At 39.6% G+C, this 139,228-nt stretch overlaps 5 protein-coding genes and 1 long non-coding RNA gene across 15 annotated transcripts; 2 read left to right on the top strand and 4 right to left on the bottom strand.

The window, feature by feature from the left end:
• Positions 1-62,228: 62,228 nt before the first annotated feature.
• cdk13 (cyclin-dependent kinase 13) lies at positions 62,229-71,643 on the bottom strand. Its single transcript, XM_038731149.1, has 14 exons — positions 69,551-71,643; positions 68,279-68,845; positions 68,007-68,165; positions 67,766-67,905; positions 67,386-67,556; positions 67,084-67,273; positions 66,924-66,980; positions 66,711-66,812; positions 66,188-66,265; positions 65,554-65,670; positions 65,336-65,467; positions 65,033-65,229; positions 63,903-64,403; positions 62,229-63,752 (listed from the first exon to the last, which is right to left on the bottom strand). Exons 1-14 carry the CDS (start codon positions 70,696-70,698, stop codon positions 63,052-63,054), a joined length of 4,260 nt encoding a protein of 1,419 aa, XP_038587077.1. The 5' UTR covers positions 70,699-71,643; the 3' UTR covers positions 62,229-63,051.
• Positions 71,644-72,524: 881 nt separating this feature from the next.
• ralaa (v-ral simian leukemia viral oncogene homolog Aa (ras related)) lies at positions 72,525-80,051 on the bottom strand. 4 transcript variants are annotated; one of them, XM_038731129.1, is made up of 5 exons: positions 79,982-80,051; positions 76,677-76,932; positions 76,340-76,548; positions 75,934-76,108; positions 72,525-75,814 (listed from the first exon to the last, which is right to left on the bottom strand). In XM_038731129.1, exons 2-5 carry the CDS (start codon positions 76,788-76,790, stop codon positions 75,692-75,694), a joined length of 621 nt encoding a protein of 206 aa, XP_038587057.1. In that variant the 5' UTR covers positions 76,791-76,932; positions 79,982-80,051; the 3' UTR covers positions 72,525-75,691. The 4 variants fall into 4 exon arrangements, with proteins under 4 accessions (XP_038587057.1, XP_038587040.1, XP_038587048.1 ...); XM_038731112.1 differs by lacking the exon at positions 79,982-80,051 and adding an exon at positions 79,298-79,628; XM_038731120.1 differs by lacking the exon at positions 79,982-80,051 and adding an exon at positions 79,320-79,628.
• Positions 79,172-85,959, top strand: zgc:111976 (uncharacterized protein LOC553663 homolog). 4 transcript variants are annotated; one of them, XM_038731066.1, is made up of 18 exons: positions 79,178-79,299; positions 79,711-79,760; positions 79,950-80,038; positions 81,051-81,126; positions 81,212-81,266; positions 81,423-81,549; positions 81,638-81,666; positions 81,827-81,898; positions 81,996-82,070; positions 82,380-82,456; positions 82,555-82,656; positions 82,788-82,905; positions 83,018-83,142; positions 84,163-84,284; positions 84,420-84,618; positions 84,739-84,834; positions 85,176-85,278; positions 85,525-85,959. In XM_038731066.1, the coding sequence occupies exons 1-18, from the start codon at positions 79,244-79,246 to the stop codon at positions 85,883-85,885; spliced, it is 1,932 nt and encodes a 643-aa protein (XP_038586994.1). In that variant the 5' UTR covers positions 79,178-79,243; the 3' UTR covers positions 85,886-85,959. The 4 variants fall into 4 exon arrangements, with proteins under 4 accessions (XP_038587007.1, XP_038586994.1, XP_038587002.1 ...); XM_038731074.1 differs by having other exon boundaries at positions 79,197-79,299; positions 82,555-82,617; XM_038731079.1 differs by lacking the exon at positions 81,996-82,070 and having other exon boundaries at positions 79,172-79,299.
• A 1,865-nt stretch (positions 85,960-87,824) lies between these two features.
• Positions 87,825-113,983, top strand: LOC119912100 (F-box/LRR-repeat protein 7-like). Its single transcript, XM_038731099.1, has 4 exons — positions 87,825-88,256; positions 92,992-93,081; positions 110,878-111,489; positions 112,280-113,983. Exons 1-4 carry the CDS (start codon positions 88,220-88,222, stop codon positions 113,014-113,016), a joined length of 1,476 nt encoding a protein of 491 aa, XP_038587027.1. The 5' UTR covers positions 87,825-88,219; the 3' UTR covers positions 113,017-113,983.
• Positions 113,984-118,177: 4,194 nt separating this feature from the next.
• LOC119912069 (TNFAIP3-interacting protein 1-like) lies at positions 118,178-123,355 on the bottom strand. Of its 2 annotated transcripts, none has more exons than XM_038731048.1 (10): positions 123,217-123,355; positions 121,122-121,231; positions 120,915-121,005; positions 120,594-120,674; positions 120,435-120,500; positions 120,212-120,319; positions 119,996-120,124; positions 119,671-119,748; positions 119,235-119,360; positions 118,178-119,144 (listed from the first exon to the last, which is right to left on the bottom strand). In XM_038731048.1, exons 1-10 carry the CDS (start codon positions 123,217-123,219, stop codon positions 119,004-119,006), a joined length of 933 nt encoding a protein of 310 aa, XP_038586976.1. In that variant the 5' UTR covers positions 123,220-123,355; the 3' UTR covers positions 118,178-119,003. The 2 variants fall into 2 exon arrangements, with proteins under 2 accessions (XP_038586976.1, XP_038586982.1); XM_038731054.1 differs by having other exon boundaries at positions 120,594-120,668.
• A 4,250-nt stretch (positions 123,356-127,605) lies between these two features.
• LOC119912059 lies at positions 127,606-135,533 on the bottom strand. 3 transcript variants are annotated; one of them, XR_005446061.1, is made up of 6 exons: positions 135,229-135,533; positions 132,920-132,990; positions 129,205-129,278; positions 128,755-128,828; positions 127,953-128,040; positions 127,606-127,817 (listed from the first exon to the last, which is right to left on the bottom strand). It is a non-coding gene; the product is annotated as an uncharacterized LOC119912059 (long non-coding RNA). The 3 variants fall into 3 exon arrangements; XR_005446064.1 differs by lacking the exon at positions 135,229-135,533 and adding an exon at positions 134,635-134,754; XR_005446062.1 differs by lacking the exon at positions 135,229-135,533 and adding an exon at positions 133,922-134,068.
• Between the last annotated feature and the right edge of the window lie 3,695 nt (positions 135,534-139,228).

Below are 139,228 nucleotides of genomic sequence, written 5' to 3'. Positions count from 1 at the left end.
CCACTCAGACCAAACCCTGAATGCTTATTTAAAAGCATATTATATATAGGCTATATATTTATATTTAACGTGACTAGCCTTAATTTAAATTGGTGCTTATGTGGAAGCTGTTCACAAAATGGGTCTCTATCAGCCTACAATGGTCATAAACAATACATATAAAACACTGTTTTCACTGTTCAAGTCCCTTTACTTTTTGAGAAATTATATTTTTCTACTCGTGTGTTACGTTTTGTTTGAGGCGGAACCCAAGTGCAGACACAAACACTACCAGAGACAAGGGAAAGTTCATGTAGTTTATTTGAACAACAAAAAGTATTTCTTGAGAGAGGGTACGAGCAGGGGCGAGACAGGCAGCAATGGTGTTCAAAGAACGTTTCGTTCATAAGACCTAATCGTGTGTATGACTCGGGAGGAACGGGTTGTCTCAGTGAGTGATTCGTTCATTTTCACGCATGCATGAAGGATCTTGGACTCTTACGTTCACTCGTCACTAGTGTTGTGTCGTTGAAAGAACATTTCGTTCATTTGACCTAATCTTGTATGTAACTCAGGAGGAACGGGTTGTCTCAGTGAGTAATTTGTTCATTTTCACGCATGCGTGAATAGCCTTAGACTCTTACGTTCACCCGTTACACAGCAGCTGCATGGGCTCCGTCAGCACAGGAAACAGAATTGATTAGTATTAGTAAGCGATTATACTTTGTCAATTAGAGCAAGCCAGGCAGCCTTCTGTGTTTGAGAACTGTGCTGTTTTTGTTTTTAAATTGCCCACTGGAGGGCTTCAGCACCGCAATAACCAGCCTAGTTAAAATGAACGGAATGACACCAAAAAAGATTAGTTCATTTTAATGAACGAGATTTGGTGACTCGAGTCTTTCAGAAGAGTGCCTTTTCCTGCCGGCTCCGCCAGCACAGGAAACAGAATTGATTAGTTCACGACTCTCAACTGTGGGTCTGTTTGAGTCGTTCATTTGTCACGTGACAGCTCGGCTACAGGGCTGTGGTAAGCAGGCAGCACAGGAAACAGAAGTGATTAGTTCACGACTCATAGCAACAGTGGGTCTCTAGGTCATTCATTTGTCACGTGACAGCTCCTACTGTGGAGCAGGAATGAACTACTCGTTCACCGCTCACATGGGTCTTTCGTTCATTCTGCTGGTTGAGTGACTGCCGGCGCCGGAGAATGAGAGGCAGGTCGGCTGTCGGGTAACTGGACTGACATTATATAGCTATTTTGTTAATTATGTGACATTTAATAAAGCAGAACATTATTACAGCGCAGTGATGTTGTGCTAAGTTATAGTTTTAACACAGCCGCACCGTAACTTTAATTTTTTTAATAAGAGTGTGTTTATTCATATAGTGTATCAAGCTTATTACTTCTACATATTTACTGCAAATCTGATATTAATATTTTACTCATGGATAGGGACGTTAGGCTACTGTATGAATGAGCATGGCAGAGATAATGATAGTAATTATATACATAAGCCTTTATACGGCTGGTCTGGTTGTATACTCAGGAAAGATTGTGAAAATGGAAGTAGTGTAGTAGTAGTGGTGATTACATATTGACAATATATTTCTGTGGTTTGAATTTGGTTGTGGGCCCAGGGGGGTTTATACAATGATGATATACAGTAATCAAGAGGTGAATTTGTGCATTATACTTCAAATAAAGCAAGCCAGGCGGCCTCCCGTGTTTGAGAATGGCGCTGTTTTTTAATCGCCCAATCGAGGGCTGCAGCGCCACAATAACCAGCCTAGTTTAAATGAACGAAATGACTCAAAAAAAGATTAGTTCATTTTAATGAACGAGATTTTAATGAACGAGTCTGTCAAAAGAGTCGAACTTGCCATGACTAGAGTGTTCCAGGCGGAGACAAAACCGATGCAGGTAGTCCGGGGAAAACAGAAAACTCCTCCGTCGGTTGGTATCCTTTCGGCAACGAACTCGAAACTAACAAGAGAGAACAGTCCGTCAGTAACACTCCAAAAATCCAGAAACATGCGACATGAACAAGAAATAGATAAGAATGATGCAGAACAGCTGTGACTGCCAAACCTGGGGATTGCCTCTGGACCTCGAGAACGCCCACTCGCACACACACACACCCACACACAAAAATACAAACTCAAGGCCACAAACCCACAGCACTGGCTGTGACACCGTGCCTGATATCCATTGGCATAACCAGCTGTGACAATATTTGGCAAAGCTTTATGTATGTAGTCAGGGATATCCTGAACAAAAATGTGTGAGTGGTTGCCAGGAATAATTTATTTAATATCGTTCCAGAAAACATAAGTAATTTCTAATAAGGCTATTTATTTAATGTTTTTCAGCAACCCAAAATCAAAGAATAACACAATTTCCCTAGCATTTTAGACACATATAACATGTTTTATAGGCTACTTCCTTAAAATATAATCTCGTTAATTTTATTTCTATACTGTAATCTACTTAATTTGTTGGGTTAAGACCTTATTTTGAAAACTGGACGTTGTCCCATGTGTATCCTCACACCAAGTTCACTAAGTCCTAAAATTTTATAAATTATTGTAGCCAATGTGGTGATCGTATCACATACAATTCATAGCCTCTCTTCAGGTAAGGTCAGGTCGTTATGATGTAAGAAAATTACAGAATAAAGTCGCCAGCCCTGCCTGTCACTCGTTTCACTGCATTTACCAGAAAGGGTCAAACGCACTCCACATTTAGGTGCGGCATAATTAATTTCAGCTCACTTGACTGCAGTAGACAACAGACCCGCAGAAAGCAGTCATAGATAAATCAACTCTTTTTACCAGTCAGACTCATCACAAGTCATAATAGGCCTACATCATTAGGCTACGTAGCCTACGTATGCAGCACTCTATAATAATTCCAGTATCGATTGACATATTAATAAAGAAATAATGCATTGTTAAGTGGCAGAAATACAACTGATGAATTCTGTTCAATATTTAGGCTAGACTGTTTGTTTATTTATTAAGTTTAGCCTTAAAATGACAGTTAAAAATGCGGACATTTTATTTCTCTATTTCCAGTTTTACACTTTCTTTTTAAATTTTCATTAGACAAGTTGGAAAATGGAACAAGCCGACGCTTTGGTGCGCTAAATGTCATTGCACGTCTTAATTCAATGCACCAATAACACAGCATAGTGCTAACATCATTTAGGCAGCGTCGGCTCTGGAAAAATTAACTCCCATGGGTCAACATACATGCATTAGGAAATACCCCCTAAACTGGCTGTTTTCATCATACAATGTGAACAACTGCAGATGATTTATACTTTAGGCGCAGACCGGGTATTTGTGACATTTGTGATAAATTACGTACAGTGTAACAGTTGTGCTATTATTAATTTATGTTACCTTTTTGAATTTTGTATTTACATTTAGCTTGGTGCATGAATGTAAATTAGAAACAATGTAAGCTACTCTGCTGTCATACAATACACCAAGTGGCTGAATCTGAATGGGTCATTGTGTTTGCGTCTTTCCCCATTCACATGAACCGTAACTAAATGAAACAATTTTGTTCACTCAGCAGCAAGGCTTAGCCAGCGTCTGCTGCTTCGCTGGCTCCACTGCTCTCTGACTTCAATCTGTGCCAGGGGCTTTGTCCGTCCACGAGATTCACTGCTGTGTACTGAGCCCGTCAAGAGAACCACTCTACTGTAAACAGAGGAAGCTGAGGTCCATGATGAGGATTTGAGGCCGGAGTAAGTGGAGAGGGTCATGGCACAACAAATCAACAGGGCTTCACCGGGATAATATGATCTGGCCCACTGCCAAATAATCACAGTAAGGGGAGGGGAAAGGTGAAGAATTTACATTTTAAAATCAGACACTAGAAGGTAAACGACACAGAATAAAAATCTTGTGTCAGAGATTTTCTCCACCCAGTGTCTTTGAGCAAGATTCTCAACTCCTTTATTTCAGGTTGCACGATATTAGGCTAGTTGAAAAAGTATAATCTAGTTATTATTTATCAGTAACCTTTTAAATCATTTGACTGTTAATGGAAGTAACTGCAACATCAACCCCCTTTAAAGAAGTCATCATCAATTATTGTCTAGTTTCAAGTAATTACAACTTAATAATTAGTCTACCCTCAAACTACTCATACATTTTATTTATGGCCTGTACTTGTGGATTCATTTATTTATGGTGACTGTGAATATAGTCTACCTACTTAAGTGCCTTAGTTTAAAGAGTGTAGCACTTTATAATAACTACACACTATAAAGCATTAGTCAAGTATTAGTAAAAACGGAATTCATCATTTATAAAGCATTGTTCATACATTAATACACATTAGTCATTCATAAACACAGTTATAAATTTTTTATTCTTTGTTATCTACACATTATGAAGCAGTTAAGTATTAGTACATTTTTAATTCATTTATAAACCATTGTTCTTATGTTCATACACATTAGTAAGTCATTTATAAACATAGTTGTATATGTTGTATTCTTTATTAATAAGCTCATCTATAATGCGCTTAATAATTGTATTTTCATACTTTATACATGATCGGTTCACTATTTATAAATTAAATTATTTTAATGACAAACCATTTATATATGAGTTGTTAATGGTTCATAAGATCTTTTTGTTATATATTTTCTGGAGAAAGAATTTAAACAATCTCAGCATAACACGTAAATCTACCAGTGCCAAAGCCCAAAGGATGCTAATAAGACTACCTGAAAGATGCCCCAGCTAACGTTACTGGTGGTGTGGAAAAGCCTCACCGTTACAGGTCTGGTACTGTATCTCTGAGACAGATCATCTGTCACTACCAGCTTATCAATGATGTGCTTAATGATTGTATTTGATAAAAAGTATTATTCCAATGAAAAACTATATATATGCGCCTATGGTTCATACGATCATGTAGAAAGTATTTTCCCTCTTAAGTAAGTACTATCTAGCCAATATAAAGCATTACAAATGAGATTGAAAAAAGCCAGTTAGGCTTCTTAAGTCTCAGCTTTTTTAGGGCCTGGCTTAACACCCCTTTAGTGTCATTTTTGGACGTCTCTGCGGTCAAGTTAGCAACAATAAACATGCATCGTCCTGTCACGTTAGAAACAATGAATACGCAACGTCTGGTTAGGCTATCAAAATAGAAACAGTGAAAAACATTTGAAACAGAACGTTACTTGCAATCCATAAGCAAACGAATAAAAAAAACCTCAATATTGATTTTGTGTTTAACACAGGAAACAAGTGAAAGTATGGTTTCTGGTCAAGCCGCCCTTCTCAACCATGTCTCCTCCGTACCATAGACTGTAGCCCACATAAAAAATGCGGAAGGCCTTAAAGCAGCTATTTTGACCCTTGGCGCATCCAGTAGTCTCTGCAGCGTGCACTCAGTTTTGCGCCAGACCGCACCAAGGAAGAACAGAGAGAAGCGGGCTAAGTTGGAAAAAATGAGATCCCACGGGCCCAGAAACAGGTCTTAAGTATAAAAACACCATCACTCGGGATTTTTGAATGCTACCATTTGCCGAAAGAGTTGGTTTTTTTCCCCTGGTAACTCCGGTGAGTAAAGTTTGTAACCTTTAGGAGAGAGCTAAAAGTGCAGCGTGATGCAGCTTAAATGGGTGGGTTAAAACCATAAAAGCAGTCGGAAAGATGTTGTGAACACGATGTCGTATTTTTATTTACAGTATTTATGATAATACATGTTAAAGGTCATTTCCTTGACTAAAATGTGTAAACTCTGTTCAGCATTTTTTGATTGTTATTTAATGTAATGCTGAGAGATGGAGAAATTTAATCAATTCATAGTAGTGATGTCTTGCTTAAATGCTACCTGGTAAACTTATAAATCTTTGGTAAAACAATGTAGAGTCCCTAGACAACAGGGTGATGATATAGAGTTTTGACAAACAGGATGAGAGGGGGAGAGGGGGGTAAGATTGGTGTCCTTCAACAGATCATCCAAGCAACCCTTTGCTGGTCCCATCACAGCAGATCTCTGGAAGCGCAGATCTTGGAGTTTTGATGAGGAGTTCAGAGAAACAGTACCAGGCCTACAACAATGAGGCTTTTACCCTGTAAAGTTAGCTGAGGCATCTTTCTGGTAGTCTTAGTAGCATCGTTTGGGCTTTGCCACTGGTAGATTTACGCCTTAGGCTGAGATTGTTTATATTCTTTCTCGGGAAAGTATCAAAAAAAATATCTTATGAACCATTAAAGACTCATATATATAAACAGTTTGTCATTAAAATAATACTTCATTTATAAATAGTGAACCCATCATCTATAAAGTATGAAAATACAATTATTAAGCACATTGTAGATGAGCTTATTAATAAAGAATACAACATGTATAACTGTTTATAAATGACTTACTAATGTATATTAACGTAAAAACAATGTTTATAAATTATGAATTAAAAATGTACTAATACTTAACAACTGCTTCATAATGTGTAGATAAAGAATAAAGCATTTATAACTGTTTATGAATGACTTACTAATGTGTATTAATGTATGAACAATGTTATACAAATGATGAATTCCATATTTATTAATACTTAACTAATGCGTTATAGTGTGTAGTTATAGGTTTACATGGTTTAATTACATTTTTTCAAAACACCATGTTTTTGCTGCTGCACCTCTTTTCAACCTGTGTGTTGAACACTGTTTTAGCTACCGAGTGAAACATCTCACTACTGTTTGATCGTTGTTGGACTACTAGCCAATCAACCCCTTCAGTTCAGCCATATATGATCCCAAACCAGCTTCGCAATATGCACAAAAAATATAAATAAGATATATATACAGGAAAGGCGAAAAGCCAAAAATCACGGTATGAACTTGTTAAGGCCTGTTAGCTTAATCAGCATCTATGCCCGGGGCGCAAATGCCCCAGATTATTTATTTTAATTGGAAATGGGCTACAAACATTAGTAATATGTCTTTTAACGTGGTCCTGTGTAATATATGCTGTACAGGTGCTTCTAAAAAAGTGAAACTTTCATATATTCTAGATTTAATACACATAAAGTGAAATATTTCTAGCTTTTTTTTGTTTTAATCTTGATGATTACGCTTACAGCTCATGATCAAAACTCCAGCAGTAGCTCTAATCAGCTAATTAACTCAGAACACCTGCAAAGGTTTCCTGAGTCTTTAATCTCCGTCTGGCTCTGTTGCTCACAATGAACTTTTCCACGATATTCAAATTATTTTAGATGCACCTGTACATATTAAGGCCCTGTGTCAAATTTAAATCTTAATGAATTAAAAAGAATGTTGACTTTTATTTGTTCAGGAATTCAGGTACAGATTCATTGTAAGGACACCCTGATCACATTTACCTGCCGGTCCGGGGATTGAACCGACTAACTCGCAGTCACAAACAATTCAAACTGTGCATGTACTGAATGGGTTGTATTCATAAATACAGTTCTGTTTAATCAAATTAAAGAGGGGGCCAGCTATATTTACTGTTTTGTTTGTTTTTAGGCCAATACGATAATGATTTTCACTACAACAGTGTCGTAACACTCGGGTCAGATCACTTTCTACTGGACAATTTTTGTTTCCATTGTTTTGTTGGTTGCCTGTAATTTATTCTCTTCAAACCATTTCCCTTGAATTAAATAAACAATTTAATTAATTAAATTACATTCAGTAAGACAAAACAATATTTAAATGCTTTGAGTAAAGCAACAATAAAAATGTGAGTAAAGCAATAGTGTTTTAAGCTGTTTAGCAACATGATGGATTAAACTGAAAACACCTCATAATTCTGACTAGGAGAGAAATCGAGTAAAAAAAATTACAGTACCAAACTGAAAAATGGACACTTGTTTCCTGTCTTCTACAATCAAAGTTTACCAAAATAACAGCCATGTTTCTGCTCTACCACACTGTATTTATCACAGCTATGGGCCTTTCTCTGTTGGAAATAAAAAACAGCATGCTCCAGGAGCTACTTTTAGAGGACACAGGCAGTTGCTCCCTGAGGTTTTTGGAGGAAGATGCAGGGTGGCGACTGATGATGTTTTCCACTGTATAAACAAAATTATAGCAGACCAGTTTGGTTAGTACAAAACCAAAGACGTCTGTGTACTTCTAGAGTCTGGTGCTGGTGGCATATGATTGAATTTAAGTATCCACTATGGAAAATGCGTGTATAGTTGTAGCCCCTCATTAAGCTGGCTGTAGGTTTAAATGGTTTTATTTATTTATTTTTTTGATTTAACAGTGCCAAGGCTCATGGCAAACATCTATCATTACCTGGCTGTCACTAATGAAGGCAGGTCAGGGAGACGTGGATAATGCTGCATGCTGTGGTAGCTTTGCCGAGGGAAGTCGAAGTGGGAGGGACAGGGTCTCTTATTCTTTAATATTTCACAGCAGTTGGCCTTAAATGTTGTAAATGTCTGGGCACATAGTCAGAGGCCAAAAGGGCAGGTGCCTGAGCACTACCTTTGGTCCATCTGTGCACGAGCCACTCTCTACATAGTCTATACTTGATGGGAACATGGGTGCCACACATTTCTTCATCATCATCTTTCTAGAACATTTTAATCAAACAACTCTACAGTAATAATTATATTTCATTTGCAGTGTAATTAATGAGATAATCCTTGGTTTCGGCAGTTGTCTTTCAAATGTACAGTGTTAATCTCAATAATACAATAATCCTGATGTTATCTGATTATATAAACAAATGGGTTGTAACATGTATCTGTTATTTAACAAGGAGTGCAGATTAGAGTTATCTGTACATACACTTTATTAAAACCAACACTCTGATTCTTCTGTTCAACAAAACAGTAGTTGTAACATACATATATATTACTGAAGGTCTTTGTCATCACATTGTTTCTGTTGCAGGTTCCTTTAAATCAGAGTTATGTCTCCAATCTCTTTATTCTTAATATGTTTTGGAATTTTACTGTGTGGATGTAAATTTCTCCACTCATACAAATTGCCAAGAAAAGAAAATGAAGCCTTCAGCTTGATTGCATGTACAAAACCTATTAGATATTTGACCCATCAAAACCTAATCTCTGGTAACTGGGAAATGAAAATATATGTGATTTTCTGATGCATATTAATCATGAACACAGATATGTTGCTATTACGCAGAGATTAGTTGCCTGTGGCGTTTTCTTGAGGAAGCATTCTGAGAGAAAATTGGTGTGAAAATCGCATGTTAATTGAGTTTCCAGCTCAAGGAAGGATTCATAATGGAACAAACGCCAAAATATTAGTTGTTTTATGCTTCAACTTTATTTGAAAAATGTAGGAATACTAATGGTGATGAGATGGACTGAGAAAGTATATTCTCATTCAGTTTAATCTAATGCTTCCCTATTATGCAAAATAGTCATGTATTTATTAATTAATCACATATTTCTATGAAGTGGTTTACAAAGTAATAACTTTTGTATATGAAAACTACATTGTCATGATTGTGATATCTGAAAAAAGTGAATCTAATGTAATCATGCTTTAATGAGATTGATCATTTTGTGGCCTCTGACTGTTCAAAAACAACAACAAAAACCTTCCAAAATACTTTTTAAATCAAGCTCCGCACCAACTGTTTTCCCCCTGTCTCAGCAAAGAGTCAACATGTGTTTCTGCAGTCAGAAAATCCCTTCCCCAGGAGCCTGCTAACACCTTCTATCACACACCATCAGCAGGATGTTTATTTTCCAACACCCTGCTGCTGATTGTGCTGTGGGTGATTTAATAAGCAGAGAGAAATTGACTTTGCAAGGTTTGATGCTTCACCCTGGTGAGGTTAGCTGCATGGAGCACACATTATTGGAGCACGAGTGAGCGTCCGCTATTGTCTGGACCAGCTGATGCATAGACCCAAATGGTTACCTGGTGGCTCAGCTGCAGTGAGTCTCCTCAAGATGTTTGATTGCAGCTATCTCCTGTGTGTGCTGGTAATCACGCATCAAGCTGTGTTCCCGCTCCAATTTGTATATGACCGAGTGCACAGTGTGATGTATAAGACAGAACCTGAGAGAACTGGAAGAGATAATACATCAAATTTGAGCAAGAAACACATAGACACACTTATCACCAGGGTGTTTTTATTTTCCTACAAACACAAACATGTATGCCATCAGAGTTATTTAAAATATGATGAAACTACATAAAATTCTACGTATAGGTGCTGCATTTATACCAAATAATACTACTACTGCTCTCAAGTAAACTATTTACAGATTACAGCAACATTTGGTGCAAGTTGATGCCCTGCCAGCTGGTTAGTTTTCGGTACTGATGCACATTCAGGTTGTAGGTGCAGAACCAGATACTGGAAGATACTGGATGCAATTTATTCTATTTTGTTTGAACCTGGACTCGCTTAACAGTCACAGCTATGACCATATCCATATAATGAGAAATCTTCTCAAAATAATGACTGACTTATATCGAAATAATGACTTAGTATCTCAATAATATGACGCACTCTCAAAATTATGACATAGTATCTAAAAATAATGACTCTTTTTCTAAATAATGTCTCAGTATCTCAAAATGATCAGCTGGAATTTCAAAATAATGACTTAGTATTGCAAAATAAAGAGAAATCTTTACAAAATAAGAAAATTTTTCAAAATAATCACTCAGTATCACAAGATAATGCAGAATGTGACGCTTTCTCAAAATAATGGGAAACTTTTTTCAAATATTGACTCAGTATCTCGAAATAATGACACGCTTTCTCAAAATATTGACTCAGTATCTCAAAATAATGACTTAGTATTGCAACATAAAGAGAAATGTTCAAAAAATAATGGGAAACTTTTTTCAAATATTGGCTCATTATCTCAAAATAATGAAACATTTTCTCAAAATAATGAATTAGAATCTCAAAAGAATGACTTGATATTGCAACATAAAAATGTAGTTTCCCAAATAAATAATGTAGTATCTCAAAATAATGACATTAATGGGTTTCTCATTATTTTGAGATATTAAATCAATATTTTGAGAAGGTTTATAATTATTATAAGATACTATGTCAATATTTTGTGAAAGTGTCTCATTATTTGGAGAGACTGAGTCATTATAATTGTATTTGTAGTATTTGCAATACTAAGTCATTATTTTGTGAATGTTTCTTATTATAAAAACTTACAGTATCTGTTTTTCCCCATCACATTGGTGGATATGGGCTTCCAAAGTCATTAGAGGCCAGAAGGAAGCTTTGAAAGATTTTCCATCAGTTTTGTGGTCAGTGCCTTGTTTTATGCTGCTGTATATTGGGGGGATCATTTCTGCCAATAATAGGAGCATGAATTTTATTTAAAAAGGTGGTTTTACAATTGGTAACCACCAATTCATTGGAAAAATTTTGGAGGAAAGAACCATGAGGAGAGTTCAAAACACAATATACTTTCAAGGTCAACCTTTGTTTGGGCTTTTTAGTAGTCTAAAATGTGTGAAGCATGACCAGTTATGGATGCTCCACCGAATGAATTTCTTTCTGAATGTCTTTTGGAAAATGGTGTTTTCCTGAGTTATTCCATCTATTTTGGTATGTTTTTTTTTTTACTTGCTACAGGCAGGCTCCTGAGCTACACTAATGTAGTTTTACTACTGTAGTGGCAGTATGACTTGTGTCACTCTAGTTTCTCCTCTGAGGATTATTAAATGCATCTAATATAATATATCTAGATTATAAGCTTACTGCAATAAAAATATTTAATTTCCATAAAGCTGCAGATATAAAAAAAAAAAAAAAAGGTCATAATCGAGATAGTAGTAGTATGAATCAAGCTCCAAAGGCACAGGATCCTATATTCCCTGCAACTATACTGTAATTATGTGTTATACTATTTCTATTATTTTGTCCATCCCATTTACTTAAATGAGGGTAGGCTAAATAACAGAAACACCTCCACAAACTGCCTCTTCCAAAATGATCATACAGTTAAATTAACATCTCTATTAAATAGTATTTTATTATAACCTGAAGTAGGGTTCACTGCAGGACGTTGTATTAGATGAATTTTCTAGCAATGTGTACCTAAAAACTGTCCACTGAGTGCTGTGTCTTTCATTAGAATGTACCTGTATTGTAAACACTCTTTTGTACTCCATAGCCTGTGTATTTAATGTTAGCCTGATAATTTACATCATTCTTTAAATCACTGAATAAGTCAGAAACATGAGTGGTGATTCAGGTGTGAAATCAGGCTATAGTTACTCAGGCTTTCTGTGAAAAAACTGTAGTCTACAAGCCCAAACAGAGATAACCAGCAAGTGCCAGAGCCCGAGCCAGAAGACGTTGTACAACTGAGCAGCAGTCATTGTGACAAGTAAACTGATGTTCATGTGTAAAATCAGCAGGGTTTCCCCTTTTAAACTTTTTTAAAACATTAACTCCTCTATGCAGCCTTGGCAGAGGCATGTGCTCACAGAGTGCTTACTAGTATTGCTTACAGCATTTAAAATTAAGAACAAATAAGATATTACAAAAACTATGGGAAACGCTTGAAAACGAACAGATCTGTCGTACCATCGTTGCAGAGACTAGGCAGGGTTTTGGCTTAATAAATATCACCCTATTGGTAACATACAACATCAGTATTATGAAGCTGTTACATAAAGGCATGCAGCAGTGTGCATTTCCTCTCATGTTTAACAAGCAGGTCGATTACTGGTCTATCCTCCAGATACAGCAATGTATCCAATTTAGGCCAAAGCTCAATAAGTACTTATACACTGCCCTCAACATACGGCACCATATCTTCTGAATCAGCAGATCGTTTCTTGAGAGCAGCCTGTGTGTGTGGATTTGTTGCTACAATATCTAAAGCCATGTGAGTCTATAATTAACATTTCCACTGGGATGTTTAGTGACCACCTAATAGAGACGAAGTGAATCCTAACCAGCTCTGCAAGTCCTCTGAGAACCATCATTCCAACTTCATTAGAATGCTTTCACCTCAAATTAAAAAGGAGAAACGGTTTATTTTGCCATCAGGAATTATAAGCAGCTACTAATGTGGGTTCTGAGTTACTTAAATGCAACAAGACATGCTTTTTTGTGATGAAATATTTTCAGTCACGCAGGGATTCGGGTAACTTTGCTTTCATCATACCACTCTATTCATTAAAGCAGTTTTGAACATGCTACCTTTCAACATCCCCGTGTTTTAACACAAGGACACTCTGGTTTCAAGGTTGCATCTTTGAGGAAATGGGAATCACTTTTGCATATGGCGTGTTACACTCCTTTTAGCCCTTGTTACTCAAAAGGGAGGCCACTGCTTTACATAACTTCACGTTTTTTTTCTCTCCCAAAAGTTAGTTGCGTCGGCATTCAACCTAATGTAGAAGATGACATTTGATATAGACTGATCAAAAGTAAGCAAAAGAAAACTTCAAGGAAAGTAATATAATTCATGAATGATTGAAATTAAGCAATCTAGCTTTACAACTAAAATCCAAATAGCTTTTATGTACATAGGAGGAAGTGTAAAGAGGCAATCTATTTGTTTGGACTTCACAAAAAACTTTTTAATTAAGCCTGAATCACTATAAAGGCGAACATCTTCAGTCTCATGCTCCTTCATCTTCTGCCTAATACACATGAGTATCCGTTCATAAATAAGCTTAGGCGTGGGTCATTAATAACAGGAGAAATTCATTACATCTCTTCCGCATGCTGAATAATTGAGCTGCTGGTCGCCTTGTGCAGTCAATATAAATATGCTCATAAGCTGAATTTTTGGCTGGACGTGCGTGGTCCTAGGACACATGAGTCTAATCAGGCTCCCGCTCCTCCTGCTGCTGCAGAGACAGCACAACCTTCTTTGCAGCACGGGCTTGGGCGCATCACGACCTGAACAAACACACTTAATTGGATTAGTCTGTTGGATGCTGTGTTTTTACACTGTCCTTGCAGAGACAGGAGTCGCACACCTTTGATCTCTGAAGAGGAAAACACAGCCTGTTAACACGGCTGAACGAATCAGAGGGCATAACAACTACAAGAACAGATGACCTTTTGCTATTTTCCACAACCACCATTGCAGCTTGACAAACCTTTCAGTTGATTTTTTTTTTTTTAAATGTGAGGTTCTTCAAGGTTATGTTATTGTTTAAGATGAAAAGAGCCTTTGAAGATATCTAATTGCCAGTCATAAGAGAAACTGCTGTGCAGACAAAAGCCTTTTAGTTTTCTTTCTTTTTTTTCTTCTCATGACACAAAATGCATTTAAAAGGTGCACTGTGTAAGATTTGACCAGAATTTAAGTTTAAAACATTGAAAAATAAACATTATCAACAGAATGTGAAGAAGAAACCGCTCTGACGTCATGTCAAAGATGTCTGTGTATTGTTGGATACTGTGAGATATCTACTGAAGTTAGCATGCTAACCAGCTCGGCCGGTCCTCTAGGGTGACCAGACCTCTCTGTTTTCCTGGGACAGTCCCCACTTTGGTGGGCTGTCCCAGTCTGGAGCTGTCCCCGGAAATGTCCCAGTTTTTAACTGTGTGTAAATCATAGACTGTATACGGCGTTAACAGACCTGAAATTAGATTTTACGTGGCCAGAAAGACTGAACAGATGTCATGCCGAAAACTGATCGTTCATGGGAGCGCTCTCTTTATGACTATATAAATATATATGCTTTTATCTTGGTCAAACAGATATAATGTGTAAATAAACACCACTTTGTGTCTGTGGAAATAGCAAAGATATGTCTTTGTGATACTTTAACTTTTCTGTTAACGGAATTATCACAATTGTGGCCAAATAAGGGATTGCAGTTTATATTGTAACCAGGCATGACATTTACGTGCTTATAGGCAATAATAGAAGCCTGTTGTTGCTGATGGAATATGTGTTTGGTAGGCCTATGTCTAATATCCTTGTTTATATTTGGAAAACAGAATTTAGCCTATAATTAACATGACTTACTGCTGAGGTATATATAAAATAAAGACATGATCTCTTTTGCAGTTATCCTTCTGACTCCACATTATTTAACTTGCTGTGTACCAACCAATCCGCTTCTCTTCACCTGTTGAAATACTTTTAAATGGCCAATACAACACATAAAATGAAGTATTCTACTTGCCAGGAAGTGATTGCAGCTTCTACTTATTGACTGAAAGGTAGTTTCTGCTTCAGAATGACTTGATTTCATTCATATTTGACAGATTATAAAACTGAAATTGTCCCCCTTTTTTTTTTCATATATAATAACATTATATTTTTTAATTACGTACTTACCACCACACCAAAAATTACCCCCGGTTTTCATTTCAGAAATCTGTGTTGTAATACTACTTTGTAGCTCTAGAGGGGATAGTCCGATAATATAGCTCAGGCCTCGTAGTTCATAAAACAATCTTCATTTAAACTCAACAGACATGAAATAACATTCACCAAAATCTTCTTGTTTAGCCTTGCCACTGTTCCACCAATCACCAGCTCTGGTTTGGCTGAAATAAACCCTTAATTCACAGAGTTAGATGTGATAATATTCTGGCCTGCCTGAACCTGCCGTGTCTTTGTCATCCCTGGATTCAGAGTCCTGATCAGAGCCGCTGTAAATCACCTCCATACAGTATTCCCTGTCATCGAACTGGCCTCCATTGGTCTGGCTGTGTTTACCAGGAGGCTGCTGAGGCCAGTTCTGTTGCCTGCTAACCCGGCTCCGGTTCTGGAGCCCATTCCGGACTCAGTAAGCTAATAGGGCTGCTAAATTAGCTGGTAATATATGCTGCCCCCTATTTTTTTGGACTAGGAATTCAACAGTGGTCTCAGTTCTTACACATTGTACCTTGAAAGTCACTTCTGGACCAAGGTTGCCGGGGAGCTGTGTTTAATGTACTTGTCTTGTTTGCTAATCAATGCTTCAAATCAGGGGGCTGTACTGCAGTGCATCCATATGACACAAATAAAAGATTCTGCATTTACTCACTCACTGAATTAAACTCTTTTTCATAACACGGGAATAAAGCGCAGGTTTTTAACCTTTTACTGTGGTCCATTCCAAAAATTTATTATAGCCGGCTGAAGGACACAACTGTCTATAGGCATTTGAGAACACTGAAAACTGATGAGTACAATATACTGGCTGAGAGGGAAAATAAGTATTCCATCTCTGAACACTCAGTCATTAACGGCCTGTACTTGTATAACGCCTTTCTAGTCTTCCAACCACTCAAAGCTCTTAACACTACATGTCACCGTCACCCCATTCACACACTGATGACAGAGGCTGCCATACAACATGCCAAGTGCTCATCAGAAAGAAACTAATAATACATACACACTAACACCCAGGGCCCAGCTATCGGGAGCAATTTGAGGCTCATTAACTTGCCCAAGGACAGTTCGACATGCAGACTGGAGGAGCCGGGGATCGAACTGCCGATCTTCGGATCGACCGCTCTAGCTATAAGCCGCAGGTGCCCCCATTACTGTAGAGTGAGAGGATAGATTTCATCACGGTCTGATTCTTTCTCCTTCATTATGCAGTACTGTGTACAGTTAAGCCGAATAAACAAGATTAAATATGGTTCCTTAAATAAGGCACCATTCAACGCAGCATTCTCGTGTTTTATGAATTAATATATGAATGAGAACCTCCAAGTAATAGTAACAGTTCAGCCAGTTAGCCTTGTCTATATGCTCCCCATCTGCTGCTAATGTATGAGTCATTTTTAAAAGATAATATGGGGTATTATGTCTTTGATATTTTTATTGTCATTTATTAAATTACAACAAAATAAGCAATACAGTTTGCCACTTACCTGTGTTGTTTCTATAAGGTTTTTGTAGCCTTTTCATTTTCCAATGCTGTAATCACCAAAAGTAAAAATCTGTTCACCTCCTCTGCATAGTGATGAAGACAGGCATTTCAAAGACATTTCTTAAAACCTGGACTAATTAAACCATCTATCTGTATGACTGGATACTACTAAAGGTAGGTAAAAAGAATATGTTTTCTTTAATTTGGGTGACCCTTTGACAGCAAGCACGGAAGGGGGTAGGAGATGCAGACAGCATGTGACAGTGGTCCCAGGCTAGATTCAAACCCCCACACATCACACCTAACATTGTGCCTTATCCAGCTGGGACACACACAAACACATTCTTTCAACGATCATTAAAGATATATAAAAAAAAGATGTATTTTTCCTCAGGCTTTACCACTCCTACTTCACTGAAGCCTTTTGTTCTGTGTTGTACATCAAATCCCTGCTTCCCTCCTCATGTTAACAAGTTTACTGCTTTATTTTTAAGTTGTTGGTCCAAGGAAAAACAAATTGTCAGGAGGGATAACTTAGTGAAGAGGATAGAATGAGGGCACTGTTTATACTTAATCCCTGTCAAAACTGTGCAGGGGGCCACATTTCCTTTTTTATTTTTTATTTTTTGGAAGTGACAAGCATGATTGTGTGTGGATGTTAATATTAACAGCAACAACAATAGTCAACAACAGTGTAGGAAGGCGTGTGAGTGAAGAGGAGAGAGCATACATGTTGAAATAATGCCTTTGTTGTTCGGCTGCTCTTAACAAACACAATTACTCAACTGGAAACAGCGTAGTGATTAGAGTGTCAGGCATTTTTTCCCCAAATATTTCAAATAACAATCCACCCACTACAGCAAACTCATGTGTGATTGTATCATCACTGTTTAACTTGCCGGTTTCTTGTGGGTAGCAAAGTTAATTAAACTGTCATTGTTTTAGAGGTAATCTTGACGCAATCTCCGTCCTATAGAACATTTTAAAGACTTCAGTGTTGAAAGAATTCATAAAAGTGAGTTTCATTCTTATGCAAATGATGAGAATATAGTGAAGGCCACTAAGAATGACACCTTTAGGTACAAGTTATAAAGCTGTGGTACCTGATAACCTTTTGATTTCTGAATTATGTCTTGTGAATATATGAGCTAAAAAATACTACTTATTCTCTGCATAGTGTAATATTTGCATAGTGTAATATTTGCATCAGTTAGTGCAGTGTAGGAGTATTTGCTAATATTGCATCATTCCAGTTTATTCTAAAAGTTTGAATATTGTTATGTAATCACTGAAAATGAAGAGGGGCGAGGAGCAATTTTGAAAAAAAATATTCTATCTCCTTAATAATTGTACCAGAACTGCAAGAAATAAACTTCAGTTTAAGAAACAGTGGTGATTTTCATTTCATTCTATTCCATTTCATTTTCTTGTTTCATTTTTTTTGTTTCTACTGAATGGATTAAATGGTCCACTGTGGGTTTAGAAATGATGTCATTCTTGGATGGTGTGAAATCCTCTGAAATCCCACTGTGTAAACTCAGAAAAGTTATTTGGTCAACATTTAAAATAACGGGCTGCTTTTTAGGAATTGACATTTTGGAGATGCAAGATGCAACATACAGGGCTTACGTGGCTTTGGACACAACAGGTGGCTAAATACAGAAGCTTAAAAAAAGGCTAATGTCTTCTTACGAATTACAAAAGACGAATCGGATTGTAGACTTTTTTTCTTCAAGGAAAAACAGAAACATTATAAAAGCTACATCAGCTCACGGTATTGATAATTTAATAAACATGGATGCACCACTAACTTCTATTTCCAGGCGTTATCACTTGGCTCTGATTCACCTTTTCTTCTTTACCTTCCTGTCACCATGGCAGCAGCAATAGGAAGCAGTTTAATAACAATTTCTTTATCAGAAAAAAGCCTGGCTGACATTTGGACTAAGTTAGCTGATATAACATCGTGGCAGACTTTCATTTCACCTCTTTCCACCCACATCTTCATCTCTATCTGTATGTAGCTTCATAGACGTGTAATGAGTGGATATGTTGCGATAAAGCAATAGTATAAATTGTTGTTAGCAACACTGTATTGTGAAAATGTAAAATGCCTAAATATGAAAATATTTTTTTTCGTTTAGGTTGGAGATTGTTTTAAACTCAAGCCCTTTGGTTACTTGCATGAGGCTCTACAGATAGACCTTTTCACATTAGACATGTGGGTGCATGTTAGCCTTGTTGTTCTTGTTTTTAAGCTGTGCGGTCTTCTGGTCAGCCGCAGCACAATTCCCAGACCAGATACTCAAATAAAATGGTGTACGGGAAAAGCAGTGCACAATAGTATATAGACAGTGATTTCGGACATGGCCATGGTCTGCTGTAGCCTAAGAGAGGTCAGCTTTCTGGAAGGGGTGGTTGCCTCTAAGGTTTGGCTGAAATTCAACCTTTCTGCATCAGAAAGGTCAATATAGACCATATCTGTGTGGACACTGTTTCTCAGGTCATAATATTAACACTTCTTTTCATGGTTTCTGACCAATCTAGTTCATTTTTGTTGGTTGATTAAAATAAATAAATAAAGGCACCCAAGAGATGTAAAGTTATAGCATCAATTAAACCAAGGTCAGCTCAAAATGTCTGTTCCAAAAAAGGTTAAACTAAACTTGAGAGAAGATCTATCTATCTACTTATCCATCTTATTTCTTAAAAACACTGAGGACTTGAAATGTAAGTGATCATAGATGAACATAGAGTTTTATGCCTGAGGAGGACCACGCTAATTTATGTTCAATTAAATTAGTCATGTTGAACATGATAATTACTCATGTTAAGCGAAATGATCATCCAAGATGCTGATACAATGTGCCATGACTATAGCTTGTGGCCATTTTATTTTCTTAGTCATAGCAGCTGGGATGGACCGCCTCTAATTTGAAAGCTTTCCAGGCTTGCAGCCTGAAAATATCCCAGCGCTGTGTGTGTGTGTGTGTGTGTGTGTGTGTGTGTGTGTGTGTGTGTGTGTGTGTGTGTGTGTGTGTACAGTGATATAAACACACGTATTGCTCACCATTTTTGTGGTCATACTACACAGAACACACATTTTTCCTGTTTTATTACTATTGACCCTTACACACAGTAAATGCTTCTTGGGTCTAAACTTGTGGCACCTTTCAAAACACAAGCAGAAAAACCTTGCCGAAACATGCCGTTGGAGGGATGAAATGTGACGGGTTGTGTCAATATAGAGGCTCCTGGTCCTGCCATCCCAGCAGGAGTGGTATTTCTACTAATTGAGGCTCATTATTGATGATTTGGTGCACCTGCTGTTTGGCCCATTTAAACATCTCTCTGCTCTCCTTCACTGTTAACTTTCCAGAAGGCACAACCTCTCCTTAGAGCCTCAGTAGTGTTTCGCATGTGTGCAGTACCTAAACTGTGTCCCAATTGCATGTACCACACTAATTCTAAAACTAGTTTTTGTATGTTCACATTAGAAAAGTGACTAAATTAAGTGTAGTTAAAGATCTCAGAATGCATGCAGAATTAGCTTGATTTCTGAGTTTGCTGTTTTTGGACACCGTTTCTCCAACAATGTAGTGCGCAAAGGAAGTCTTGAATATATTCAAAACTGTAAAAAACTTTAAACAAATGAGTCAACTTGAGGAAGTTTATGGAAAATATAAAACATTTGGAGAAAATTGTGTACAAAGAATAGTCCAAAAAATATCCAGTGAGCGGCAGTTGTGTGGATGAAAATGCCTTGTTGATGTCAGAGGTGAATGAGCAGACTGGTTTTAGATCACTGAAAGGCAACAGTAACTCAAATAACTACTAAGAATAGGAAACTGAAACTACAATTCACACAGGCTCACCAAAATTGGACAGTAGAATATTGGGGACAAACGTTTCCTGGTCTAATGAGTCTCTATTTCAGCTGCGACATTCAGATAGTAGGGTCAGAATTTGGAGTAAATAACATGAAAGCATGGATCCATCCTGCCTCGTATCAACGGTTCAAGCTGGTCGTGGTGTAATGTTGTGGGGGCTATTTTTTTGACACACCTTGGGCCCCTTAGTACCAACTGAGCATTGTTTAAACTCGATAGCCTACCTATTGTTGATGACCATGTCCATTCTTTTATGACCACAGTGTACCTGTCAGAATCGGTGGGGCTTAACCCAGATGTGGGGGGGGGGGACTTCTGAGAAAGCAGCAACCTCCAGGGCTGAAAAACTAATGCAACGGCAAGTGCTAAAAACTGCAGTTCCTCGAATGGCCACTTGAGGCTGGCTCCAAAAGCAAGTCAATTCCCCCCCGTTAAACGCCTCACTTTACAGCAGAAATAAACATGTTTACAGCATGGTATAAAGGGTTTTGGTCTCGATTATCTAATTTCCCTGTTCATGGCATGGATGCTATCAGCCTGTGGCACTGCTGAGGTGTTATGGAAGACCAGGATGCTTCAATAGCGGCCTTCAGCTCTTCTGCATGTCTTTCATTTTTCTCTTGGCAATGCCAGGTCAGGCGAGTTTGCTGGCCAATCAAGCACAGTAATCCCATGGTCATTGAACCAGGTTTTGGTACTTTTGGAAAATGAAGTCAGCATCTCCATAAAGCTCGTCTGCTGAAGGAAGCATAAAGTGCTCTAAAATATCCCGGTAGATGGCTGCGCTGATTCTGGACTTAATAAAGCACAGTGGACCAACACCAGCAGATGACATGGCTCCCCAAACCAACACAAGCTGTGGAAACTTCACACTGGACTTCAAGCATCTTGGATTGTGTGCCTCTCCATTCTTCCTCCAGACTCTGGGACCTTGGTTTCCAAATGAGATGCAAAATTTGCTCTCATCAGAAAAGAGGACTTTGGGCCACTGAGAAACAGACCAGTTCTTTTTTTTCCCCTTTAGCGCAGGTAAGACGCTTCTGACGTTGTTGTTGTTGTTTGTTCAGGAGCGGCTTGACAAAAGGAATACGACATTTGAAGCCCATGTCCAGGACCCGTCTGTGTGTGGTGGCTGTTGATGCAGTAACTCCAGCCTCAGTCCACTCCTTGTGAAGCTCCCCCACACATTTTGAATGGCCTTTTCCTGACAATCCTCTCCAGGCTACAGTCATCCCTCTCCAGGCTACAGTCATCCCTGCTGCTTGTGCACCTTCTTCTCCCACACTTTTCCCTTCCACTTAACTTTCTATTAATGTGCCTTGATACAGCACTTTGAGAACATCCAACTTCTTTTGCAATTACCTTTTTTGAGGCTTTCCCTCCTTGTGGAGGGTGTCAATGATTGTTTTCTGCACAACTGTCAGGTCATCAGTCTTCCCCCTGATTGTGAATTCCACTGAACCAGACTGAGAGACCAATTAAAGGCTCAGGAACCCTTTGCAGGTGTTTTGGATTAATTAGCTGATTAGAGTGCGACACTTTGAGCCTACAATACTGAACCTTTTCACAATATTCTAATTTTCTGAGATTTTGAATTTGGGGTTTTCATAAGCTGTAAGCCATAATCATCAAAATGATATCAAATAAAGGCTTGAAATATCTCACTTTGCATGTAATGAGTCTATATATATATATATATATATATATATATATATATATATATATATATATATTAGTTTCACCTTTTAAGTTGAATTACTGAAATAAATGAACTTTTGCATGATATGCCAATTCTTGAGTTTCACTTGTATTACGTAGAAAGGATGTAGCCATTTTGAGTGATGGGTGGGTGTCGTCACAAGTGGCTATCCACTAGGTAGTAACCAGTAGTATTCAGCCCGCCTCTGCTCCACCTTTTTGCCAATTTTCGCCTGGTTCGGCATCAGGCACTTGCTTCACAATCACTCTTTAGAAACCCATGGATGACATCACAGAGACTACGTGAATGTATTAAACACTCTATGAGTGATGACTTGTCACCATCTTTAACCATTTTTACAAGAACTTGGAACACCAAAACCTCTTGTCAGTCCCTGAACCTGCAGTGTTTTTAGCCATGGAGAGCCTAACCTCAAGACAATAGGTGCGTTTGACTTCAAGCGGCGCTGTGCAGCGCTGACTTAACTTGATGCATGCTGGACTTAGCATAAGGCATGCTGGTTAGAAATTGTGTCCGACTTTCGCTGCGCTGCAATTATCAACATGTCACATGACATTTAAACCACACATGAGCAAGGCAGCTGCAGGCACAGAACAGCGGCTGCATTTCTCCGGCTGCACAAAGTTAGAACCACCTTGCCTCAGCATTTGAAGCAGTCTGACTGCTGAATCAGCTGCTGTTCATGCCAGCAATCAACATAGTGCCTCTACTCCAGGGTCAAAGTCGAACTTTATAGTATCTGCATGTAGGTGGCCTTCTGCTACCACTCCTTTTTTATCTTTTCACCATTGCCCATTACTGTTTTCCATGGTAATCAGTAGCTCAGTAGTCAGAAGTAAAGCTCTAGAGACAAACAATCCCTCATTGGTATACCTATTGTATTTCTGCATAGAATATTTTTGAACTGTAAGCTGCCCTTGTCTTATATCTTACAAAAGATATTCTTACTAAAGCTCAGCCAGACATCATGAATTCCCATTTGTCAGTGTTACTTTTAATGCAGCCAAAGTTCAGCTGCTCATTGAGGCAATTCATTTATTTCAATCCATTTTCCCAATAGTATGCACAAAACTTGTAGAAAAGAACTGTCAACAACCTAATTTACATTCACAATCACCCAGTTGTTTGTGTGATGGAGTACAGAGTTCATTCAGAGTGTTATAGTTAACAGAAATTAAAGTTTTATTTCTGACTTAAATCTTTGAACTATGAAAGCCAGCTGGTTTCACTTTTGTTCCTGACATATTCAACATTGTTTTCGGCTGCAGGCTGAAGACTTTGCAGTTGTTTCAGAAGCCTTTTTTATGCCCCTTTCCAATTAGGGATTTTTATTTTTATGTTTTTCAAACTTTGAAATGTTCCTGTACAGTTCAATGACATGAACATTTCAATGGTTATAAATCTTCCCTCCAATCTCCAACCTGAAAACAAGTTTTAGTTTCAGCAGTGATTAAGTAAATCATTACTGCAAATATATCTCTATAGTTTGTGTGTGTGGGTGTGTGTGTGTGTGTGTGTGCGCGCGCACAAAAGTTTTCAAAGGTGTTGGAAAAATGCTGTAAAGTAAGAATGCTTAAACAGGTAAGTTAATAGATTTATCAATTAACAAAATACAAAGTGAGTGAACAGAAGAAAAGAGAAATTCTTGTCATTTGCTGGTGACCATCATGTTTCCTTTGCTTCTATTTAATATGGTGTACCTCAAAGCTTAATTATTGGACCTACAGAGCATGCACACTAGTGTTAGAGATGTCCACTGACTTCCTGATGGCTTCCCCGCACACACAGATGGCGTGACTGTTTTTTTAATTTGACTGATACTGTTCTATTATTCTATTATAATTCTTATAAGACAAATATTCATTTCAGTGTTTGTGATGCTCAGACAAATGTTCATTGTTTTACAGCTGTTTCTTTTGTAAAGATTGCAGTATGTGGGGAATATTGGGCCAATGCATCATGTGATCTGCAGAACTGAAAATTGCATGGGCTTTGTCTGATGTTGTAGATTGGTATTGTAATAGACTGTACTGTTAGTGAGCTTGCCTTACAAAGGACATGCATCAGTGAAAATCCCAGAATAATATGCTCTACAAAGTATCAGTTACTGTTTGGGGAGCTCAAGGGATCTATATACCCCCACTGAGCGGGGCCTCGCTGCGTACATAACCTCATAAACATTTTTATGCCTGTAAGGCTGCTGCTGCTGCTTTGATCACACCTCTGAGTATATGGTGTGTGGTTGCTAAATAATCATCCAATCATGTATGTTTCATTATGAAGAAGAAGAAAGGGGAAGTGTTTGGTGAAAGGCAGGAAGACTTAAAAAAAGGAATGGTGCAGAAATGATATTACTTTCATGACAGGGGCACTTATTGTCCCAGCCTGCTATCTGTTAACATTACTGCCGACATGGACAGTATACTTTCTGCAGCAAGAGTCGTACATTGTGTTATCAAATGTTGAGAGCCATTTCTCTGTGTATACACTAACCTTCATGCTGGTTCACAACTATGTTCCACATACTGGATGTTTCAGTTTTTTAAAAAGCAATGTGTGGTTTCTGTGTCTGTGTATTAATTGTGTGGTAGGAAAGTGGTTAGACTTTTTTCTTGTCCTGTACAGTACTATCACAACAGCAGGGGCACAAATGAGTGATTGTATCGAGGCAGCAGGGACACATTGATCTCAGCAGTTATATTTACAAGGATGCTTATGTGAACCAAATATGGTAAGATTCTCTTTAATGTCAGGTTCCAACCTGTGATTGCACATTAGCTGGAGAGACTGGTGCTCTCCAGCACTGTAATTATCTACAGTAAGTGTCTTCAGCCAAGAGAATGGCAGCTCGCACAGGCAGGGGGTGGACTTTTGTCTCAATTACTCTGCTCTGTTTCATCTCCTTTCTCTCCAAAGACAGCAGCAGTATGGAGATTGGTGTTTGTCCTGCATACAGCTGGTGGGCCCATCCTCTCCTTGACACAACAGAGGAATAAACCAGAATTAAACAGGAAGCATTCAAAAGCTTTCTTTGAAGCGAAAGCCTTCATTTTGAAGTCTGACATTGCACTACAGTCAAATTTGTGATCTGCAAACAAATTACATCCTTTCTGATGAAGCAACTGAGTAGTAACATCTGCTGCCTTCTGTGAAAGCAGCCTGTGATAGACGTTTGATAGCTGACAGCTTTTGTAGATGAAGTCACTTATGACAATTTGACTTTTTGTCTTCGGTGTTTATTTCTGCGGCTCCCATTAATGCTCAGTCTCAGAAAGGCCACAAGGCTATGCCTAGCTTTGTTGCCGTCCAACACAACAGGTGTTTGGTTCCAGAGTACATTTAAATGTTCTACCTGTCATAATATGACAACCAAACCTCTCAAATGGAAGATATGCTTTCATCACATTCATAGAGCACACCTAGACATGAGTGCTTGTCTGAGTATAATATACTTTTAAAAATGCTGTCAGGAAGTCCAAAGGTAGCCTCACCTGACCCCTCCAGAGCACTTTACAGTCATGTACCAGTGTTAAAACAGAGACTGAACCACTAGCAGGTCTTTGCTGTCTGTGCGTGCATTTCATCATGTTCCAATCCACCACGAGCTGTATACACTTTCAAAAGCTCAGAGAGGACAAAAGGCAGAACTGTCATCACGACAAGGCACTGGGGTGTCAAAGGGGCATGCAGTACTACAGGCAAAGTCTGTCAGTGCTATATGAGGATTTTTTTAGCGACAGTCAGAACAGGACAAAGCTGCACATGTCTCACCAGCCCTTCATGTGAAAACACCAGAGAACAGAGAGGGAATGTGCAGCAAGACAAACAGCATTATATATAAATGTTTTTACATAGAAACATATCTCTTTTGTTACCCACAATGGTGCTCTTTCCATTCTCAAACGCATGCACAGACTTGAGGTGTTTGTATATGTTGCAAGGGGGAAAAGGCCAAAGTCACTTTCTATGCAGCCTTGGAAAGTTTACAGAAAATCAATCTTGGTCATAGCCTGGCCACCAGTTTTGATTAATGACTGGTGGATATGAAAATGGCAAGTCCATTGTTTTTAAACTCAGATCCAAAGACCTGTTTACATTTTCATTTTCAAGTGTGGGAGTAACGCGTTACAAAAGTAACGCAATTACAGTAATGTGTTGCTTTTTGACGTCACGCAGTATATAAAAAAAAATCTGTTACAATCTCAGTAACACGTTACAACGTAATTTAACTTGAAATAAAGGGGTGTTTTGTTTTTTTAATTCACCAACACCGAGAAACATTTCAGCACGAGAAAAACAAAGCCATGCGTAAAAGAGCAACGTTATTTCCTGTTGTGGGAATCTGATGGTCAAGATTGTAGGCAGGGTTCAAACTACAGGGGAGCTCAGCTCCTCTTAACAAGACGGTTGGTCCCCTGATGGATCATGCGTAAATAGATTTATATGGGCTATGTGTTTAACAACTCACTTTCATGATCAGAGAGGCTGCTGTCAGTTCATCCTGAGTGGCGGCAGATTAAAATGACGTTATGCTGCTGTACCTCGTGTGTAAATGCGCAAAGCATCTTTCCTAATGGGGAGACGAATAACCATAATAATTATAATTTAGCATTATAATTCAGAGACAGTGATATTGTAATATAACTAATTACTCTCAAATTGCAGTAACTAGTAATCTATACTTTATTACATTTTGGAAGTAACTTGCCCAACACTGGTAAGCATATGGTGCCAAGAAATGTGCAATGCCCCAACAAAGGCAACAAAGAATATCTACAGTAGCAAGCAAACATGCATGTAACGGTGCACAATTTAAAAGATGCATTAAAAGGAAGACAGCTTTAAAAAATGTTTTATGAGGAAGAAGATGCATTCAAGTTTGTTAGACCTCAAAGATGCACACAATGAGCTTTGGTGACTGCAACACTGAATGTAAACATAACTTTTGATTATGATTTCCAAGAAAACTAAAGCTCGCCCATGGCCCAAGATCCACTTATTTTTCAACGTGAGATTCATAATTTATTTAAGGTAGATTGTGACATCCACATACAATGTACTGCATATAATTCACTCAAATCAAATTACCCAGAACTTCATGTAGTTTCATGTAGAACTTATTCACCCAAGAGACATGACATCACAACTTGCACTAGAGAGGCTGATTTATTCTGTAATAAACCATAACACATACTTTAATGACTTAAAATAGTTGTTTTTCATTTTTCACTGTGCCTCCAAACTGTCAGCCCATCCGTTTACTCATTTTTAAAATCATCTCTGCAGGTACATTCTGAATTCACCACCCACACTGTTTTGGGGCATTGTGAGCACTGACACCATCTGGCATTAAGTGAAGCACTCTGAGAAATATGGCTGCTGCGTGGATGTCTGACTGCCAAGGGGTACCTGGGGCAAGTGTGTTGTAGTTGAAGATATGTTTACAGTGTCTAATAGATCGGCACAGGGCCAGAAATCTGACCGTCCACCTGAGGCCACACGCAAGGGTCAAACAAGTCAGCGGAGTGAAATGTTGAGGTTTAATCACCAAACAGTGACGTGTTAAAGGGCGAACAGACAATTCAAGCCATTAGCAAGTGGATTTGCAGGTGTTGGTGGGAAGAAAGTGAAACGGTGGAGCCATGTTTGTGATATTACTTTTTACTACAGCTCCCTTTCTAATATAACCGCCATGTCATTTTCTGTTGATGGTTCACTTTTATGTCAAAACTTCTCATCTGCAGGCTTGAAAAATTTGCATGCCAGGTATCATCTATTGCTCCAAGTCACAATCCTCATAAAACTCATTGCTTCCCCTCCCCTTGCCCCCTGCGCAGGTGACAAGCTAAAATGAGAGATAGCTCCATTTGCTTCCTATAGCTAATTGGATTAGTGCTTAAGGCACTACAATAACAGCTGAATTTAGAGAGGCAGGCGGAGAGAATGGGGGAGTGGGGAGATGAGTGGTAGAGCCAATTTTCCAGTGAAATGAGCTTTGCTCCAGGTGACGAGAAAACTCCTGCAGAGAAATAGAGAAGCTCTATGTTGGAAGATTTTACGCTACTAGACGCAGTAATGTGTCACAGAATTCACATCCAGTGTGTTACACGAAGGGGCACACAGTTGTGACATGTTAATACAGTTGTCACAATGCAGCAAATGAATAATTACATGTCATAATAAGAGATGATTGTGTCCTTTTGTACATCATGGTCACGGAGAATTCTTGATTCTAATTAGCTGGCCGCTATACATCAATTTTAGGTAACAGTGCAGCTCTGGGTATTTTCAAACTTGTTTTGTTTGTTTGTATATTGTTATGTTTCTTGATGCTTTACTGTCACCAAATGAAGATCAGCACAATAGCCTGGAACTGATGTCAGGAAAGTGTATCGCATCATGCAAAGTGCACTGTAAAAACTGTTACTTAGATCTAACTTAAAAAAAATAAGGCAACATTTTCCAACCACGTTGTTAGTTTAGCGAATTTCTTGATTTTTTTAAGTTGGGAAAACCCAAACAGTAATCTTGAAGGGACAAATTTTACTATTTCAAAAATTACAGCTAACAGTCTGCCTCAGGCATCATTTGACATCACTGGTAACAGAACAAAAGCTGTGCTAGAAGGCAGAAGCTGCAACTGTAGGAGTTTTTATACATTGTGAGTTATGGTTTAATATTGTCAGATTTTCCTTTTTCTTAAAACATTTTACATACTATAACTTGTGACCTCAGCTTACAAACTGCAGCTTGATACAATATTGTGACAGTGTATTTCAGTGACTATTAAAACACTTGATCATAACGTAACATAATAATGTTCATTAACAGAAAAAATATCTGTTTGTGACAGCAAGGGTGACTGTCATGTTTCACTGTCCACACTTGAAACTTGTTAGTGAAACTAATGACCATGGAGGTTAGTTGAGGACCCAGTGCGGAGTCCCACAAACAATCCTTGAAAGGCCTTCAGGTACAACAGTCTCAAAAATCACACATCAGGTCAAGAAAATGTATAATATTCCTCAACAGAAACAACAAAACTTCCGTCTGTTTTCAGTGCAAGGCCAACAATCTTTGCGAGAAACCTGTTGTTGAGGCTTATTAACTTGGCAGTTGGTTTTGGGCGCAGTGCATTGAGTCCCACAAAAAGTCTTCATCAAAAGATTGGATGGATACTGGAGATTCTGGCCAGATTGTCAAGATCTGTAAACACTGGTGGAAAACTAGGTTATCAAGGTTCTTGACAAATCCACTGGTCTTTCCCACTTATTTCAAAGTGGGGAAAGACCAGTAAAGAACATATTTACCAGTTAGCAACAGCTTATATAAACACTTACATAGCCTACTGAATGAAAAGCCCAGATGTCCCCCTTTTCCACCAGCAATTAAATGCAGCATGTATTCATTGATCTGTGTGGAGCTGGAGACCTGTGTCCCAGTGTCTCATAATTCCTTTCACAAACGTAACATTATGCATATCTGTCAGGCATACAGATTAAACAATCTGTAAATAAATACAAAATAATGTTAAATATTTCAATGGGAGAATATACAAAAGTCATTGAGCAGGCAGTATTTTTCAGAAATTTTCCCGGGAATGGAATTTTAAGAAAGTTCTGCATAGGGCTCTACTTCATAATACTTAAAATCGCCTATTCTCCTGCTATGCTGCTGGTTCTCTCAACCCACACATGACGAATGCTGGTTCAGTCAGCCCACATAAAATCATCCCCGTTAAATGGACATTTTTTCATGTAGAGTTCTTCTCTATACCACAAGGTGCTCCTTCTATGGGGGCTGTCAATAGCGTGGAGGAGAAGGAGGACCCGCCATCCTGCACGTCTTGCTAGCAAGAATTTGGTCAAAGCTAGTAATTCATTTCTTGTAATTTTCTCCCAAAGCCCGCTTCATGAGTATTTTAAGCGAGTTGTTTGAGACAAAATATTTAACATTCATTAAAACTACATTAACAATGTTACCGGTCAACAACCAATGTCTCTAATATATCAGTTAAATGTCAGTAACATTAACTTAACTCCACCACCTAAAAAACAAAAACTTTCCTCCGCCATCTTGAGTCCAGACATTACGGCCACAAGAGGAAACGTCCATTTATTTTAAATTCTCTACTGAAAGCGGGAAGACATTGTATGTTAATGAAAACCCGACAAAGTAGAAACTGCATTTCACTAAAACTCGAGTTTTTAACGTATCCGTTTGAGCTTAACGTTAGTGCACATTTGGAAATGCCTCTGGCATCCTCACACATGATAGAGGAAACAGAGTGGTTTTCTAGCATGAGAAAAAATAATATATCCATGCCAATTTGACTAAAATTAAACTTTTACAAGTAAAAATGGTTACTTACATATGTTTAGTGATGTATTGTGCTCAGCTCTACTGAAACCCACATGAAAAGAACCTATATGAGGATATATGCGCATATATGTAACCTATATGCAGTTTATATGCACATATATGCTGCATATATACAGCATATATGCAGCATATTGGCAAAATTGAGGTGCATATACAGGCCATATAGGTCTCCGGTAGTGCTTCTTTATATCCACATATAAGCCCTATATGTGGATGCAAGATATGTCTCCTATATAGCTCATGACAGGATCTGGTCATTTTGTAGCTCATATCTCACTTTGGCAACTGTCATACATGATGCCTAGCTCATATTTTCTATTATCAAGGCAATAACTAAGAACTAAAAGAAAATTATGCAAGGACTTATGTATGTGCGAACACGTGAAATTGGTATCACATGTAATTGGCATGTTATGGAATTTAACAATTAAGTGAGAGGAGATGGAAAGCTATGATGTCTACATGTTTTCCTGAAACATTTACAAGGTCAGTTCGTATAAAGATAGTGGAAAAGAAGGAAATGTATAACAAAATGGTTTGTTGTTTTTTTATTTTGTCAATCAAGCCTCCCCCCCCCCCAATTTCAAGTCACTTCCAGATTCACATTACAGCTACACATCCACACATTCACCGTTACATCCACCAAATGCAATGCAAAATGCAATGTTTTCTGTATTGTCTTAATGCAGTTTCTAGATGAATTTGTACTATTTGATTGTTCTTAAGTTAATAAATAATGTAAATTTCTACATTTTGGGCTATTATTTATGTTGCCTAGTAGCTATGGATTTTGATAATTTTGCAAATATAAAGGTAAACATAGGTGCATATATGTGCACTGATATAGGTACATGTATGCACAGATATAGGTACGGATATAGGTACACATATATGCATATATGTACATATAATATAGGAAAACGGCCAATTTTATATATGTCACATATATTAAAAACCTATATCAAAACCTATATTAAAACATATATGTTTATATAGGTTCTTTCCATGTGGGAAACGCTGGTCAGGTCAGCACTGCAGTTTGGTCACCTCCGTTACAGCCCAGCCGTTACAGCCGCGTGTGGGACACGCCCAGACGAGTTCTGATGTTGCTATGGTTACTAACTGAAATGTAGGCGTGTCCTGACAATTTACTTATGACATAGGTCCTTAAACTGAGTTTTGTGAAATCAATTTATTAGAAAGTACAACAAAATCAATTTTATGGTAGAAAATGGCAAGTTACTGGAACATTCACACTTTTTACTTTTCTGTAACTTAAATAGAAAGGAAAAGAAAAGAAAATTAAATTTTTGAAAGAAATTTACATTTTAAAATGAAGTCGTATGGACAGGGCCATTGAAGGACTTTACATTGTGCGTCCGCACAAGGGCGACTGTGGCTCAGGAGGAAGAGTGTGTCCACTAATAGGAAGATCGGGGATTTGATCACTGGCTCCTCTAGTCTGCATGTCGAAGTGTCCTTGGGCAAGATACTGAACCACAAATTGCTCCCCATGGGTGTGCCATCAGTGTGTAAGTGTGTGTGAACGATTAGTTTTTGTTTCTGATGAGCAGTTGGCACCTTGCATGGTAGCCACTGCCATCAGTGTATGAATGAGGTGAATGTGACATGGAGTGTAAAGCACTTTGACTGGTTGGAAGACAAGAAAGGCGCTATACAAGGACAGTCAATTTACCATTTAAAGATAAAAACAAGTCACAGAACCACTCATAAAAACACTGCACACTATTTGAGGAAATTAACATTTACCATTTTCAACATCATGGATTATCCTTACATAATGGCTAAATAGCTGTATATGTCAGGGTATATTATGGCCATGCTTTTTATATGTAAATGACTGATAACTTGTCATTTCAAACTATACATTTAAAGTTCCTATGTGTAGAATTCTGTGATTATAGTATCTTTCAAATTACAGGGCTGAACCCTGCTGTGAAAATTTGAGTACCTTGAGGTGAGTTCAGCCATTGTTATATCTGTTAAAACATTTCCTGCCATAGAAATAGAATTTTTATTTCCAAAATCAAATCTTCTTTCACTGTGTGATGCTGAAGTCATAAACCTTACATCTGTATCTTCCAGACTTCATTATTGCAATGGCTTTTTCTCTAGTCTTCCTTGCTGTGCTACAAAAAGTCTTCTGTTTGTTCAGAATGGAGCAGCTATAATATTTCTTTGACCACATAACACCTATTCCAGCCTCTCTTCACTGGTTACCAATGCAAGCTGGAGCTGATTTTAAGGTTCTTCTTTGAACTTATAAGGCCTTGCATGGACTTGCACCACCTTACCTATCTGAGCTAATTATACACCGGCATGCACTTTTTGACTCTCATTTCTGGTCTCCTGGTTCGGAGCATTTGCCCGCTGTTCATAGAAATCTTTAAATCAAGACTGAAAACCTACCTTTATTCACTTCACTACAGCCTACCCTAGAACTTATTAATCAGGTCCACTGCCTCTTTGGATTATTTAATTGGCTTGCTGTATGTTTGTCCTATGTATTCTTATTAATTGTAAAGTGTATTGGGACCATGCTGCATGGTGATCCTGCGATTCATAAAAAAAATAAAATTGATTGAATACAATCATCTGGGCAGAGTGATTAAGGTTGTTAGAAAAACAGCACATAATGGTGGAAAATTACACAGGAAGTCCATTCAAGAACTAAAAATATCGTAATTAACATATTGGCATGAAACCTCTCCACACACTGTTTTATTAAAAAGAAAATGCTTTTTCGGTTCACATGCAGCCACCTTTTCTGATAATTTGATCGACAATTTCTCCTTTCCCCACTCATGACTACCTGTAAATCTTCACAAAAGCATATTTAAACACTGGCAGCTCCAGATGGTAGCAGGAGGTAAGATGTTTGCAAAACGTGAATATGCACAAATTCATGTAACCTGATGGAAACTCACACCGCAGGACCGTGTTTACTAATTAGTCTGAGATGCTTCACCTAACACGGACAAGGGAAGCAAATGGTTTGACATCATTTTCAGTTAAAAAGAAAATATTTTGCAGCTTTTTGTTCTTTTAAAGCAAATGTTTGGTTGAACTTCTATCTGAGATAAGTGGAGACATTTTACTCCCCTTAATTCCATAAAACCTCTTCATTTTAGGGTCACCCCACTAATTCCTTAAAGATACCCTGTCGAGATTTTGTAAGCAAATAAAGTAATGTTTACATTAGTGTATCCTTGAGGTCTACTAAATGTGTGAAAGCATTCCATAAACATGTTAGTATTTTACATGCTAGTAGTTTTTTTTCTTGCCTTTGTTGGTCAGTGTTGCCAGGTTGGATGAGAAAAAGTAGTCTAATCAGAACATATTACTCAGATTATCCAGGAGGAAGCGATTGTTTGGAATATAACCAAACTTTCACCAAAATGGTACAAAAAGTGTCCCAAATTACCCTGCTAAACAACATTTACCTGCAAGATTACTTAAATTGCCCAATTGGGCGGAAAATAAATAAAAAATAAATAAAAAAATAAATGTAGCAGTAACTGTCAGGAAACCAGGAAAAGAAATCTGTTTGAGGCAGAGTATTAAAACATGATGTGAAATAGAAAATTGCTGAGATGCAATGGCGAAGACAAGGACTACAGTGCTGATTTATCTGATGAGAGAGGCAATTTAACACTTCTGCGCTGATTTGTGGGTGTTCTTCATGCCCTGTCCACCCAGATCAATATGGGTGTCAGTGCTATGGCCTTAAATTACTGTTAGATGCTCATTAAGAAGCAAAGCTCAATAGAATTGGGGGTGTTAGTATGGTGTGTGTACGTGTGTGTGTGTGTGTGTGTGTACGTGTGTCTAGTGCACCTGGGAGTGCATCTTTCTGAAGTGCCTGCCAATAAACACCAAGGCCATGAGGTGGTCTGAGCTGCAGAGGTTTAATCAACCAGAGGCATGATCTCTCTCTCTCTCTCTCACTCACACACACACACACACACACACACACACACACACATACATACACACACGCGAAAAAAATATGAACTGTGGGGAAAAGACAAAACTCTCCTTGAAGTTACCTTCTGAAACCACAGGTCACTTGGTATACAATATAATATAAAGCAAATAATGGTGCAGTGCAGATAAAACATGAAATACTTTGTCCACAATGGGATGATCAAAGGCCAGAAAAAGCAATAAAAGAAGTGTGTCTATCCATCAACGGGCTGCTGAACACCAAGAATGATCTCAGTCTCAGGTGGACTGGATGCCTGACAGAGACTCTTCTCTGTAAATCACATGGCTGCTCTCTTATTTCCTGGATGACTGGACAGTTTCTCCCCTCAGCTATGTACAAAACAAGCAACTTCTGAAAGGGAAACTTCACCAGTCAGTCAATGGTGGGTCACATTTATGTATTATTGATTTTTTTGTTGTTGTTGTTGCTCACAGACAGTGCATCTTATGAGGCTTTAAGAATTAATAGAATTCCACACACGCTTGTAAACATAATACTTTAACAATGTCTTGCTTTCTGTTTAGAATTTGTATGGGTTTTTTAAGATAGCGAGCTCACCTTTTGCTAAGCCCTGCTCTTCTTACTGTCGCTAACCTTGAGAAGCTTTCCATTCTCTCACAAGTATGCAGTTTACAACTGGTGGAGATAAAACACTGGCACCACTGCCCTTGAATCTACATCATTAGACTTAATCGCTAAACATGGATCATCCTCACTCGCATGGAGGTGGTTTGGCTTTGAAAAGATGGATGTCTGCAAACTACGTCAAAAATCGGTTGCCGTTAAAGACCACGAGCTGACCACCGCACGGAATATCAAGAATATGAAACGCTTCGGGAGTGAAAGCAGCCAAAGTACCAGCACAAAAACAAACTCTGGTTCAAACACTGCTACAAAGATGAGACAAACTCAAAGCCACTGAGACAACAGCTACGACAGAACACACTGTTATAATATAGCGACTGCAAAACTAAGTGCTTATTGCTGACCCATTGCTCTCTGCTCTGCTCTGCTCTGGTGCCATTCACAATTTCACACACACACTTACTCCGTCTCCTCCTCCTCCTCCTCAGTCACACACACACGCTCATAGATGACTTTTGAAAGATGGCAAATATATTCTAATTATCAACAAAATCACAGAAAATATCTAGTTGATAATCCGGAGGACATGGAAATGATGAAGAAGCATTGTTCTTGTCGTATATGGTGTATGAGTGCTAATATTTTTGAGGATGGTCATTGGCTTAAAAACTCATACATACACGTATGTTTCACTTTTAACATAACATGAGAAAAATTGTTCAGCCAAACACTAACTCAGCAAAATTTGTTGCTGGAGTGTAACGTTACCTAAATCCAATAAAGAGCAACTCTATTAGCCTAAACTCAGATAGCACCCAGGGCTAGCTTCCTCACAGTGGATAAATACTATGCAGTGTATGTTATACTCATGAACAGAGCTTTGTTTTTAACATACGCTGTCATCGCACCATCTAATGTAGTTAGTTCATGAAATGCTCCTTGGCCTTAGTAGTAATGATTGGTTTGTACTGTACCTAGAATGCTAGTTAGATGGACATGCTAACGACTGCTGCTTACAGTCCATTATAAACACACGGTTTAATCCATTCCTTTCGCATTTGTGCTTTTGGTTTTGGGAAGGGCAAAAAAAATAATCCACAAACCCTAAAATGCTTTCACTCTTACTTCTTACTCACACAACTTACTTCTTACTCTTCACAAACCACTGGCTGATGTCCGAGATGCTACAGCCATGTTTACTGACAGTCCAAGAAGCAAACACAGCTTGAAAAACGGACATGCAAGACATGTTATAGTAGTCCACTGTTGGATAACGTGTCCGGTCCGGCAACAATGCCTCCTGCTCTTCATGGAGAAAATACCTTTCCTGTATCAGACTATCAGGTTACTTTGCTCCCAGACCTGCCACTGGCTGATGTGCTTGATTGCCTGACTGTCTGAGAACATGAGCGAGACCATCCTAATGAGAGATAAGAAAAGTGCAGAGGCATCTGTGTGACCAGCATGTGTTCTCGTTGAGATCACCTGGGCACCGAAGGCTCACATCGAGAAGTAGAGGTAGAGAGCAGTTGTGAAAAAAAAACTTTTTATATATTCAGAAAAGGTATTCTGAAGTTGCATTACATTTAAACCACTTAATCATTATATGTAAAAAGGGTTTTATTTATATTCAAAGTTTCTCACTAAAACACAGTGTGCATCCAATCTAGCAAAAACATTGCTTTTTCTACCTCATAAAATATTTGCAAAGGTTTTGTTTTTTGTTTGTATTTAACATGTACAGAACAAACCTGGGTTGTTTAAATAAGCTCACAGTCTTCCTCTCCTCTTTTATTAATGCAATGCTACCTTTTACAGAAACATATTCCACAGGGTATGTTTAAATTGTTTGTTCAAAGTAACATTTAATGTGTAAATGAGTGAATGAATAAAGGCAGCACAAATTAATAACAAATAAGTGCCAGATCCAAAAGTATACAAAGAATTACTACAAAAATAAAGCAAAACAATGAAAATGATTTTCACAGATCAGATTTTCAGACCTGTTGTATGCCTACAACAAAAATAATAATCACTGACAAAACACATACTTTATATGACTGGAGATGTCAGAATAAATACTATTTAAATAGTCCATCTTGCCTTCTTTTGCAGGATTTTGAGACAAAGTTGAAAAACTTAATCACACCAAAATTAAACAGCCATTCCAAATTCCGCTCGTTTGTATATCATTATACTTTTGCGTTTTGTCTAGCCATTTCATGAACATTTTACATTAAATATGTATTTAAATATAGAGTATTGAAATTATGGCTACATGTATTTTTTGGGTACATCGGAATGCCAAAGCAGTATCCCCGTTTTATCCTTTTCGTTTGCACCTCTGTACCTAACTGTATTGCTGTTTCTACAGTACTACCCTGTATTAAATATTTAAACTGGTGAAGCTTCAAACAGTTGAACAGTTCACTGGGCAATTAAAGGCCTGAATTTGTAAAAGACACAACCTTCCAGACTTTGTGACAGAGGTTTTTCTTTGGATTCTGGAGGTGTAAAATATTTTTGTGTGGTTTTTATGGTTTAAACATTAGCATGCTCGATTTATTAGTATTTAAAACAAAGCACACAGAAACTGAACTTCAAAAATCTGTTGATGGCAACACGTATATACTTTTCTCATGTAAGCTGTGCCGGATTTTTCAAACAGCATATTAAATTAAGAACTAAAGTTTCATCTTAAAGAATCACCCACTAAGATTCATATCTGTTGTCACAACACTTCATTGAGCCCAGTTGCTCATGTAGGAACATTTCGTAGACACCATGTTGCTAGAAGAGCACGGTGCATTCGGCGTAATTAGGATTTAGTTTGGCAGTGTCTCCAAAGCTTGTTGCCTCTGTAGATAATCCTAACAGGCTACACAATGTGTTTGTCTGAGCTATGGGAGAACTGTGAACTCATGCCTGAGCCTGTAAGCTGCCACAGAAGAAAATGAATGAACACCCACATTCACAACAAAGCAGACTTTAAGAGAGAGAGAGGCAGGAAGAGAAAAACAGAGGCAGAAAGGTGGCTGTTCAAGTGATGACACACAGCACCGCTCCGTTCTGCAGCAGAGAAATTACTTTGGAGACTGTTGAAACTGTGAAAACTTTTGTGTGTCAAGTCAGCCTTGCATTTGTCCAGCAGTAGTAGTTTTAAAAAAGTTTCTCCATGAAGAGTGGAAGAATTTTAGTGCGTTTGTCATATTATTTTTCTAATTTTAGATCAACTGAATTATTCATTATTTGGTCTGCAGATACTTAAATAAAACAAAATACACTTTTGAAAAGATGAGATGATTGATACCACTGTAATCTGTAGGATAATATGAAGCTCACACCAGCAGCTGGTTAGTTTAGCTTAGCATGAAGACTGGAAACAGCTACCCTGGTTCTGTCCAAAGGTAACAAAATCCACCTCCGGGCACCTCTAAAGATCACTAATGAACATATTGTATGTTTTTTACTCTTTACAAACCTAACCGCTGGACTATTTCTTGGCTAGCAGCAGCAACTTGTTTTTACACTTCATTTTGTTTAGATTTAATTAATTATATATTACATGTTCATTTATGGGTTCTGGTGGACATATTTAGTTAACATTGGAAATTGGACAGAGCCAGGCCAGCTGTTTCCCCACATCTTTATGCTAAGTTAAGCTAACGGTCTCCTAGCTAACATCCTATTTAGACATGAAAGTGGTATCAAACTTTTTATCTCTCTGCAAGAAAGTGAGTAAGCATTTTGAAAAAAACACATTCACATTACAAGTGTTTTTAAGTTTGGCTTAATATATAAATATTAAATATCAATGATGGAATTAATATAATATATATAACCATAGATTTTAATTTAATTGTTGATGACTGTGAGTCTGGGGCTCATTAAAACAACAGCGTGATGCAAATGCACAGCTTAACACCGTCAAACTCGCATCTATGACCTCCAAGGACCAGTGCGTTTAACGTGGAACTGCTTCTCATTACTTATCCTTTATCTGCTGTCTCATTATACCCTTCTTCTGTCTTTTGAATTTTTCTATTACTGTCTTTGCAATGCAAATCTTCTGCTTAAATCAGCAGCTCTGTGTATACAAAGGCAAGGGGAAAAATTACTCATCCTATTAGTGTTGAGAAATCTATGCACTTGGGGAAGTAGTCAGGGTGTAAAAAGGGAAAAGGCTCTGACGAATACTCCCATCATCCTAAATGTTGTTTTTTTCCCCCCAACTAAAGTATGATTTATATGAGAGAGAAAGACTTCCTATAATCTTTGCAGCACAGCATCAGGTCTGCAGTAAACTAACGTGTATGTGCTGATATGCCCTCCTGGATGGTGGATGATAGCTCATGTGTCATGACTGCAGGCCTATCACTCGCTGCGTTTCCCCCGCAGTGTGAGCCAATATGTTCAGTAGACATAGATGTGGGCATTGCCTAATGGAATCCAGTCAGCATGGCTGATACCATCACCAAGTCACACTCCCAAGCTTCGATAACACCAGGCTCTCTCCCTCTTTGGAGCTATGGCGAGTGTCCTGGAGAGCCCTGCAGGATGTTACATATTAATACTTCTCGACATTTGCTGGGTGATAAGCAGCATGGGTATAAATATTTCTTTTTATGAAACCACTTTGGCACAGTTTCCTCATGGAAGACAATCTCTGGCTATTTTCTCTTCATGGACTCATATCTGAAAACAAATGCTCTGTCCTCAGTAACCTGTACTTCTTAAAGATGCATCATCACACGAAGGTAAAGTAATGCACACTGGAAGGTATCGTTAGAATAGGATTCATAAAGTCTCTATGTGGCATTAAAGGAAAAGTTGGACGTTTCGGGAAATATTTTCATTCACTTTTTTGCAGAGTATACATATTGAGAAGATCAATACCACTCTCCTGTCTGTACGGTAAAAATAAAGCCACAGCCAGGCGACAATCAGCTTAGCTTAGCATAAAAACTGCAAACGGGGAAACAGCTAGCCTGAAGTAACAACCAACACCTTCAGAGCTCACTAATTAACACATCTCATTTGTTTACACAAATCCGAAGCACACATCTACTTAACAGGGTTATTAAACACACAAGATATGTTACAAACTTTAGAGATTTAGATTTTGTTAGAGTCAAACAGGGGCAGGCAAACTAGTCTTTATAGTCTTCATTCTAAGCTAAGCGAACCAGCTGCTGAAGCAAGCTACATGTTTATCATACAGTCATGAGAGTAGGGCTGCAACTAATGATTATTTTCATTGTCGATTACTTTCTCGATTAATCGATTAGTTGTTTGGTCTATAAAATCTCGGGAAATTGTCAAAAATGTCCCAAAGCCTAAGAAGACGTCCTCACATGTCTTATTTTGTCCGCAACCCAAAGACATTCAGTTTATTGTCATAAAGGAGCAAAGAAAACAGAATATAATTAACATTAATAAACATTTAAGAAGCTGGAATCAGATGATGTTTCTTTAAGAAATTACTCAAACTGATTTATCGTTTATCAAAATAGTTGGCGATTAATTTAATAGTTGACAACTAATTGATTATCCCATTAATCGTTGCAGCTCTACTTGAGCGTGGCATCGACTCTCGGCTAGAAAGCAAATCAGCGTATTTCCCATACAGTTATGAGCCACATAGTCACCAGCTATTTGAAATGCAGAGTGAAACCATGAGTGCAACGAATACAAACCACACAGACCTTCTTCTCCTCCCTCTCTGTGCGTAGTGAAAAATTCATGTTCTATTACCCCATCAAATATGAATTGCAGTTTATAAGATCACATTTGAAATTCCAGGTCACAGCTCATGCATTCCCAACTACTTTTGGTAACATCGTCTGGGTTTATTTCTGGAGCCCTAACGCGCCAACTGATAGAAATAGTTTACAAATGTGTTGTGTTTTTTTCCACATCAAGACAAGGTAAGGGACTGTAGACTGATGAATAAAGCTATGACAGTTTTGAATGCTGAAATAATGAAGCAGAGCCACTGTATATGGAGATATATTTAAATGTGAGGATCAGCTACCACAGCGCTGCATGAGTTATGAGATTGCCTGATCACTTGTCATGGACTGGCATAAGGGAATGAGGCATGTGTCATATCTTGTTTAAGCAGCCTGACGCCGTGTGTTTTGGTGGATGGTTCACAGCTACTCCTCAGCCTCTCATTGCAGCTCATGATGGTGAACGGTTCCTCCCCTCCGGCTGTTAACTGACTGGGGAAGTTTCCCACCGGATACCATGACGACAGCTGGCATCCGTGCCTTGCACCTCGGCAAATGGAGGTCATTTGAAGAGAAGGCACCCTTACCTATTACCTTCACCGCCACTGCCGCCAGAGCCACGCATGCAGGCAATCTCTCTTCTTAGCCCTCTGCCATCCCAGCATGCAGCTCACCTCTCAGCGGGCTGGAGGTACGCATCCGTTCCAACGTACATATGCTCATGCAGAGACATTCAGGTGCCAGCAGACTAGCACAGCGTGTGCTTGCATCTCTTACACATCCAGTTCCTTTGGGCTTTATATATCCAAGTCCCTCCAGCTCGGTGTAGAAATCCACCCCGCAAAAAAAAATAAAACACAAGAAGCTGCTGCAACGAATGAGTTCAGCACTCCCCTCTTGGCAAGTAGCCCACAGCATGAAATGATCAAAACACATTCATTATTCATCACAAAGTAAAGATTCCATATCTCTGATGTGTGAGCATCAACAGGATATTTTAAGATTTTGGTTTCTTTTCCTGAACCTCTCAAAGATCCACAAAGTTTCTGGCAAGATTTTAGGATTTATCTGTTTGTGTTTTTGTGTGAAGTTTTTATCTGTGCTTGGATTTTCTCAGGCCATACATCTATATTTCAGTGTTACATTAAAGCCATGGTCCCACGATCTGAGATTAAAGCATACACTGTACCTTCTCTGTCCAATTAGACTATGTACATATTTTCATGAATGTAAAAGATTAATTTTACGGTTGAACTGAACTAGACAAGGCCATACGGTGCTCTCACATGAATAATCTTCTCTTTTGGCATCAATGATGCTTGACTCAGCTTCTGTATGTCATGATGTGGCTCCATGTCTGGTTCTGGGGGCAGTAGTGTGATTGGAGGGCTGTGATGGAAAAAATAAAAATAAAATACAGCATAGCCTCCTGTAGTCAGAGAGGACAGGTACAGAGCAGGATGGACCTACAGTAATCAAAGATAGGATTTAGTGAAAGCAGTTTGGCGGTATTTGAAAGATTTTTCTCTAACAACACTGCATATAGTACTCAGATTGTTTACTTAAGTAACAATGTAAAAATAACCCATAATAATCAATAGCCTAATTGTCTCTTACCACAGTCTGTAAAGGTCCTGATTCAAAATCCTACTTAAAAATACAGAATGTAACAGCACTAGTGTTGCAGAAAAATGGCCCCTACATCTTACATATTATATATGACATTAGGTGCGTTCAAGATGACGGCGGCTGACTTTCGCCGACTTGATAGTCTAACATGAGCTGCAGGTGACTGCAGGGGCGGGGTATGAAAACGGCGCCGTCAAGTCGGACACATTCTACCTGCATGAGCTTACTGTGAGCTGAGATCAATGACTGGTCTTCCCACGAGACCACCAATAGTGTGGTTTCAACTTTGTGCAGCCGGGTAAAAGCCACTGCGGCCGCTGGACTCGGTGCCTGCAGCCACCTTGCTCCCGCAAGGTTTTAATGTCTTGTGACATGGTGACGTTTTGCAGCGCCGGCAGAAGTCGGACACAATTTCTAACCAGCATGCCTTGTTTCAAGTCCAGCATGCATCAAGTTAAGTCAGCGCTGCGCAGAGCCCCATGAAGTCAAATACAACTATTATTAGAAATGTGTAAGCCGCCAGTGGAGTCACCCCCTGCCGGTTGTTAGAAAGAATGCAGGTTTGGTACTTCCGCATTGGCTAAACTTTTCAGACTCGATGGTTGCCGCTTGGTCTGCACAGTGACGTTGCGGGTCAATTTGATCCGCATGCTTTCATGTGCTTAAGGCAAGACACGGCAGGCAAAAAGATTGTTTTTTTTTCATGTACTGTTCAATTTTAAGATTTTGGGCTACTTGGCTTCCTTAACATGTCTTCTTTCAGACTAATAAGGGGGAAAAGTCCAAAATAAACATTTAGTAGTTTATTTTATTACAGTATGTCTGTGTGCGTCTATAGATTTCGCCTAAAAGTTAGCATTATGCCGTAACATCTCCTGCTCCTGTCGCTTTCTGCACTGGATCATCAAAGCCCAGAAAAGTGCATTAATTTCAATATATAAAGGATAATGCACAAAAACAACATGAAAACAAAATGATAAAAATGACTAATTGTGCGCACCATTCTAAGAAAAAGGCCTATTTTTCAATATTGTATCCAGCTAATGACAGTGAGTACAAGATGAATTGACAGCGACAGTGGTGCCAAATGGCATCACAAAGAATCGAGAGCATGAATAACAAACTGAATCAAATATTAAATTCATTCAAAAGGGGATAGCACTTGCAATGACAGCATAATCAATCTACATTTTGTCCTGATCTATTATGTAACAGCTCAGACAAAAGAACAAATGAAGAAAGAAGTCGATTCCTCCTTCGCTGCGAAATATATTTTCCTTTCACCTTTTCTTTCTGTCCTCACCCATTTCTTAATGTTCCCTTCAGCTTTCTTCTCTCCCTCCAGATCACTTCCAGTACATTTTCTACTGCAACTTCAGTATATCACAGTTTTGTGCGATAGCATGCGGTAGTTTCACATTTTCGAGTTATTCGGACTGGTTTATATGTGCTACCAGCACAGTGGAGAGGCTGCCTGCTCAATTTCTTTCCTTGTGACAGATTTCATCCTCTGCGTATCCATCTTTCTTACCAGCTTGGGCCACATTGCTTCTGAAATAGCAAGAAAAGGTCGCAGCGTTAATGCACAAAGTGACAGCAGATACATCACCTTAATCTATGGTGACTTTTGGCAATACATCCCACACATGGACACTCAATTTTCATTGGGAGAAAACACGAGTGATGAGAGATATTCGGAAACTGGAAACACTCTCTTCTTGTCTCGAACAGGTTTTGATTTCTCGTTGCTGATGGTTTTTAATAAAGAGATAAACAGAGAGGGGGGGATTTATTATTTTTAATATAACTAGATTTAAAAACTAACTATAGACTCAATTTATTTGTAAAAAACAGATGCACTTCATAATGGAAACAAGACTGTAACTTTGAACCGTGTTGAGATGTTTTCTTTAACAAGCATTAGCATTTTAGCTTTTACCCATTTTCTCAGTTTCTCAGTTGTAAATATATCCATGTCACCTAGGATACCATCAAAATGTCCATACGGTTCATTTCACTCATTGTTTAAGGACATCTCCAGCATGATTTGGGGGGTTTTATTTTGCATTTGGTGCAGCCTTAAACTGATTTCAGTTGCTTTAAACTGTTTTCCAGCAGTTCTTTCACACAACATTTTCCTCATCTAAATTGTACTTTAAAGCAAATATTTTTAAACAAGACTTCCTCACATTAAGTAGGAGGTTACCAATGTCTAGTTGATTTTCATGCCATCATGCTTTATTTTACATTTATCCTGCAGATTACAGCTAATGAAAGCATCTTGCTTTTGATTTGTCAGTTGGCTTCACTGGGTTGTGACTGACAGTCGAATATTTATCTTGGAACCCAAAAAAAAAAAAAAAAAAGTTGGTAATCGGGGAGGCAGAAACTGGAAGTAATATGCCTCTGGCTCTCGCTGTGTTCCCAAATGTGCACATTAATTTGAGTGTGTTTCAGAATGCTCAAATGTATCGCCTGATATTGGCTCTCTGCTGCAGCTTTGCAAAATGTGATTGATGGCGGTTCTTGTTGTTTACTGTGCCATGTTGAAGTTGCTGGGAGTGAATGAGCCTGAAAAGCATGGCAAAACTGACTTGAAATTAACCCTTTCATGCATGATGTCCACTACAGCGGACAGATATTTGGAAGCCAGTTAAGTTATAGTACCAGGTCCCAACTATCACTTGATTCCATTTGATTATTATGTTTTAATCTCTGTCATTTTGATATACTGCCTCATAAATTCAAAATAAGCTGTGAAATCCTTTTATTTTCAGAAAACACTTACACTTAATAGGATGTTAGAAATACTTTTAGTCAGATTTAAATGATATATTTTTTGTACATTTTGTTCTGTGACTGAAAATACATCAGTCCACTCCAGTGGACGTAATGTGCCAAAGGGTATATTCTGCCTATGTAGACTCTGCCTTATTTTGTATGTTTTATTTAAAATGATGATATAATTTGCACTTGAATAACTTGTGTGTATTTATACCACTTGCTTTTAGTAAATGTTTTAAAAACATATAGCTGTTTTGGACCTATATTGAGTTCCACTGAATCACTTTTGATGCTGTTGGTGCGTGGTATCCACTGAATATGGACACATTTTAAAAATCAATATATTAGGAAAAAAAGAAATTATAGGCATAGTTTTTTGCTTGTTTAAAATGAACTGTTTGACGAGGTGCATCACACTGAGCAAATAAAAAAATAGAAACTGTTTTAGGAAAGTATCGGAAATGAACGAATCAATCATGTTAGATTTGTCCTAACAGAATAGGTCAAGATTTTATCTCAATGATTTCATAGACCAAAGTATGGTTCTGTTAATTAAACGAGACTAAGTTACATTACAGTAACATTATGAGAATGTTATTTTTATCATCATTAGGGTGGATTCAGTCAAATGTCCTGTAGATAGAAGGCTGTTGGAGCCATTAATAAGGAGGCTTTTTTTTTCACACCCTCTGTCTCTCTCCATCACTCTTTGTCCTTGTGGGTGATTAGAATGCACCCTGGTTGTCTGTCTGCTTGCTCATTAATCACACTGCGAGAGACTGGGCCGAGCACTAAATATACAGTTTGTCCTCATCTCAGCACTCCACACAAAGTGCTATTACAGCAGAAAACCACACAGGGTCATAAATGACTCATGAGCAGGGCTACGGCTTGGTTAGCGCTCGTTATTCTAACCCCACCAACATGTAAGGGATAACTCTCCAGTATTTATGTAAAATTTACTCCCGTTGAAAACTAAATTTTGGGTAATAACAGCTGGTCCTGCAGATATTCTGTGTTACAATTACATTACAAAGTTTGAGGCATTTTTTCCCAGAGCCCAGCTAAAAGTTCACCTTGAATGTCTAACTAACTCCTAAACTTTAAATGAAAATAATATACCATCAATAACAACAACTTAATAGTAGTATCTGAGTTATTTACAAAAGATAGCTTTAATGGATGCTGACATCTCATGCTGCTTTTTTGCAGAAACTTAAGCTCTCTCAAGCATAAACAGGTCTCAAGCGTAGGCCTCTAGTTATGACAGTGACCATTCACTAAGCCCCAGCTTTCTGTTGCTACAGCTTTATATTCTTGCAATGCACATGGCGGTACTATTACTGCTCACTATTCTTAGTTGTTTTTGAACTATAAATGTTCTTAATTTCAGACAGATAAAGGCAGGCTTCTTAGTTCTAGGTTACAACGTGTGATTTTTCAGCAGAAATGATTGAAACTGTTGCTGGCAGAGCTAATTATGCTCACATGTCCTTTATGTATTGGTTAAAAACAACTCCAGATGACTTTAATGTTTTCAGCTGACTCGTTTTAAAACACAAGGGGGTCTTACACATGTCCCTGATCTCTACAAACATTATATATTGCTAAAAGACTGAGGGTATACTGTAGCTACATGTATAAAAAGTCTGCACCCTCACCAGTTGAAGAATGGTATTGCAATAAATCCAATGCATTGCAATATAAAGCTATTATCCCTATGATGATGAAAAAAGATAACCCTAACTCTTCTCTTCCATACTTAGACAACTGACAGTTTTTTTTGTTTGTATTTTTTAAACAGATGTTTCACTTTCAATGTTGCACACAAGAAGGCTTTTAGAATAGCTACTTCCCACTGTGTTTGGCACCGCTTGTCTGAGGTTGAGTTGAGCTTGAACCTCCTCATGATCCAATAGAGAGCAGGTCAGAGCAGCATCACCTTTAACCATAGCATCCAGGAGCAGCTTCCACAACACGAAAACATCTGGGGTTCGAACATTGGTCATCCTAGGCCTTTCTGTGTGGAGTTTGCATGTTCTCCCCGTGTCTGCGTGGCTTCTCTCCAGTTGCTCCAGCTTTCTCCCGCTGTCCAAAGACAGGCAGGTTGATTGGTGACTCTAAATTGCCCTTAGTGAATGTGAGTGGGAATGGTTGTTTGTCTCTATGTGTCGGCCCCGCCACGCCTCTCGTCCAGTGCATGCGCATCTTTTTGCCACTACCTTTTTTTAAATCAAAGGCTTTTGATAAATCTAACTCTGTAACTTTTACTGTCCTGTTTTATCTTATTGTTACATTCTTTTTACCTCTTTTTTAAAATTGTATTTAAATGTCTATTTATTTCGCCCTATGTTGCCTTTATGTTTTATGTACAGCACTTGGAACTGCTGTTGAAATGTGTTTTACAAATACACTTAACCTTGCTTTGCCTAGTGTCTGCATCTTACATTGATGCAGATAAATACAGATCCTTGAACTTTGTACCATGTGAGATGAACACACATTCACCTTCTGTACATTGTATTCATTGTTTGTGGCTTGTTTAATCCATTCCTTACACTTTTGCTCTTTCGTAGTATGCCAAATGTCGCTGTTAATACAGTCCCATGCGCACCGCTTGAGCAGTGAAATCCAATGCCTGGCAAGCCTAGTTAGAGTTAGTAAGATTGGATAATCATTATTCAGGAGAGGGTTTTAACGAACGTTCAATTCCTCGTTTGAACTGTGGTGTACATTCAGTACAGTGGATATTTATATATAGCAGCGTGGTGTTTTTAATCACTTTTCAGCCTGAATGGAAATTCTGTCAATATCAACACAAAGTTACTGTACCATAAATTAATTTTTAAACCCACAGGTGATGTAAAGGAAGTAAATGAGGACATTTTGTTTCATGAAATATATAGCTTCAGGTATAAGGGAGAGACAGTGTTCATCCCTCTAGCCTCACTGGTACTAATCATTTGACAGTTTTAAAGACAGGGGAGGATATTTGTGATTCAGAAGTGAAGGTTAAGTCAACAGACTGCCAACATACACCAGATCTTCAAGTAAATTGGCAATATGCCTGATGTAGTTAACCACTCAAATGTCAAGTCAACTCAGGCCTCCTGGGAGGAGAAGTTGAACAGAAACATACATACCAAGAAATACATAATATCCTGTTATTTCAAGGATATGATTAAAAAAACAAGGACAATGTAACAGGGACCCCTTTTTATATTCTCCTTTCCCTAATTATTCTGCTCTAGATGGGCCTCTACATCAACCTAAGGGTAGTCAATTTACCTGCAACCTAAACTCATAAGCCATTATTGCTGCATGATTCACTTGCAGCCATAATGAGGTTGGCGCAGTCGCTTCCCCAATAGAATCCAAACTGCCTTTTTTTTAGATGTTGTTTTCTATCTAAGGGCTTACCAGCTTGGTGTGTGAATGTGAATTGTTTAGCATTTTTAGCATTTAATGTCTGTTATTTGACAAATCTAAATAAAATGTAACACCGTTATGTCCACCCCACACCAATTAACTCCTGAAACAGAAATACATATCAACTACAACAACTGCAGGTTTGAGTTTTAATCTGAAAACTATTCCGTCTTTAAGATTCATCCTTGTCTCGGAAAGGGATGAGTGTGAGGCTTATTTCCACTGGGGATTTGTGCCCCTCAAAGGGGCCTCATGGGGAATATTACACAGTGTGTGAAAACAGTTATGTAATATCTTCTGTTTACTATGTCTGAGAAAATCACTTAAGCAATGTCACTTGAGACTGCAAAAGTTTAACAGAAATCCTGTGCCACCGCTTCAGGTGTGTAGTTTGAAAGATGTAGGTGTTTATCACACAGTGAGCCCAACAATAGACAAGGTTGGGTTGCCTTGTGGGATCCATGGTTTGGGCCTAAAAGTCAAAATATCTCAGCCTCTGCTGCACAGATTTTGTCCATTCCTTTTAAAATATGTCTATTGTGTGTACCCCAACTTTATGGAAGTAGGCTATTACTACACTTGGAGTACCTCTTTAATGTGTGAATGATAATCCATTAACACAACTATGGTATGAAAGTTGACATATAGAGTTTCATCCAAAATACACTCATGGTAGACCTCAAACGCATAATACATAAACACTTAAATTTTAATTCAGTAAAATGTTTAGTGTTGCAAACTTACTCATGTTTGATATATTTGCATGATTTAATCATTTATCAGCAGCCAACTGAAAGATACTGCTGTGAAGGGGATTTCTGATTTTCTTATTGACGACTAAAACCTCTTAGGTCTCTAAAAATATAAACTTTCTTCCCACATCAAATAAAATGTTGCTGTGAAGTTACATCAGTTTTATTTTTTATTAATTACCACATTTCTTATCGGTTTTATCGGTTGGTTGAATATAGGAAATGTCTTTGTACAGTAAATAAGCTGTATTATAATTTTTATTTTAATTCCTCTCGACAGCATGATGGAATATTCAGTGTCATCAGTCTTTTTCATTGTTTTCATAAACAAGTAGCTACAAACTGTCTTATTTCAAACTGTATTATTTTCTGTGGGTCGAGTCTTTCCTCCGGGTAAAAATGCGTCCTGGGTGTGAGGTGGTATGTTTTTCTCTGACAGTTTGTTTGCTCAGGAAGATGTCAGCGGTTCATCTGCAGCATATTCACTTTGAAATAACATTTAAAACTCAACATGGGAACAAGGTGTTTCTGCAGGAGCCGGTGGAGAAACAAGCTGCACAACAAGATGTACTGTACACTTTACTGTATAAATATAAACCATGTCTTCTTGTGCAGTGTCAAGGTTTTACTGTACGGCAAACAGAAGTGCTGAGCACAGAGTGTGCAGTATTTGGGCAAGGCTTAATCTGTAGAGCAAGCAATGAATCATAAACAAGATGTCTTAGTGACTTATTGACCTTTATGCACGTTAAAGTGGTTGCCTGTTTTGAATCCCCCCCCCCCCAACCCCCACGCCATTTCAATTTGAGCCACAGTAATTCTCTGGATTGCAACTCTCACATTTCACGCTTGATTTCACATTTCTCTCCACATTTATGGAAAAGCATTTGTGTTTGCTTACGCAATTTACGTTAATGGCTCTGGAGATTGTTTTTGCCACCGCTTGGACAGCCATAATATGTGGGAAGTAGCTTTATAAAAACAGTTGTACCCTGTCACAGATCACTTAACTTTGTTTCACCTTAGAGATATGAGATTTTACGTGGCATAAAGCAAAGGATTTACTGACATGAGAACATTACACTGGCCACTCTGCAAACATGACTTACTTTAATCCTTTTTAAAAACATTACACGGTAATAAATAAATTCACAGTTTACAATTTGAAAAACCAACCACTTCTGCTATTGCTGCTTTCCATTCTAAGCAGAATCTTATTGATCCGGTAGCAGATCACCAATATTACAACCAATCACTGCTGCAGTCAGAGCCCCAGCTCAGGGACTAACAATACTCAATTACTGTAACAAAAATATAATTAAATTGTTTTGTTTAGAAGAGTATGAGGTGATGACAGAAGTATAGACATAGAGAGGAATAAACCCAATGAAAAAACATGATGGAAAATAACTTTTTCCCCAAAAAACAACTGTACAAAAACTGCCAAATTATTAAACCTGTCAAAGAAAACACTCGTGAGAGATCAAATGACAAAATATGCCAGAGTCCAGCTCTTTCCTTGACCTCCCATGTCCATTTTTGTCAGAAACTCAAACTACTGTTCAAACACAGAAATAATTTAAGTTAGAATATGTTGCTTTTGAAAGAGTAACAAATGAAAAGTAAAATTCATGAGCAACACAATGCACCATTGCTCAATTTAATAGGCTTAGGGGTTTTACCGCTATAGCATTGCTTGTTCTTGTATAACCCGTAGATTATTGTGCTAAATAAACTTATATTACAATATAAATCGTTCTATAATCACTGTTCATGGATGCAGTTATTACCATCCAGATATCTCTCATCTCAACCTACACTGCAGTCTGACCACTCTAAAGAAAGCTCTGGCTCCAACTCTGATCAACTGTGTAACACAGAGCTATTAACTGGATAATAATTCAGTTCAATTCAATTTTATTTACATAGTGCCAAATCACAACAACAGTTATCTCACAGCGCTTTTCATAAAAGAGCAGGTCTAGACCATACTCTGTGATGTTATTTACAGAAGCCCAACAATTCCCACCAAGAGCAAGCACTAGGCGACAGAGGCAAGGAAAAACTTCCTTTTAAGAGGCAGAAACCTCGAGCAGAACCATGGCTCAAGGTGGGCGGCCATCTGCCTCGACCAGTTGGGGGTGAAGGAGAGAGAGAGAGAGAGAGAGGGCAAGAGAGGAACAGAGAGAGAGAGAGGGATGGAAGTAGAGAGAAAGGGGAGGGAGGCAGCCTACACAATATACACACAGAGGTGTAAAGGTGATGTTGCTGTAGACTAAATGAAAAATGGTACAGATATTTACAGTAGTTTTAATGATAATAATCGCAATGTTAATGATTATAATTACAATAGGACTAGTAACAATAGTTGTAGCAGAGGGTGTCGAGCAACAGGTGACTCGCAACCACAGATCCAGACTCCACACCTCCAGAGTCAGAAACACCTGCAGGAAGTAATAGGAGGAGAGAGGAGAGGGACGAGAAAGCACGGGACTACCGGAAAGGGGAGAAGTCGAGTTAGTAACATGCATTAATGGGATGAGGTTGCATAGAGAGGGAGAGAAAGTAGAGGAGAGAGGAGCTCAGTGCATCATGGGAAATCCCCCGGCAGTCTAGGCCTATAGCAGCATAACTAAGGGATGGTTCAGGACTCACCTGAGCCAGCCCTAACTATAAGCCCTATCAAAGAGGAAAGTCTTAAGCCTACTCTTAAATGTGGAGATGGTGTCTGCCTCCTGAACCCAAACTGGAACCTGGTTCCACAGGAAAGGAGTTTGATAGCTGAACGCTCTGGCTCCTAGTCTACTTTTGGAGACTCTAGGAACCATAAGTAACCCTGCATTCTGGGAGCGCAGTGCTCTGGTGGGGTAGTAAGGTACAATGAGCTCTTTAAGATAAGATGGTGCCTGACCATTAAGAGCTTGGTATGTGAGAAGAATGATTTTAAATTATATTCTGGATTTTACTGGAAGCCAATGCAGAGAAGCTAAAACAGGAGAAATGTGATCTCTTTTCCTGGTTCCTGTCAGAGCACGTACTGCAGCATTCTGGATCAGCTGAAGAGTCTTAATGGACCTTTTCAAGTTGCCTGATAATAAGGAATTGCAATAATCCAGCCTAGAAGTAACAAATGCATGGACTAGTTTTTCTGCATCATTTTTAGACAGGATGTTCCTGATTTTCACAATATTATGAAGATGAAAAAAGGCAGTCCTTGAAATTTGCTTAATGTGAGAATTAAACTACATGTCCTGATCAAAGATAACTCCTGGTGCTTAGGCCCCAGAACAATAACTTCAGTTTTATCTGAGTTTAACATTAGAAAATTACAGGCCATCCAGGTTTTAACATCCTGAAGGCACATTTGAAGTTTAGCTAACTGATTAGTTTCATCTGGCTCGAGCAATATTTCCAGATAATATTGCCTAAAAGAAGCAGTCAACAGGATTGGTCTGAGGACAGATCCTTGAGGAACTCCATGACTAACTCTGGCGTGCATGGACGACTCATTGTTAACATGTACATCGATCTGATAAATAGGAATTAAACCAGCTTAGAGCGTTTCCTTTAATGCCAATGAAATGTCCCAGTCTCTGTAATAGGATCTGATGGTCAGTGGTATCAAATGCAGCACTAAGTGGTAAAACCAGTACCAGTACAGTAATGCAATGAGGAGGTCGTTAGTAATTTTTACCAGTGCTGTCTCTGTGCTATGATGAACTCTAAATCCTGACTGAAAATCCTCAAACTATTGCTCCGTAGAAAGTCACACAGCTGTTTAGCAACTGCTTTCTCCAGGATCTTAGAGAGAAATAGAAGGTTAGATATAGGTCTATAGTTTGCTAAAACATCCGGATCAAATTTGGGCTTTTTCAGAAGAGGTTTAATTACAGCTACTTTAAAGCACTGTGGTACATAGCCTGTTGATAAAGATAGATTGATCAGAAGTGCTGACTAGGGGTAAAACTTCTTTAAGCAACCTAGTCGGGATGGGGTCTAAGAGGCAGGTTGATGGTTTAGATGAAGAAATTATTGAAGTTAGTTGGTAAAGATTGAGGGAAGCAAAGCAGTCTAAACATATATCTGGCTTTACAATTGTTTCTAAGGTTCCTGAGTTTAGAGATAAGTCGGTGCCAGTTGATGGCAGGTCATGGTGAATTTTGTTTCTAATAGTTAGAATTTTATCATTAAAGAAGCTCATGAAGTCGTAACTACTGAGAGCTATGGGAATACTTGGCTCAATAGAGCTGTGACTCTCTGTCAGCCTTGCTACAGTGCTGAAAAGAAACCTGGGTTTGTCCCTATTTTCCTCTATTAATGACGAGTAGTACACTGCTCTGGCATTACGGAGGGCCTTCCTATAAGTTTAAAGACTATCTTGCCAAATTAAACGAGAATTTTCCAGTTTGGTGGAACGCCAGTTCCTTTCACGTTTCCGCGATATTTGCTTTAATTTGCGAGTTTCAGTATTATACCATAGTGCTAACCGTCTTTGTTATTATTATTATTATTATTATTATTATTATTATTTTCTTTTTTAGAGGGGCTACAGAGTCGATTGTCATTCGCAGCAAGCCTGCAACACTATCAACAAGATGATTGATTTGGGAGGGACTGAAATTAGCATAGAAGTCCTCCGTTACTTTGTGATCTGATAATGAATTTAGAGCTGATGGAATCGCATCCTTAAATTTAGCTATAGCACTATCAGACAGACATCTTGTATAGAAATTTTTGCCCAATGGCGAGTAGTTCAGCGATACAAACTCAAAAGTTATTAACAGTGGTCAGATAAAGACGGATTCTGTGGGAACACTGTTAAATGTTCAATTTCAATACCATACACCAAACAAGGTCGAGGGTGTGGTTAAAACAGTGAGTCGGTTCATGAACACTCTGAGAGAAGCCAATGGAATCTAACAGAGAGATAAACGCAGTACTGAAGCTGTCATTCTCAACGTCCACATGAATATTAATTTTTATTTTATTGTAGGGGATTAATATTATTAATCCCAATAATACAATAATAACTTTGTCCGTTTTAAGGACTAAAGTTGACAAAAACTCAGCAAATTAAGATAAGAATTCAGAGGACGGAACAGGTGCTCGGTACACTATAACAAAAAGAATTGGTTGCAGTGATTTCCAACTTGGGTATGAAAGACGAAGAACAAGGCTTTCAAATGAGTTATAATTTAGTTTAGTTTTAGAGCTGATTAGTAGGCTAGAGTCAAAGATAGCTGCAACTCCACCTCCTCGGCCTGTGCCTCGAGGAATGTGAGTATTAATATGACTGGGAGGGGGGATTCATTTAGGCTAACATATTCTCCATCACCCAGCCAGGTTTCAATAAGACAAATTAAATCAATATCATATTCTGATATTAGTTCATTTACTAGTACACCTTTAGAAGAGAGAGATCTGATGTTTAAGAGTCCACATTTAACTCTCCTATTCGTTTGCAATATTGCTCTTGTGGTTTTAATTTTTATGAGGTTTTTATGCACAGCTCCTCTTCTGTTTACCTTTGATTTAAATAATTTTGATGGTTGGGGGACAGACACCATCACTATAGGATTTTCACTAAGTAACTCCTGAAATGGAGGAGCAGAGAAGTGTGTTAGACTCCGACTCTGCGAAGGGTTTTGGGTGGGTAACTCCTGAAATGGAGGAGCAGAGAAGTGTGTTAAACTGCGACTCTGCCTCCTGGTCTCAACTCTGGGTTGTCATGGATTTGGTCCACTAATAAACTTGGCCAGATTTCTAGAAATGAGAGCTGCTCCTTCCCAAGTGGGATGGATGCCGTCTCTCCGAATTAGACCAGGTCTTCCCCAGAAAGTCTGCCAATGATCTACAAAGCCCACATCGTTTGCTGGACACCACCTCGGCTATACATGTGATCACTGGTCAGATTTGGCAGGGGTCCATGCTGTCCGACATTGTTTTTGCATATGTACACACCAACTCAACATTAATCTTAGTGACCTCCGATTGGCGTAACCGGGAGTCATTACCGCCAACGTGCATAACAATCTTAGTGTATTTAAGTTTATCCTTAGCCAGCAGTTTCAAATAAGACTCAATGTCGCCCGCTCTGGCCCCAGGGATGCACTTAACTATGGCCGCTGGCTTCGCTAAATTCACGTTTCTCAAAATGGAGCTGCCAATAATCAGAGTTGGTTTCTCAGCTGGTGTGTCGCTGAGTGGGGAAAATATGTTAGAAACGTGAACAGGTTGGTGGTGCCCCGTGGGCTTTGAATGCTTACGACTATTCCTCCTTCGGACAGTCACCCAGCCACCCCGTCCCGGCTGCTCAGGAGATGCCGGGGGACGGCTACCACAGGCTAACTCAGGCCGTTCCGCACCGACAACCGGGGACTGGCTAGCTACAGTAGCTAAAGACTGATCTACCAAGGTGCGGAGCCGGACTAAATCACTGAGCCTCACCTCCCATTTTAAATCTAAAGGCATTAACATGGTGTGGGTACCCCCTTTGCAGCTTCCACTTTTCTGGGAGGGCCTTCTAGAAGACTCTGGAGTTTTTCTGTGGAAATTTTTGCACATTCATCCAAAACAGCACTGATGTTGGACCCCAGGCCTGGCTTGCAATCTCCGTCCGAGTTCATGCCAAAGGTGTTCGAGAGAGTTGAGGTCAGGGCTTTGTTCGGGCCAGTCAAGTTCTTCCACACCAAACTGGGAAAACCATTTCTTTATGGAGCTGGCTTTGTGCATGGGGTAATAGTTCTATTAAAACAGGAAAAGGCCAAACACAAAAAGTTGGAAGAACTTTCTAAAATTGTATGCTGTAGCATTATGATTTCCCTGAAAACACAGCCCCTCCCAAAAAAATTGGGACTGGGGTGTCTCAGTACTTTTGTCCATATAGTGTAGTTTAGATTCGGCTACGTGTGTTGCATTCAAATTATTTTGAACAATTTCTCAAATTCTTTCCCATTTGTTTAAACTTTGAGTGACAGCCCTAACAAGCAGTAAACACAGCATGCCTCATTTTATATTGACCAAACGTATACACACAGTATGTGTTTGTGCATATATAAAAAAGAGGGGGAAAAGGATGGCACGTAATGCCATCTCATAGCTCAACAAGACCATCCTCCTTGGCTATTAAAATTCTTCACAAGCGCAAACAGCTCTCAGAGCAAACACGCAACAACCGGAGCTGCAGAAGGGTTTGTCTCTTTAAGCTTCATGCAGTCAAACCTTTTGAATAGATGCTCGCTAACAACTTTAGCTCGTTGTGCACTTCTAAAGGAAGTCTGGGGGTCGAGACCGCCGGCAGAGACTGGCAGGGCAAGATTCACTTTTATAACAACTTGCTAGAGCCTGACCTTACATGTCAAAGGTACAGTAAATGTAGTGAAGTCGAGCATGACGTTTATGGGTCATACCTGCTCTAAATTATTGGGGCACCCTTAGTCTTCATGGTTGGCGTAATGAGGACGTCAAGGACAAGGTGAGGTTATGTCTAACAGTTGAAACACAGAGATGAACATGTGCGTAGGAAATCAGCAGTTTCACAGCATGCAAGGCTAACGAGCGCCATATTGGCAGTGGTGGAGATCAAATACATGATCTTTCAGCAATGTGACGGTGGCAGAGATGGCCACTGGTGGTTAGTGAAACCGTGTATGAAAATAGCTCAAAAAAGGTCAGTGCAGCGTAACCTTTGGGCAGAGTGTCACTTTCTGAACACACAGACCCAACACACAGCAGCAGGATGATCAAGCTGCCCTTTAACATTGCATCATGATTGATTGGCTCTGACGGCTTTACTGACCTCATTTAGTGAATATTAGTAAATCGCTATCTCTGACATTACACAGTTAATGCAGAGAAACCGCTCATTAAGAGAGATTAAGACTCTGCAATGTAGTGACGCTAATGGCTGGTATTCTACCTAAGTTTAAATAATATGCAGCAGGTGTAAGTACTGACACTGGGAAAGTTTTGCTGTAACTGCATGTGGAAGACTGCACAACTATTGTTTCGCTGCTGCTGCTTTTAGATTTTGCATTTTAATTAAAAACGACTTTGAACAGAGCCCCAGGAGGAAATCAGTCAGAAAAGAGAAACAAAGAAATTGTAAACAAAACATTATCTTTAAAAAATGTCAGCCGTGTTTCGCACACATACACACACACAGGCACACAGGAAGAAAACAAGGTCTGACCAGTGGCCATTAAACAGCCATTAGTCCAGCTGACTCACCTCTTCAAGGAGCAGTATGGCCCAAGGAACAGTGATGCACTTTGGGTCGCATTGTGGTTCAGTTACTGCAAAATCTCAAAGGTTAATTCAAAGTCAGAACATTAATTCTTCAATAAATCATCCTTAACTCCTAATTATTTTCCTTCCCTATTTGACTGTCAACAGTTAGCACAGGTTACGCCTCTTCCTGTCCTCAAGCCACCTTAGAAACAGTAATGAGTAAACAAGCTCGAGTCCAGGTAAATCTCTGATTAGCTGAATATGATAAGCTTGCGGATCATTATAAAATTGGCTGTATTCCATTTTCAACAAGAGCCAGTAGCTGAAGATGTTGAAGTCTTCAGCCCTCTGCCATTGAAGCGTTCAAGTGAGAATTATTTCACTTTCTCTACTTGTCAGACGTCACTATTAATGGGCATGTGTCCATATTTATAGGTATTGGTTCAAGGATGAAAGGTATATCTTGGTCATCATTTTAAATTCTGCAGGTTTTATGAAATGTAGTTGATCAATTGAGATGCTCATTTTCTTTGTCTTCTTTCCAGTCCTTTAGCACCACGCTGTGCCTCCACTGGTTAGTGCAGGTGTTAGAGAGAGTGTGTGTGTGTGTGTGTGTGTGCGCGCACTGCAAACACCTGCCATATGCATGTGTGTTAAGTGTGTGTAGCATTCTGGTGATCCTCATGTTTTCTAGAGGTTTAAGGTTAAGCACATTGTTAGTGAATTTAAGGCGTTCACAAGTAGAGGAATAAGTGTGAGAGTGTGTGTGTGTGTGTGTGTGTGTGTGTGTGTGTGTGTCCTTGTGTGTGCTTTTGAGTGACAAAGAGCAGGAGAATGAGAGGAAGTACCAGGATTTGGTAAACATTGTCATACAGCAGAAAATAGGGATAAAATAGGGAGCATGCTGAGAACAATTATGCAATGAGATGTTATTGTTTACCTGTTTTTGTTCCATTTTTGCCAATTTTCCTGTCATTGTGGTTGTTGTCACCAACAACCCCCCCCCCACACACACACACACACACACAAAACCACATTTACAATCCAACGCAATAAAATCTGCATTTGTTATTTTCATCCTGTCTGACATTTCTTCAGAAGCTATCTTCTTTTTAAAAAAGCAGAAAAAAGCAGATACACTCATATTCCCCTTATTCCCATTCTCCAGGTAGAGTTAAATGTGAATTAACCTCATATGCCTGACAGAACTGACAGAAGTTTATTTTAAACACTAGTGGGGACCCCATGTCAGGCTGGATTTTGGAGAAATGTGTCAAAACGATGCATGAATAGAATATTTACAACTTTTTGAACGGTGCAGCAAAATCATGGCAACTAGAATGCTTAAAGGTCATATTATGCTTTTTGGCTTTTTCCCTTTCATTTATTGTGTTATATATCTTTTTTGTGCATGTAAGAGGTTTGCAAAGTGAAAATTAATATCTCCCACAGAGGCTCCTGAACTGCTTGAAAAACAGTTCCATAGTAGTCCAACCTTTACTTCTGGGTCATCTAAGTGACACATGTCATAATGCTCACCTAGAAGCTAGTGTGGCACCAACACAAGCAATGGTAGTAAAAATCTTATCCACAAAAAATAATTACGCTTCATGTTGTTCTGCCTGTGTTTTGGAAGCCGTGTTTACTGGCTGAAGCAATTTTGTTTTGGATCACACTACCATGCTTGTCAGGATCCGCCCTACTCTGCCATGTGCAACTCCCAGCTAAGATCGAAAAGAAGTGAGATGCTTCACTCCGTAGCTCAAACGGAGCGTTCAACACACAGGGTGAAAAGAGGAACTGCAGCAATGTGCAGTATGACAAAAACATTTACAACCTGTAAATGAGCATAATTTGACCTCTTTAAGTATAAACATCATGTGGCTTCAATTAAAGGAATTTATTTCTTGCTGAGAGTTAGATAAAAATGTACCACACAAACAGAGCCCAGACAGTTTGGCTTGGGGGTCACACCTCCTCCAACACTGGAGCCCTCCAGGTCGGGGTGCTCAGCCCCTTCCTATTCACGCTGTACACCCATGGCTGCAACCACTGACATGAAGAGAACTCTGTTGTGAAGTTTATGGACAACACCACCATCATCAGCTGGATTTTGAACAACGATGAGTCTTCATATTGGGAGGAAATTAATAATCTTGCAGAGTGGTGTATAGCAAACAACCTACTGCTCAACGTCAGCAAAACCAACGGGCTAATTGTTGTTTTTAGGAATAAGGAGATAAAGACACAAACTCCTGTCTGAGGTGGAGCAGGTGAACTATTTCAGGTTCCTGGGAATCAGCATCAAAGAGAATCTGACATGGTCATCTCACATCTCCACGCTGGTGAAGAAAGCTCAGGTGTTGAGGCAAAGTTTGTTACCTTTCAACTGTTTCCCCTGTTTCCAGTATTAATTTTAAGCTAAGCTTACTGGCACTAGCTTCATATTTACCGTACAGACATGAGAGTGGTATCTATCTTCTCATCTAACTCTCAGAGAGAAAACGAATAAGCGTGAGCCAGAGGTATTAGGGCCAGTGAGCACATCTCGCAACAGCAAAATATGCTGCACACCAACTTGTATAATCTTTAATTTGGGTATGTTCTTTTAGGCACTTTTCTTGAAGATAGGCTGGGGTTTAGATTAGAGTTTAAAGGTCTAGGATCATGTGAAGAACATTTGGGACAAAAAAAAGCATGGATTTGTTCTTTAAGTTAAACATTACCACAGGGACCATCTTAGATGATCCCTGATGGGAGGCTGGATCACAAAACTGAATAGTAGGATGTTGTCTTTTTAAAAAAAGCTGTATTTTAACCTTACTGTAAATATGTTTACCAGAGTGGTGCTTTGTCTAAGCTATTTTCTACCAAACTGCCCCACTCTGCCACTTCTTCTCAACTCCTATTTAAATTGATACTCAATGTTGTTTCAATGATTCACAATATGATGCTGCCAGTCTCACTGGAGCTATCGTAAAGTATCAGCAATCCATCATCCACGCCATATTAATCACAGACTAGCTGCCATCCACGTTCTGAATTAGCTTTGCAGAACGGAATCCCTCTGAGATAATCACTTTTTCATCACCAGCAATGTGACGTGTGATATGATGGGTAAAACAAAAGGCAGATGTGTGTCTCTTTGTTCAGCTGCATGTAGAAGTGGACATTCCACTGATTAATCCACTGCTCTATGTAGTTTATAATGGCATTTAAGGTCAGTTAGGCAGCCTTTAATGTCTATTTAAATGGCAATATTTTCTAGTATAAGTCCTTGAAGAGTCTTGATGTTGTGGCGCTTTCACAGTGATTTAATTGAACCTGTTAAGAAATTTAATTTCCATCTTAAATTGTTTTACTTTGACTAATATTCTGTAACAACCAACATATTTATATCTAGGTGTATGGATCAAAGTACACTATGATATATTGTTCCAATATCTCTCTGAAGATACACTGCCTGTTTTGTACGTTTACCCATAATTTGATGCTTCACAAACATGAGTTGTATCTCTAATTTTCTCTCTAGTGAGGAAGCATTGGAAAAAACTGATTTTATTTGAGAGGAAAATCTTATTTGATAAAGGTGAAAAGGGCAAGAAGGTCTTTTGACAGCCAGAAACATTCATATCAAAGTTTGCATTAAGAGTGGGCATGCAGGAGGACAGGTTTGTGATCTTTGAGAAACTGTTTTCCATTAAGTTCAAAAGCTTGAGCTAAAGTGCTCGAGGATTGAGTCCACTGGGAGCTGTCAGCTATTGGAACATTTTCTTTCTTCCTGGTAGTCGCACTGCACTGTATCCATGTTCGAGGTTATGTATTAGTTGCCTGAAACGTGACGTGCGCTGCGATCTCCTTTGCTACGTTAGTGCTTCTAAGACTCTTTATCATGGGAGAGGTGGCGGTGTCTTTTTTCATAAAGATAAGGGTTTTCATGCTACAAATACAGCCAAAATGTGTCTATTTGCATTACAGCTAGCAACTTATTCAAGGAGCTTGTCATATTATGGTGTATACGCTCAAAGTGTCAAGATTTAGCAGCAGTGACACCGTGGCTGTTAAGGTCTAATGGTTTTCACTGAGACTTACAAGAGAGCATTTGCTGAACAGTTGCAGCACCGACTGTCAATCTGCATCACAGAAACCATTTTCATCTGTTGCTACGAGTGCACACTGTAGCTGAGTGTGGTGACATGACACTGCCACCCAGTGGTGTGATCATCACAGCATTTCCATTATATGTACTTATGAAGACTTCAGTAATAATCCTTGTAGTAATTAAACAAGACAATACATTTTTGGCATTTCTTTAATAAACATTTGCCAAAGGAGGGGGGAGGGGAACAAAATCATTTTAGTACAAAAAAAGACATTATTTCCTTTTTGAACTTACAGGTTACGTGTGTTTTTGTTTTGCTCATGATTTTACAACACCCCGCAAAAAGGCATGTGGAATTTTACGTGAAAACAGCCACAAAGTCAGATCAGATTTGCTGCAGTCGTCCAAGTGCTCTGCCAGTCTCTCTCTGGAACTAAGTCCTTTTCCTCATAGCTCCCTGTGCTCATACCTAAGCCTTCCATCCCAACAGACTGAACCATCACTGTTTCAACATAATCATGGCCATAAAAAAAATTAAAATAAAAAGGACACTACAATACTGGTCATTCCTAATTGTGCAGATAAAGCACATCATCCATTTCCTTTCATAGCTAAAATAGTTTCCGCCTACTTCAGTCAGTAGTGCAAAACATTAATACTAGTCTGCCCTGGAGCAATTACAGGAAGGCTAAGGTAGAGATTTAAAATTTACCCGGCCTGATAAATGTACACTCAAAAAAAGGTAAAAGTTTAATTTAAAAGACAGCAGAATAGATTACAAAAAAATATGAAAATGGTATGAGCAAGAAAAGCTCCTCCGGTGTTATTCAGCTGTCCTGCTGCAATATACTCCACATTACAGACTGAGGAGGAATACGATGCTGTACACAGATTTAAGTTACTACACACCGAGTGTGCATCTTCACATCCGTGTGGACTGGCCTGAGAGGCTTCAGGCTCAAAAACAAGTAGCCTTTTGTTCATTGTCACGACCTTCCATTTCATATTTCCAGTCTTTCAGAAAGGCAGGCCTCGTCCTCTGATTGTTGCTGTTGAGTTTACATGTGGGACAAAACCTAGGGGTAGTGGTGGAGCCCCGACTTGGGAAGGGGAGCCCCAGGGTTGTCCTGGTGCTGGGATGGGTGGGGGAGGAGGGACACCATCCTTTCTAGCCATGGCGTGGTTGTACAGGTGGATAGCACTGGGGTTAGGCTGTCCCTCCACAGGTAAGAGGCTGTGATTGTACTTAAAACGGTGGTCCTTGTCCCCAGTGAACACCATGCTGCTGGGTCCAGTGGCTCCAGCTCCTGGGGGGAAGGGGTCCGGGTGAGCCGGGGCCAGAGCGCCTGCAGCAGACGAAGAACCAGCAGCCTGACCTGGCCCACTAAACACTTCTCTCAGAGCATGAGGTGGCAGGCCTCCTCCTAACATGTGACCCATGTAGCCCTCCCCGAACCCTGCAGGAGTAAAGGGTGGAGGAGGTGGATGGGTGTAATCCCCACCGTATCCTGGTCCCTCTGCGGTAGGAAGAGGCGGGTAGTCTGGCTCTGGGGGCCTCCCTCCATCACCTCCACCTGCAGACGCAATAGGTGGAGCGTGTCCAGTCTTGGGTTCAGGTGGAGGCTGCCGGTAGTCCAGGTCAGCATGTGGAGGTGGCTCTGGAGGCTCAGGTGGTCTCTGGTCTGGGGGCAGGATGGACACTCCACCTACTTCAGACACTGAAGGAGAGAAATTACATTATATTAGGTATTGGAATAAAGTTTTTTGTTTTAATTATTTTCTTTTTCACTCACAGGACCCGAAGTAGAAAAAGCTTCCAGTCTGTGTTCAGCTGTCTGACTGAAAAGATTAAACAGACCAATTGTTACCTGGAGAGACTGGGCTGGGCTCTGGAGGCTGTTTGACTTCTGGAGGTAGTGGCTGGCCGCCTGGTGCTCCTCCTGCAGGGTTGGTACTCTCCGCCCCTTCTCCACTGTCACTTGGTTCCTGCCTCTGGCCTTGCTGAGCCTGGAGGAGCTGAGCCAGCAGCATTGTCATGGCCGTCTGTGTTGCAGCCGCAGCCTCTCCTTCTGGAATACCAGACTGCGCAGACGCGGGGGGTGAAGGAGGCTTGGGCATCGGAGGCGTACGTGGCACTCCTGCAGGCGCAGCCGGCTGGGGAGGCTTGGCAGGTGTGGCTTGAGGAAGGGGCTCAGCTGGGTCAGAGGGAGCTAGGGCTTTGGAGAGCTGCTGTAACGTTTCCTGATTGACCTTTGTGCTCATGGACTGGACAAACTGGGCCGTGTTGGCTGCACTCTTGGGCTGGCCAAGGAAGTTCAGGAGGACCGCCAGCTGCTCCTGGGTTAACTGGGAGTTTGGACCCTTTGGGTCTGCAAGAGAGAAAACTAACCTGAGCATGTAGATTCATTCTACAACCTTGCGAACACATCTGGGATGAAATTCTAAACTCAAGTTTTTTTTTCCAAGTCCTGTATATCACAATGAGTTGTAATGTTTTTAAAGACCTTTAATTCCAATTAAAATGACGAAAAAATGAAAGAAATGAAAGAAAAAAATTTAGTCAAGTACACCAAAATGATTAATCACTATAACAAAACCAGTCAGAGCTGAATACATGAGCTTGGGTTCAGTGTGTTGTCTTCGCACTATAGGAGGTAGGACCTTCAGAAGACATGTGAAAGACAAATAACTAAGTGAGTAAGTGAATGAAGGAGTTACATTCATGATCAAAGAAGTGTTCTGCATCAAAGACCAATTACTCTGCAAAGCAGCCAAGCCTTCATGACCTCTCAAACTGATTTATAAGTATTAAGAGTATTTTGCATCCATATTTCCGAGAGCAATATACATGGAGTTAACCGTTTATCATGTAAACCAGTTGTTGTTTTGGATGCATTGCACCACGCTCAAATCATACAGGTAAGTGCAATTCAAAGTTCTTTATCATTCACAAACTAATGGTAAGCTAACTGTACAAATACAGACTAATTGAACTCACCAAGCAGCGCAGAAGCAGCCACAGTCTGAGCTTTGATACCTCCAGGAGCAGGGAAGCCCTGGGGAGTGTTACTGCGGCTGTCGTCAAGGCCCAGCTCTTTACGGGGTGCTTTAGGGGCAGCAAGTTCCTCTGGTACCTGCTTCTGACGCCGACGTTTCTTACTCCACAGCTCGTGACAGTCCTGCCACAGTGGAAGACTGGAGAGATGGAAACACGGTGAAAACAACATTAGGAATCTTGTAATCCTGGTAATAAACAAGTCGATGCAACATGAAGAAAAATAAATAAATAAAAAAAACATACTCTGGTGGGGGCATCTTGTCTGGGTCCACATCCTTGAGGAACTCGCTGCCTAACGCTTGTTCAGCTGTACAACGTCTGCTGGGGTCCAAGTTCAACATGTGGTCAAACAGATCCAGGGCAGATGGAGGGATGCTGGGCGAGAAGGGAGGCGGAAGATTTCACTGTAATGCACTGCTAGAGGGCCCAATCCTTAAATATTCAATTAGACATCAACTTACAAAGCAAACTCCTCTCGTAACCGTCTCCTGTACTGTTTCTTTGGTTTCATGGTGTTGAAGAAGGGAAGCTTTATTACATCTGGCCAGACAGCAGGGCAGGGACTGCCACATATTCGGCTAAAAGACAGAAACTAATTTGTTTAAGATGAATGTTGCAATGTGTGGAAATGGACACCCAGATGACTGGCCTGACGCGTATCTTTTAAGTGCATCAAATTTGCCTTCACCACAGCTCATTTTCTCTCCGCCTGCACTACCACCAATGTTGTACCTTGCAAAGTGAATACATAACGTGAGGCGAGTAAATGAGAGAGCAAGTAAAAACGATACAGCTGTGCTTAAAGCAAAATCTGTACAAACTTTAAAGGTTTTCTGCAGCCGAGGCAGCCTGCCCCCACAGAATTAATCGCTGCCTTCAAATTTCCAAAACACATCTTGTGGCTGCGTAGCACCGTAGTCGACTGAGAAGATCAGTGGAAAAGATTAGTACTGCTTTCTCTTCCTGTTTTTAGGTAGCAGGAAACCCCTTGTCAGTTGACTCCTCCGGCTCAAGTGGGTACACCACTTTGTGGGAACCAGTTAAATCTAAAAATTTGAGACATTAACATTTTTGCCTGGTTAAACCAAAACTTACCTGATGAGCTCTAACTGGGCTAGCTCCTGGTTAGCTTGAAAAATTGGTTTCTTTGTGAATAGTTCTCCAAGAATGCATCTGTGAGACAAAGCAAGATGCAATTCATACAAAAAATACTGAGCAGGCAGATAATCATGCAATAGAGCTGCAACGATTAGTTGATTAATTGATTAGTTGTCAACTATCAAATTAATCGACAATTTTTTTTTTTATTCTAACGGGGGAAAAATGACAATTCTCAGATTCCAGCTTCTGAAATGTGAATATTTTCTGGTTTCTTCGCTCCTCTATGACAGTAAACTGAATATATTTGGGTTTTGGACAAAACAGGTCATTTGAGGATGTCATCTTGGACTTTTGGAAACACTAATTGACATTTTTCACCATTTTCTGACATTTTATAGACCAAACAACTAGTCGAATAATCAAGAAAATGATCAACAGATGACAATAATCGTTATTTGCAGCCCCATCATGTAACAAACAGTAAGTTAACTTAATACAATATCAGTCCTGCTCTTACCCGCAGCTCCACACGTCAATGGCCGGCGTGTACCTCTCTTCCCCCAGTAGTAACTCTGGAGGGCGGTACCATAGTGTAATCACTTTATTGGTGTATGGACGACTGAAAATGGGAACAAAAAGTGGTATGTTTGTTCATATCATTACCCACAAGTGAAAATAACTGAAGATTAACAGGTGTAGTGTGTATCTACCAAGAACAGAGGAGGCTTACCTCTCTTCAGAGTTATACAGCCGAGCAAGACCAAAGTCTGCAAGCTTTATTTGACCTCTGATTAGGTGGGGGCAAAGAACAAATTAAATGGAGTCAGACAAACGTGTGTAACTATGTAATAAAGCTTAAAATCATTCTGTTTGAGTGGAAAAATACTCACTTGTTATTGAGCAGAATATTGGAGCACTTGATGTCTCTGTGCAGGAAGTTCTTCTTGTGGCAGTAATCAAGGCCCTCCAGCAACTGTCGCATGAAAGACTTGATGTGGCTCTCGTTGAAATGGACCAGACCAGATTCGAGCAAACCCATCAGGTCGTGGTCCATGTATTCAAATACAAGATAGAATGCACCTGAGGGGAGAGAATAAAGATTCAGTCATAATAAAAAAAAAAGGCTGTGTATCAAACAAATCCATGTGGTGTTGCAGACCGTGGAGCCACTGCGAGTGAAAAGATAATGTACCTTTATCGTTCTTGAAATCTAGAGCATCTTCCTTGTCTGTGACAATCTCCTTCATGTTTATGATGCTTTTGTGGTTGAGTTGTCGCAAAATCTTAATCTCTCTGATGGCTGTGATTGGGAAGCCCTCCTTTTCATTGTCCAGTCGAACTTTCTTCAAAGCCACCATTTCAGCTATGAAGAAAGAACCGCGTTTCACCAGCTGGTCTCACCCTAAACAGATTCTTATCTATGGCCGTGTCAGCTTGCATTTCCAACAGAACTTGACCTGATTATAATAATCACCAACCTTTATTTCACCTCTAAAGAACATTGAAAATAGATCGATGTTTACACGGTTGATGAGGAGTTACGAATGAACGTGTATTTTCCAAAACACTCACCAGTGTCTTTGTCTTTTGCCTTGTACACCTGACCGTAGGTGCCTTCTCCTGTGATTCCGATGATCTCAAACTTGTCCACACAGCGTTTGCCCCAATCTATCTCAGTTTCCTTAATCTCACCGTATCTTGGGCCACAAATTCTGGGTTTGACAAACGACATATTTCAGCAGAAGCAAAGTAAATATACAACAAAGAATAGCTGAAGAAAAGACTGTATACCACTAAATGCACTGTAACATACTTAGGTCTTCGGCGAAGTGTTTGGGACTTTTTGTCTTCAGGCGGGCTGTGTGGGGAAGACATGCCACCAGGAAGCTCAGGAGGCAGAGGCAAATCGGTAAGAAGCTGACGGGCCTTTCTCTCTGACTTTTTCTTCCCTGAGAGCGAGCTGTCCTTCAAGCTGATAGGAGAAAATGCAGGAGATACAGGGAGAGTGAGAGTAAGTCTTGACAATCAAGTATAAAAGAGGTGCATAAAAATTCTAGTTCAACTGGCACAACAACACGTCCATACCTTTCTCCTTTATCCATGTGCTCAAGAACTGCTTGGGGCAATGGTAGGGATGTTAGGGTAGAGATGAGTGGACCAAGGGCTCGTTCCTTGTCTTTGCTCGGTCCAGATGCTGGTGCTTTCCTTTTGTCCCGATGTACAGAGTCATCTTTCCCCCTTCCATCTCTGTCCCTGCTGGTCTGCTGGTCAGTGGTCCTCTTGGACGACCGGTCAGGGGGAGACTGAGGCTGGTTCGATGTGGGAGTTCTGGGACCTTTCTCGGGTTGGGGTGGAGAGGGAGGGCGGCCCTTTCTGGATGAGTGATTGGCCTTCGGGCTGGGCTGGTGAGCAGATGACGAACCCTTGGTTGGAGTAGATGTGTTGCTGGAGTTCTTGGCCTTGGCAGCCGCTTCTGCGGCTTTAGCCTTTTTCTGCTTACTGAGTTCAGCAGCAAGACTGGTTTTGAAGGTGAGGGTGCTTGGTGAGAGACTAGAGGGGCGACTGCGGGAGCGAGAGTGCCGGTGACGGCTGCGAGAACGTGAATGCCTTGAGGATGAATATGGACTTCTGCTACGTGACCTAGCAGATCGCCTGGAAGGAAAATGACATGGTGAACTTTTTATTTTGTTTTGCTATTATAGACTTCAGGCGACAGTTTACTTGCGTGAGATAAAAAAAAAAAATCTATTGTTATCTAAATTTTAAGAACGCTGTGCCATTAATAAAAATGTAGAAATCAAGCTATTACTCACATTCTACAAGTTGCATAACATCACATGCAGGACTTTTGTTCTCGTTCAATAGATAGTCTGGTTAAAGGCTTTTGGAAAGGCATAGGCACGACAGCAAATATTGAAAGAAAGAAAGGGGCTACAATAAACAATGTCACAACCAGGGTCCAAAATTAGCACCAGATAAAACGCTGGTAAAATATGTAAATGGCAGGTAGATTTACTTCATCACCAGCCAAAAAAAACAATGGTAATCTATTGAGTGGCTGGTGGACAAAATGTTAATTATGCACCCAGGTCACAACCTTGTATTTGTTTGGGTTGCATATTTATTTACATCTGTAAAAATCTAAAATTCATGTGAAGAATCAGTGCCCGACAAGTTAAACAGAAAATTGGTAGCGCTAGGTTTCTGTTAATATTTCATCAAGAGGAAAATCGCCTCAAATCTGAAGCAGGGCTTGCTTATTATAAACCATCATAAAAATTTACTCCACAAATACACAGACTACAGCGTACAAATGAAAACATACATCAACCTATTAGCTGCTTTATAAAAACTCACCTGACATCTGGACTTGGGCTCAGGGACTTTCTGTATGGACTTCGTGATCTCCTGCGGTTTCCATAGGGGCTTGAGCCAAACTCTCCTTGTTCATATGGACTGTGTCGGCCATAACTTGGGGACCTGCGCCAGGTCGCTGGGCTCACAGGGGATCGCTTCCTTTTGTTGCCGGAGTATGAACTGGGTGATTTTGGCATACCGTATGACCCATACACATCTACATCCCGGCTGTAATATGTGGAACTGGGAGAGAGTCTTTTGCTCCCATAAGTTGGACTTCTTCTAGATATTAGCTGGTTATAACCACCAGGAGACTGGTAGCTATATGAATATGATGTCCCATAGGGACTTTCTCCTTTCAAACCAGGACTTCTCCTGTAACCCCTGAGGTCTTCACGGTCATCTCTGTAAGATTGTGGAGCATCTCTGTATGCAGATGGAGGCTCTTTATCAGATCTTGTTTTGCTTCTGTGTCCTTTTGAATCCCTTTTATCTGCAGACTGTGAGGACTGGGATGTAGATGTCCTTTTACCATTTCTGTCACTGCTCCTTGTAGCGTCTCTGTGATTTTTAGAGCCACTAAGGCTACTTCCGCTTCTACCTTTTGACGAGTCTCTCTCACGACTCTGGCGGTCCTTTTTCTTGCCTACCTCCTTCTCTTGCTTGCTCCTCTCAGATGGTCCCCTTGTTTGATCGTCCTTGCTAATGCACACTCCCTCCCGGTCTCTCGGGTGACTTCTGTCTGGGGATGCTGGTCCATTATAGTCACCAAAGTCAACATCGCTGAGTCGGTCCACTGACAGCCTGTCAGCATGGGGGTCAAGTTTAGGAGAGGGGCTCCCAGAAAACCGCTCCGACTGGGAGCTCACGTCATCATACTCTACCAGTGTCCGAAGTTCAGCCTCTTTTTCAAAAGTGCTTTTTCGGTTATTGCCAGGCTCTCCTGTTGTACCAGTATGACACAAGTCTCTTTCCTTGCCCTGTCTGCGTTTCTTTCTCCTAGAAACCGATGACCGCCTCTTCTCACGGTGTCTATCTCGCTGAGCAGCACCGCTCCCCGGTTTACTACGCCTGTCCTGCCTGTTAGCATTTCTCTGTGCAGAGGGGCTCCGTCCCCGACCCTCGCGAAGCACCTCCGAATTAGGCATTTATCTACAAAATAAACGCTATAGCCACGTTGAGAATAATCTTTATATTATATACTTTACCTAAGCTATTTTCCTTGTTGTGTTGTGGAACAAAACATTGGGCTAGCTGTGTTAACAGGCTAATTAGCTAACGTTTCAGCAAATGCACAATTAGACAGCCAGCTAGCTGGCTAGCTAAATCACAAGCTTAACATTAGCATTACAAAGCTAGCTCGTTTGCGGTTCTATAAAAAGTGAGTTACACCAGACGGTAATTCATGACACTTGATGCCTGCAGATTCGGTCACACAAAATCCGCAATATGATGTTTAGTTATAGAACCAGTCGGTACTCAACCATTGTTACTCCAGGACGGAGATCTCCCAGATCTGCTAGCTAATGGTAGTCGGTTTAGCCAGTTAGCCTCCAGTAGCTAACTGTGTCCGGCTAGACAGTCGCATTACATTTCACAGTCTAAGCACAGGCCCGAAGCCATTACAATTAAAATCCAGTCCTTCTGAAATGTTGCAGTTCGTGCGGGCGTGTAAATCCATTAACCAGATAGTGTTAAAGTAGAAGTAAAAGAAACCGGTCTCCCTCTCGCAAACTTCTCGCCTTCCATCACACTCCAATGTGCAACAAGGAAGTGAATAGCACACGAGTTGGCTGGATCATAGACATATAGCCGCCGCCGCTAGCCACTGAGCCAGCTAGCCCTCTTTTCTCCTTGCGTGGAGTTCAATGCAACTCAGTCAAGATGCAATAAAACAAAGCTGTTCAAAAACACGTCTGCTTTCACGGATCCTGCCGAGTTGCTGCCGGCTCTTATCACCGCATGACCACAAAGTAGCAAACGTCTTTCCGGGCAAAAGGGCTCCACTAATCTATTAATTTATTTCAAAATATTGTAACTTTGTTCGCAATGTGGCTACTCGCCTGGGCCCACAGAGCTTTCAAACTACAGGCCTTGTGCGTCGGCGTGAACCAATGATACGCGTCTGCGTAATCCTGATAAGTGGTTACGTCACCTCAGAGGGAAACCCCTACCTTCAAAATATAGGCTAACTAAGAAATTGACATGTACTTTGAGTCCCTCAAACTTGTGACAAATAAGAAAAGATTTTCAATAACTAATATATAATGAGTACGATTTACCTAAAGGACACCTTCTGTCACTTCTTTATTTATCCATCTCTGTTTCTACTTTATTTTTTTCTATCATGTTATGTTCATGAACTGGAATGACTGCAAATTGACACTAAATGCTATTTTTTAAAATATTCAACAGTTACAGTTACAACATCATACCGCAACTGCAATATATCCATGTCTATTGCTATGGTGAATCAATACTTTGCTTTGTCCCTGTCCATTAGCAGGACCAAATTTGCAGCACTGAGAATCAGGTTTATTGTGTAAACACAGAGATATGGGCTGTACCAAGCCATCTGTGCTTGCACACACATTATACTGTAACAAGAACAATTTAGTGCCTTAAAGTTAAAAGATATTAGATAATTTACTGTTGGAGAGTATAAATATTGGAATAAAATTCTTGACATTCAGCTTCTGATGATCAAAAGCAGTCGCACTACAAAATAAGTTGTGTGGTCATGCTTCTATGTCATACTAAATCACGATCAGGTGGACTTGATGGCTAATCTGCCATTTAGAAAGGTCAGGGTCTGCAGATGGCGGGATTCAGCATGTTCAGGGATATATGAGCAGCAAAACATGCAAACTCCCAGAGGAAGCTTCCTTTTGCTGATCAATCTGTCTGCTTGGTGTAATAACTTAACTTGAGACATAAATCGTCACACAAAGAATATCTGAATACATTTGGAAAATGTTATTAGTAATATCAACTTTATTTGCCATTTCCAAATAACTCACACAAAAATGAATGTAAGCTTCACCTCTTGCATTCACAAACAGGCTACATTAGTGGTTATGTTCAAAATAAGTAAACATGAAAACAATTAATTGATGGCATACATACAACCATCCAATCAAATATGTAGATATCTATTTTTTTTTCCAAGGGTATTTATATAAAAAGGCAAAACAAGTTATTTCAATATCCAGTAGGACAGTTTGCTCATAGCTTTCACACAAACATCTGTTTTAGTATCGCCCCTTCAATCCTGCTGAAAATATCTGGGCCAAGTCCATCAAATCTACACATGAAGACAAAGTAGTAGAATAATTCTGAATAATGTTTGCTTCTGAAAAAAATAAAATAAACAAAAAAACTAAAACAAGAATTAGACTGTGTTCAGCCAATGTTAGAGTAAGCAAGCACTGTGGTAGTCACTTTTAAGTATAGTAGCTTCTGCAGTCTTTGACCATGAAGAGACACAGCAGTTAATGTAATGGCCATAAGCTAAGGAGGGTATGCAGTAACATACTGTGGTGCTTACACTGTGCATCAGTTTCTGCGCCTGTCACTTTAACTTGTAGGGGTGTTTCAATCATGTACTTGAGGTTAGCCCTTACATATTAACCCAAACGACTTTCCAAACATTCTGATGCCATGGCATCCTAACATTGGGTTCGAGTTTGCCTCACGTCCCACCTCACCCTCCCATCTTTAAACCCACTCTACTGTGTGCTTTTTTTTTTAGTTAACAAGAAATATAGCAGACATTCTTTTGCATTACTGTCTTTTTTTTGTATAATGAACACACCAAACTATATGACAAACAAAGCCTGTAATCGAAGCCAGGGATTCTTTAGTGTTTATTTATTAACTCAGAGGAAAAAGTGAGTCAATGTTAAGTACTTTGAAATATAAAATGCTTCACAAGTTTTAAATGGTGTTGGGCATTCAAGCTTAAATGCTTCAACTGCAATCAGTCTCACTGAAGGTAGTTTAAAGACACAGACAATGTCAGATTTTCTTCCTCTTTGCAAATCACAATCATTTTTGCATAGACTCCAGCGTTGGGGCATCTAAATGTAATTGGTGGGCGGCTGCTGTTTGCAATGCACACACTTAAACTGGATCAGAGTGATATGTGGCAACAACTTCTGGATGGTCTTCAGATTTTTAAACTGACTGAAAATGATACAATAAGTTATTTTAAATAAGTTAAACACATCATCAAAAAAAATAAAGAGTGGCTCAGTCACAAAGGGAAACTAAGATAATGAAGGGGCAGATTTCACAGTGTGTTTTGGTCTATGCAATTTAGCTGTTAATCATGTGTAGCAATTTCATTTTGCCAATTTTCATCTTCATTCATCTGTAAAACAATTACTACATAAGCAAGCTCAAATGAACATATCAGGTATTTCATTAAGATGTAACTACAGCATTATAACACCAGGTAGCCTCACACAGAAATTTAAAAAAAAAAAAAAAAAAAAAAGTTAAACAAAACAGAATGTCAATGACCCTCTAAACTCTGCACATCATTAGCCGCCTAAGATTACAGGCTAACAGGATGCGTATGGGGGACTATTTCACATTCACAATGGACAGAGGCAACAGTGATGCACTGTACACGAATGACTAAATCCCTCCTAAACTTGCATTCCTTTCCCAGGCCCTTCAGGATAAAATTCTTTCCTTCAACTTTTGCCTCCATCAGATCCATAAGGATAGTTGTTTTACACACACAAATATACACTGCAGTGCTTACTTTTGATGCTCACTATAGCAAGTTGTCATTCACTTAGATCACTAAGTGGGCACTTGTTTGTACTAGCTAGCATTTTTCTTTGGTGACTGAGAGCAATTTTTTTGGAGAGGTACTTCTATCAAATCTGCATTCATTTTTAATATTTTATGCCTTTAAATTCATCTATCCATTAATTTATTTTCACATACTTTTAAGTCCATATTAAGAAATACATTTAAGTAAAAAAAAAAAAAAAAAAAAAAACAACCCCACAAGGTTGGTGATTAAAAGTCTGAGCCAGGAAAATTAAGGTTGGGTTAGAGAAACGTTTACGTGGCTGGAAGCAATTTATTTAATCATCTTTAAGATGTGTTCAAGACAGCATGTAAAAGGACGTAGTGTTATGGAATCGCCGTTTATCAGAGCACCAGGGATTCCTTTATCGCAAAAGAAGTAGTGAGGTAAAACTTCTGAAATGTTTGAATTGAAAATATATTAAAAAAAAAAAAAAAAGCGAACAAGAAAAAAAAAAAAAACCCTCCCTCACAGATTCAAGGGCAATGATCAATGTTTGTGCATTTGAGAAGATTGAACAAAATGATACCAAGGGGAAAGAAAATGGAAACATTAGTCATTAGTGCGCTTATCTTACATTGGTTGATATAACAAGAGGAGACAAAAAGAAAGGAAAAAAAAAAGTTTGATTTCACAGATTTAAAAAAAAAAAAAAAAAAAAAAGGATTTAAAGAGAAGTGTTCATAACCATACCACGTAGTAAAATTGAGGTGTAAAACAAACAAATAGGAATGGCATCAAATTTTGGCTCCGACGTGCGCAACAATCTTTCAATTAAAATGCTTCATAGATTCACCAGTGCAATGTACATTTCCTTGGTGGCACTTGATGAATTCTGGGTTGACACTACACTGCTGAGTATGTTAACCTACATTTCCTACCCAAGCTCAACTTACATCCCCCATTTAAACCTGGGCTCCGTCACCTTCATTTTATCTTTTGAACTGCACAGTTGTCTGAATAATATTATACACATCAAACTTTACAATGAAAGGTTTTGTAACCCTTTCAGGGCTTACCCTTTTTGTCAAGCTTAGGCCTAAATTAAAACACCATCCATGTATTACACTCTGTAATGTGGTCAGAGTAAGAGAGAGACAGAGAGAGAGAGTACAGAAATTATTTGGAGTGTCAGCACATAAAAAGTTAGAGCTATAAATGGTGTATGGAGTGCCACCTTACTACTCCCCGACACACGGTCAGATGTCCTGTTAGCCAGGGACAGAAAGTCATGGTCAGGGGTATGGGCACAAAAGAAATGCAAAAGTCTGAGAAATGTATATGTACACAAGCAGCTACCCTGCTCTCTTTTACCACTATAAAATACAGCATCTCTCTCTAATTCTCTTGGCCAAACTTTTACTTTTCTTCTTTCCGTTCTTCTCTTTGCTGTCCTCCATTTTCCTTGCCCGGATCTCTCTCATCAGGTCAAAAAACACCTGTTAAAAACAAGCAAGATAATGAAATTGTAGGGTTCAGGTTCCTCTGTTTGCTCAATATCAATGATTTAAATGTATTTTAGCCAGGGATTCCCATCTTTAGGCATATTCAAACACACCTTGTCAACATTGGCACGGGTTTTGGCTGAAGTCTCCACATAGCACACGCCCCACTGCTCAGCACGTGCCTTCGCCTCGTCAGCGCTGACCTGCCGTCGGTCGTCCAAGTCTGACTTGTTACCAACCAGGAGAAAGGGCACATTTTCATCCTCCTTCACTCGCAGAATCTGCTCTCTGTAAAACAGGAAATGTCAGTCAGCCATGAATTATGTAAATAAACAGACTACTGCTTGCTAGCCTAGAGTGTAATGTGAATGAGGTAAAACCAAACACAGCTCATTTTAATGATGTTGCAAAATGTCAGCATACATGTTTATGCATTTCAGCAGGGGGAAATTACCTAATGGTTACTGTCAATAAGTATTGTAATGGACACAAAACTGTCTCATTAAAATGCTACTGAACCTGAAGTCTACTGTTGCTGCAAATGATTCCAGTTCTGTGATGGAAAACACACAGAGGAAACCCTCGCCACTGCGGAAGTAGTTATCACGAATGGCTGCATAGTCCTCTTGTCCAGCTGTGTCAAGGATGTCAATCTGTACCTCCTCTCCATCCAGCACCACTTTCTTCCTGTAACTGTCTGCTTTAGTGGGCTCATAGTCTTCAACAAACTATGGGGGGGGGGAGTAAAGGTCACGTTAACAACTGCGGTCAAACTGGTCATCCATTAAGGCCAACAAAGAGAATCTATCCAACCACATTTGATTTTTACTTGACTGCTGTGATTTAGGTTGCTCACCTCGTCATACATGAACTGAAGAGTCAGCGCTGATTTCCCCACTCCTCCACTGCCCACCATAATCACTTTGTGAAGAGCTAAAGAGTTCTGCCCTTTTGGCTTAGCAGCTGCCATGGCTCTGTGTACCGAGAGATCCGGGTGTAAAAGGGAGAAAGTTCAACGTGGAGCTGGAGGTGGAGGGATGGACTGTGAAACGAAGACCGTAAAAATCAACCCCGACGATTCCAGCTGCAACAAAAGGGCTGAATGATAATTCCTGGGGAGGAAAAAAAACAAAACAAAAACAGATGAAAAGCTAAGATGTTTCATCATCATTTCCGAGGCTCTACACTCTATCGCACCAGGAGAAACTGCCATTACACTACAAATGACATGCAGAGGATTATTCTCTGTACCTGGTTAAAACTATGGCAGGATAAAATGTGGTTATGACCACTGGTACTAGACTGATGCATTAGAAACTTGCTTTATAATCAGTATTTTTTATTAGCGCACCTCCCTGCAGCTATGTGGCAGCAGAAAGATCAGTTTCTCTTCAGGTAGTTTTAGTTTACATTGTGTTTTCTTTGCAATCACAAAATAGTCATAGAAATTGACTGAATTACTGGAAAATTATAGCCTAGTCATGGCAGCTTTTCCCCCCACACAACATATGGAAATTATCTATTGTCTGATCAGAACAAAAAGAATATTTTGTACTTCTTTATTTGTAATTTATTCCTTTCAGACTTTTGCATGGATGAAATGTGAAGAGGAAATAAGGTCTGCCAGAAAGGTGAACTCGCAGTCAACTTTACAGATCAGCAAAAATGCCAAATCAGGAGCTTCCTTGTGAATGCAATGCTACTGGATGTCAGACAACCACAAATAACCTGTGGGAAAATACTGCTTGTGGCATCCTTTAATGACATTAACCACCGCACATCGTGACAAACATCAGGCAGTTTCCACTTATCCAAGAGGAACCTGTGAAAGCCATCTAGCAATGAAATATAACATTTTAAAAGCTTCTGGGTAACATCTGGCTGTATTTTCCAAACTTTGACAGGACTGGATAAAATCTGACACACATGCCAAAGCGATTTAGTGGTCAGTTTCCCACACTGGACAGTCCAAGAAGACTATGGGAATACCATGATCTCCTGAAGTGTGTTAATGCTCTTTCCTATCACAGGCCCAATATAGACCTCTGGAGAATCAGAGAGAAAACAGATGGGAATGCAGCCAATAGGTCATTTTACAAATTAACAAAAAGGCGTCCATGTACTGAAAGCCAATTTTACGATTGAGTACTGATGCTTTTACCTTAATCATTTAAACCCCCATAGTGAGGAATTATGTCTCTTGAACAGTTTTAGGGAAAGATTATGTTAACCTAGGACTGGGCAATATAGCCAAAAATGTTATCACAATAAAAAACAAATTCTATATCATTCGATTTCAATAATGATGACAATAAATGTCAAATCATTATTTCTTTCAAGTTTAAAAGGCAAATGTTTGCTCCTGAGTGAAAGTTGAAGAAACCAGATGGTTAATTGTGGTTTTAAATTTTTCTTTAGAGTCATAACACTTGCCAAACAATAGATCACTTAAGGTCTCTGGAGGTAGAACATTCAAAACAATTATGATAAATTTTTCCAGCAAATACACATTAGTAAAATTAGGTAAAAATCTGTTTTCAGCTCCTTTACCTCACAAAAAATGAATACCTTAATAGAAACATTAAGTGCTAATGTGTTCGCGATTCAAATTTAAAGCAAACATTTATTAAACAATTGTTATATTGTTATTGAGAATTACATCACGATGTTTATCATTACTGTTTTACTGCCCAGCCCTATGTTTACCCATATATATCCAAATATTACAAGGTAACCATTTCTAAATAAAGTTATGCGATCAAGATACCAGAAAAACTAATAGAAATACAACAACAAGACGAGGTATTAATGTTTCAGTGATGACCTCATAATCAGGTGTGTCATCGATCATACCTGCTCAAAGAATTTGTCAGCAGATTGTGACATTGGCTGCTCAATTACATTAATAACGCTGACACGTCTATAATACAATAAGATGATATATACACTGTTAGCTGAGCAGGAGACAATTTTACCGGATTATTACAACAGCAGACGGTTGAATTCACAAATAACGATACGCAGCACACTAACAATCATGTTTACTTATTAGCAAGTTAGCTGGTGACAAGTCAACTGCAGGTAAACTAGCTAGCAGGTTGATTACAGTGGGCGATGTGGCTAACAAGCTAACTAACCTACCAAGCAAGTTAATGTCACCTGGCCGTTAATTAATATTTGAGAAAGTTCAAGATGAAAGGTATCAGCTCAGATAACGCATAAAAGACAAATCCTTAAAATCGGATACCCAGCAACAGATGTTCCGGTCGATCCTTTCAAACTCAGCAGCTTCCTCGCTAGCCAGCTAAGGGTGGCCACACAGCCAAAAAAAAAGGGGGGGGCTAGCAAGCGATAACAAGCAGCTAATCACAACTAACACTTAGATGATGTAGCGTAAAAAAACAACAACAAAAGAGCCCAAACATGAGCAGCAGAAACATTCACAAGAACGCCGTGCGTGTGAATAACATCACCTACCGGTAAATTGAACAGTATTCACCTTGGTACGGCGTTTGACTGAAGGTTGAATTATGGTGGCAACATGAAAAGACTCAGCTAGCTGCTTGTTAGCTCATGGCTAGCTCCCTAGCTAACTCCAGAGACTTGGCTGGTTGCTGTTAGCAGCAGACTGACTGCACGTCCTGTGGGCTTGGCTCCGTCTGACAACGCCCGCCCGCCTGGGAGAACTAGATAACTCAGCTTTACTTTTTGTTTGAGTGGAACATTCATCTCTCGCTAATAAAAAATATCGCCTACATTTTAGTTATTTGCATCATTTGCTTCGTGTGTTGAAAATAAAATACAGATTAAAGGCAGCGTCTCTTGCCTGTGCCAGATAATTGATTAATTGGCTCACGTTAATCTGTATAAATGTTGGCACGTTTGGTCAGGAAGGAGTCTTGTCAAGTCAGCAAGAGTGAAATAGAGTTTCAGAAGTCAGGTAATGTTGATTTAAAGTTGTTTTTTTTCTATTAAATCTGAACACACAAGTAACTATATATTTGTAAGTTACAAAATGCTTGACTACTGCAAATATATACTTTAAAATCTGAGATACAAGGTAATTACAAATTTAAAGGAAAATCTAAAATGTAAAGTTTTCATATTTTTATCTCTTGTTTGCCTTTAGTGATGAAGGCAAAATCCGTCGCTGACCTGCACCTGAAATTTGCAGAGAAGACATGGAATGAGACCTTTCAGCTTGTCCGAAGATGCATGGGAAGACAAATCTCATTACTCTTTTGACATTCATGAGCAAGTTAATTTTAACTCCCTGCTTAAATACCACAGTACAAATGGTTGAGATATCACACAAAATTCCCATTGGCAGGCGTAAATGGAAGCATGCCCCCCCGATGGCTTATCTAATATGATGATGTGCTGTTAATCAGTAACTGGTGTGGTGGTTAACCGAGAATGAGGTCATCTATCTTGGAACACACACTCTTTGTTGTTGGATCCGCTTACATGGATTCACTACAACACATGGCATAGTATGTGTAGTAAGCTTTTTCAATCAAAACAAAGCTCCTTGTTTTTATATTTAGGCTACCTTATTTTTCTAGCATGTTTCCTACGGTCCAGTTGGACAAGACAATCACTCTCTTCTGGCTTCTGTCATTTGCTTTAGCAATATTTGACCTTTTTTATGCTCTATTATTTTCAAGATGTAGGCTATATCATATGGCTACAGGTTTAGGGGTCCAAACATGCAAAGCTTTATAGATATCGATGTTTATTACACTCAACAACAAGGCTGCTCTTCAGTGTATTCAGCACTGCTATACTTGTATGCTGAGGCTTTGAGGGGGTGCATTTGCTTTATTTAGATTTGTCATGTGTAGATAATACTCCTGGATTCATACAAAGTGGAGCTTGGCAGTGGTCAGTCCTTTGAGTCTGGTAAAGAAACTTGATCACTTGGTGGTCTGAAGTCATGTGTGGTCCAAAGGGATGAGGCAGATGGGGCTAGTCATACAGTTTCCTGCCAGCAGTGATTCTGAAGAGGACTATCAAAAAACAAAGTACTGAGGTCAATACACAATGTATTCTCTCACACATGTGCAGAAATGTCGCAGCCTCCCTGTTTAACACTTCTCTTTGTGCAGTTTGTGTTGCATTGCGGGATGGGCTGGGAGGACTAAAGACTGTTTACACGAGGATGACATTGCCACACAACTGCTCCCATTGTTTAGTTTTTTTTTTCCCCCCTTCCTTTGTCCTCTAATAGGACAAATCCAGAGATGAATCCAAACCTTGTGAGCCGCTGGTTAGATCCCTGGAAAGGCTCCAGGAAGTGTTTAATGGTAAAGGATTGTACTAATGATTCTGTGTATTTTAGTACATGCGTTTCCCTTTACCTGTGAGTAAGCCATTCTCTGTATGTTTCAGTTTCCTCTATGAATACCATGAAGTCTCGTCTGGAAGTAATTGCCAAACGCCAAGGGTATAGAGATTTATCCTCACAGCCCTACCAGATATCCCTATGTTTTGGTCTAATTTTAAAAAAAATGTGTCCAGTTCATCATTACAGACCCTTTTTTTTTATTTCAATATAATGTGGTGGGACACATTTTCTTTAGTCACATTCTGTCCTCCCTAGAATGGGCTTTCACATCACTGAGGCCACATGCTACCTGACAGCTGATCTGTTCTACCTGGAGGTGGTCTTACTGCCGTGTGGCGGGGTGGAGGAGGTAAAAGTGGCCCTGCATGGAGAATCCCCTGTTGTAAGTGGACTACACCTTCTCCCAGTGTGCGCCAATCACATTACTGCCCTTTTACTCTGCGTGGTAATAAAATGAAATTGTCTTGCAGCACAGTGAGTCTCTCCTTCAGCTGCTGAGGTAAGCTTTAGAGCGATGGTAAATTTTAAATGTTGACATTTCCATTGCAGCAGCACTACTATGCCCTAAACTATAGAGATGATGATGACAGTGGTATTCAAATGATTAGATGCTGATTGTACAGGTTTTATTTTTTTTTGTTTGGTTTTTTTGGACACAGGTCAAAACAGTTTGCTGAGTTCTCCGTGAAGTTGGCAGGCCTCTTCGCCCAGTACAACATCCCTGAAGACAAGTACAGACACTTCATACTGTATATTCATTGTTTGTTGTTTAATGTGGGCCTCATCCAGTCATTTAGCTATTTGTGTTTTTTTTGGGGGGGGTTTCAGTGAAATCAAATTAAAATTGTTTGCATCTCTACAATGCCTCGGGAAAGACCTGCAGCAAATATCACATTTGCCAAGGTAAGTGGCATGAAAACAAAATGGCCAAATACTGTTATGATTATGATAAGTTAATTAATTGGATTTGGCAAAAGGAAATATAATATTAAAAAAAAATGGATCAGCAATTTAAGAAAATCACTGAGTTCTGGGATATTGTGATTATATTATACAATATTGTGTGGCATTTTGCACAAATCTTTTGACATTCCTTGAACTAAACGGTAGAGAAAGTAATCTGCAGAATAATTGAGAAAAATTGTTTGTTGCAGCCCTGTTTCAAATTGGAATCATTAGAGGTTTATTTTTAATTTATATTTTTGCTTTCAGGGTTCCAAAAGATGCTGACCCCCAAGTGGATATGATTAACAATGGCAGGATTGGTTGTCTGATAGCTGGAAAAGAAGGTACATAATCTCAAGAGGTGAAAACACAAGTTGTTCATGCATCCTTTTTTTTTTTTTTTTTTCTTCACTTAAGAGAGAAATTTTATTTATCACTCTAGATTGCCCCCTGACTATCCAGTTCTATATCACCCCGACTGATGAACTGAAGACGTCAGATAGACGTAAGATGTCAAAGTTGCCAAACGACTTCAGATTTGTCGGTAAACTTAAAGTAGTTTGCCAGTAGACCTGTTAAATATTTTAAATGCATGCAGCACATTCATATAGGCATGTAAAGTCTGTTAAAGGGCCTTAACTTTTTTTTTTATTTATTATTTTTTTTCCCTGAAAGAAAATATGAGGGAGACAGTCGTCCAGGCAGCCCAGGTGACTGTAGGTGTCAGCGATGTGACTCACAAGCTTCAGATGGCATCTGTGATCCCACAGCCTCCACAGCTGGATGCCCAGGGGTAACATGATTTAATCTCTCACTCAGCAGGATACTTCAATTTTACATCCCACAGTGAATGTGGGATGTCAGCACCTGTGGTGTTAATACAGTGACATTGCATCCTGTGGCAGATATCCTGTGTTCCTGCCGTTGGGTGAGGGGCTGTATGAGACGTCTGCTGCCTGCTTTCTTATGAAACTGCAGCCAGAGATACCAATGACTCTCGCTTTCGTAAACAAGCTCAGCCAAATTACAGGTCAGGCATTTTTCACAAATCTATGAAATGTATGTTTCTGTTTTTTTCCTGGTAATAGCCATGGCCGGGGGCAAAATGTGTTGGGTTGTTTTCGCGTCCCATTCACCTCAGGAACGCCTTGAGGGAATTTCTTCAAATTTGGCACAAACAACCACTTGGACACAAGGATGAGCTGATTAGAATTTGATGGTCAAAGGTCACTGTCCTCTCAATACTTTTTTAATACATACTTTTGGCAATAACTCAAGAACTGATGCAGTAATTATGAGACGAGTTCACACGGATGTTTAATGGGATACAACAAAGCGATACATTTACCCAGATGCTCAAAGGTAAACTTCACTGTCGCATAATGTCATGGAAAAAACCTTTTTCGGGTCATGAAATTACTAAAATAATTCAGGAACATAGGTTGGACACTGAATAGGAGGCACTTTTGACTCAAGGTTATTGCAAACTCAAAAGTTTAGATTGGTGAAAATAGATTATGGTGCTTAGTCATAATTTAAGAATGCATTTGACACATGTTGCTTGGACGACACAATGAGTAAACCGTTACTAGCAGAGCAGGAGTTTTCTCCATCTCGTCCATTCTGCCTTTCACTTACTGCCTAATTCTAAACTTTGAGTGTTATCGTGATCCTGTGAGTAAGTTTCCCCAACAGCTCATAGAGGCTTCACATCTGTAAACACCAGGGGAAAATTGCACCGCATTTTGTGAAACAATATACTCAAGAATCCATCTTTACATAGTATCAAGTACCTGTTAAGCTAAGACATCTATGATAATCCTTCAATCAGTTCAATGTATATTCACTGGACTCATGTATCATTTAGTGATTGCTTTAGCAAAAACACTTTATACCTTTTTTCTTTAATAAGCTTCACTTGTTGGCACAATTCTAGTATTTTATTTTTACATGTGATGTAAAGATTGAAGAAATTCTCTATTTAACCTAAAAACACCCACAAGCATCACCCCATTACTTGCTCTCACATTCTCCCTCTGATGTTTCATAGATGTGACCATACCAGATGTTGACCTGCAGTGGGCACCCTTACCCAAGCTTCTGATGAGACATTTACCGAGTGCTAACAGCCACAGGGAGACATTAAATCAGCAGGATGCTATTTTTACAGTGGTATGTGTGTTTTTTGCTTGTGCACGTGTTAAGCACAATGCAAATGGTAATTCATTTCAAAGATAACTTATGAGGGTTAAATTACATTGGGTGTACTATATGATACGAAAAGGAATGAATACTACTTCTGTCCAGCCTCTTCCTGGTGGTGTGATGCACAGTTATGTTCTCCCTGGAGCAGCATGGGAGGTGCCTGCCCACAGAGCGACTGTCATGGACAGTATTCCCTTCACCCACCCTGCCCATGTCCCAGCCCTGCTGCAGCTGCTTCGACACCAGTGTACCATCAACACCCTGCTGAGGAGCTGTATGACCTCTCAGTGTGCCAGAACAAGTAGGAGTACTTTTACATCACACAATTTGTTGAAATGGACAAAGTCATGAAGCAGGCAGGGGAAAAAAAATCAAGAAATTTCTTTAGTCAGTTATGTGATGTGGTGTTTTCTGCTACCAGGTTCAGTGTGTGACCAGCACTTGGAAGTCCTTCCGGAGTCAGAGACCAGCTTCTCTGTGACCTTCCACCGACCGGACACGGACACCCTCGCTGTTTGTGAGCATTTGCCACAGTGTGTGTGTGTGTATGTATGTATATATATATATATATATATATATATATATATATATATATATATATATATATATATATATATATATATATATATATATATATATATATATATATATATATATATATATATATGAAATTTGAGTCACTAGAGTAAATATCACTGTCTGAAAGCTTCAACATCAGGGGAAGAAACTTCTTAGAATCAACGGCCTTTATGTGATTGGTTTTGGATTATATTTTTTCAGCCCACAGTGTGTGTATATGTTGGCCTACGTTTAAGGTAATGGTAAATAACACAGAATCACTTATTTTTTTTCTCACAGTGGTGGTGAATATATCTGACGCTCATCAGATTACCTGCACTTTGTTTGGAGCAGGAATAGAGGATCACTCTATGGATGAAAACCTTTCCACTATCATGAAGAGGTATGGCTCTGACATTTATCTAGCCCTCCTTTCTTTACAATTTAAGAGGATGCAGGAGGATGATGGGGTCTATGCCTCCCCTCTTAGTAGGATCAACATCTTGCAATATGAGGAAAATCAGATTGATTTTGATATAGCAGCAGTATAAAATGGACATTGAAAGAATATTTGTCTAGAGTGTGGAAACCCTGTCATCTTTGCATTCCTCCACCTTATCTATTATTATATTAAATGTCTGTGTCTCAGGTGCACGTCCATTCCTGTGACCTTGAGGATGTTATACAGCAAGCTAGAGGAGATCACCTCTGCCCCACTTTCTCCCAGCCGCCTGGCCACCTCAAAGGCTGAAAATGACCACTATGCTCCCTTAAGCGGCACTGTGGCAGACCCCAACAGCGCCTTAACCACATTCTCCCAGAGTGCAGCTGTGCCAGAGGACACTTTCAGTGTTCAGCCTAGTTCCGCCTGCTATGCCATGTCGGTTTCCAAATCTGAGCTTCTTCCTGAAATAAATACAAGTCCTCCTGTCAACCTTTACCCATTCAATCCTGTTCCAATGTTTTCACATTGGACGACCAATAATGGCCACCTGTCAGAGCTGATCTGAAACTGTGTGTGCTTTACATGTTTAAGCCTCTTAAAAATGTGTTTAATTAAATAAATGTTTTGGTAAAGCAACTATTTTAGTCGCACCATACTATCAGGGTTGCCATGAGACATGCCACTTGTGACTACTTGTAGTTGGTCATTTTCTGGCTGTCAGCTAGAGATTCTAGATCTGCAGCAGTTTGAGTTGTTCAGTTTGTATGAACACATCCATCTTCTGCCGAAAGCTCAAGTACTTCTTACTATGCATTCCAGTGTGGCAGAGATTGCTGGCTGTAAAGGTTGATTGGTACCATGTGAGCCAATCAAACATTGTTGAAGTGCATGACTCATTCCTGGTGGCTCGTAAGGGTGGGGAAAAGTAGAGATCAACACACCACATTCAAATATGAAATGGCTCTGCTGGATGCATAAATAATTTTGAATAGTCTTTAATTTAACATCAACACGACAAGATGGTACACACCCAACTTCACATGCTCTTGTTTCACAGCAGACTCTCCAATCGCCAGTTACTCTTAGCCAAAGTAAAAACAAAGTGTGTGTATGTATGTATACAAGTAATAGTACAAGTGCTATAAATGAGAGAAATAACTATGTAAAGACCAAAATGTGAAAATACTCCTCCTGTAATATATATATCTTACTGTAATGAGTGTTGCACTTAAAATAACCCCATAATATAAGGTGTATAGTAACTAAGGTTAAACTCCAGTCTAAAATCTCTTATAATAGTGCTTTTCCTGTGTACAAGGACAGCCAATATAGCATAAGAGTTATCTGTACATGTACTATTAGATGTATTTTCCCATGTAATGCAGAGAAAATGTGGCTACATAAAGCTCCATTGTGCAAAATTAGCTGCACATCTAAAGAAAAGTCACCCTTGACCCTTTGTGATTTATAGATTTGAGATAAAACCAATGGTGTTATACAAACCCGTGTCCTCATTAGTATAGAAAAAAAAATACCACGTTATTCTTGGAATATATCTAGGCTGTGCCTTTCAAAAGGGAATTTCAACATGTATCTAGAATATTAAGTCACATGTCAACGGTAGACAACTGGTTTTGTCCAGTGCCTTTACTTCTAGATATCCAATGACCTGTATGACTGCTATTCATAGAAACATTCTGACATGTGTGGTTCTTCTTTCACTAGGTTTATATCCTCAAATATTTAGGAGATTATGTGTCCTCAGTGCCTGATTGGTTGAGTGTGAATCTCTAAAAGTCACACCTGTGATGACATACTTCAATATTTATGAGGTATATAACGGAAAAATAACTTGATGGGTTTGTGACTGCTTCCATTTCATCACTTTAGAGCAGTGGTGGTAGTATTTAAGATCTTTCACTTAAGTAAAAGTAGCAGTGCCCCAGTCAAGTAATATAACTAATAAAAGTCATGCAATATTCTTAATGTAACAACATTACTCCTTATGCAGAATGGCCCATTTCAGACGAATCACAGGATTATAAGTAGTGATGCATTTATGTGTAAGCATATAATGTTGCAGCTGGTAAAGGTGGAGTTTATTTGACTACTTTATATTATGCTGGCTAACTTAATCCTCTAATAACCATCATGTGTTGGTTGATTTATATTTTGTAATAATAATCTGCAAAGTAACCAATGTTGGCAACCAAATGTAGTGGAGGGGAAGTATAGAGTAAATGTAGTTATTCCACCACTGGCTTAGAGCAACAAACTATGATTCGTTTATCCAACAACTAAAGTTAAACTTATGCAACAGGTCGTCTTCTTTTCAAAGCATTTGCAGTGTGAAGGCAATGAAGTATCGTCATAAGTTATGATTTCTGAGCCACAGTCTCGGCCTGTCTTTGGCTTGTGCTTTTTGAAATCTCCACATCTCCCTCTCTGGCCTGCGGTCTCTTTAAATCCGACTCCAGTGGACGAGGGCTGCGCGTCCTCACCAAGTTGTCTGGCCGCTGTGATTGCCCGCACTCAGTCTGATAAACAGCTGCTTACCATTAAGGGCACTTCACTGAAGTTTTCTCCCAGCTCCTCGAATCGGCATTTTTTCCCCCGTTTGTGTGTCTGTGTGCGCGTGTTGTTTCTAACGTCCTGTGTCTGTGGATGTTCACATATAGAAAGTCTGCAACGCTGGAAGCTCAAATCCGGATTCTAGGTTTGCGTAATGCTGAGGCGTCCTCTGTTCAACATCTGGATTAACTATTTGGAGTCAGAGCTAGCGGGCCCTACACGAAACTCTGACTGTCCAGCCTATCTTTATGGAAAGATTGCCATTTTCTCTGGAATTTAACTCCTATTGATAAACCGGGTTTTGTGCATAGATTATGTATTCTCTAAAATGGGTGCGAACAATGGAAAACTGTATGGAAGCGAGGGTAAGTGCTGTGATTACGACTTTTAAAACGTTTTATTTGAATTCGACTTTGAAGGAAGCCTTTTTATTTAAAAAAAACAAACGAGACTTCTCCAAGGCTACCATGTTACCGTTAATTGCGACTGTTTCTAATTTGTGTCCAACTCAACTACAAACAGAAAACAATGCAGCAGTTTCTTGACTTTATAGCTTCCTTGGGTTTGTCTGAAAATTAGAGAGCTAGCTTAAAACGAGCACTTTTCCCTCTGTGTCTTTTATTTTCTTACAGTTAAAGAGTTTTCTCTCTGCGGGTAGAGTTGAATTTACACCATACTCTGTCAAATCTTAAATTTTTTTGCGTATGTGCTGATATGGAGCTGAAAGCAAAATATGACTTTTAATACGTTTATATTTTTCATATAAGGTAGAGAGTGACATCTGCTGGTCGTATTTTAAACATTTTAAAATGAACTGTTTCTAACTGTAGAGTATAGGCTAACCTCAAGTTTAAACAAAAGGACCTCCAGCTGCTTTCAGTCCAGCCACTTCTCTACATTTCCCCCCCAGAAAATGAACTTGTATTCTCTATGTGGCTTCATTTTAAGGCATTTTACTATAATTCAATTGTAGGTGACAGCATGTCCTTGCATAGGACGTATTTGACATGCAAGTATCAGCCCTTTGTGTTTAATATAGTAAAGGTTATGCTTTAGACAAGTAGCCTAATGCCATAAGTTAGAATCCCACGTCACACAGTCCAACAGCTGACTTGGCAGGGCAATGAGTTCATCAGACAACACCGAGTAGCCTAATTTATGGCAGATTCTTTCAAAAAGTGTATTCCTGCAGGTTTATTGGACGTGGGTCAAGGACCTGTGGGCAAGTCCACAGATTTTCTTGTCCACAGTCCCATAACCTATTGTTGTTTGATTTGGCAGCCATTTTGTGGATATTGGTCAATGCCATATGATCCTGATCATGCAGTAGACACCTTGGAAAGACACAAAATAGCTGTGTTAATGAAAAATGCCATGCTGACAAGTGAAAGAGCTTTTATCTAAACAGCTCCTCCTTAGATGGTTTCTTGTAGTGGAAGTCTAATAGTTATTAAATAATAGGCATGTTAGTATTTTCTTTATTTTAATTAGCTCTCCTGCGGCTGATTGTTAAATGTGGACTGGACTAAATGATGGACTAGACTTGCACAGCAGAGATTCTGATTGTAATGCATGTTATTAGAGAAAACAACTAAACATAAGCAATATTGAAAAAAATTTGGCACTCTAGCTCAATAGCAATAATGGGGACAATATTGGTCTATAAGTCAAACAAAAGTAATTAGTCATCAGAGCTGATGGCCAAGCAGGCAGAGACATTCCCTGTCCATCTCTCAGCTATTAGATATATTCAGAAAATTGTTTCACCCAACTGGAATGCAGCTTAAATCCAGAAAGAAAACATTAGATATTGATATTATAATAATCAAAATCCATATCTGCCGACTCTCATATCACAATGATAAAATCTCCAGCCATTGCATTAATGAGCCTGGATTATCAGCTCAGCATGACAGACGCCTCCATTGCCATAGGCAAGCTTAGACAGTTAGTACGAAGAATATTAGCCTAGTAGCCCATACCTTCTCTCCCACCCACTGTCTTTTTCACCTAATCCTCCTAAAACATTACATATTCAAAAAAAACTGTGGTCCAGCTTTACCTTACACTTACTTATTTCTGTCTCCAGAGCAGTAATGTTTGTATAAATAACATTCCAGTGTGCTCTCTTCCTAAGTCAATAACTGCAGAGAAAAGATTGGAACTCATGATGTTAAAAATAACAAGTGGATCAGCTCCACCTAGGAATCCAGCCTGTTAAGGTACATGAACTGATTCTATCACAGATCTGAGTCCTCCTTGAGCTTATTTTGAAACATACCAGCCTTTTTTTGTTTACCCTCAGGTGAACAGTCATTAGTCAGGTGGGGAAAATATGATGTAGGCTATGCAGATTGGATTCTTGTTTCACAAGTCACCTTCACCATTACAATATCTGATGGTTGGCACTTGCCAAGATTCTGCCTTTTTGCTGTACAACATGAAACACAGGCATTACACTCCAAACTCAGTATAAATACTAGTGCAAACATTCACATGTGTTTATTGCAGACGATGTTTTAGTTCCCCAATTAAAACTGTTATCTTTTCTATGCTCTCAAGGACTGAAGCTGAAAACATCCCTTTTATGATTCAGCAGTAATGCAGCCTCTGTTTCTGGTTTCTGTTTTAAGTGCAGGGATATGTGAAAACATTTTAGAACAAGCCTATAACATGATAAGTAACTAAAAGTGATGTGAGACAGTTTCTTATGAATAATTGCGCAGATAAAAGTAATACTTCAATTGTAAAATGATGGGATTTTAAAGGGGTTCATAACGGTCAATACGCATTTTCTGAGAATATTTAATTATCACAATATATCTCAAATATGTTAGCCAGTTATCTGAAGTGTTTATCTCTATCAAAAAAAAACATTGCTTAAACCTTAAAGTTATTGTACAAGTTAGTTGGCTGCGTGGTGAACTGAAAACAGTGCAGTGAAATAAACTTGGGTTGTTTTTAGGGCTGCAACTAACTTTTTAAGTATCAAATGATTAATAGTTTGTTCTATAAAATGTCAGAAACTAGTGAAAAACATCAACCAGAAGGCATGGTGGCATATTGAGATGTCTTCTTTTGTCTGACCAGCAGTCAAAACCCCAAAGAGATTAATTCTACATTCGTAGAAGACTAATGAAACCAGTAAATATTGACATAAGAGAAGCTAAAACAAGAGAATATTGGCATATTTTTTCTTAAAAAAGGCACAAAACGATTAATCGATTACCAAAATAGTTGCTGAGGAATTTTATGTCGATCAGTTTATCGACTAATCATTGTACTTTTAGTTGTATTGATAAACAAGTCAGTCAATAATTCGTTTTCATTTAAACACATTTCATGTTGCACGCAGTAGTAGTGTGCAACATGAACAAGTTGTTCTATGATACAGTGAGGGCAGACAGAATGTAAATTCTGTACTGAATTGCTATTGCTGAGAAAATAGAGATCATTAAAAGTATCAAATCTGGGATTGACTCATGCGTTTCAAATTTGAAGTATTTTAACTTTAATATTCACATTATTATACATTGATTCAACATACTGTCATTTCACAAAAGAAGGTGATGCATAGTATTTGTGGTATCATCATCTTGATAGTGTCTAAGACCGGTATCTCAACTACAAGTGCAGAATCCTGCAGTCTGTCTGCCCACATCTGTTTTCAAGTGTGACTCCACGATTAATTACACACTGGTCACAACTATGCAGCAACTCCCCACCAACACATTATATAAGCACAAGAGAGGAAGCAGGAGCTTTTCAGAAAGTTGTTTTTCCATGAAAGACAGAAAACAATCGGCCTTGCACAGATCCACATGCGTCAAACAAACAGCCCTGCAGAGTTCCTCATGCTGAGGAAAAGAATGCTGTAACCAGCTAAATATTAAAATATATTTTCTGTGTTTACCCAGTCTCATGCTTTCTGCTCTGCTTAAATATTAGAAAAAATGGTCTCATGTTGACATCTGCAAGCTCCTCATAATTTCTGAGTCATTTCTTGGGACTAAGGAAGCCATAGCAGATGTGCCGCTTCAGTGATGTCACTGCAAAATGTCATCCACAGTAAGACCATATGAGCTGCATTGGTTTAAATAATTGTATACGTATCCAGTCATCATGTGTCTTTCGTGCGACCGAGTATGGAATGGCAGGTTGCATTTTTTTCTCCCTACACAAGCTTTCATATTTACTACTTATTTCGGGAACTGTCCAGTCTGTTTAGGAGGCTGCACTTGATGTGCATGTGGCTGCGACTGTTTGGGAATACCTCTTCGGTCTGTCCTGCTGGGTGAAAGGCGCATACTTAGTCTCAGGAAAGCCACAAAGCTGCATTTATGATCTGACAGAGGAATGAAATGCCATAAACAACTACTCCACAGGCAGCCTGCAGTCAGCATGGCAGTCGTCCTCCAGCAGCAGAGGCCCACATTCAAAGAATATCTCTTTGAAATTTAGCTCTCATGTGTATATAGAAATCCAAATCCTAAATCTAATAATACAACGATAGCTCATAAAGTAAGCATTGTAAATTCATGTAAACTTAATAAAAAGCTCTTTCATGTAGCAGTTGTGCAGACTGTGTGATCTAAGAAGTATGCCGCTGATGCTCCATTTTATTGTAATCATTCATTAAAGAGAGTGATTGCTTGTATCTCGCGCAGGAGTGTTTCCTCGCTCGTCCTCCGTCGAAGCTAAGGCTGCAGGGGATTTCAGTAGGCTTTATTCTTCTTCCAAATATCAAAAATGGACACTTAGTCAAACAAACCCGCAGAGACTTTGTGCGTGCGCCAAGGCCAACCATTCATCCAAACTTGAGGAACATAAAAGTCATGAAAGCAGAGAGTGATGGACTTTATATTTCCTTACACTTCATACCTCCTTAACATCTTAAATACATCATCAAAGCGCAATTCCACCTTATCTCTGACAGACACTCTTTAGGATTTAAGCCTAGAAAGTGTTTTCTCTCAAATGAAAAGATTGATTTTCAAAAGGTTGTAGGGTAAAACCAATAAATCGTAGCTGCGGTTTGTCATCTGACAGTTGCTATACTGTGTCCCAGCAGTTTTGTTTTTCTTCCCATTTTGCCTGCAGGTAAAGGGAGCTCAAGCATCTCTTCTGACATAAGTTCGAGCACAGATCACACACCAACTAAAGCTCCTAAGAATGTGGCTACCACCGAAGGTAAGGCATCTGGTGCTCATTAACCAAACTCCCCTCCCTTCTTCTTTCCCTCCTCTTCTTCTTCTCCTCCTCCCCCTGCCGCCCTTCTCTTTCCCCTCCTCATCCACTCTCTGTGCTGCCTATTTTTGGACAGAAACCTGTGTGTTCCTGGGATAATTCTAAATTGAAAACAAACTCACAGCTCCCATCAGAACCCAGAAACCAAAGGCATTGCTTGGGCTTTGTTTTTGAAGACCAAAAAAAAAAAGGGGGGTGGGGGGGGCATTTCTGGCTTCTCATTGTGGAGGAATGCTTATCTAAACTGTGGTCGTATCAGGCTCAAAACGTTGCCAGGGAGGGAGGTACGTGTGCTCGAGAGAGAGAGGAGGGTCAGAGGGATTTTGCTGGAGACCGAGAAGGTGTGGGGAGTGAAAATGGGAAAAGAGACCTTCCTGCTCAAGACACTGTTGTTACTCCTCTCTGTGCAGCTCTCTGGCTCTCTCGCCTCCCCAGCACTCCTGCCTCCCCGGGCAATCTTTCAGCCCTGGCAGACTGACTGTAGGAGACCGCTCCTCTTTGTCAGGAGTGTATGTGTTATGAATGTAAACTGTGTGCTCACTGTAATGATTCAAAAATAATTTGCAGCTGAAAGATGCCTTTTAAAGCCTCCTGTCAGCGGTTGTCTCCAATGCGGATAAGTCGGATACAATTTTCACAATCTATCAGTCAAAGCAGAAGTTTGTTTTTATTGTAAAAGACCAGAATGAAATCTCAGTCTTATTAAAAGTACTGCAACGCCAGGTGCTCTATCCCCACTGTCTTGTAGCTTTTGCTCTCTACAAAATCAGTGTTTATTACAAATATGAATATTTATAGAAAAAATCTATGGTCACATGGTCTTAACCAAACACTTTCCTAATTGAGTAATTTTTATGATAAACTTGCTTACTTATCAGTGTCTTGAGGAAAACCTTTCCACCACCATAATCATTATCCTTTTACCTTTGGTTTACATTAACCAAAATAATTTTACATAATGTTAACTTAAAAAAATGTATACACAGCTTGACGACTAGTAGCGCTATAGAGCAATGTTCACAACATTTTATTGTTTGATTGTTTGCAAGAAAACTCCACAGGGCAACCTTGCATCATGACAGTTTTCATTTTTTGAGGCAAATACAAATTTGTAGAAAACTATGAAAAAATAATTCTGAGGGTACAAACATTTGTACTTATTATAAGATAAGATCACCTTAAGGATACATTTTACATTTAAACCTGTTTTAACTAAATGTTTTAACAACAAGCTGAAAACACAACATAGACATATTATTAGATTATAAAGTCGATACAGCTAACGTGTTAGCAAACAGTTTATTTTTACATCCATCAGGCACAGAGCACCATTAGCATTCAATTGCAGTCATGTTTCTAAATGTCAGCCAATATCTACTCTCCTTTTAGCTCTGTTTTTAGTCTCATCAAACTTTTGAGAAAACTATCTGGTTCTTTAGCCGCTAAATGCTCCAATATGTTTGCCAGCTAGTCACTAACTGTGTCTGTCAGCTCTTTGGTGCTAAGCATGTAGTACACAGTGGGTTTATCAGTTTTTTCTCTGAAAACAGTGGCAAGCTAGCCAACCAAGCTAGACAGCAACCACCGCAAGAGCACTTACAGTAACTTTACCGATGTCTGAGTGTGTTATCTAGTAAGTTTGCTGACATCAATTCGACATTTATAGCTAGCAGCTAAACCTCTGACTGTGGCTGATTTAGCTCAAGTCAACAACTTTGCTAACAAACATCAAGCAAGTGCAACAACACAAGACACAGCAAGCCAGCCAAGTTATTACTTAATGCTGTAGTTCAACAGCAAAAAGGCCATCTCAGCGTCTGTCCTGCATCCTTTCAGCTCTTTAGCTCACGCCAACGAGTAAAAGCCAGTCCGATATTTACTCTTGTCTGGTGTTTGGCTCACTCACTCTAATAATAATAATAATAATAAGAGATGCCATTAACCCTGGTGTACCATCAGCGGGGCTCTCAAGTTTTATCAAATGTTTGGAGTGAGATAACGCGTGTTAGAGGAGCCACTCAAATATTTGCAGCTGCGGCCCCTCGGCCCCAGCCAAGTATTTACTAGCAGTCAAATTATACCTATAGTTCGTAATTGACCCGAACAAGAAAGAAATTATAACAGTAGGTAAATCTGATAAAAGACTATTTAAATATATATATTTATATTTCAAAAATATAATATAATTCATACATAATAAAATAATCTTTAATTGCAGTTTGATACAAATTTGTAGTACCTCAACCAACTAATTCATGAGGAATAATAATCTAATGATATAATATATAACAGGTACAGTCATATGGGACATTTTTCTTTCTGCTTTGTGTAGTAGTAGTGCTTTTATTTTTAATTGGCTAGCCTACTTCTACATTTTCCTGCTTATAGCCCACTTACATACTTTCACTTAACATTTTCAAGAGTATTTTTACAATGAGGTATTAGTACTTTTATTTATTTTTGCCTAAATTACTTTGCTCATCCCTGGCTAAAAAAGCCAAAGCTTCTGGTTGCAAAGAGGTTGGAGAGTTTTTGACTGCATCAATGATCATTTAGCATGAATTTGGCTACACTCCCCAACATCAGCTGCAACATCTTTGATCTCAGGCAAGTGATTTCATCCATCCATCCATCCATCGTCAACCGCTTATCCTGTGTACAGGGTCGCGGGCGGGTTATTTCATCCAGGAATCATAAAATCAAAATGCTAAAACAAAAACAAACCTGCAGTTACCGCATTCATCGGATCTTGCACTTCAACTTCCACTCCCTGTGTGCAAGTGCATCTATGTTGCCTGGTAACGAACGTGCTTGCAGCGGGATCACGGAGTTTACCCGGAAACAACACATTTTAATTCCTGACCGGCTTAACGGCTCTGGCATTTAGTAGGCTACAGAGAAAACTATGAACTTGGCACAAAAATTATCGTCCATTAATTGAATATAGCGGGACAACTTCGAGGGCGTTATCTCATAACTTACTTCTCAGAGTGAGAAATACAAGGTGTGGCGTGTGAGAGTGTGAACTGGCTGATATGCGTGTGTCTCACGGTGAATGCGTGAGGCTTGAGAGCTCTGCATCGCAATGATTTTGAAGCTGTTATTTTAAGATAAACATCCATCCATCCATCCATCCATCCATCGTCAACCGCTTATCCTGCGTACAGGGTCGCGGAGGGGGCTTGAGCTAATCCCAGCTGACATTAGGCGAGAGGCGGGGTACACCCTGGACAGGTCGCCAGTCCATCATAGGGCTAAGATAAACATACTACATGATATTGCTTTAATGTAAAAAATATTGATAAATGCAGTTTAAAGCATTTCAGTATAACATATCTTTATAGCACTAATGTCAATTATCAGTAAAATGACAATGTATAGCATCCTCATCCACATGTCTCACAGTGCCTTACAGGGTTTGAGAGTGTGCTGAAACTTCCACTGGGCAGGAAAGAGTATGAGTCAGACATTGAAAATTAAATCTTAGAACACAGTGAAGTAATCACGGAGTCATTGATTTTGATCAAAAGCCTTATCAAACTCCCCACAGATACATTATGGTCTCTCTCCATTTGCATTGTGGTCTCTCTCTCCAGTGACTCACTGACTGTTCTGCACGCTCATACACGAACAGTATCTACTCACCGAGGTCCTCTCATGCATTGTCATCACCAATCTTAAATTTGCTCTGGCGTGATGAATCTAGTATTCTTGTGGCTGGGAGCTGCCCACAAGAAAACAAATACCAGCTCTAGCCTGTGTTTATAACTGTCACTCAGCTGAAGATTTCAAGGTGTTTCTCAGAGAGAGAAGAAAAGGAGCAGAGAGAACAAAGCGCAGAGGCCAACTCCTCACAAGACATCAGATGTGCTTTTGGTGTCACGCACAATGTGTGTGAATTAGTTTGTTTCAGTGAGGTTAATTCACTGATTAACCTCTTAACTATAGAGTGAGTTGTGCCGTGCTCCTGTGAATGTGCATTAGGACGAGGCAGATTACTGTTATTCATTCGGCTTCGCTGGAAATGCTGACTCACTTGGATCCGTCGATGGAGGAGCTGCTGGAAGTGCACCCAGAGTATTTTGGGGAAATTGATAATTGTCCTGAATGTGTCTACTTGGAGAACAACCTGTGCATATTGAAATATATAGACAGAGTATAGACCATAGCCAGTGGCTTCCCGACCATAATTTCCCTACTGTGTTATGACTGAAATTGTTATTTTTTTCTCCATGCTAAGTGGGAGTAATTACATGGTCTGGAACCACGACGGCCACAGTCAAATCCCCCCCTCCTTAAAAACACACACACATGCACATACACAAGTACACACATGCATACACGTGTTCATATACTCACACACAGTGGCAGATCACCACCACCTCGTCGTGTGGTCCACTAAACTAATCAGGAAGCAGTCTGGGCAGTTTCCCCGCCACACACTGGGAGTACTGACATTAGGGTCTTCTCATGCTCCCTATTAGTTAGTTAGTTAGTTAGTTCGTTTTTAGCTCACCACTGTATCAAATTTTTTCTGGTAACACGTATACAAAACTTAAAAATAACAGTCATAACACTGTATCTACATACTTTGAGGTGACAGGTTTCGATGCAAAATGTCAAATAAATTGTTTGCCAAATAGCACAAGAAGGAAAAATAAACGCTCCAAGCCAAAGGTTTATGGATGAAGGACTTTTTTCCTCATGTCCCATGCCTTGTCCAATCAACTGCCTGAATGTTTCGGACGTATATAGCTACCTTTGTTTCTGTTTTTATTTTACAAAACACCATATTGTGTGGTTCCCAGTGAAAGGAAAATAATTTTCTATATCATTGAGATGGCGAATTGAACAAATCCACCTTTTTTCACACAGACTGACATACCAATGCAGTTTTGAGTGTTTTAATCTAAATAATGACAGACCTTTGACTATCAGATAGGGCAGGGTAATGAATGGTTGAAAGCAGTATCACAGTATTTTAAAAAAAACACTTCAGGGTATGTAAAACTTATGTAAGATGACATGCAAAATAGCCAACTGATATTCAATTCAATAAACTGAGATGATATAAAACTTTTCACACTTCAATCAAAACCATTAATAACTCCTTTTGTTAGTTTTTAATTACAGATTGCTTGAAATTATATTGAGGACAGCTGAACCATACAATTCACCTTAAAGCCACTTTATAACTTTTGCTGAAGAGCGGTTGAGGTGGCCACAAGTGACAATTACGAGATAATGGCATATGTTAAAACATAGTGTAACAATAGCAGAGTAGAGAAGAGTCATCGAACTGCTTCAGTAATGTCAGCTACACAGCAATATCTACCTAAAGTTAACTAACTTTAACATGATCAACCATAAGCTGCTGGTCATACCAGAATAAGTAAGGTTGCATCTGCAAAACCCCTAAGTTTATTGAATTGTGAAAGAGTGTGATTTAATGCTTATGGATTTAACTTTTCATTTGTAAGAAAAAGATGGTTATTTCCTTTCAAAAAATACATAATCTCCCTTTAAAGCCCTGCGTGTAAGATCCAAGAGAAGCCACTGAGAGTGAATGGCTGGAGACAGCAACAATTTCACCAGAATTGTTATTTTTCTACAAACAAATAAAAATGTTTGCCATCAGAAGTATCTTAAATATGCTATAATGATCTTAAAACACTTCACATAGTGGCTTTAAAGTAACTAAATCATAATATTGAAATATTGTTCATCCCTAATAACAGCATACAAGTGGAAAGTAGGCCATTGCCTGTTTTTCTTCACCAGTCCAACATTTATTCCCACAAAATCAACATTAGGAAGTTGCACTCATTCTCCTCCTGAAAACAAACCGAGGCGGGCAGTCATCTGGCAAGTTTTTACAACGTGTCTCTGTTTTCATTTATTATTTAGACGGGCTTGTGGTGGCCTGACCCAGCTGAGATGCTTATTAGCTGCAGACTGAAAGGCACAGTCCTGGACAGTAAATCCTTCCTGTGGGATGAAACTGAGTATCTCCCAGCAGGGGTTACACTGTGACCTTGTCTGGGCCTCAAGGGTTTGCTTTGGCAGAGCCAAACTCGGGGTACTATAGGAATGCGGCTCAGACATGGCAGGAGCTAAAGTGACAACATGGCAGGAGCTAAAGTGACAACACCCTGAGATGTTCGGCCTGTGTGTTGTAACTCTTGCAGACTGTTCTGATTCCCCTATATCAGCTGGAGCCTGTGCCAAGCTTTAGTCACTGATGTAACACAGACTCACAGGGGCGTTGATCATGTCAAAGCAGCCTTGCTTTGGGGGTCAGCTCTTTCACCCGTTTATAATGGCACCAGGAAACTAGCTGGGAAACAGGGAATGGTGGGAACAATGAACATGCCGACATCCTTTCTGTCTGCCAAGGACCAAAGAAACAGTGATAACAGTTATGAGGAAAGAGCTTACTCTGTTGTTCCTCGCCATAAAACACTGTAGTAAAAGATTACACTGTACATATCATCGTCATCATCATTTAAATGCAATATTTCTCTAAATTTATCAAACACAGTGAACACTTCTTTACAGAGATCTGTTTTTACAGCCTTACTGTGCAAGTAGGATCAGACAACACAATTTAGTCACTGGGCATCGGCACTTCAATTTGTCATTTTATCATAGTGGAAGACAACTAATTCTGCATGTATGATGATTCCCGACATAAAGATTAGAATTTTTTATGCCTTCTTAAAGTGTCTACAATGTGTACCATGTCTTCAGTGCCCAAATGTATACATGGCAATAAGACCTTGCCTGTTCAACTTGCATGGCAAGCACGTTGTGAAAGACCTGATTGATCAGGGTTCAATATTTAGTGGTAGACATCTGTAAGCCAAGACAAAGAAGGAATTCTGGCACATTTATCCCGTAATCTGGCATGTTATGTTTCCATTAAAATGTTGTTTAAGGTGTCTGGAATTTTGGCAAAATAAAATGTGAAATCAGGGTGGGCCTCTGTCAGCTACCTTTATACGAGTATATATAAAGAGGTCATATTATGCTTTTTGGCTTTTCCCTTTCCTTTATTGTGTTGTATCCTTTTTGTGCATGTAATCGGCCCAAAGTCTGCCCCAAAGGGAGTTACCACCTCCCACAGAAAACACTGCTCCTGAACTGCCTGAAAACAGCTGGATTGTAGTCCAGCCTTCCTATTACTTCCTATTTACTTATATGAGCATTAAATGACCACTTTAACAGGACATGGAATGCTGCTTTGCACTGAAGATACACCTGTGCATCACTGCAGCAAGGTGAGAAAGCAAAATCGCTGAACCACTGGAGGTCCGGAAAAGTGCTCAGTGGTTACGTTACTCTTTAAGAGGAAGGAGAAAATTAGCCCTTGTCCTTCACCAAATTTAGAAATACATAGTTTCACTGGATTGATTTTTATATTTAAATATGTTTATCATTTTGGGGGGTAAATTCAAAATGCACATAAAAACAAGTGGACTGAAATGTACCTATAGTGACTATCAGTAGTAAAATAATGTCCATTAACTCAAGTGCAATTTTGAGGTACTTGTACTTGTATTTCCATGTTATACAATTTTATACTACATATTGAACATTTATCTGACAGCTATAGTTACTGGTTACTTTGTAAAATTTAAAATTGTAAATTCAATTAGTCCGGCTAATCAAAACCTAATGTTCTTTTTTTTGACTGGAGAAGAGAATGATAGGGATCACAAACTCTAAAATAATATTATAGCAGTACATGCTCCTAATATTGATCAGTCTTAGTTCACAGTATTCCCACTTGGCTGCTGTGAAGGCAGTGTGAGGGTCAGCTGTTTAGTCTAAACAGCCACCCCCCAGAAAGCCCCAGTCTCTAGCATGTTAATATTTTTTCCCCTCCCAAAGGCAACAAATCTCTCACACTTCATCTCTAAACTAACCTCACGCGCCGATGACCCATTTACTTGTGTTTACTCAAGCAGATATATAGAGTTTCACTGTTGATTTTTGCCGTGCCAAATATGAAAGAGGTGTTTGCATGTGTCATTGCCGTTGGGACATTTTCGCTGCATGGAGAAGATTTAAGTTGTTATCCCCCGTTTATGTTATACATGTAACTTTTATCATTCGTAAGTAGTCATTACTGCAGTATATCTTTTGAGCCAGACAACTTCGAGCCGGTGCGACAAATGTATCTTTGATGTGGTGAAACGTAATGCTGCATTTGTTACAGCTGGGTTGGAAGTTCTCACACAGGCAGAGACGTTTGTTTAGATGAAGAAGCATTTGTTTTTGGATGGAAATGTTTAGCAGGTGTTGACTATCTTAAGGAGAATTGGTGGAAACATTGTCCACCACCTCAAGAAGATTGTAAATGCAGGCAGTTCTGGTGGAAGAAAAATCTGCTCGCCATTATGGCTTTGGACACAAAGCAGCAGCCTCCAGTTATTTTAAGGCTTTTTTTAAACAAGCCTATAGCAATTGCAATGAGAAATATCAGTGCTTTACTTCTACTCCTCATTGGAAATTGGCGATGTAAAGAGACAACACAGAGAGGCAAAGAATGCCAAAGCTATTTTCCCCAGATTTTCTCCATCAGCTGTCCTCGCTCCTCCCCCTTTCCTTCTACCGCTCCTAGAGCCAGGAAATCTGAGCAAAAAAGCACAGAACAAGGCGGTGAAAGAAAAAAGAAAACAAGTGAAAGCAGTTTGGCGAAAGAGGAGGTAGAGGGGAAGGAAAGTTAAGGCAGTTCGGTGAGCGGAGCGCTCCATCTTGTAACTCTTCTCTGATTACTGCTTGGTCTTCCCATTCTCTGTCTCAGGGAGAAGACCTCTGGCCCTGTTGTTCTGAATGCGTTTGCCATTTTCTTCAACAGGGACAAATTTTTTCAGTTCTACTACAGGAGCGTGTTTGACAGGAGTTGGGAATGACGCCACCTGGCCGAAGCGCATGCTTGCTTCCTGTAAGTTTTTGGCTCGGGAGCGATGTTTTTACTGTGATACACCTGGGCCTTTGGGCTTTTATGTGGCAGCACGACCACAGTTGTGAACCAGTTGAACTGACACATCGGACTTCCCCTCCCCTCTTTTCATTCTGTGGTTTGTTTCATTACGTAAGCAGGGAAGTGTCAGTTGTGGCTGAAGCTGCAATGGTACAAAAATGAGGGGAAAATATAGACAGTGTTCTCAAAGGGGTCTTGGATGGATAAATAGAACCACGTTTTTTAAACATCCAGTACAACTAAATTACTATTTTTTCCTTTTAAATAACAATGTGTGGTTGCACATTACACCTGGCTCACATTTATTTGATGAATGTTTAACAACATTCTTCCTGTGACAAATTTTAATGTGGCATATAATTCTGATGTATATAACGGAGATGCTAAAGTGCATAGAGTTTCAAAAAAGCAATTTACCGGCTAAACAGAGATTTAATAAAGACCCTTTATGAAGAGTTTTTCTCTCTCCCTAAAGGCGTTTCTACCACTTGAACCCTCTCTCTGAGTTTATAACCACTAAAGTTCCAGCACTTCCCTTGTTCTGTTGCTTCAACCACATGAGATCATTACATTTGCTCCTCATCCCAACCAAATCAACCGTTCAGGCCAGCGTTCGCTTTTCCATTTCTGTCTCTGCAGCTCTTCGCGGTGCTGTATGTAGCCAACGTTACCCTCCTCAGTCATTTAACACGACTGTCACTCCACTCTAACCCTCCTCTCACTCTGCTGCCAAAAAGGATCAACTGTACAGAAAGGCATTTCATGCACATGGTCGCCCTATCTTTGACATCCTGATTTACACAACCTGTAAAAGATGACATCATCTTGAATTGCAGCGATTTGCCAAAGGCCAGATCAGATTTGCATGATTCCAAATAGCTTTTGGAGTCTGAACCGTCATCTCTATTCTGGAAAATTTGCGCTGTGATGAATGGACTCACACAAGTGCTCAATTTGGAAGGAGCGCCTTTGAGTAGATCACGCCTTTAAATTTGGCTTTAACATATCTGAGCGTCTGCTGTCCTCCTCTGCAGAGGATTTATAAAGTGACAAGGGCAGAGTGTGGAGACGTTTGTGTCTTTTCAACCGACAGAAGGTCTGTAAGAGGAGGAAAACTCCCTTGAGGAAATTGGCCGTGCTGTGGGGAAAGAGCACTATAGCTCCTGGCTCCTTGCCGCATGCATGGCTGAAGCTGTTGCTGCACAAGCTTCAAAAATGAATCGCGAGACTGAGTGAATGTGAGAATAGCTGCAGTCCAGAAGTAGGTGGGATTGTGGGGGTTGTGTGGAGCTAAGGAGTCTGTTTCCTGTCCAAGTGTGCACATTGTAAAGGAACCAGCCGGCCCTATTGTCTTTCAGGTTGTCCAGTGACGTAAGACCTTCCTGTAGTGAAGGCTTTACTGATAGCCCAGCCGCCACACTGTACGGTAATATCAACTTCCATGTATTCAATAAAAACCCAAGACAGACACAGATGTTTTTTATCCCAGGAGTTCTCTCTCTCAGTCGGATGTTTCCCCTTTAAAAAACTGGAGCACATAACCGTTTAGTGCTGATAAATCAATTGAGCTTTTGATTCTCTTTCAGTTGAATCCCCTGCTGTCTGGTTGTTTTTTATTGCCTGGTACTTCTTTTCTTTTTGTTACCCCTCTTGCATTTGTTTGGATTTGATTTCCTGACCCATGAGCAGAAAATTAGCATCTCTGATTCCCTCACATGCACCACACCGCACTGTCACGGTCTTGGCGGCGAGAAGCACAGTTGAAGCTCGCAGAGCAGGAACATGTCACAGGGCTAATGGCACTGAGGTAATGGATTGGTCTGTTCTGCCAGATGCAGCAGTAATAATCCTACGAGCTCCAGACAGGGTCTTAGCAGAGCTTCACAGCGATGCAAGATCCTGAAAAGAATCCCTATAGCTTTAGTTTATGACCAGACTGCGTCAAAGTCTGGATTGACCTTGCCTGTGCACTTGTCTCGGTCTCTGGTAAAGTCTGCAGCCTCTTTTGCCAATTTATCTTCCCTCTTACTTTTCCTCTTGCCCCTATTTTTTCTTTTAGAGGCCCTCAAATGATCCCCTTAAATCAGTTTTTTGTCATTAGGGCGACATCACTACAAACCTCCAGCTGCGCCTCTTCATCACGAAGGCATCTTGTCTTTCGAGTGATCACTTCAATTGATTTACATTAAACTTCTGGTATCAAAGCACAATCCAGATGTGTCTCAGAAGTAAGGCTAAGTCGATGTTAATGGGACCCTGCTGCGGCACTGCTGTGGATCAGCATAGATTTGGGTATTAGTGGCAAATGATTTCAGCCAAGTATGCGTTACTGTGGCAATATGCACATTCAAAATGCATGAGTTTCTCTTTCATTTCACCACTGTTCCGTTGTTCTTTGTCCAGGGTAAAGACCAGATGTTCCACTGTTTCTCCTTTGATTTCCTAAACCAAGCTGAATCTTCCACCATCTGCACTTACAGCGACTTCAAGAGCAGTTTAACAGCTGCATGGTATTTGTTCTGTTAATGATAGGTTTGCAGTGATGCAGAGATATAAAACACGACACCGCTGGTTGACTTCTACAGATTTCAGCGGTAACTGAGAGTTACAAGAATGTTTATTCTTTCATGCTGAGAGTTCGGGGCTGCAGGTATATGCTCTGCACTCCTTTATTCCAAACCATCCTAACTCAAGGTCCACTTACTGGCGTTATCCTGAGCTTTCAATAGCATCAGATGGTCCTTGTAAGCGGAGAGAGTTTGCTTAGTTGTCATGGAGATAGATCTGTTGACATGCAAGTCTGTTATGATTTCATCTCTAGGACCTCTTATGCCTGTTGGTTTATAACTTAAGTTTTTTCCTGATCTCATAAATTGTACTAGACGTAATGATCCCAACTCAAGGGCCACTTACATGTGATACAGTTGAAAACTCTGGAAAAAGCTAGTATAGTAAGTAGACCTTGAGTTGGGTCTGTTTTGAGAAACTAGTATGTAAAGAGTGAACCTTTTTGATGAACACTAAAGTTGATGATTAGGAATATTGGGAGTTTTGTCAGACAAAATGATAGCCAGTATATCTCTACTGGTTGTCATTCTAGAAATAGTTGTGTTTAATTTGTGTTTAAAGTTATATTTAAAAAGGTGTGCATGCAGGTTCTGGTAAATGTTTTGCAGGCATTCCTTTTATGTCTTAACTCCACAGCTCTTTATTTAGCTTTATTGTCTCCATGGTTGGCTTTCAATCAATGCGTTTTGTTTTACAACAGAGGTCTCTTGTTTGAGAATACAGAAAAATGTGGTTTGCAAATGCATCATAGTTCATGCAGCACCATCACGTAGAAAAAGGCTCACACACTGCTGAAAAACTAGTAGAGGTTCGTCAGATGTGAAAAGGACAAACGTCATTCATATCCAGAAGTGATAAAGTGGTAAAAAAAAAAAAAAAGTTAGTATTTTGGTCAAAAGATCGCTGTCAGCAACTTTAACAGTGTTAATTGTCAATTGTGATTGCGAGAAAACAGACAGATAACACCTGTGCACCCTTGGAGAGACCTAGCTGCTATCTATCCAAAATCCAATGCAACTAAGCAACTGTAAAGCTGTCTTCACTTAACTTTTGCCACCAGCTGTGTGGAAGTGTGACTGAGAGAAGGGAAAGGGGGTGGATAGTCTAATTAGAGGCACTGTGTTTCTCTGGGCTTGAAACACTCTTGTGATCAGTGACACATGTAATTACGCAATTTGGAAGTTGCTCCTTTAGCCAGTGGCAGATGAGTTTGTCTCCTGCGTGCACAATCCAGTAATGCTTCAAGAAATGTGTCGGTGTCGTGCCTGCACGCGGCTCAGTGGAAAATCTGATCTTCTCCTGGCTGTCGAGATGTTTTTTTCATGACTATCAAGACCCGTGTGGATCTTTATGTAGCGATGTCACGGGATTGATACTTGAATTAAGATTTTTTGCCAATACTATATGAGCTTATATCATTAATATTTTTACTAGTTGAAAAAAATGTAGTCCATTTGCCCTAGTAAACATATACTGATTTCCACTTGTTTGTACAGGTCTGTGTTGCATAGTGTGTGGTTCCACCCATGTTGGATAAATCCACAATCACTAGGTATTAACTCAGGAATCTTGCAATATTTGCAGTGTACCTGAATAAATAAAAGCGCAGCACCGCTATTGTCATGACATATTTGGACAGGTGTGTGAAATTCGAAATAGATGAGGTGTTTATAATGACCTCAGACCATTAAATCCTTTGTATTAGTAAAAAAAACACAGGCCAAGATAAGCTAGATGACCTCAAGGAAATAATCCTACATGTTTAAAGTTTAACCAATCATGGGCAGACCACCCACAAAAATATGATGCATTAAACCCAAACTGAGGTCAACCATATCCCATAAGAACAATTAAATCCCACTATCCTCCTGTGAGCCGAATGAAATGAGTTCGATGCAGATTTTTAACATGCAATGCCGTCTGGAGAGCAGCGCTCGCCGTTTTGCTCAAATTCGGATGCGAGTGAGAATTTTAGGGCACACGAGAGGGAGTTTTAAAGTAGCCGTGAATCGGCGGACATCTTCCCGAGAGGATGTGTCTGTGGATGTCATCAGAGGCGAGCCGGGAGGCAGACTGAGCCAAGGTCTGGAATACAGATCCCCAGGACAGCGTCACTGCCCAGCTGTCTGTCCCTGCTCACAAATCCACATGACAGGCAGGATGCTGTCCATTTGTCATGAAGATGCAGACACATACTGTGTACAACCAGCTGGCCGTCGGTCCTGAAGCATCCATTAACCAACCACGGTTCAATTATGGTTCAATGTAGTTGACTGGGACTTGATGTAGGTTAACACAGTGTATGAAATGTATGGGAATCAAAGGGGAATAGCAGGTAGCAAAAGTACTTATAGGTACACCTAACAATATAATGTAATCAAATACAACCTTAAAAAATGACCATAGAGTTGACTTTTTGGCACTTTCAACAAAAAAAAACAACATTATAAGCTTAAATTACTACAATATTTTGGACTGGAAAACTTTGTAAATAAAGAGGAACTTGACAAAAAAATCAAGTACCAAAGGTTCATTTCAGCCAGTTCCTGTTTGCATTTTCACAGCATCTGAACAACGAAAATTAGACAAATTAGACTGACAAAGGTTTAAAAAGTTTGAGCTGCAGTTTTGGCAAGTAACCGTGGCCTCTCTGCAAAGTATCGAGAATCTGCTGAGTGATTTTTTTTCCATTGTTTTTTCCATAACCACATTTAAATATTTACCAAATTAAGTTAAGCTGAGCTACTTCTCTCTTTTACTATCTTTATCTTGCTCTTATTTAAACTCCATAACTTTGTTTAAACCCCAAAAACAGTACAAGAAATTCACATTCAAAGTAATATTGATACTAGTGACAACCAGGGCTCAGATGCAGTCACGCAAGGCTTGTGTTTAACCAGCTTGCAATGCTGCACTGCTAATTCCACTCCGATAGTTCCTGGTTCACCAGAAAGTACATAGGCATTGACAATTTATGGGGGGTAGGAACAACAAACCAGGAACCACTGAAGCTTCCTGTGGTTGAAATTCAGATAACGTTCCTAGTATGGTTCCTGGAAAAGTTACTGTGGTGGAAAAGGGCAAATTTGATCCGGTATATTTCCTATTTGAACAACTGGCAAGTTCCTGAGTTCCTGTAAAGGTTCCTGGGTTTTTGGAAAATGTCTTACATATTAAAAGTAATACTACAAACACCAAAACTGATATATTTCCTTTTGGAATACAAATAGTACCTCAAGAACCGTTTCGACACTTTGTAAATGTTTTGTTATGACAACTTACTTGAGAAAATTGAAAAACAGAGATGAATTCATCCTAGACTTGCTTTTATCATCACATGACTATTAATCTCAAACATACAGAATGATCTTTATTTTGAAAGATGATAACTTTCAAAATAAAGCCCATAAAGCCTGAGATAGTGGGACAGCTGTAAGTGACATCATACTCGTGACTACTTGAAATGCTTTTAGTGATGATTATCAATCCAACTGAGCTCCTCGAGACTGGACAAGATGAAATTGGAGGGGTGTTGAGGAGACACAGATAGCATCAGAGAACAGCACTCAGTGTCCCAGTGTGATCGGTCAGCCTCGGGAATCAGATTCTACGCCCTGGCTCCGCCGTCTCACGCCATCAGTGATAGGATCCAGCCACCACTTCTCACAGCTGCGTCTTCAGACGCGGCAGCAATCAGCGCACATCTGTCAGGAGGGCCTCTGTGTTTACACAGGGCTAACCGTACATTGTCAGCCCCAGCGCCAAACCCCCTCAGGTGGCCGGTTTGAAGCTACGGCGTTCATCTGATGAAGAAGGCTAGCGACTGCTGCCCAAATGCTGGGAAGATCATTTTGACACATTTTTTCCTTAACGTCCAAAAACATGATAGTCCATGGAAACTCCTATTCATTGATGATAAAAGCTGGTGTGGTTATGGCACCATCATGATGAACCCTGAACCTTTTGATCCATTTTCTTATTCCCACAAATATCTTGTAAATATAATGTGACATTATGTCATTTCCAGCACAGATGCAGTGACAACTAATGGAACAAATGAATTTCAGTGATCTAAAACAGCAATGGTAAAGATCAGGATATAATGTTCAAAAGGAAACACTGAAGAGTCATACAGCAAGAAAGTCATTATAGTAGAAGAGAGACCAGCGTCTCCACAGACAGTGGCCTCAAAGGTCCAGATTGCAATGCAGCCACGACGCATGCTACGTTTAAAAGGGGCATTCCAACACTTTAACACATTAATTTTGGTTTACTGGTCGAAGGGGAACTCCAGTGATTTTACACATCAAAGTCTGTTTACAGTTGTTGGGGAGAACTTCTGCATATGTGAAAAACATTTGTATAAAGCCGTTTGAGGCTCCGGGGGGGGGGCTTTGTGAAATCAGATAATTTGTCTCAAGTGGTCTCATTTGAGTCATCGTCGGTTGGGACTGAAAACTACATGTTTAAATATTCAAAAAATCTGAGGGTGTGGACATAGAAAGAAGTCTCGGCTCGAAGCTACATTAGCCGCTACTAGCATCATGCACACGAATTGCTGATCGGTGTTCAAATTGAAATGTAGCGATAAGGTTTTGACAAGAAAGAAAAAAGAAGTTACCTCTGGTTCTGCTGCATCGGTTGTGATCTCTTCTTAACTGTCCATTGTGAGTCTGAGAATGTTATTGGAAAGCGACGCTAAATCAGTGGAGTACTCTTTCAAAGGGCAGTACTGCTCAGCCTGTGAAAACAGCTGTATAATGTCTTATGTGGCTCTGAAGGGTCCTTGAGAGAGAAAATAACCCAAGGGTTATCTGAGCTTGGGTTTGGAGACTACAGTGTTTTCACAGAAAGCCTGCTCTAAAAACTGGGTGCATGGAATTTGAAAGATGTTGTCATTACCAGACAGGGAGGGTCTAATGAAAGGATGCTCTAGGGTGCATTATGTGTAGGATCCAACCCTACTAGGGCCTAGATTATTTATTATAATCTCATGTCACGCCGGTGAGTTTCCCTGTAATGAAATATGCTATATAAATAAAATTGGTTCACATTACCTAAAGGTTTGGATATCTCAGCCTCTGCTGCTTCAATTGTGACTATTAGTTTTATCAATCTGTCTCATGTGAAACCTCCAACTTCATGGAAGTGCAATACTAAATCCCTTGAATACCCCTTTAACATGCTAAGCTAGTTTTTCCTCTTTCTATCTTGGTTTTACTAACAGGATCCCCATGAGCTGCCCTCTCCTCCTCTGTAAAACCCAAAGATGACAGTACATTCATAGCGGGCATGTTTTTTTTTATAGTTGTCAAAGGTCAATCTGGAAAATGTAGGAAATTAAAAGTGCATGGAAGGAAAGTACAGCAAAAAGGTAAATGACAGTTTTTATTGCAGTGTTATTCCTGGAATATATCACTGATAATTTAAAAAATTCTTCTTTTAATAGAAGATGGTAAACTCTATTGCACATTCAAGATTGGCACTGAATTTAGCTTTTTTCTGAATTTAGCTTTTATGAATTTCATCGCTTCAGAGTAAAAGCCTTAACACTGTTTAAAACCTACTGTGTTACCTACTTATTTTATCCATGAAAACCAACCAAACATTTTCTCCATACAGATCACATTAGACCAGGTCTACCTCAAAAGCCACTGTACTTACATTTAAGACAGATTTAACAAGATGGGAAATAAGAAAACAAAAACCTCACACATACGTAGTTTTACCTCGTCAGATCTCAGAAACATATGAAATGAGAGCCTTAAGCAAGTGCTATACTTTCCGCATCCGCGAGTACGCGAGGGTCCGCTTGACAAAAATATCATCATCAGAGGGTGTACGCGTAGGTTCTGACATCCACGTGCCTCCCATTTTTTGGGACCAATCGATCTACTGCACATGTGTGGAAGAAGTCTGCCAAGCTGACTCCAGAAAGTAGTATAAACAAAAGTAGACTGTGTCCGTGGCGTCCTCAGCAGTCCCTGTACGCTTTGAAGTATATTCAAGGCTTTAGTTTTACAGGGTTATAAATCAAAAAACTATGAATCACTGTAATTTAAAAAATGAACAGTTCAAAACACAAAGGGTAACTTTTTTGTGTCATCAGGAACGAACTGTTATTCTCTTTTCTCTCTTCACTCTTTTCACATCTATCTTGTCCTCCTTTCATTCACGTTTAGATTCCAGCACACGGACTCTGAGCACCCCCAGCCCTGGTCTTATCCTACCATCCAAGTCCTCCTCTCTCTCCTCACCTGCCCTCTCCAGTAATGGCCATGAGACCAACTCCTCTTCCTCCTCCTCTGCCCCCGCCGAGACCGTCGCCGTGGTCCACTCTCAACCCGGCACTCACACGCGCTCCCGCCAGTCGAAAAGCCACCACCACGCCCCAATTGACCTCCTCCCCGACCACGCCCTTCTGCAGATCTTCTCCCATCTCCCCACCAATCAGCTGTGCCGCTGTGCACGCGTGTGCCGCCGCTGGTACAATCTGGCGTGGGATCCGAGGCTGTGGAGCACCGTCCGGCTAACGGGAGAGCTGCTTCATGCCGACCGTGCCATCAGGGTCCTGACCTACCGGCTGTGCCAGGACACCCCGAACGTGTGTCTGACCCTGGAGACGGTGATGGTGAATGGCTGCAAAAGGCTCACCGACCGGGGGCTGCACGTGGTGGCTCAGTGCTGCCCGGAGCTGCGTCGCCTGGAGGTAGCCGGCTGTTATAACATCTCTAACGACGCTGTGTTTGAGGTGGTGTCCCGCTGCCCCAACCTGGAACACCTGAACCTCTCAGGTAAAAAGAAATATACTTGAAGCCAAAGCCATCCTACCTTGATTGGTGGCCAATGGTAGGCTCACTCAGTTTTATTAAGGAGTGCCTGCTACCCTACATCACGCACATGTGTGGATTTACCTCAAAGAATTCCTCTTCTCAGTCATTTCTACTCAAGCTGGTGAAATCATTATAGGAGAAGCAGAAGCTCTGCCAACCTTAAGCTCCCATGTGGGAGAAGAAAGGCTTTCTTTAGCTGAAAGCAGAACTTACCTCAACATGAGTAAGGAGAGCGGTCTGCTGCTTTCATTAAGGAAGTGACACAAATAATATTGACTTGGACGGGACTCTGGTGGCAGAGCAATGCCTGCACCATTAGCACCAGGAAGTAAGCCCTTTGTTGTAAAAATAGGCCTTAAAAAAAAAACGTATGGCTTTTATTTGAAAGGCACAAAATAATGAAATCAACTGCTAAGGACATCAACCTTTGATTTATTTCCCCCTGAAAATTTACCACAGTTTTGTTTTTCTTGGGAGTTGTTTGCACATGCTTCTAGTTGCATGCACGCAGCCAAATACAGCAGGTTTTACTCTGGCGCCTCCAAGTGGCCACTCATTTTTAAGCTTAGCCTTCAAAAGTGAAATTGTCATAAAAGATAGGTTCACATCAAGTCAGTCTTTAAACAATACTCACGTGCCCTCACTTGTTGTATTAAGGCAGGCTTGAGAAACTGTGAACTTAAAAAAACAAAGCTTCTTTGGAGAAATAATTAGATTGTGAGCTGACAACCTGTGCTTCCTCTTCCTCCAGGCTGCTCCAAGGTGACATGTATCAGTCTTACTCAAGAGGCCTCACTCCAGCTGTCCCCTCTACATGGCCAGCAGATCTCCATTCACTACCTGGACATGACCGATTGTTTTTCCCTCGAGGATGAGGGTTTGCGAACTATCGCCTCCCACTGCCCCCGCCTAACACACCTGTATTTGCGTCGCTGCACCAGACTGACGGATGAAGCCTTACGCCACCTGTCTCTCTACTGCCCTGCGATAAGGGAGCTAAGTCTTAGTGACTGCCGCTTGGTTGGGGATTTCGGCCTGCGTGAAGTCGCCCGCCTTGAGGGCTGCCTGCGCTACCTGAGTGTGGCCCACTGCACCCGCATAACTGATGTGGGCATGCGCTACGTGGCTCGCTACTGCCCAAGACTGCGCTACTTAAACGCCAGGGGTTGCGAGGGGCTGACAGATCACGGCCTGAGCCACTTGGCCAGGAGCTGCCCCAGACTCAAGTCTCTGGATGTGGGTAAGTGCCCGCTTGTGTCGGACAGCGGACTGGAGCAGCTGGCTATGTACTGCCAGGGCCTGAGGCGAGTGAGCCTCAGAGCCTGCGAGAGCGTAACAGGCAGAGGACTCAAAGCTCTGGCGGCCAACTGCTGCGAGCTGCAGCTTCTCAACGTGCAGGACTGCGAGGTTTCGCCAGAGGCTCTGCGGTTTGTTAGACGCCACTGCCGGCGCTGTGTCATCGAGCACACAAACCCCGCTTTCTACTGAGACAGGAAGTTCTTGGACTGGTCCTCTGACAAATGGATGTTTTAATATTCCTGCTGCGGAGTTGGCAGAGTTCAGCGGCTGATGTGTCAGAACTGGTTGAAAACTGGTGTGCAATATGGGCCAGAATTTGTCTCTTTAAAACCGCTCGGTGGCTGTTACCGCTGTCCTTTGAAAATACTTCCATAGAATGTATTTAACATATTTATCTGTAAAAAGGTAGAGAAGTGCAGTACTTCAGCATATTACTTTTTTCAACACCACAATTTACCATGTAACAACATGCTTCAACACTGAGCACTGGGTACAGTTGTGTTACCATTTAAAAGCATTGCAATATATTTTATTTGAAAGGTCATCACCTTAAGGCCCTGAAACATAACCATTATCATACCTTACTACATCTATTTATAAACAGCAAGTATCTTCAGACGAAACCACTAAGAATGTAGCTACGAAGCAGCAACTAAAGCAGATCTGGTGATTAAAGATATCTTCAGTTTCACTTGCTTTATGTTTTGTGCATATGCACTTTAGGCAGTAGTGCTGACAATCACTTCAACTGAGCTCAAAGTGTCATCATTTGCTAAGAACTGATTTGCTGTAAATTAAAAGTTACTATTAGCCAGAGGACTTTTACCGCCAAATACAAACAAACTGTTATGGGATCGTTGTTGAAAATAAATAAGAACACATTGCTGCTACAACTGTGCCAATAAACTTCTTCAAAATCTGCCGCCACAACTGTGAGTGTTTTACTCAAACCCTCATTACTGTCTTAAAGGATTTATGCCTGCACATGTTGGTGAGTCATTACAGTAACCGAGGATTATCTTGGAATGCAATATATGGATTTGTAAAATGTATTCCTCTTTAAAAAATGACGTGTGTGGGTTCTACAGGGCAGCAAAAGGTGTATCCTGCTTTCAGGCCATTGGCTGAATTAAACCTGCTTGTAATTTGATGCGCACCTGTCTGTCCAGCCCGAAGCTATCATTCAGATATATACTGTATACTTTGCACTTTGGTTATAAGATTGTCTGTAAGTCATTATTGCTGCAGTTATATTTCCTGTTTCTGTTTAAAAGTATTGCTATCTGGCAAATGTGAGTTGGGTTTGTTTTTACTAGAGATTATTTTTCAGTCTCAAAAGGAGGCATCTGTCAGCTATGGGAAACCTTCTCCCCCACCTGCTCCTGATTGTTGCGCTCCTGCGGTGTTCCTTGGCTCAAGCAGGCAAGTATCTAACATAATCACAACACAAAGCAAAACAAGAATATCTCCAAAATAATCTGAACTGCTAATGAATCAATTTAGATCTTGAAATCAGTTTTGTAGGAGGTAGATGTGCAGCTGCAAAAACATTCTGTGCTTCTTTGTATAACAGAGCTCTGTAACTCAATGCACCTCTCACTCGAAGTTACAAACTCAAAAACTACAACTCCAATTTTCATGGGATTTTCCCAAAACAACAGCCTTTGCCTTTGTTTCTGTCCTGCTGTTATTACAGAGATATCTGAAGTAAACCGCACACCTCTACTTGTGTCTTATTTTCGAGCCATGACATTTTATCCACAATTGTCTAAGGATTATGGGAAATTGTGTTCATTAAACGCTGCAAAAAACTGAAATATTGAATGAATAACACAACATACAGTTCAGAAAGGCTTCACTTCAGCTCCTTTATACTTGCAAAACTAATGACATTCCCATCAACCTCAGCTCTACTTTGTTTGTTTTCTACTTTGCATAGCTGTCGAAGTCTGGAAAACCTTCCCTGTTAAATGACCCATCAGTAGAATCACCTTTACCTTAATGTGTAGTGACCCACTTGTTCTGTCTCTGGGGACCAACTACCAGTTAGCCTACTACACATGCATACATGTTTCAAAATGAATTAAAAGGAGCTTTAAAACAATTAATAGAAATGTTTTAAACTACTCCAATGAAGGTTAAAGTCAAAGGCAACTGGACTTGGTTGAAGATACTGGAAGACGTTTCATCCCTCATCCAAAGGACTTCTTCAGTTCTGACTGACTGGTAGGGAAACTCAGCTATTTAACCTCAGTGGGGTCTTTTTGCCAGGATCGTCGATACTGCTGGTTGGTTAGTAAAAAAAAAAGGCCATAGAACGTCTACAACAGCTACAGAAAGACAACACCATCAACTGTGAACAATATTACCGTTTGTATCCTGGAGAAGCCATTCCATGCATTTATGGACTATCCAAGATGCACAATGAAGGAGAATCACTCAGGCCGATTATCAGCAGCATTAACTCGTCACCTACAACATTGCCAAACACATTTCTGCCATCTTAGCTCCTTTGGTGGGAAACACGCCTCACCACGTCCAAAACTCTATTGACTTTGTAAACAAAGTTGAAACTATGGTAACCTATGACGTGACTTCTTTGTTCACCTGCATCCCCACCATAGAAGCAGTTGAAACCGTAAGGAAACGGCTAACACAAGACAACACCCTGGACAACAGAACTAGCCTCAGCCCCGACCACATCTGTTAATTACTCGACTTCTGTCTAAACACCACCTATTTCCAGTACAACGGAGGATTCTACAGACCGAAGCATGGCTGTGCCATGGGCTCACCGGTATCCCCGATTGTGGCAAACATCTACATGGAAGAAGTGGAGAACAAAGCCCTCAACTCCTTCAGAGGAACAGCACCGAGCCACTGGTACAGATATGTGGATGACACCTGGGTCAAAATTAAAAGCCAGGAAGTGCAAGCCTTCACAGAACACATCAACTCTGTGGACAGTAACATCAAGTTCACACGAGAAGATGTTCACAACAATAGTTTTGCCTTCCTGGACTGCGCTGTACACATTGAAGAGGACAGGAGTCTGCAAATTGGCGTTTACAGAAAACCCACACACACAGACCAATACCTACTCTTCGATTCACACCACCCACTGGAGCACAAGCTAGGGGTCATGAGAACACTGCACCACAGAGCGGAAAACATACCAACAAGCGCCAAAGCCAGAGAGAAGGAACAGAAACACCTGAAGGGGGAACTTACAGCCTGTGGATAACCTAAATGGACCTTTGTGAAAACAGTCAGGGGAGGAGGAAAAGAAGGTCAAAGGCAACAACATTGTGATTCCATACATGTCTGGAGTATCAGAGAAACTCAGGAGGATTTTCAACAAACACAACATCCCTGAGTTTTTTAAATCTAAGAACACAGTGAGACAGATACTGGTACACCCCAAAGACTGCACACCCAAACACAAGAAAAGCAATCTAGTGTATGCGGTCCAATGCAGTGAGGAATGCACAGACCTGTATATTGGGGAGACTAAACAACCACTACACAAACGCATGGCTCAACACAGAAGGGCCAACTCCTCAGGTCAAGACTCTGCAGTCTACTTACATCTGAAGGACAGAGGACACTCGTTTGAGGACCACCAGGTGCACATTTTAGACAGAGAAGATGGATGGTTTAAAAGAGGTGTCAAGGAAGCATCTACACCAGGGTTGAGAAGCCGTCATTGAACAGGGGAGGGGGTCTACGCCACCACTTATCCCCCACTTACAATGCTGTCCTTTCATCACTTCCCAGGAAACTCAACAAACGTAACCTCTTGGCCTCAGGTGAAGATACCAAGGATGGTCGTTCAGTCTTGGCCACGGGTGGTCCTAACGACCATAACGACTGTCTTTACAACAACCAGGAACACTAACGAACCAGCAGTATGGACAGTCCTGGCAAACGACCCCACTGAGGTTAAATAGCTGAGTTTCCCTACCAGTCTCTCAAAACTGAAGAAGTCCCTTGGATGTGGGATGAAACATCTTCTAGTATCTTCAACCAAGTCCAGTTGCCCTTGACTTTAACCTTCATTGGATAACTATGACCTGGATGACTGAGAATCTTCACAGACACGTTTTAAACTACTTAATACAAATGATCACTACGTTATACTTTGTTATAAATTTTTTAATGCTGGCGTTTATTCATTTATTCGTTGTTTATAAACTGCTAAACTGCTTATAAATGCAAAATAGTAAGGATTTATATAAAGTGTTACATCATAACACTTTCTAGTCTCTCCTATTATGTTGAGACGGGTGGACACCAGCAACCCACTAGCTAAGATCTATACACTAGATACAATAGTAATCATTATCAGTTTCGTTACAGCTGATATTAGATTTCAAGCATCCCTCCTGCAAATGTTAGCAAATTAAGTTTAATGTCACATACACAGTAATACACAGTACGATGTCTAGTGAAACTCATTCTCTGCATTTAATCCATCCTAAGTACCAGGGACCACCTCCAGTTCCAAGTGTCAGAGGAGGAGCCTCCTCCTATACCTATACAACTTCACGCTTACCTTTTTTTGTATTTGGCCACAGCAGGCGGCTGTTTTCAGTGAAAATGCTTTAAAAAGCAACGTGCTCAACACCTAACACCAGGCAGACAAAGTTTGTGACTATCTGGTGAACATAGTGGAGGATTATAGGTCAATATGGTCAGTGCTCACAACTTGTTTGCCTCATAAGAAGTCAGATACAGTAGCCCATTTCTTGGCTCAGTATTTTCTTCAGTAAGCTATTTATGGTGTAAAGTGGTCACAAACCGGCTTGTCAGTGCTACATATGACTGCGCTGGGTGCAGTGTATTGACATAAGATTTCTGGGAAAGGCCTTATGGGAATTATTTACATTTCAATTTGTGGCATTTTGGGGTCCAGCTATTGATGGTGTATTCCTGAAAGGCCCACCTGAGGATGTTTCAAAGAACCAAGAATTCAAACAAGTTCCTTGATCAAAGTTGATTGTGACTTTGGATGGATGCTCCAAAAGGTAAACTCTCAAGACCTTTTATTTACGGTATGGATGTTTGTGTGTGTGTGTGTTTTTTCCCCACTACCTGCAGGACACAAGCACTAATTTAGAGTGCTGGCAGTGGTAAATGCATTTGACCATGTATGTAGTATGCGTTTTGATATACTTAAAAAACCCAGATACAATGCATGGCAGAGTATATACGTGAAACCTTGATAATATCGTGTCTCAAGTGTTATACTGGAGTATTTTCTGTGCCTGAAATCTCTAATAACTTCCTTTTTAAGTTGACATACTGTCATACTCTGTTTAAGTGACAGCTCTGCCATTCAACACATATACACATTCAATAGTTTATTGTCATGATAAATACACAAGAAACAGGAGAATTTCCTTCAAACATTCATAAATATACTGTCAGAATAAAAGTTCCTATACATTTTCAATTTTCTCCTCATTCTTGCCATACCTAGTGTCTGCATACCTCCAAGGTGAACGTACTTTTTAATGAATCAGAAAAATATCAGCCCTTGTAGTCACAACGTGACTTGCATTTTCCTTCCGCCTGACATATGTAGGTGTGCCTGTCTATGTCTATGAGTGTAAGCATTCCAATCTGGTGCATAGTGGGAAACACCGCAGTTACAGGTACTTGAGGCAGGAAGATGTCTCATTCATTTTGCACCTTTGATAAACATTCATGTCAATAGTGTTTGGGCAGTGCAATCATTTATATCTCCCTAAGGACCCGTGTCACAAGAAAAAGAGGAACTGAGCAAGCTTGTAATGGCGTACATAGCAAACTTTGCACACAATGGGTAGAGTATTTTATTTTAATCATTACTACTGTCCTGGGAAGTGTTTATACAAAAGCTTCTTTTCCTTTCACGGGCTGTTTGAGTGTTTTTTTTTTTTTATGTGTTTGCTTCCTCCACACAGGTCACCTAATGGGCCCACACCAGTGGAGGGGGCTCGCTACAAGCACGGCTGAAACTACCTGAAACTGAACCTGCAGCAGACATTAGCCCGAGGACTGAAACAGAATAGAGCTTGCCTCCCAGATGTGGTCCTGTCTGATCAACTGGCAAAGTCTCACCCTCCTAATGATGAACTCTGATCTAAGACTTCCATAAAGTGCAACATACATTATCACACGACAAGTGAATTTCACAGTTTGTCGTCAAGTGTGTAACGTCTTTGTCTCTGGATGTCGTCCCGGTTACTTGGGCGAACCTCCCAGTTTGGGCTTCTGGTTCCATTTGCGCAGGTACATTCAAGCAAAGGCTTTGGTGGCCGAGTCGAAGTCACCTGGACACACAGAGACACTATGTTAAAGCCTGTTTACTGTACTGAACATAGCAGAATACAAGCACATAAAGTCCAAATGATATGTAGTACCTGAGATTTGAGGACACGTAGCTCACTGTGAACTTTCCTAAACTTATTCTCCAATTCCAGATACTTCTCCTTAAGCTTTTCCCTGTCCCTCCTCTCCTTCAAGAAGTCTTCCTTGTAGACTTCAGCCTAAAAATAATTGACAAGGAAACATAATATAAAATTCAATTGAGAATTTGGGCGAGTGCATTTGAGGAATAGTTCGACTTTTTTGGGGGAACGCACTTATTCGCTTGCATGCTGAGAGTTGTGTGAGAAGACTGATACCACTTCCGTGTGTGTATGCTAAATATGATATAGTTAGCTTAGCTTAGCACAAACACCGAAATCAGAGGGAACCCGCCAAGCGAGGCCTAGCTGTTCCCCCTTGTTTCTATTCTTTAAGCTCAGCTAAGCTAACTGGGCTAACTGTCTCCTGATGATGATACACAATGCTCACCTGATGTTTCCAGATATCATGTAGTGTTTCACTGCTCACATCAAGAGGTTGAGTAGTCTGAAGTGCCTCGTCGAGAGCCTGTATAACATAAAAGCAGCTATATTACCACTGTTGTTGCAGGCAACAAACACTCAAACGACTCAAGCTGTGGATATAGAGCTGTCAGTTCAATCTTTATTGTCCCACCAGGGGAAATTTGATTTGCAATTGGGTTAAAACAAACATACATGAGACATAAACAAAGATAAGAATAGCTGTTGCCGTATACAACACTTAAACTGTGTTGAAGTGAGGTGCTATAACATGTGCATGGATCAGGACTCACCTTGTTCAGTCGTCTGATCTCCTCGTGCTGACGCTGCCCTCGTCGAGTTAGAGTGCTGTTTTGCACCCGCAGCTCCCTTGCCTCCTTTTCTGCTTTTACTAACTCCGAGCTGACATCAGTGTCTCTAGTCTGTGAGAATTTTACAATGAGGATCAATTTATTATACACACTTAACAGATTGAATTCATTGAAATGCTTTAAATTGCATTTACCTACCCATGTGCTCTCTTTGACTTTCTTATGTAATGTGAAGTGGTTTTCTCCTCCTTCCCAAGTCTCTTCTTCAAATTGACTTTGTTGCAGTAATGCTTTTAAGTCTTGGACCTGAGGGTTGGTTAAAGAAGACGACATGTGACACAAGGCATCCAAGTAAACTAATCAAACAAGCCAAATAGTGCTGAATCAAACATTGAGTAAGACTGTTTTGCCCCTTTCTTACCTTCTCTTTGTAGTACTGTCTCATGGTTCGGTACTCTTTAGCCCATTTCTCGTTAATAGAAAGAAGCTGAGTAAAAGAGAAAGAAGACTCATCTTTTAAGTACTGAAAGGAACATGTGTTTTGGGATGAATATAAATCTCAGTTCTGAAATGTACTCACCTCTTGCCTTTGCTCCTCCAAGATAAGTATCTGTGCTTTCATTCTGACGTCTCTGCTGGCAGGCGACACCTCTAACTGAAGCTAATAAAAGGGGAACTATTATAATGTGGCCCACGGTATGCCAATCAGCAGTTATACAATATGACTGTATCCACTAACTTCCTTTTACACATTTTTGGAAGTTTTGTTTGGGACAGTTTCCAGTAACACAAAGAACGTTTTTTTTTATTTCCTTGTGGTAAGGGAATCAGACTGTGACAGCATGGGAATGAATAATTTTATCTCAGATGTATCTTTTAATGTTGCATCAGTTAATATTACCTTGTTGTCCCCCAGCAGACTGTCAGGAAGATCCACAGCAGCTGTGTGAAGGTTTTCTCCAATGGAGCGGCCCGGCAGACAAACCTCATACCTGAAAACATTTAACCACATCAGTGAAAGTGAGTTTTTGGCATTATATAGCCTTTTATTAATAGCACCAAACCAGTAAATCATAGGAAGTCCTCTGCAAAATGTTATGTCCCTCACCAATCGATATTCGGCAGTGATGGGTACAGTCTGTGGGTCTGTCTGTTTATGGTGGTACCGGCCTGTGATCTCTCCACAGGTGGCCTGTCTGCTGTCTTTTCATGTTGGGACTGTCAACACAAATGAGGACACACATTTTACTTAGCACTTTTAAAAATCCTTACTTCATAACATAAAACTATGTAGATTACAGTCAGTAATACTGTGGTGGTCTATAGGGTTTAAGGTGCCGACCATAAACCAAAACACCCCCAGATCTTGTCTGGATCTTTGTTGCTTATCATTTCCCATCTCTCTTTCCTCTCATTTCTGGTAATTTCTCTGTCACTATCTAACAAAGTCTAAAAATTCCCAAAAACTATTCAAAAAGTTGCATTATGTAGTGCTGAAACATGAATGAAATATCAATTAGTTTGATTGATCTTCATCAAGTTTAATCATCAATTAACTGTTGTAAATACAATTTAATTTAATTCATATAAGTTAAGATGTTTCTTTATTAGTAGGGGAAATAATAAAAGAATCAGTTAACATTCTGCGTAGATGGAGAAATATAAACACACGATATAGTGCAGCTCTGTGTTGTAGAATGACAAATGAACCTTGAATTATTTATCAAGTGTACATGACAAAAATTCACTGGTTCAACCTATTCAAATGTGAGGATTTGGAGCTCATATTTCATATTACTGTAAATTACTGTTTTTTAAACTGTTCAGAAATTGTCTGGATGTACATTTTGGAGTTGCTGTACTGATGAAGCAAGGTGCCTAGCCTGACGAAAATGGCACGCGACAGATGACTCAAACCCAGAGGGGATGTTAATCGACACAGTCATGCATCACCCAAACTCAGGCTGCACATGGGGCTCTTCACACCACGTGACTTCACAATAAACTGACATGGAAGAATAAGAGTGTGTGTTCTTTAGCTCTAGGGATCAAACATAGGCAGATATCTGTTATTGTTGTTGTTGTTGATAATAATAATAATAATCTTTATTTGTAGAGCACTTTTCAAAAACAAGTTACAAATTGCTTTAACAAGTGTAAAGACAATAATACCCAAAAGACAATAATACAAAAACAATACAATAGAAAAGCATAAAAACATTGAACAGACTAAAATACATAAATATATAGATAAATATTAAATTAGTAAAATACAATAAAATAAAAGGGATAAAATAAAGTCAAATAAGATCAGGAAAGGCTCTCCTATAAAAGTATGTTCTAAGAAGGGACTTAAAAGAGTGATGATGATGATGAAGTATTGAACTGTCTAGCCTACACTACACTTGAGAGTTAACCCTGATTCAATCGAAAAAAGAGAATGTTTCCTGCATGCCCTGTTGGGAATCTAGATGTGTTTATTTAGTGTCATTTATCAAGACAAAACTGCCAAAAAGGACAATCTCTTTGGCTTATCAGAGAAATCAGATTCCTCCATGGGCGTCATTTACACTGGGGATGCTGGGGACATTTTGAAACAGCTGACGTTTTCTGAAAATTAGCTTGCAACAAATGTTTAAAAACAAATAAAAATTCTATGAGAAAGGTTTACTTGCACAATAGGAAAACCTGAAATGCAATGTAAAAGAAACAGATCTACCTTGTCCAAAAAAGAAACATAACAATAATTATTGTATTTGATTTTTTTTTATTCTGAATTGTTACTGGCTACATGAATTTTGTTTCCCTTCCTATAAATAAAGACATTTCCACCATAAATTGGTGCAGAAAATGTCTCTAGAAAGCAGGAAATTGTGAGTTCAATGCTCAAAATCTTCTGGGGGAGGACCCCCCCCCCCCATCATATAGCCTATTTCATCAATGAATACTTATAAATAACATAGGAGTTTATTCTTGTCTTGTTCTCCTTACTCCAATATTGTTCATCATCACGTCTCGTGGACTAAGTGTTTCATCACACCCCTAATCAGAGCCCTTAAATGTCCCCACCACTTTTCAACAAAAAGTGACGCCCTTGAATTCCTCTATCATTACCTAATAATAAAAACCGTTAATAACTTAATAATCAAGCAGAAACACACATAAACAATGAATCAAAAATAAAATTAAAAGCGCAAACTCACCATATTGTTGTTTTCTGGGCTTCTCAACACGTGGTGATCCCACAAAAACCTGGCACTGACTCGCTCCCAGCCTCACTTATAGCCTACTGACGATCACGTGTGACGTTGCAAAACCTGCATTGTCCAATCAGCGGCTGGGATTCCCTCGCCGGGCCGGTTCAGTCTCAGGGCTGAGACGCTGACGGACTTTGTCGAAGGAAAGGAAAGTACAACTGGTTGATCAGCAGCTCGAGCGGTAATTAGGGATGTGTTTGTGGTACTGATCGATGACTAAGAGAAAAATCTAGTCTACACTGCAAGAAGGGATCTTATTATTTTCTTGATTGCAGAAGTTTTTATTATTTTTATTTTAATGCAATATGACGTTTTCCCTTACAATAATTTTCTTTACTTTATTAATAAATGTATAAATATTATTATTTTATAATATCATAACACCCAAAACAAGGGACACAAATAATAATAAAAAATACTAACAATAGAAAAAAATCAATAATCCATACATCAAGTTAATGAAAATCAAATCAAACACATACTCTTCCGTATTTACAGAAGCCTATATTTTGGACATTATATTAAAATATAAAGGAAATAAAACTTAGTAAATGGACTAAACTATAGCCTAGCCTACTTTATGGCTAAATGTTAAAATAAATTTTAATCCTGCAGTAGGCTATCTTCAAACATGAACAACATGTTATTGTCACATATTAATGCTCTTGTTTCAGTCAAGTACAATCAAGTAAAATACCAGTAAATTGAGTCTAGCCTACTTGTAGAATCAATTCGTCATTTTTTACAGTGGACAGTCCGCACAGTTTAACGTTGCGTAATGGGGGTTTGCTGCACGCAGTATCTTCCTGGGTGGGTGAACTGTGCACAGCCGGAAAACGTTTTGAGCAGACACAAATATCAAAATGAAACTGTCCACAAAAAATATCTAACATAACGTGGGAAAATCACACATCACGCAGGCTTATCATGTTACTCAATCTTCTGACTGTTCTCAAAGTTGTTGACTCAGAGCGTACTTGTTTCAGGGAAGAAGGAGAGGGGAAAATACGCCACTGCTCCTCCTCCAGTAACCGGCAGTCAGTGCAGGGGACTCAACATGTATTCTTTCTCATAGAAACTAGCATAAGTAAAACTTATTTCCATACTTCTTTGCCTATAAAGCTGAGACCACCCTTTTCCTCCTTTAGATGCTGGTTAAAAAAACCAAACAAACATCAAAGCAACTTGATGGCCAAAAGAAAATACAGACATGTGATTTCCCCAGTGAGACACCAAAATAACAGAGAGCATGGATTTTTCTTTTTTTTTTGGTTAAGTTAGCAGATGTTGGGGAGGTTTCAGCAGGGCATTCTGGGGTATCCCACTTCACCACCAGGACTATTTGCAAAAGAGGCAATCCTCGCCAATCAGGATGCTTTAGCTATGTGAAGAGAAAACCAAGACATCCACCCATCCACATGGAAAATCTTAAAGGAATAGTTCCACATTTTGGGATATAGGCCTAGGCAATTCCCTTTACCTGTCAAGGAGATATCTGTGATATTAAGCTAGAACCAGGAGACAAAGCTTAGTTTAGCACAAAAACTGAAAAAACTATGGCAAGTCTTTTAAAACCCTGTGAGCTAGCACTCATTAGTTGCTTCAATCATCAGATCAAGAAAAAAATGCCAGCATCCCACAACTTGCTATAGCTTCTGACATAACTAAAGATATCTGTAGCCTACTGTATTTTTGCCTAGCCAGAAAGTTAAGATATCTGTCATTACTTTTTAACTAGGCACTATGACAGTTTTGACATCTTCAAATTAATTTTGATTATCAGTAATCAAAATTAATTTGAAGATGTCAATACTTGATAACAGACATTTAGGCTACAATTAAACTGATGACTTATCATTATTCCAGTTTTCCATCTAAAACGTCATTTTGGCTTGTCATAATACCAGTTAAGAAATCTATGATGTCATTCTGATTTAACTTAAGTAGAAGATACCTCAAAGGGACAATGTAAATATTTTTAACTGGAAAGACAACTAGACATTATTCAGTTGCAATATTTTGCAATTTGCATATATTATACCTGTATTGTAGATATCTGAAATGGTGAATCTGATACATGATAAAAAAGTAGTTTTAATCTTACTGATCAAAATGCAATGACAGATAAGCCTATCTAAAAATGTAAGTTTTGACTGGTCAAAATATAATCACAGATTTCTTAAATTAAAGCTGCTAGGCAAAATTAAGTGCTCAGTCACAAATATCGAGCCAGGTAGGGTTAGCCTCCCTTGTGTTGCTGCAACGTAGGAAATGGGGGGCGTTTCATACGGGAAGCTGAAGGGTACCTTGTCCTCTGGTCATTTGTACACAAAGTTTTTTGTGTACTAAATAAACAACATATAATATGTTTATGCTATCTGTTCCTTCCTGTTGCAGCCATTATGCTAGGCTATACTAAGCTAAGCTACGCTAAGCACCTGTTGGCTATAGCTTCATATCTATCATACAAAAAGAGTGGTATCATCTTCTTATCACTACCATTGTCGTATCTGTATGGTAAAGATGAAGTTACCAGCAGCAACCGATCAGTTTATCTTATCTTAGAATAAGGGAAAACACTTAACAGGAAGAAAAAAGCTATTCCAGGTAGTTACTGCACCCCAACCATAAGCACTGTAAAGCCCCATAGTGTTGTTTTTACACTTTTTGTACAGAATAAAGCTTTTTTTTCTTTTACATTTGCACAGAGCCAGGCTAGCTGTTTCCTCACGTTTCCAGTTTTTATGCTGAGTTAAGCGAACCACTTATCACTTAGTATCACATTTAGCATACACATGGGTACTAGAACGAACGTTGGGAGGGGCCAGTAGAGAATAATTATGTACAGAGACCGGATTTTGGCCCCTGAGCATACAGGCATGATAATGGTAATGGTTTTCTAATCTAACTGTCAGAAGTGTATTTCCCAAAATGTTTGCATACTGTTGTTTTATCTAGTGTTTAACATCCTAAAAATGTTACGTTAGCAGGTTCCTTAGTCTTTCAGCTCCATCCAGGCTTGGCCAAATTTTAATTTTCTGGCTGAAGAAATCCCTCCACAAAAACATATCCATAATATCATAGATGCTTTATACATTTGTTTTACACTTTTTTTTTTTTTTTTTACCTAAATATGCTAAAAAGCTAGGCTCTTAGCACTAGAAACAGAGCAAAACAAGTTCCTTCTAGGTCATGTAGATAGACAAAACTATGCAAATTATTTTAGTTTTTTGTCAGATGGATGTCTACGGTAAAGTGCCATGTATAAGCCAGATAATAGTTTATATTCACTTTAATTTGAAGTCCATGGTAGATTAACATATGGGAATGTCAACACATAGCTTTAGTTTCACTGTAACCTCATTACAGTACTACATAAAGATTTTATTAGTGCCGTGTTAGTGGCAGCGGCAGTAACTAAAACTGTGACAATGTTTACCGACATTACAGTACTTGTCACAGTAGCCCATGTTGTGGTTTTACAGAGGGGGCCTTCTTCATGTAACACCTGTGCATAGAGAGCCCTAGATGTCTCTTCCCAGCACTGACGCAGCCCATTTACGGTACGTGTGACACAGCAGCAAGTCACTAGAAAGGAAAGAGGAGGTTATTACTGTGGTTTGTGAGCCTCCTTCCTGCCACAACAATCTCACTCTGCTCTTTAAGTTCCTGTCTGTGTCGCAATATACCTTTGGTCCACACACATTAGATAAGACATTTTGCATCTAACGCCTACAAATCTAGAACCAAAAGCAGGTGAGATTTTTTTATGAGCACTTTCTATTCTTTTTGATTTTACTGGGTTTGTACATTTGCATACACCTTTGTCAAATCTTTGGCAGCAGGTTCTTTTTCACGTGAAACAAAAAAGAAAACAAAAAGGGTGAGTTTAATGGGTTTAATTTAAGGTGTTTGTGTGGCTCTGTGGTTTTAGAGAAGTGGCCTCAAAAAGAATGGAACTTTATGAACCTTGAGTTAACTTATGATGCCTTTCTGATAACACCACTTACTAGTTTTTTTTATTTATACTAGAACCTGCTACAGACAGACTCGTAGTATGTAGCTGCTAAAAATTATTCTTCCGTTTTTGCTCAGATCATTTATTTTAGGTACACTATGTACCTGTACAGCTGTCACATAACTAAATATTTTATTTGCTCATCAAGTCAATCATTATCACAAACATTTATTTTAAACATCTAAAATTCTGCTGCCAAGTAAGATAACATCCGTTAAACATGATCTTATAGCAGGATATTGTACAGGATCATCTCAGATGAAGAAAAACAAAAAACTAAGACCATTTTTATTACAAAAATGACAGGTAGTCATGTAATGATTCTGAATGTACTTCTGTATTTAAAAATCAGGTCAGACTGGTCAATGTGTACAAAAGATTTAATGTAGAATGTATGACCGCACAAAAACGAATTTCCAGTTTGTTGCTTTTTATTGTGTTTTGTTTAAGAGCGTAGTTTGACATTAGGTTCAGACGTCTTCACCAACAGGTTCCACAAGATTCTTTTGTGCTTTCCTTGATGTGAGAACTACAGTGAAACAAAAAACAACAAGAAGTTTACTATGTGAAGGCACAAACATACTGTACATGTATAGGTGACTGTTTTGGTACAATGTCACTCATTAGTTGCTTGACCAAAAGAGATGACCTGTAGTCAACTTACCTAGTCACTACCCTGCAAGTACAATCAATTTCTGCATCCAGATCTCTTTAAACCCGTGTCACAGCAACACTTGTCCCCAAGGGCGTCACTTTGTGTTGAAAAGTGGTGGGGACAGAAGGGATCAGATTAGGGGTGTGATGATACACAAGACATGATGATGCATGAAAACAAGACGAGAAGATTTTTAACACTACTTTCAAGAAAGAAAGAAATGCTCAAATATGAGAGGGTCCTCCACGAGAAGAGCCTGAAACACTTAATTTCCTGCATTCTGGAGATATTTTTTGCTCCAATTTATGGTGGAAATGTCTTTATTTATATGAAGGGAAACACAAAATTCAGATGACAGGTGACAATTTATAAATATAAAAATATAACAGAATATATAATGGAGTAATCAGCTTATTTTTTTTAGCTTAGTTACATTTTTTGGACAATGCACATTTGTTTCTTCTATAATTTAAATTGAATTGCAAATAAACCTTTCTCAAAGCACGTTTAACAAATGCTTTCCAAAAGTGATGGGGACAAAATCAGCAATTTAAAGAAGTGGTAGGGACATATCCCCAGTGTCCCCAGTGCAAATGACACCTATGCTTGTCCCTGCAAAAAAGAAATGTTGTACTAAAAAGCCATTGCTTTATCATCAATTTTGACCATTTTGTCTTTATACAATCTTGTAACAAACACCACAGTTACACACACAGCATACAACATGCGCAGAAATAAATGGCATACAAAATAAGAATTTTAAAAAGCATTAGGGCAAAGAGCCACCTGAGAAATGAGAAGAAAATCTTACTTCTTAGAGACCAGAACACTATTGAGGTGCGTCACCGTGGGGTATCGGAGTTCTTAACCTCAACTGCAAAAACACTAACAGCAAACACAAAAGAGCAACATTTAGAAGGATTACATCAAATCAACTTAATAGGGGCTCTCACATGAAGCAGCATTCAAATGTATAAGTCAAGGGCTGAGTAACTTTTGACATAAACTAAGGACTAGACCTTATCTGGGATGTATTTTCAGAATTTTTCCAAGGTCTTGTTAATAGTAGATAAGGTAAATGTCAACCAGAGCCACCAAACATAAATACACCAACACAACTTGAATATACTGCACCTCTGAATGAGCCAGGGTACAAAACCAAAGCAGTGAAAAACTAACTGTCTATATTCTTTCTGACTACACTATCCCAGCTCTTGGTCGTTGTTGACAACACTGAACTGGTGAGTGTAGTGCTGCTTACCTTTCAGGATCGTATGGTTTGTTATTCTCATCATTTAGCATTGCTGTGACTTCGCGACAGGCATATTCTGCAAACTACAGAAATAAGAATGTACTGTATATATTACCATAGAATATACAACATTTACATGATTTAATTATTGAGGTAATAAATTGATTATTAACGTAATAAACAACCAATAGCACATTAAAATAAATACATGAGTTACTAGAGAACCGACTGAGAGATCATATTTTAGTTGTATGTAATAATTAGTTAATGAATATCTGAGAATTGTTCATACTGACTACTGTAATCTAGTGAGACACACCCTCTCCGGTTAGAGTAAAAAAGACAGGCTGTATGGGTTGCCCATAAGATATTCCACCTCGCAAAACGAGAATAAAGTTGTTCAAATTATCTCATTATGTTCCAAGTCTGTTTTCTTCACCCTCAAGTGTTGACTCAGAATGCAGGCACTGAGGCAGAACAGGTAGTTGTACAATGTGCAGTTCAAAGTCCAGGAAGGGGAAACTACAATCCAAAAGGAAAACAATCCAGGCAATGAAAGCACACAAAATCCACAAATATCCAAAGGCGGGCAAGGAAAGCAGACTGAGACACTTGACAGAGAACATAGCTTTTCTGCATTGGAATTGGATTTTCCAAGCTGCAGTACAACAGTTGGCCCTGCCTGGGTGGCGGTGGTGCTGTGGTTAAGACACATGCCTTTGGTGGGGGAAACCGGAGTGACACATCTGCCAGTGTGTCCCTGAGCAGGACACTTAACCCCTAGTTGCTGCAGAGACATGCGACCTCTGACATATGTGGCAACTTAAGTCGCTTTGGATAAAAGCATCCGCTAAATGAGTAAATGTAAAAATTAATGTATTATGTATGACCTTACTTGGGGTGCACAAAAACAGTAACTAATGTTCAAGTAATTAGTAGCCTAATGAAGAAGTTCTTACTAGTGCTGTGTGCGTTGGTTCAGAGATAATTATGAAAGACTCATGAAGAATGTGGTCAGTTTGATTCACAGATATTCATGAACTAATCATTACCTAATGATTAATTTATATAGGACTGTCTGTTCCCTAGTAACTCATAATCTGACCAACCCCATCGCATTACATGCGTCACATATACACGCTTTGGAAAAGACAATAATACAAAAACAATACAAGATAAAAGCAAGAAAACATTGAAAAGACCAAAATACACGTTCAAGATAAATATAAAATAAGTAAAATAGAATAAAATAAAAGGGATAAAATAAAGTCAAATAAGATCGGGAAAGGCTCTCCTATAAAAGTATGTTTTAAGAAGGGACTTAAAAGAGTTCACTGACTCAACCGACCTGATTTCCTCAGACAGGCTGTTCCAGAGCCTCGGGGCCCTGACAGCAAATGCCCCTTTAGTTTTCAGTTGAGACTCTGGAACAGACAACAGACCTCTGCCCGAGGATCTCAAGGTACGTGCTGGTGTGTATGGGACTAAAATCTTGGTGGTGTGCTGCTCGAAATTTAAGTTACTATCAAACCAGACACCAAGGTTCTTTGCAACAGGCTTAATGTGATTTACTAGGGAACCAGCAGATGGCAGTATTTGATTTGCCATCTGCTGGGACCCGATGACCAGGATTTCTGTTTCTGGAGGAAATTATTTGACATCCATTTATTAACTTCACAAAGGCAGTTGTTAAGTGAACTCAGCTTTCCAGGGTCTGTGGATCTGACGGGCAAGTACATTTGTGTGTCATCAGCATAAATATGAAAAGAAATACCATGTTTATGGATAATATGTCCAAGGGGAAGCAGATACAAGGAAAACAAAATGGGTCCTAATCCATATTTAACTGGATAGAACGAAGAGACATAGTTGCTTACAGACATGCAAAACTTCCTATTTGACAGGTAGGATGAAAACCATTCTAGGGCTGTACCAGAGATCCCCACCCAGTGCCTCAGTCTGTCTAACATGATGTTGTGATCAATGGTGTCAAAAGCAGCGCTAAGGTCCAGGAGTACAAGGACTGAGCACATACCTTCATCAGCAGACATTAAAAAGGTCATTGGTGACTTTAAGCAGGGCAGTCTCAGTGCTGTGGTGGTACTTCCTGAAACCAGACTGAAACTTATAATTTGTTATTTTCCAGTACAGTGAGCAGTTGTTTGGACATAATTCTTTCTAGAATCTTTGCAATAAAAGGCAGTTTTGAAAAGCCATTTTAAAATAATCAGGGACACAACCAGTAGATAGGGAGCTGTTAAAAACAGAGATCAAATGGGGGGCCAACAGAATCCATTACTTTCAGTAAAAATTTTGTAGGTATTACATCAAGTGGGCTGGAGGACACTCTCATTTGTGATACTGTATTTAAAAGCTCAGACAAGTCGATGGGATAAAACTGGTTAAAACTCTATTGTTGCTGGTGAGGAACCTCTGAGTAAGAGACCATGGGGGTAATAGAGGCTTATTTACCTTATTGGTAAAATAAGAAAAACAATTCAGTCATCATCACTTCCAGCTGAGGCACAAGGAGGGGTTGGGTTTACCAGCTGATCCACAGTCTTAAACAGAAACCTGGGATTGTGTTTATGTGTTGTAATGAGTTCAGAAAAATAGTGTGTTCTCGCATCCTTAACCATGTTATTGTAGTTAATTAATAAATCCTTCAGACTGAGGTAATGGACTTGGACACTGGATTTTTTCCATCTGCGCTCTGCTTTCCTGCATTCCCTTTTTAGGCTTTAGTGACAACAAGCAGATATGATTGAAGTGATCGACTTTGAAACACTTTGTTCATTAAAGATGCGAGAACACACGGAGCTTGGTGAGGCGGCATGAGTAACAGGCGAATCGCAGCTAAAAACAATACATCTGTGGTGAGATATGGTCATGTCCACTAATTCCACCGAGGAAATGCTGACACCCGGGGGTAAAAACCAAGTCCAGTGTATGACCACGGTTATGGGTTTGCCCTTTGACATGTTGTTTAAAGTTAAAAGAAGTGGCCAAATTTAGTTTTTTTTTTGGTTTTTTTTATTCCTCATTTAGTTGCATTAACATTGTTGGGGTCATCAACATGAATATTAAAACTCAGCCACAAAGAACAATTCTGTCATAATTTAAAACCAGAGTAGATAAATTCAGGAAGTTCTGATAAAAATCCTCCCGGTGGTTTTGGGAGGCGATAAATTATAACAAATATTATAAGTTGGAGGGCTGCAACTTTAAGAGTGAGAACTTCAAAGGAGTTAAATTCATCACAGTGTATTTGACATTTAAACCACCACCACGACCACTAACCCTCGGTTGACTAAAACAATCATATTGAGGCGGACACAGCGCTACTAGCACTTCCGGTCACCCCGGGGCGTAACATACACACGTGGGCTGGATGCGTCTCATACACATGTACCTGTACATGTACTAAATCCTCCACACCATATGAACTTGACTAACCCAGCAATATAAATTGCATGTGTACATTTTCTAAGGTGAAGCAAGGTCCCCTCATGTCACACCAACTGTGCTGTATGTTTCCTAAAGATGCTATTAGCAACTAATGTGAATCTATAAGAGGGCTCCTGCAACCAGACCAACACAAAGCCTCAGCAATGAGGAACCAGGCCAGGAGACCTTTGTCTTTCTTTGCTTTTACTTAGGCCCCTCAAACACGTCATGTTTAGTACTGACTGAGCCAAGAATGAATGTATTTGGTGGCACTCACCTTAGCAGACGCTCTTTTCCAGATGGAATTAACAGGGTTTTCCATGCGTTTGCAAAGTCTAATGAATGTTTCTAAAATAGCACACACACACACACACACACACACACACACACACACACAGAACATGTTTAAAAATGTTAGTCACTCACTTCTTCAGTTTACTACTTCTTCTGTTTATAGACTTCACAAAGAACACCTCATAAAACTAATTGTAATTAATATCAGGATGTATTCAAATCTTCAGAAGCAGACCAAGCAGAAAAAGAACATGTTAGACATTTTAAAAAAATGCTTCTGTAATTATATACTTTTAATCATTCACTGGAAACAATATTGTTTCACACTGAATTGTGCAGCAGCGCTGGTCTTAAGTTTTTCAGACCACTACTAATGCAGATGTTTACATGTCAGATACTATAATGTTATAAATATGGTACAAGTACAGCTGCTGCCACTGTTCTTCTGTGTTGTTCAACGCCTTATTATTGTGATTTGCTGTATTTCATGCATGAAAGTTGATCATTTGTAGCCTGAACTGGTCCCACTTGTAAGTTATTGCACAGTGCATGATGAATTGTTGCTGCCCTTCCTTCCACACCATTCCAGATCATCCAGCACAGATCCCAACAAAGTGTCCTCCAGTGTGCTAAAACGAGTCTTCCCAGTAAAGTCATGGACCAATTCTTTAGTGTTCTCCAGAGCATTGTCTAACCCACACAATATGATATTACATTGTTAAACACATGACATTTGGATTATGAAGCTCAGGGAATGTACAAAAGCCTGTGACACAAACAGATGTTTACTTTGCTGCATGGATGTGTGAAGGGAATCTTGGCAAAGACTAGATCATAGTCTTGCTCAGGAAAGCCACATGACTCCTTCCCTAAAAAGGCTTGTCGATGAAGATATCCAATATTTCTTTACAGCTATAAAAATAAATGCTTAATAGATGAAACGTTAATTAGACCTATTCTGTTGCAATACATATAAGGGACGTACCCAGACAGGCGGGGTGTGCCACAGCTGCCGTACCTAATCGCTGCCATTGTGCTCACACCAGAAGCGCTACAGCGTGTCCCAGAAGCGGCTCAGTTCCCTTATGCTACCTATCGAGATGTGCTACTTAATGGTTCTGCGCATGCACATGACCCACAAGGTTGGTCTGTTTCCACGCCCATAAATCTGTGCAACCTGTGTGCAACCTTGCTGTGGGGCATGCCGTCGAGGTAATGGCTGATCGTCAGCAATAGCAAAACAAAATTATAAAAGTCTATCAGAATATATACATCTTAAATAGGCTAAATGGTGGTATATGTATAATATAGTCTTTCAACATGCTCCCCATCTCCATAAAGTATACATGGAGTGAGAAGTGGTGCAATATAAAATGATTCTGTAGTGGGAGCATTATTTGATAGACTAATATCCCCTATCAGAATATCCCCTTCTGAATCAGAATATGCTACCCCTGAAATGATGTACAATGTAATCAAAAAACCGGAAGATGCGTCAAGCAGCAGAGAGCAGATGAGCCGTGCAGGAAGTCAGACACAGAAACGGCATAGAGAATCCGGTCGATCTTCAAAATAAAATACCTTGTGCAGACTCCAGGTTGGTATATCAATAAACACAGTCAAAAGAGACCAAAAAAGAAAGTTAAACTATGTAGTCTTAACCATGGTAGAAGCAAAAAAAAATTAAGGACAACTTACCAAATCAACTAAATCTAAACAATTCAGCAAAATCAGGTAGGCAAAACGCTCTTATTCTGAAGTGCCCCAAGTGGGAAATTCAGCCCGGCAAGTAACGAGGGAAACTGTTACTGTTAGAGACCTGTGATCGGTAGTAGAAGCACACAAAATGACAAAGAAGTCAATAACCTGGGGCAGGCTGAAACGCTTCCAGTGTGACGCAAGGCTGAGGACCGGTGTTATGCCGAGTGTTGCATGCCTGCCGAGAAGTGCATGCACCTCCAAATACTGCTTTTAAACGCTATATCATCCTTCGTGGGGATGAACTATGATAAATTATTCGAAGTATATATTTTGAACGTTTAGAGTCGTTAGTATTTTATTACACTTAGAAGTAGCATTCATTGAGATTCAGATGGGGTGATTACCGCGTTTGATCAATGAGCAAAGTGAGCAAGTGACTGACAAGGACCCTGAGAGGCGAGTGCATAATAAGACAACAAAACAGATGTTGTAGGCTACCTGCCGAAATTTGCATTCACCTCTTTTCAGCAGAAATTAGAATTCGGCACATCTGCACCAAAACCGTGGCGCAGCTGTAGTAGAGATGCTTACCGTGTGTTTTGTGGATCAAACGTCTCACATTCCTCCTTGAATGCTGCTTTGAACTTGCCTGTTTGAGGAAGCGGCTACCAGTAGAACCGTTAAAGACGATCACGGCGATGAGAGCCCCAACGATGGCCGCTATATATTTTACACCCCATTTAAAAGCTCCTTCTATAAAATAACATTTCTGAGAAAGTTTTGATCACACAGAGCTGTTAATAGGAGTGCTATCACTGGCTCCCTACCAGTGGTCAAAGGCTGTGCGCATAAATCTGTAGCCTATTATCTGTGTCTGACAGAGAGGTAAGATTTGACCAAACTTAAATGAACAGGAAGTGGCTTACTTTGGTTTCCAAACGCAACCTATCAAAATGCTACACTTATTTAAGCTACTCAGAATTACTCATAAGAACACCACTAAGGACTGACTTAAGAGTAAAAAATTCTTGGCTCAAACTTGTGCTTAACAGTTATCAAGCATCATAGTCCTAATATGAGTGAAGTGTAGGACTAAATCTTATGTCAGGTCAGTCTTTGAGCTGATTCACAACACTTTGCTGTGCCCAAACAGGATTTTGGATGACAATGTAACCAAGAGCCAATCACTGAATAGATTTCCCTATTTAGGAATATTCTCAGATAAATTCACATTGAATTATGAAATTCCTAAGGAATTTATACTCAAACATTTAATAAAGAATTCAAGAGAATACATTATGATATAGCCTAGGCCTACACAATAAAGATAAAAAGTTCATCTTCATACGAGTGCCAGCAATATTTCTGTGAGATCAGCCTGAATTGAGCCTATAGTCCTGTGAAGCCGGCTATTTGCATGAATTGTGTTTGCTGTAGCCAAAGTCCCATAATTGTTTCCATGGCAATTCGGCTTATTGATGGTTGTGACGGGCCAAAATCATCAGCATTGCTGCATTTGTCCTGTGGCAAAGGCACCAACTTCAGTTTAGCTGAAAACGCATCTCTACAGTGCCATCACAAGCCCCTACTGGCAGCTCCTAACCACTTGAGACCTCTCAAGCTGTCTTAAATAACTGGGAGTGTAAGAGTGATTCTTAGCTTTAAGAAATTTGACAACTTGCTTTTATTCTTGAGTTTAGAAGAAGGAGTAAATTTCATGAAGTCTCAGCACTGAAGACTAAAATGGCACTGTGAGAAGCTAACTACTGGCCCAGATCACACATGTGCAAACACTAATTTCTTAGGTTTTTCTCAGTGCTTAAAGACTAACCATTATTGAAGGGCTATTTCTGAAACAATTAACACTTGTAACCATTTACCACACTCTAAATAAGTTCAGAATACTCAGACTACATACCTCAAACTTAGTGGTAATATTTGAGTAAACCTTAAATACATTTTTAAAAAACCTTTAATTTCCACATACCAAATTCAGGCATTGTGATTATATATATACACACTGAGACCCCCCCATAAAACTGGCAGCCGCTCTACTGGAGTAAATGGATGTAAAGCAGGACCCATGACAATAACTTATTTGGTGGATGTGTTGCAGTGGGAATCAAAGACAAGTGTCTAATCCACTGCCCCTTCGCCACCTCTATAATAATAATTATTTTGTATTTATTTTTTACCAAGCCTCAACAGCTAAATGTGCAACATGCAGCATGAAATAATTGACTGTATAACTAACAACTACTAACTTTCAAATTAGTTTAGTTTAGTAGAAGAGACAGCAGCAAAGGTTGTTAACTGCTTAACAGTTATATTATTCAGGAAACACGGATCAAAGCCACATCAGTCTCTGTCTATTGATAAACCGTAGGAAAATGTTTGGCATTTCAACTCTGGCAGTGGGCAGGCGTGTGCGTGAGACGAGAACGACCGCGACAGTTTCACGGGATCATGCCAGTTACACAGAAGCCGCTGCCATGGTTACCTTGCGCTTGTTTGCCTGTCTGTTGATGAGGAGCGCAGAGCGACCCCGCGGATTAAAGCCATCTGAAAAGGCCTTATATAAACCCCGTCACAACCATTCACAAGAAATTTTATAACTTAACAAACCTTTAACATAAGGACATAAAGACTTAAAAAGCACCCATTCATACAGCAACTTGTATATAGGCTATGATTGATTAATCCACAACAAAGTCAAACTAAACATTACACATAGCCTATAACAAGCAATAATCAAATCATGCCCAATTTATCCGATGCTTATTGTCAACTCAGTGTTGGGCAAGCTACTCAGAATATAGCTATTACCTAGTTACTCTGCATAGGCTACTCCTTAAAAAAAAAAATTAGCCACGCTATTTATTAGGCTACTGATATAACGCCACACTCTCCCGCTGAGTCCAAGCATCACTGGCAGTAGCGGCCGGAGTTTCTTACCGAGTTTCAAGTTGCTGTTTTACATTAGCTGATGCGTCAATTAGCCTAAGTCAATGTAGAATTTTTCGTGGTTAAGCGCTGGTCGCACAAAGTTTACAACGGACGACAATGTTCTTTGCATCTTAGACTGACAAAATAATGGTAACAATGTTACTTACAGCTGTCGAAAATACCTTGTTGATACTTGGAAAGGAAGAAAACTGTAGATTTCCTCAAATCCTTTCCATTTCACTTGGCCAGCTCCTGTACTGCCCCCTCCATTTTTTATAATTGCAGATCTACATGATTCACGTAGGTCCGATTTTCAGGGAATAAATCCAAACATATCCCTGCAAATTACATTGATTCAGTGATGCTTATTCAATCAATAAATGTAATTCTGCACAACTTATACTCTGAGTTTCCATTAGTATTTGAGCACAATTCATTTTTTTGAGTAAATTTTCCTCAATCAAAATTACTACTAGTAAACTTAAAATTTACAAAATGCCCATTTCCAGATAGTCCTCAAAAATACAAATACCATTACTACAATTCAAGTTCCCTTTATCATCTTCTCGCAACATCTTCCGTCATTTCTACATTTGACACAAAATGCATAAAGCTATACATAGACAAAATAATTGACTGCTTGATCAGATAATTAACCAGCAACAATTTGTTTATATTCTTTTTTGCAATAATGTTGAACATTCTCCATTTCCAGCTTCTTAATGAGATTTTTTGGTGTTAAGTGATAACTTGAATCTCTTCAGCCAAATAAAATTTCCTTTTACTACTTACTTTACTGTGTTTTGTAGAAAAAGCAACTATGCATAATTGTATTCCTTCAGCACTTTTTATATAAAAGGGAGCTTTGAATGGGGTTTAATTCTAACCATTAAATCTGGGGAAAGGGTTATATAAATTATAATACTCAGTTTGCAATTCAATAACGCACTATTATCAAAATTGAAAACATTCTTATTTATATATTTTTTTCTACACTATTTTGCCATGAAAATACTTTTAGATTTTTAGTTCACATACCAACCAGAGCTTGAGCACTATACATAATGTAAACATTTGGTTTGGCTTACAATGGAGGCTTTAGAGGGGTAAGAATTGGAGGAGGCACAGAAGGACATGAACAAGGAGGTGAAGAAAGTAGAGGAGGATCAGGAAGAGAATGAGGAGGAGAGGGCAGAATCAAGTAGAATGGGGGAGAAGGAGAGGACCAGGAAGGAAGAGGGGAGTCAGGAACATAACTGGTGAAATCAGAGGCACTGTTGTCAACTATGGGATGAGCTTGAGGGAGGCTGGGCAACAGATTAAAATCTGAGCCACTTTACTGTTGCAGATATTATCTGGCTATTTTGAAATGAAAATGAAAAGTGTTAAGTGCTGTACAGCACTAGGACTGGTTCAGTAATAGCTACTGTAAAGACAAGGATCTGTACTGTAAAACCAATCAAATGTTTTTACAGAATTGCAAGATCGACTCTTTACACCAGAGCCGGAGAGCCACATTGTATATATGGTCAATGCAAATAAATGCATCACACTCAGAGCTACAGGACAACATAGTGGAAGATAACACAAAGTGTTCCAAAACATCAAAAATTGTGCCTAAGCAAGCAGAAAAAAAACCTGGAAC

The sequence above is a fragment of the Micropterus salmoides genome, unplaced genomic scaffold (genome assembly GCF_014851395.1).
Source record: "Micropterus salmoides isolate LMB-PRFRI ecotype aquatic unplaced genomic scaffold, ASM1485139v1 Ms_hic_scaffold_1, whole genome shotgun sequence".
In the NCBI taxonomy this organism is placed as follows: Eukaryota; Metazoa; Chordata; class Actinopteri; order Centrarchiformes; family Centrarchidae; genus Micropterus; species Micropterus salmoides.
Note: the sequence above shows the minus strand (reverse complement) of the source record. Positions and strands in the feature narration are given on the sequence as shown.

Bases quoted from the DNA above. Each gene is read 5' to 3' on its own strand.
- ralaa (XM_038731129.1), bottom strand. From the start codon at position 76,790: ATGGCAGCTGCTAAGCCAAAAGGGCAGAACTCTTTAGCTCTTCACAAA. The intron at 76,549-76,676 runs GTGAGCAACCTA...CCCCCCCCATAG, and splicing joins TTCAGTTCATGTATGACGAG to TTTGTTGAAGACTATGAGCC. The intron at 75,815-75,933 runs GTGTGTTTGAAT...TGTTTTTAACAG, and splicing joins CCCGTGCCAATGTTGACAAG to GTGTTTTTTGACCTGATGAG.
- cdk13 (XM_038731149.1), bottom strand. From the start codon at position 70,698: ATGCCTAATTCGGAGGTGCTTCGCGAGGGTCGGGGACGGAGCCCCTCT. The intron at 65,671-66,187 runs GTAAGTTTTGGT...TCTGTCTTTTAG, and splicing joins GCCCAGTTAGAGCTCATCAG to CCGAATATGTGGCAGTCCCT. The intron at 64,404-65,032 runs GTGAGTTCAATT...TCTCTCTTGCAG, and splicing joins GGCTGCTTCTGCGCTGCTTG to ACCCAAAGGGTCCAAACTCC.
- LOC119912100 (XM_038731099.1), top strand. From the start codon at position 88,220: ATGGGTGCGAACAATGGAAAACTGTATGGAAGCGAGG. The intron at 88,257-92,991 runs GTAAGTGCTGTG...TTTTGCCTGCAG, and splicing joins AAAACTGTATGGAAGCGAGG to GTAAAGGGAGCTCAAGCATC. The intron at 111,490-112,279 runs GTAAAAAGAAAT...CTCTTCCTCCAG, and splicing joins GGAACACCTGAACCTCTCAG to GCTGCTCCAAGGTGACATGT.
- zgc:111976 (XM_038731066.1), top strand. From the start codon at position 79,244: ATGAGCAGCAGAAACATTCACAAGAACGCCGTGCGTGTGAATAACATC. The intron at 79,300-79,710 runs GTAAATTGAACA...ACGTTTGGTCAG, and splicing joins GTGAATAACATCACCTACCG to GAAGGAGTCTTGTCAAGTCA. The intron at 81,550-81,637 runs GTAAGTGGACTA...ATTGTCTTGCAG, and splicing joins TGCATGGAGAATCCCCTGTT to CACAGTGAGTCTCTCCTTCA.
- LOC119912069 (XM_038731048.1), bottom strand. The intron at 120,501-120,593 runs GTGAGTACATTT...TCTTTTACTCAG, and splicing joins TGGAGGAGCAAAGGCAAGAG to CTTCTTTCTATTAACGAGAA. The intron at 120,320-120,434 runs GTAAGAAAGGGG...ACCAACCCTCAG, and splicing joins GACAGTACTACAAAGAGAAG to GTCCAAGACTTAAAAGCATT.